The following is a 127291-nucleotide window of genomic DNA, read 5'->3' as shown; positions in this document are numbered from 1 at the left end:
ATCAGTCATTTTACTCATTGCACGCGCCCGCACGTGCATGCGACTGCGCGCAAAATGTCCTTCGTTCGGCACATCTACACAACATGCCTACTAACCCTAAAAAGGTTTTAACTTAGTTTGGTGAACAGTTTCTGAGAACACTCGCGGACAAAAAAGTACCGGAGAAGAAATAAGAAGAAAAAAAGAATAATAATAATAATAATAATAATAAGAAACAGAGTAAAAACAATATGTTCCCCAACTTCGTTTGGGGAACATAATAATAATAAGAAACAGAGTAAAAACAATATGTTCCCCAACTTCGTTTGGGGAACATAATAATAATAATAAGAAACAGAGTAAAAACAATATGTTCCCCAACTTCGTTTGGGGAACATAATAAGAAACAGAGTAAAAACAATATGTTCCCAAACTCCGTTTGGGGAACATAATAATAAGAAACCGAGTAAAAACAATATGTTCCCAAACTCCGTTTGGGAACATAATTATTATATTGTTATTTCCTTATATAGTCTACAGATACATAACAGACTGTATACAAGTCAAATTGGCCGATAGTATAACGACGTCTGCTTCGTGTCTAGAACATTCCGGTTTTGATTTTTAATACCATGCTGCGTCAACATAAGACGTTAAAACTGAATACAATTCGTATTAGTAATGTGTGGGACACTTCTGGTCGGATTCTCGCTAAATCAGAGGACCTCTAAGAGTGGCGGATCCAGAACTTATGAAAAGGGGGGGTGGGCGACCAGTTTGAGGTCAGGGTAGGGGCCCACAGTCACACCAAAAAACATTGATTTATCAAATATTGTGTATTTTTTGGACACTAAAGGGGGAGGCCTCTGGGCCCCTCTCTAAATCCGTCAATGTCTAATACGTGACTTGTATAAACCGGCTTATCTAAAGCCACTGTAGTCACTGTTCAAAGTAATCAGTAGTCACCTCCGTAGACGGTTGTATGTTATACAGCACATGGCAGCGACATAAAAACTGTATAATTGTACTTCTTCTTTTAAGCTGAAAGGTACGATACCAACGAAACCAACAATAGCTGCGCAGGCCAGTATAGAAACAAACACAAATTCAGGTAACTTCAATAAAATGTAAACTAAAGTAATACAAGATAACAGCACGAAATATTTTACAATGTTGGGCCATTTTTACTTCATTTTACTTTGTTTACTTTCTTAAAGTGATAAGTATGTGCATGCGATGGACAACGAAAAAAGTAACACAATAGACAATAAGGGATGTATTGCAATGCCGTTATATCTGGTAAATTCGCTTAGCAATACTAGTTGACTGATGGCTTTCGAATTTTGCTCCTGGGCCGTAAAACTGAAATGAGCTCACTTTTTCCTTCCTTCTTATATCGATTTCACAATAAATATCATCGAGAAAATCAAATGCCATGAACATTTTGTTCTCAAAATTAAATGCATATCATTTTAAAAATATCAAGAGGAGTCATTAAAAAAGACACTATCCATTGAAAAATTGCTTAGATGAGTCAGGGATTAAAATACACACAAATTTATTTGTCAAAACTGGCAACAAATACCTCTTATAGAATTGAACTCAGTGTCCTTTCTCGTAATAATTTTTTTTGCAAGTAAAAATGCAATAATGAGCAAATCAAGCATACTTTAAGTTGAAACTTTTACATAAAACAAGGCATTTGAGGTCACAAAATCGTGTTTTATATGTGTTTGTAAAGTTGAACCAAATTAACGGTTCTGATGTCGGAAACATCTTTTATTCACATATAAGGGTTTCAATCTAATTGGTCCTTTTATCATACCTTTGTTTTTTAAATTTAGTTTATTGACGTAAATCTCTTCTATTCAGAAACAGTGAGATAAAGAAATAAGTTGTGGCTTTTTTGTTTTATTTTACTAATACAAATATAGAGTCAATATCTAATTCTGACGAACTCATACACCTGCATCAGTTTATGACACTAAAGTACGTGCCACATTCTCTTTGTTTTTCGGAATTTCATCATAAATATTTACGAAAAAACGTCAAAGTAAGGGACAAATGGTTTCTACCTTTAAATTCTTTGAATTGTTTATTTTATTATTTTCGAGTTCTATATTACCACTGATATAAACTATCTCTTTCCATAGAGATATGGATTTACATATAAGCTTTACATTCTCAAACAATACAAAATAGGATCAGAGCAAACACGGCCTCCAAAACATCAGAGGTGGGATTAGGTGCCATGGAGGAGTTTGCATCCCCTTACTATCTTCACACCCACCGAATGCTTCTTGTCATGATCCTGAAATCACATCAGTGTGTAAATAATGGCCTAACAATCAGTATCAAAAAGTCATCTTTTGAATTAATGATGAATTGTATTTGCTAACAAGGTCATTATATCGACCATAAAACTTATATAAATTTGATTTCATTCTTCGTTAACTTCTTTGTCAAAAACTTTTCTCTTTTAGAAATACGTAAAATACGTGTTCATACATGTACGTAGAAAATTCTCTCCTGTATTGAATCCACAGGAGTTCGCGTACCTATCAATTTTACCGAAAATTTCAGGAAATAAAAAAAATACGTAATACCTATAATATATTATTATAGGTATTACATATTTTTTTTATTTCCTGAAATTTTCGGTAAAATTGATAGGTACGCGAACTCCTGTGATTGAATCATACAGCTGAGAGATATTACCTCCATATCGCATAACTGAAGTTGATATTCTTTTTAAAACTTTTAAATTAACATGTAAAAAGAAATTCAGAAAAAGAAAAAATACTGAGCGTGAACAGAAGCTGTATTAGATGAGCTTTCAATAATCCCAGTTTTTTCCCTGCTTCCATACGGAAAATAGACATCTTATTTCATTATGCATAAACAAATGGATTATTGCAACGATTTGCCTTTCGTGTACTCTTTTCTACCAGCGCCATGTAAACATTCAATGCACTCTTATTATTTTCCAATCAAAGATGATGTAAATTACTGACTTTGTAGCAAAAAGTCCCTTTAACAGCATCATTACTCCGTCTATCTTCATATTGACATCTTCAAACATGACCATCAGGGCTCCCACTGGACTGAAAATATTTTTCGCCACTTTTCGCGACAAAAGGAAAGGCATGCTTACATCTTATTTCTCGACAATGTAATGCATTTTATGTTTATATATGCATTTTTTTATTATGTTTACCACAGACATTGTTTTTAAAATGTGATGTTTAAAACTTATGGTAGTATTCATTTCAAAACAAAACTTATGTTGGAATTATACAATTAATTTGATATTGAATTGATATCAGCTAACTCTTGACATAAGACCGCGGAACATTAACTGGCAAAATTGGAAATATACAGCTTACGTCATTTCTATCTGTTACAATCAAAACATTCAGTGATAGACAATGTAATGGGCGGCTACAGTTCGACGCGGACGTTTGGAAAACATCGGATTGAAATTGCAGATCGAAATTCATTTTCAATCCACCTCAGCTACGCTAGAAGGCACATTATTACTGATTGACCCAGAAGACAAATAATTTCAATTTTGGTACAGAATGAATTTTTTGTCTGTGTTTTAAATGAATAAATATTTAAGGGACAAATATTTCATTTCTGTTCAGTAAATACATGTATATCTTAGTGTTGGTGGTGATGGGGGGGGGGGGGGGTTGAACGATTTTTAAATAAAGTTGTCCAACAGTTTTCAGTGAAAATAAGTATAAAACCCATGCACTCTTATAATCCTAGAAATAAAATATATAATTGTCATGTTAAGCCATGACATGACGCGACAATTTTACCCCCCCCCCCCCCCCTTCTAGAATCAAATATCTCCTGAAAAATAATATTTGTCTTGTATGACCTTTCGCGTTCTTAAAATTATAAGCTTAAACTCATATTAATGTGAACTTCAAACAATATGTATTTGGGAGTTGAAATATAGTTGATTTTTGGATCATACATTCACTCTTTGCTTTGAAAACAGCTCAGGTGGATTGAAAATGAATTTCGATCTGCAATTTCAATCCGATGTTTTCCAAACGTCCGCGTCGAATTTTACCCGCCCATTTTGTTGTCTATCACTGAATGTTTTGATTGTAACAGATAGAAATGACGTAAGCTGTATATTTCCAATTTTGCCGGTTAATGTTCCGCGGTCTTAAAAGGTCATCTTGTTTATATTTTTTTCGCCGTGGAAGAGGGATGGGGGGGGGGGGGGGGCTACAGACCTAGTAAAAATACTTTACATTTTTTAAACATGGAAATTTTCACCATTTCATTAATGAATTAATAAATTGTGAAAAGAAATAATTAAAAAGTAATGAAGGTTTAGGTTTAAAACTTGACTTTAATTTAACAACTTGGAGACTGCAGGGTTCAATATGCAAGCTCATGTAATTGTAAATAATTCAGAGTAATTTACTAACTTAAAGATAACTCTGTTTCAAAACCAATTTCCTTTTCTTTCATTGTCTGTTAATGGTATAATGTACACAGTCTGCAATTTTCATTAGGCCAAATTTGAAGCCATTCTTTTAAATTTTCGTCATGTTTTCCTATTTTCGGTTTTACAAAAAAAAAAGACTGATCTACAAAAGTCCAGATTTTGTACTTTTATTTAATAAACTCATCTTATTATAACAATTTATCCCCCTTGTTTAATCCAAATTGTATTATTTCAAGCAATTTTGTAACCCTTTATTGCTCCAGTCTAGTTACCTAGTCAGCTGTGTTCGTTCAAGCGAGACATGATGTTCTACATGTAGGTTTCAGTTTTCACACCTCTGCTGCATTAAATAAACAAAGGGACTTATCTGTATACATTGAATAAACAAAGGAGCTAACCAGGACTACACAAATTTTGCACATGTAAAAAAATCATTTTCGCCACTTCTTTTTGCCTTTTTTGAAAAAAAATCGCAATTAGCGACAATGGAGAATCACAGCTCCAGCCTTGATGACCATGTTTCTTTGATTTGGTGTCTGTGTATTCCCTTTTTGCTTTGGCGTCAAATGCTATTATCATGCTTCCTAAGAAGACAGATTAAAAACACTCAATTTTGTCAGATAGTCGTACTCTATATGTTATCGTTTGGATTACCAGGGCTATTGATATAGGGCTGATATACCTCCATCAGAGTTGCTTTTCCTTTCAAAGTTTTTTTCAGTGATCTTATACAAATCCAACAACCAAGCATGTTTAAGTGATATTTAATAACGTCCTTAAATCATTAAAAATTGGAGTGGAATGACACCTTCTCAGTCGCAATAACACTAACAACTGCACAAAATCCGATAACAACCACTCAGGAATGCATGCTTTCTAAAAAAAAAATGGATTAACAGTGGGAAAAAGTTAGTTGAGTCCTTCATGTAATATTTTTGATTTTAGTAATGAGAGTGAAATCCATCCTTTTAAACATATCTGGTCAAATAAAATCTAACTTGGTCTTAGATAAAATAAGATTTCCTCCTCACAATGTATTGGTATGTTGGTATAATAGGCCAAAATACATATTTTGATTTTAAGTTTGGTTCTCTGTGTCTTCTGGTTTGGAGCTAGGATGGTGGGTAGATTCTTTAACAATGCATAAGAATTAATGGGCAAAGAGAGATAACTACTGAGAATATTCCAGTTGTAAAATATGAAAGCTGTGCAGTTGGGATTAAGGACATTGGCAAGGCACGGTTATCCGGAGAAAAAAGGTTTGTAGAATCCTCTGTGAAATGAAAACCATCAAAGCGTACATTTTACAGAAGTAAACAAAAGCACATGTGCTTCCTTCAATGGGTAGAATTATCTCTACAACAAGAGAGAAAAACGGTGATTGTTTTGTTGAACATTTTGTTCAGGGAGAGACAGTAAACTGTGGTCAACAGACCGTTATTTCCCGTATACCCATGCTGGGAAGGACAATTACAAGATATGACAAATGCCGAGAACCTGTAACTGAATGAGGTCGTGCGAAGGACGCACCATCTACATGTAGTAACTGTAAACAAATATAAAACAAATCTATGCCAATATTTTTATGAAAATGTGTTTCAAATATGGTCAATAACTTAACATAAACAGTCAAACAGTCTTTACCATTATGAATACGAGTTAGATTCTAAGGGAAGTAACTCTAAAATAATGAACAGTGTTGGTAGATCTGTATCATGTTTCTAAATTTGTGTTTTCAGTCATGATATCTAGATATGATTAGAAATGAGGATACAATAAATAAATGTATATAATATATAAACTTTCTGAAATGACTGGATTTTGGAATATTTTTATGGTAAAAAATTATGTAGGTCCTTTTTATCAACATTTAACATAGGAGATGTATTGAGAATAGTGAAAAACATTGCTTTGACAAAATCTAATAAGGAAAGGTGGCTTGGTGGGTTAAATGTGCCAGAATATAACATGTTTAATATCATTACACCTGTTCAAGAGTTCTTGAAAAAATCTATACAAAAGCCAGGAACCTTGCCAATGTCCTTAATTGAACTTCAATTTGAAGACAGTCCTATAAGTATTATCTTTATTTGTCTCCTTGAGATTAATTTCTACACCACCTCTGTCTGCAAATGAAGTATGTTTTGAAGTTAAGGTGAATTTTGAGTTATATCTACATTCTGTGATATATGGATTTAAATACTGTTTATACTTTATTTTGATAAAATAATGCACACAAGGACTTATGCATTTATTAAATTCTAGAAAAAAAATTATTTAGATGTTATTATTATTATTTTTTTTTTACTGTTCAATGCTATCAATTTTAACAGATAATAAAATATTATCCTAATTCTGTCATTGCTGAATAGATTTCTTACTGTAACTTTAAAACAAAAAGGGTTAGAGAGCAGCAAAATTGTCCTCCTGGGATTAATTATGTGCTTGCTGTAGAAAATTTAGTGGCTTTATCTGTCACTTGAAATTTGATAAACACCTTTGTCTGCAACTTATGTTTTGAAGTCTAGGTCAACCCTGGATGATACATTATACTTGTGTTCAGTGAAGGTTGGCATTTTATAAAACCAATGCTGCCATTTCATTGAGCTATCATAAGATATGATTTCTCTGTTTTATGTTATTACATGGTATTATTTGTGGACATTCAGGAATTATCTTGAAACTTTTATAATATATTTGTTGCTTATATTTTTTTTATACATTTCTAAATGATTTTGCTAATAATTAAAACCCCCATTCCATAAGAAGCACCCTTAATTTCTATCCCTCAGCGGGCTCTTGCTGACTGGTCAGTTTTCTTGTTCTTACTGTGATACTTTATATTTGTGAATGAATCGTTTAAATAAATTGTAATATATTGATCTCTTTCATTTATGTCATTTTCAGTATCACGGATAGAGTTAATGGCATACAAATATTCTTCCAACATTAGAATAGCACATTAGATTAGTTAAAAATATCAATAAATGTGTTTTTATAAATAAACGTAGTTGCTATTTTTCACAATGACATCACTCAAATTGATGAAATTCAATCTCTTTTGACATTTTTTTTATCTTTATCTATGATTCCAGTGGTCTACCGTTATTACATATATCCTCAAAGAATGAAAGGAGTGATATTTTGAATTTTACCTTTTTTATGGAGCATAGCATAATTCTAAGTGAAATTATATCAATAAGAATATGTGTTTTCTTTGATCAAAACCCCATAAAAAGGATGAAACATTCACATATCACTATGTTATTTTTGAAAAGATATCTCAGTCTAACTTCAATTATTTTTCTTTTTTAAAGGGGTAGTTTTATCGAATAGTATAACAATGGTAGTAGTGTAAAAAAAAAAAATTCTCTTAGTTTTCATTTATTAAAAAAAAGATAGAAAGAATATTTTTACTGAAATAATTTTAATGAAAGTTTATTGATTTTTCAGTAGTAACATATTAAAGTATAAAAGTTATATGGAATGAATATATTCTGAACTGAACATCATTTTTTGAAAAGCTTTTAAAAACACTTTCTGTGCACAATTGAGGGACCAGATTCATCATACTCTTGCTTGCTAATCCACATCTGTTGGAAAGTGGAGAGGGAAGCAAGGATAGAACCACCAATCCAGACAGAGTATTTCCTCTCTGGTGGAGCGATTATCTTGATCTTCATTGAGGGCGGAGCCAAAGAAACAATTTCTTTTTGCATCCGGTCAGCAATACCTGGGAACATGGTTGAACCACCAGACAAAACTGTATTAGCGTACAAATCCTTACGGATATCAACGTCGCATTTCATTATGCTGTTAAATGTTGTTTCATGCATACCAGACGCTTCCATTCCAAGGAAAGAAGGTTGGAACATGGCTTCAGGGCACCTGAATCGTTCATTTCCAATCGTGATGACCTGGCCGTCGGGAAGTTCGTAACTCTTTTCCAAAGAGGATGATGACATAGCTGTTGCCATTTCCTGTTCAAAGTCCAGAGCAACATAGCACAGTTTCTCTTTAATGTCTCTAACGATTTCTCTTTCGGCTGTGGTTGTGAAAGAGTAACCACGTTCTGTGAGGATTTTCATGAGATAATCGGTCAGGTCACGTCCAGCAAGATCCAATCTTAAAATAGCGTGGGGAAGGGCGTAACCTTCATAAATGGGTACTGTGTGCGAGACACCGTCTCCAGAGTCCATTACAATTCCAGTTGTACGACCAGATGCATACAAAGAGAGTACAGCCTGGATAGCAACGTACATGGCTGGGGAATTAAAGGTTTCGAACATAATCTGTGTCATCTTTTCTCTGTTGGCCTTTGGGTTGAGTGGGGCTTCAGTTAAAAGAACGGGATGTTCCTCTGGTGCCACTCGGAGTTCATTGTAGAAAGTGTGATGCCAGATCTTCTCCATGTCGTCCCAGTTTGTGACGATGCCATGTTCGATTGGATACTTGAGGGTGAGAATACCCCTCTTGCTCTGGGCCTCATCCCCTACGTAGCTGTCCTTCTGGCCCATGCCAACCATAACACCCTGTAAAGCAAGAAGATCATTTGTTGGATAAATGAATGAAATTATTTACAAAAAATACAAGTTTATGTTAAGTAAAATAAAAATGAGGGAAAGGGCTAAAATGCGCTTTGCCAGCTGCCCAATCCCATTCACTTATGTGAATAAAATTTTGTATAAATAAAAGAAATCATTATATCATATACCTAGTAGTGTATCAGCCCTGATACAGGCGTTTTGGACTTGGCGAGACAGCGCCTCGGAAGTAGGGCTGTCTCGCCCTCAGGGCTGAGATATCTCTGTCTCGGCCCGTCGTCAAGGGGCTGTCTCGCCCTCAAATTTTAAATCATTATTTCTGTTTAATTTGTGTGAATTAAGAGTAAAATTCATATTTAAGTATTAAAGAGAAACATTATGTATCGAAAAATTTATCCAGAATCTTTAAAAAATATTTTTTCATATTAAAATTTTGAGAAAATTGTTTTTAAAAAGTGCGCCAAATGATAGCATTTGTGACGTAAGAGAGGTAACTCTTGTTTACTTCTTGGACAGCAACAAGTCATGTTTTGAAAAAAATGGACGTTATATTTGCTTTGACAGTAAGACAATACCAAGTTTTCATTTAATGTGCCATTTTTAATTAAATATATATTGTAAACAAAACAAATATTTACTATAAATCTCAGGTTTACAAATTGTAACGATTCGTTGACGAAGTTGTAACCCCGGTTTGATCCAAAGTGAAAGTAGAAGATTCTTAAGTTTGGGACCTTTTAAATCTTTGTTATCTAATGTGCTTCGAAATGAAATGTTTCAAAACACCAGGACTATTCTTTTTAATGACCAGACCAGGCAAATCTATCTCTAGTTGATTATTCACCGTCAAGCAACATCTCCAGGAACATCGAAATAAAGAAAGATAACTCTAATATTTTGTTATGACAAAATTATAAACGTGATGATAAAAAAATCAAAATATTTGTTTTTTCTTTGGTTTTAGATATATGATATAAACAACATCACACCACTGTTTTGATCTCGTCCCTGGTATCAGCCCTCGGGTGGTCACGGCCCGCGCCCTCCGGGCTTGGGCCGATACCAACCGCTCGGGCTGATACCAGGGCCGAGATCAAAACAGCAGTGTGATATTCTATATAACCATATCATTCTATTGGAATTTACGAACATAAGGTAGGACACAATAGATAGGCCAACTTTTTCTTTAAATTCAATTTTTCTGAAACTTTGATATATATTTTTCTAGGATACAAAATTTCTCTTTATATATGATATGAAAGAAATTCAACCACATATTTTTTACCCACATCGTCTGAAATTTTGCCCATCAGACCCCTGTTAGAAGACTGTGAAATCAGACATTCCACTTGAGAATGAACCTTTTTTAGAATTATCAGTTGATCTGTTGCAAATTTGTGTAATACTTTTTACTCTTTGCTTATCACGCCGTCTGTGACGTAATAGTAGCATTACATTTGTTACTTTTTGATGACGTTATCCTTTTCCCCACAGTGCACTTGCGATTACGTGCTGAAAAGACGTGGTTTTGAAGATGAATATTCACGCGGTGTATGTAGCATTGGTTGTGGTATATATATTGCCATAATATTCATGCAACCATCTTTAATGTTGAATTCAAGTATTGATGGTGATTTTATCCTGTTTATTTTGTTTAAATAATTCTTTCATGTGTGATGGTACAGACTAAATTTAATATCTTAGCTTACAACTTATTTATTTTAAATTTCAAATTTAAACCTAAAACCTCAATGAAATAATTATTTGATTTTTCAGACAGGGTGTCATTTTATGCTTACTGTTAAACAGCGACACTCCCCCCCCCCCCTTTTATTATTTCTTCGGTCCATGCATAACGATTTTATCGAAACTTGCAGAATCTTCAATTATAAATAGAAATAGAAAAGAGGTCTTGAAGAGAATGATAATCACTTGTGAAGATTTTTATAAAAGTTATTTTACCGGTTTTTAGGACAAAAAGAAGTTAGCTTTCAGCATATTTAATTTTTTTTTTATTAAGAGTTATTTGTTTTTACAAAACAAATATTACTGGAATACATCGCTTAATTTCATATTGAACAATAAAGTAGGATATTGATTGTCGAAGAAAAACATTTCATTTTTTTAAGTTAAGATTTAACTGATCACATCTTCTTTTTACCATTTTGACCGATATTCGGATGAGATACTGCCGTCGGACTCGGCAGTACAATAATCAGTCTAAAATTTGCGTTATATATCAAATCTTTACTATTCAAAGTTTTCCGATTGGAAATCTACTGTGGTGGATCGGAAACTCTTGGCTAGCGAAGATTGGGGAATCTTTGCACCTACAGGTACATGTGGACTACTAAAAAAATCATCACGTTTAAAAAGCCATGAAATAAAGAAAAGACTTTTTTTATTTGCTAAAGGTGAATTTGAAAGAAAAATAAATAAATAGATAATTAAAAATAAAAAAAAAACCATCGAAATGCAATATTTCTTTTCTTAAGAATGGAATTTTAACACATTTTTAAAAACAATGTAATAGTTTACAATAGAGGCCAAGAACATCTCGGACGTAGCGGTCGATACTGGACATTTTTCTCGATGGTGGAGCAAATCAAGGAGTACTCCTCAATAGGTTTCTTTGGAAATGCATTACTTGTTGCTCTAGTTATTGAGAAATTAATATTAGTAGGTATTTCCACAATTTTTTCCGAGTGTAATCAAAGGAATTAATACATTTTGCCTTCATTATCATATTGAACGCGATGAATTTTATAAACATGCAGCGTCGATGCAGACGAAAACCTGTCCACTTTTAAAGAAAACTTGCAGAAAATAAAGTCATGATTAAGAAACATGGTACACAATAAAATTTGATCAAACACTCAGGATCAATCAGGAGTTGGTGCGTAGTTGATACACAGATTTTTTTAATATCTATACTTTTGTGATTGCTCGGTTATCCCTATGATCATCATATTATTAAAATATACAAGTTAACGGCATAAAAAAAACAATTGATTGTGTTTGTAAAAGATATGCAATTCTGACCGAAATAAATGCTCATATAAATTAGAACGGAGAATAAACAGATTATCTCAATATATTTCAGTAATGAAAAAATATATTCTTACTATACTTTTTCTTTCCAATATTTCATAGTTAATTTGGCAATTTTTAGTCAACTTTTATTTTCCGACATTTATGAGAAAGTAAATTTCAAGTAATAAAACTGGAACTGAAGACTTTCCTAACTGAAAATCAAAATCGAACAATAAATCATCGACATCAAATAATAAAGGTAAAAAAATTACCCCCCCCCCAAAGAAGGGAGTTTTTAGCACCTAAATGCATCGCTCCTCATACAAGTATCTCTGCACTACCCTTTGCATGAATACAGTCACGAGTTAGCTGTCCATTCACAAGGTGGATGTCAAATGGATTTTTTCTGTGAATAACGTAAACATATAGATGGTGGAAGAATCACATCAGATCACATTGTTGTCCTCTTATGGAAAGTTTACTTAAACAATAAAATGCTTTCTTTGTTTGTTATTACTGGAATTAACGGAAGCAGCTGTTGCAAAAAAATACATAACCCGCGTAAGCGAGTTATGTAATTTTTTTCTGCAATAGCTGCGACCGTTAATTCCAGTAATAACAAAGAAAGAAACTAGACAATTTATTGTTTATATTTATATCTGTTTAAATAATCATTTAAAGTAGGATTAAAAAGATTAATTATTGTATCAATGATGCGAACGTCTTTATGCGATTCATTGATGGAACAGCCACTGATCAAGAAATCTGTACAGGCGACATGCCGACTGTAGTTCATGCAGTGATTAACGCAATGAGTTTTCTTAAGAAATAAAGGAGAAAATATTCAGCGGATGTAAATATTCCACTGTTAAGTTTTTCTTAAACCTATCATTTCTAGTGTATGCAGTGTTGACAAACTTGAGTCTACAGAGTACATGTATATATATATTCTTAAACTACATGCGAAAGCGGATAAGTGAATATTTTTAAATATACTGACAATATAAACGTACTCAAGGCGGATCAAAAATATTCCTAAGGAACTATATACCCACTTATAAAACTAATTTGGACACATCTTTTAATTATACCCCCGCTCCAAGGCCAAGGAGAGATGAAGGGGGAAGGGGTATACTGTTTTACAATTGTGTGTTTGTCCGTCTGTCTAGCTGTTTGTGTGTCTGTCCGTAAGTTTTGATCGCAGTTTTCGCAGCAACTACTCATTACAGATGCCTGAAATTTTCGCAGATTCTCCAAGGAGACATGCTATATCGTGGGATCTATTTTTTTTTTTTAATCCGATGTCAACTGCCTGTTAATCCGTACGTCTGTCGTACAATACATAACACATTTCCGTCGCAGTTTTTTTCCAGCAACTACTTATATTGCAGTTGCTCGAAATTTTACCACATGCTTTGTTGTGGCATGCCATATGATGGGATTTATTTTTGTATGAATCTGATGTCAACTTTTAATTAACTTTTAATTAACATATCAGTGTTTTTTTCACATCGGAGCAGGGTATTACTAGCGACCATTTGCTGACAGACTTGTGTATGTCCAGCCCTGTTTTAAAAATATCAAACAAGTATGTAGTATACTTTGCATTTAATTTTCCCGAATACCTTGTTTTATGTATATACATGTTCGTATATTTTTAAAAATCAAAACTTACAAGTAAGTGCAACACTTTTTTACGAATATTGGAAACATGAACTCGATAACGAAATCATTCAAATTTAAATCAACCTACATCTTTTTCAATACGATATTGCCGTTTCTTAATTCTTTTTTTCCTTTCCAGTTGGTATGTACTTTTTATTGCTGTGTAAGGCGGAAACAATAAGGTTGTATTTTTACGAATTTGAATTTAAACCGAACAAGAAATAAGATTAAATGTAAATTAAACCAAAGTTTTATATCATATGAACAAAACCTCTTTTCTATTCAGTTGTAGGGGTATGAATTAACTTAAATCTTTTTTTTTAATTTTATCCGTTTCTTCTGTCGATTTCTGCACACACTTTTATCAATTATTTACATAAAATATTCATTTGTCGAATTTGATAAATTCTTGATCAAAGGTCCCATCTCACACAGGATTGGGGGATATCTATATCACCAACCAAGTGGTTCAAGTGGTGAGCTTATTTAGTGTAATTTGTCACTCATCCCAAGTTTCGTCTAATAAATCGAACGACTCGCACATATTAAAGCGAGGAAAACTATTCTTATTTGCGAAATATATATATTAGAATGGAATTTAAAAAATATATTATTTATCATTCATTGTCATACCAACAAATTTTACGTGGTATCAGAGCAGAAAACGTCAAAAAACGCAATGTGCGTTAAAGTGCGTGATTGTGGGGTAAAGGTATATGCGTTAAAACGCGTGATTGTGGGGCAACGGTATATGCCTTAAAATGCGTGACTGTAGGGAAGGGGGTTAAAAGATAAACTTTTTGTTACTTTAAATCCATAAGTCATATTGATACTGGAAAATTTGAGAAAAATATAAATTAAAAATAGAACATACATAGCATCGGAATTGAAAATTCAGATATAAATATCAAACAGTTTAAGTTTTCTTAAGAGAAAATGTAGAATTCAATGTTTACTAAAAAATCAACAGGATGATGCAAATGGGTCTTAGAATAAAATGTGTCAAAATAAAGAAAACTGAACTAAAATTAAATCGCAAAAGAACTAAAAGATTCATAGATGACGTCACAATATTTGACCTTTGACCTCTTCATATGACCTTATATTCTGTAGTACATAAAGAATAGAGACTCTTAATATGGGTGTCGAAGTATCATCCCTCTACTTTTTACAGAACAAAAATTACACTGCATTTTATAACAGACTGTTTCATGCTTGCGTTTTGGACTTTGATAGCGTAAACACATTCTAAAATGTAAATTCCCACGTGACCAATATATAGGATTCTCTGATTTTTTCACATAATATGATGCAAACATGTCAATAATTATTATTTTTCGTATAGGTATCGTTCATTGTTGTCAATATAGTAATATTCTTTTTTCTCCAGCACTTTTTATGAAATGTGTAAAAATATAATCCACAGGGTTAAGTATCTTTTTTGAACATAATATAATACTATCAATACATATAAACGTTTTTAAAAAATCTATTATTACCTAACCTACTATATAAATTATAATTAGGCATTTTAAACTGTTTCACGGTTTACTTTATGTTTTTGCGTGATCATGAAACAGTGAACTGTTGACCGGGTCACAGAATGAACTGTTGACTGGTTAAAGCGTCATCGTGATATTCAAGCGTTTTGATGATCACGACATCACTATTTACCTGCTTTATAATTAATCAAATTTAAAAAAAACACACAAACAATCCATTTATTAAGTATTACTCTAACTTAAAAATATTAATTTAATCTTTACATTATGTGTTCAGCTAATTAATAGACAAGTATGTGAATAAACAGTTGTGAAAACTTTTTATTGATTGTTTGTGTGTTTTTATTCCAATTTAATTAATCATATAGTAGGTTAGGTAATAAAACACTTATTCAATGACTACTCGGTAAAACAGTCAAACTGTTGTCCCTCGGTAGTGGGGGAGACCTGGGAAACTGTTGCCCTCGGCCTTCGGCCTCGAGCAACAGTTTCCCAGGTCTCCCCCACTACCTCGGGACAACATTTTGACTGTTTACCTCGTAGTCATTAAATAAGTGTATATGTATAGACATGAGCACATCTGAGGGTAAACACACAAAGCAAGCACCTGTGAACCTCCTTGAGTAAATTTCTTTGTTTTAATGAAATATGCTTAAACGTACTGATCAATTTTAAAGAGAAATTTATTATCTTGTTAAAATGATTTTTCGTTATACGACTGAATAATATCAACTTGAAGATAAAAGAAATATATATGCTACAGTTGCTGATAGAATCCACGCTTTAATTGATTTTACAGCGTTTGATAAAGGATATTTTTTTAATCAGATTCTCCCTGACTTTGTGCAAAAACAATCTATACCATTTCATTATTCTAAACATCTTTTGACAAATACAAACTAATAACCTTTCATTTTCTTCACATACTCCATATCTACTCTTCACCTAGTTATCGCTGACAAAAAAAATCTTTATAATAAATATGTCACAACGTTAACAAATAAGTCATAACAAGTGAGTCAATGTCCCTCCAGGGCTTTCGTATATATCTCTTAGAAGAGTTATTTTATAATCAATTAGAGTTTGAAAATACATAGCTTTTAACTCAGAATTTGATGTGCGTCGTAGATCGTAGCTAAATAAACGATTTTTTAAAAATAAAAATCAAATCTTTACTTTCAGGCACCATTAAAACGTCTGATCAATTTCAGTAGTTAAACACTTCGTCTGCAAGTAATGCATTTTGCCATTTAAATATTTTACCCTGTTTTTCTTTATTTAAACTACACATATCGGGTGTTTTATTCATCTGCGTATTAAATTACCCCAGACTTTAAATCTAATATTCGCCAATTTGTTTTTTTTTTTAAATATAGTATATGTCCTACTCCTTTCATAATCGCATATCAAATTATTACTTGAATAACACATCAAACGATTTTTTTTACCTTAAGGCATAGTATGATGTGGAAAAAATGATATGATAGTATTAATGTTTGATAATTTGAAAATTTTAATAAAAGGGAAAATTTTTACCTGATGCCTAGGGCGTCCCACGATGGAGGGAAACACAGCTCTAGGGGCATCATCCCCGGCAAATCCAGCTTTACACATTCCAGATCCATTGTCAATAACTAACGCCGCAACGTCTTCCTCGTCACCCATCTTACCGATCTCGAAAGAGCTTTCGCTTCTCAACTATTTTCGTTTAAATTGGATTAATCAGTAAATATACAATGGTTCTACCTTGGTCCAAAAAGCAAACACTCAAGCAGAAAAAAATTGCCTTTTAAGGTATAAATCTATGGGTAGAAATCACGTGATATATCTAGAAAAATTACGTAATTGCGGAAATAAAAATATGTACAAAATCATCATGAAATACATGGAATAGAGCTTATAGAAGATGTGCACTTTTAAGTTTCATTTTGTGATTATTTTTATCCGTGATTCATTTTATTGTTTCCCATGTTTCATACCAGCCCCCCCCCCCCCCCCTGTTTATTGATAAACTTTTGTATCAATCGTAAAAACACCCAAAATTAGGCGGCAAACATGATCTTACTCTCTCTCGCCCTTTTCTGTGTAACCCCCCCCTCCCCCCCCCCCCACCGCCCTTCACAATATTTATCAACAAATACATTCCCAAAATGAAGCCTAGGATTGATTACATGTTTCTTCTATTTAAAGGTCTAAAACTGTCTAATTGACCTGCATTTTCAATATTAATATTCTTTCGAGCTTAAATATTGTCATCACAGCTACTACACTTTATGTTTGTTTTGATACTCTCCACTTTTTAAATAAATGAGGTGATTAACTCTTGCAGGGTTTTTAACCCCTTTTTACCTTTATGTTATGGAAAACAATTTGAAAAAAACATAAACAAAATGTAAACATTCATTTGTAAATTTAAAATTACCAGTATATTTTTAGTATACACACCCAACAGATAAAGTCATTCTATTTGAAGTTAGAGTTGATGTTCTAAAAACATGCATTCAAATGCATTGCATTTAACATTTCAGTTCCAGAGCAGACTACGCGGACAGAAAAAGGGCAAATAGTATATTCGTACAATCATCAGGGTTCCAAGTTGCATCCGGTTCTGGCATAAAATGATTCCTCTTTGCCCTGTAAGTACCGTGTACATGTCTGAAATGATATACAGCCCTTCAATAGTAAGTGGTGACCCAATGATGTCAAATCACTAATTTCCTTGGGGGCTTTATTTTCGTTGTTTTCGAAGCATTGAGAGACCTATGAATTCATGATCACCACGAAATGTAAAAAATTTCAAATATGCATTTCGACTTAACCCGAAACCACAAATTCAAATACTGTGAAATCACTAATTTTCGTGGGAGGTAATTTTCGTTGTTTTCGAGGTATGGAGAGACCTACAAATTCATGTCCACCACGAAATGTAAAATTGCATATGCATGACTACTTAAAAAATTCTTCATCCACGAATTCAAATCCACACGAACCCATATGGTTTCCTCAAACCACGAAAATATGTGATTTCATAGAAATCTTATACAAATATGTCCTGTGCACTTCAATGAAACTGTTTTTAAAAACTGGAGAATGCATACAGTACGCTTTAGAACAGTGTTTCTTCTAGAGCTGAGGATTCATAAGTTTTATCTTTAAAAAATATATAATCAAATTAATGTGTTTCATACATGTACATAACATATTTTTATTTTATAAAAATAATAGTTTAAATTTATATTTAAAAGTAATAATGGTTTAGGTAGCATTAAAATGTAAAACGATTAATAGACTTATTATACTATTTTGTATTGATCATGTTTATCAATTTATGATGACTTTTTTTCGTATTATAGGCTTTCAAGTGTGTCTCATAAGCGACGGGGAATATTGCCCCCTGCAAAACCGGTTAACATATTCAAGATCCATTGTCGCTAACTAAAGCCACAAGGTCTTCGTCGCTCATGCATTTTCTGGTCTTTAAAATGCCTTGGATGTTTAATTGAAATCAACATATCATTATTAGATTTTAATTGCTTATATGTGCTTTCGCAATTGAAAAACACCTAAAACTTAAACATTTATTGCTTTGGGATCACGCAAAAAAATTATGTAATACAAGGGTCGAAATATGTTTGTCACCAATGCACAATAAAAAGGGAAGAAAAACATTCAATTCAACTCAATTTCTGAAGATCTTTTTTTTAAATTTTATTTCTTGACCTTAAACGTAAGGGTAATTTTTCATACTTTGGAAATAAGTAAAGAATTTCTGAGGTCTCCTTTTTCTCTAATCAAGTAATTTTGAATGCTAAGTATACAACAGTAATCTTCAATATAAAAATAACAAAACTGATTTTTTTTAGAACATCTTTAAGAATGTTTGCTTGCACTCTTCAAACGCAGAGTAAATTTTCTGTGTTGGTAGGTTGATGTGAAAATCTTTTTTTTTTCAGAAAATTTCAAATTATCTGTTGATTGGATAAGAAGGGGGAAATATCGTGACCTGGAATTCAAAAACAAAGTTCTAAGTCGGGCCAGTTTTACTAGTAGTCTGGAGAGGACAACGAAACACATTCTTTTTAAATGGTTAGTATGTATCAAGTAAAAAAACAAACATTTATTTAATAAGTACCATGTAACTCTTTTGTTTTTGAGATCCTTATTTTTTCTTGATAAATGCAATAGCTATGATTTCAAAAGACAAAGAAAGAAACAAAATGAAAATGACATGTTTAAGTTATTATGGAGAAATCATTTTTAAAAATTAAATCTTAATGTTTTGACGAGTTTCAGGTCTGCAATTTTACACAGAACAAAGTGTTAGAGTCATCACATTTGCAGCTTTTTTATTTCTGCTGAAACCATTACCTAATTATTGATAATTGTTAATTTCAAATACAAAGTCATTTTCGTGAATTTTTTCTCATAGAAAAGTTTTCTAGGTAATCAACATATTTCGAGAAGAAATTTGACTTAGGGATTTGTAAACTCTTCAAATATAGCGCCAATGTTTTCCAATCATCTTTAAAAAAGCTTAAGTCTTTTCTTCTTCATTAAATCTTAATAGAAAAAGTAAAATCCTTCATGTAATTAAGAACATTAATAAACTAAGCAATTTTTACGAATATATCGACTTAATGCTAATTACAACGTGTTCAATGATTAAACCTTTTAAGGTTTCAAATTTCAGATATTGAACATACACTCATTTTCTTTCTATAGAATTTAAAATTAAGATTACTTCCGAACTCCAGTACACTGTATATAAGTTTTTTTTTGATAAGTTTTATATTTATATAATATATTCAGTAGTCTTGCATAAAAAAAATATCAGTGGATGAAGTTTGTTTCTTTAACATCCCTTCGAGAATTTTTCCCTTTTACTTTCACACACCACCATCTGCCTGTGATTTTAGACCTGTACTTGGCACTTAAGGAATTTTTTTCATGTCCGAGTGTCATGACTGCGACACAATACCTAGAGTTTTAAGGTCATCGACCAATAGCCAGAATCCACATAAAGCAAGTAATGGGATTCAGTTCCGCTGCGTAAGGATCAACTCCTTAATATGTCAATGTTGAACAAAGACTGCTACCGCTTATCCACGTTAGTTGCTCTAAAGATATTAAACATTCGCTTTATATCTTTTATATACATTCATTTTAGATTATAAATTTGATTTAACAAATACGGGTACAACTAAAAAAAATTCTTTTCAATATACTGTTGTAATTTGATTCGTCTTCAATAAAAGAATAAAAACAAAGTATTTCTTGATTTTTTTTATTAACAGGTTGCATAAGAGTATGGAAAGAACAAAATAAAAATACTATAAGCGAAATTTTGGAGATGATTTATTTTGGCATTATAAGCGAGGATGCTGAGATCACTTAATTGAATATCGCTAAAAATTAATTGCATTTAAGTTTAGTCGCTCTTTGTGTGAGCTTTTTATTGAATCAAAAATTACTTATTGCTAAATATAAATACCCATTTTTAATGACAAATCACTAGATTTACGACTCGTTAAAATTTCCACTTATCCAGTGTATAATTAAATTATACTAAAAAAGTTAAACTATCTATGTTCTTGATTTGCAAATTATTAAGGGCAATAGAAAAATTGTTAGGTTTTAACTAAATACTAAAAGCATTTTCTATGCACAATTGAAGGACCAGATTCGTCATATTCCTGCTTACTGATCCACATCTGTTGGAAAGTGGAGAGGGAGGCAAGAATAGAACCACCGATCCAGACGGAGTATTTCCTCTCAGGTGGAGCGATGATCTTAACCTTCATTGTAGACGGAGCCAAGGCAGTGATTTCTTTCTGCATGCGGTCAGCAATACATGGGTACATGGTTGAACCACCAGACAAAACTGTGTTAGCGTACAATCCTTACAGATATCAACGTCGCATTTCATAATGCTGTGGAATGTTGTTTCATGAATACCAGCAGATTCCATTCCAAGGAAAGAAGGTTGGAACTTGGCTTCAGGGCAACTGAATCGTTCATCTCCAATTGTGATGACCTGGCCATCGGGAAACTATAGAAAACGGGTTTACCTTTAGTTGAAAGGATTTGAGGTTGACTTGACTGGTTATCCGATACAAGAGAAAATAAAAACGAACAAAAAAGACAGGAGCAGAACATCACAGGCATACGTGAAGAGGCGTACGTGAAGACCGCTGTTTAACAATTCCATCATAATCAGTTAGGTTTATGAACGGGATTGTGAATTTGTTTCAAAAGAATTAAATCCGCAATTCTTTGGTAACACTAGGATTTAAGATACCTGAACACTAAAAGAAATTAAATACAATACCGAATTTATGCTCTTAAGAATTTTATTTGACACACAGATTCAAGAACAAATTCACAAACACTACGCCCTAGGTTTTTACGTTGTCAGTGGTGCTCCGACAGCAGATATTTAGTATGTTAGAACATTTTATCGGAGAGAAAAATGTTATTTATAGAGATATTTCATTGAAAGTTTTAGGCACTATTATACAATTATGGACTCTTTTGATGTTGAATATGGTTTGTTCTTCACCAGAAAAATATTCACATTGACCGAGACAAAGCTGAGGTCAATATGTATATTTTTCTGGTGAATAACAAACCATATACAACACCAAAAGAGTCCATAATTGTTTTATTATATAGTCGGTATTTGATTAGATAAGGAATTGATGGCTGTATGACGACAACATTTTTTTGCGATCTTCCATTGTTCCTTTCCGAGTTTCGCTATGTGTAAGACGTCCAAATATTAAAGAATAATCCTGAAATAGGTTTAAATAATTGTTTTCCTGCTCAGATACATAGCTCGCTGCGGCCGTTGCAACCATTGTTTACAACATTGTTCGATGTTTCGATTTTACGCCACAATGCCGTTGCACGCGCATTGACCCTCCGGTGAACACGGCCTAAAATCCGTTGAATATCATGCAATTATGGACTCTTTTGTTGTATTGAATATGGTTTGTTATTCACCAGAAAAATATTCATATTGACCGAGGCGACGTCAATATGGATATTTTTCTGGTGAATAACAAACCATATTCGTTTTTCTGGTGAATAACAAACCATTGAAGGCTGTATGACAACAACATTTTCATTTGCGATCTTTCATTGTTGAAAAAAAAATCTCCAGATTATCATTGTAACATCTGTGTTTTCCTTTCCGAGTTTCACTATGTGTAAGAAGTCCAGATGTTAAAAAATAATCCTGAAATAGGTTTGAATAATTGTTTTTTTGCTCAGATACGTAGCTCGCTGCGGCCGTTGCAACCATTGTTTACAACGTTGTTTGATGTATTTAATTGAGACGTCACAATGCCGTTGCACGCGCATTGGCCCTCCGGTGAATGCGGCCTAAAATCCGGTGAATATTAAACATTTATTGCATGATAGTGAAGGAAATATGAAGACTTATTCAGCCAAGAAAATCATATTTTCCGAGGGCTTCGCCCGAGGGGAATATGATATTTCTTGGCTGAATAAGTCTTCATGTTTCCCGAACATTCATGCAATGAATTGTTTATTATTAATTGTTTACCGAAACAAGCAAAGCCTTTGAAATAAACGTAGACTTTCAAATTTGGCACCGCTCTCAAATCCACTTTCATTGTTAACGTAAAGTTACTATAAAACCCTTTGGTCAACACATTGTCATCAGTTTTGTGACGTCAACCAGGCTATTGTGACGTATACTACTCTCGGGAGTTTTTGTTCAACGAACGAGAACTATATTGCAGGAAAATTCACTAGGTGTTCCGAAGAGGTGGAATATGATGCGTGCCGACGACGGGAAATATAAAGTTTTACGGCCCTATCACGTGATAACCTAGAACCAATGAGATAAGGCGTTGTGTAGAATATTTATAATGAGGTATAATAAGTAGTGTTATGAACTGTTTGCGTTTGTATAGATTATATAAGGACTATAAATAGACTATATAATAATACAAAATGTTGATAATGATGTATACCAATTTTTAACTTAAGTTTATAGTGTAAGTGAAACAAAAGATATTAAAACTGTTCTCGTTTTTCTGGGACAACCCTCGTACATTTTAAAAAAAAATAATAAATACAAACCTGTAAGTTTTGATATAATTGAGAACAACAACTTCTGATCAAGAAAACAAACATTTGTAACCGCAAATGAATATTTATATTTAACTTCATAATTTTTTAAAAATATTTTTTGTTTCATTATTCCAATTTCGAAATTTATGATACATGTATTGCTCTAATAAATTTTTCAGATAAAAGAATTTTTGACAGTTTTCTTTTTGCATTGATATTAGTAGAATTTTTATCATTCTAATTTGCTGAATGAAGGTTTTCGTATAAAATTGCAACACTGAGTTTTCCACGGATTTTTTGTGAGCCAGACCATAAGAAGCACACAACAGTATGAAGTGTAGGCAGGGTTTGGGAGTTTGGTTTACATCTCTCTTGTATTTGATCCCATCGTTGCTCAGATTTAATGGTACGAGATGGGTGAACAAGGCGGGCAAAAATGCCAATATTTGGACAATTATGAAGTGAAAAATAATATCTCTATTATATCAAAAACGTTAAGTAAAATGTCTTAAATTTACAAAATCTACGTTGATCCAAATATAATGCTTTATTTGAATACTTGCATTTTAATGAATGAAACTATAATGATCAACTAAGTCATTTAATAGTTAATCTAAGTTTACGAAAACATCATATTTAGCAACCGTCTCGTTATGTTTCTCCTATTTTATTGTTTTGCTATTATATTCCTATGTCTGTTAAAGAAAAGATAAAAAAAAATATTGTAATCTTATACAAATATGTCATGTGCACATCAATGAAAATGTTTTTAAAATCTGACAATTGTTAGTGCAGAACGTTTCAGAACAGTATTTCTTCTAAAGTTGAGGATATATGTTTCATTTAAAAAAAATATAACATACATAACATTTTTTTATTTTACAAAAATTATAATTTAAATAAATTTAAAAAAAATTATAATGATTTAGGTGGCATAAAAGTGTCAAAACGATTAAGATTTATGACTGTTTTGCATTGATACCATTTATCAATTTATCATGACGTTTTTCGTATTGTAGCCTAACTTTTACCGTACGGTTACCTGAGGCGGGGGAGAGGTCTATGTAACAGTGATGTTGTGAACCTGGAGACCCTCAATACTCAAGATGTCAAAAAATTATTTACACGTAGCAGTACACAGAAAGTTTGTGTTAGGTAATCAATATCAACATTCCATGCTTCGTGTCTAACTTTGAGTGTAACTAATTGAAACAATTAAAATATTTCAATATAAAATTTATCTATAAACACTTTCATCGATATCTATTGAAGAAAAAAAATTAAAAAGAAATATCGTTTTATATTCAAAACAAAAAGGAAGTAAAATTAAAGAAAAGAACTGAATAAAACTACAATTTGAAGTAATTACATCTTTTTTTAATACGTGTGAAAAAACGATACGCCTAAAATATTCCATTTACAGAGTGTATAGGCCTATCCGTAGTATGAACCTTTACCATGTGTTTTATCAGATAGAACGTTCTATCGTTAAAATGATATTGTCCTACGGACCCGGTTAAACGATAGAATTCATTCTGTGTATTCGTAATGTAGCAAAGAAAACACAGGCGATAACTCGTACTCTTACTCAGACAATCTAGAGAGTTCCGATTGTAAACATGGCAGGTAAATTTGAAGCGGGAGAAAAACGTTGAGAAATATAATTGGATTTTCGTCTTTAAATGGATTATCTTTCGGGATAAAAGTCATAAGCAATCTCAAAAAGGTTTTGATTAAATTGGTAGTTATTTCCAGTGCAAATCCTTTTATATTTTTCAAAATCGTTTCGGAGCGGATCCGCTCCGATTTGTCATATGGCAAGTATATGGGACGTATTCTAAATGGGGTGAGGGCTTGTATCGAGACACATTAGATTATTCGAACTAGTGTTTTATACAATGCACCGCCATACGATTATTGTTTACGTTGTGTCAAAAATATTCACCATTTCTTAATGATCGTGTGCTGAAATATTCTATTGTTTGCAAGATTTCTTTTAATTAAGAATTGATCTTTGTTCACTATCTTTACTTTTTCATTTCGAATATTGACAGACGTCAGGAAATTCGAACTAAAAGTTACAATATTGAAACTCGTGTGTCTGACATTTACAACATGTTGAAGATTGTATTCATAAATATATAGATAAAACATGGGATAAAGGATTTTTTATGCATGTCTATTGTGCTACATATCTTTTCTTATTTATTATAGTCCATTTATTATAATTTAATCGGCAAATAGAGTTTTTAAACTGTGCATAGACGGTCTAAATTCAGACATCAGTTATCTTGGTCGACAAATTGCTTAAAATTACCATACAGCCGTTGAAATTGAAAACAAATATTAAATAAAATCATGTTTTAAGTACATGTTTCTACTCTTAATATTGTTTTTTTAAATAAATTTACTAACAAGGTTTTTTTTTACCCCGCGTGTATACAAGGCGGGTACCTTGTACTTGTTTGACGCGCAACCAGGTAAATTGTGATCATAACATACAATCTCAAATTATCACACGTAGCTGGCCTGTCAATCAAATCAGAAGCTACTGTTTTTTTTAATGATTGACAGGCAGTAAATTATTGGTCTCGAACCAGGTAGATTTGAGGGGAGTTAACATAAATTAGATGTTTTTAAGTGTGTTTTGCCATTGACGAGAAATATTGCTCCTTGAAAAACCAGTTTACATATTCAAGATCCATTGAATTAACTAAAGCTGCAAGATCTTCGTTATTCATGCATTTTCTGTTCTTTAAAGTGCTTTGGATGTTAGATTGAAATGATTAAAGCGGTAGACAAAGCTGTAGACGTTAAAAGATTATTTATGCTTTCACAACTTAAAAACACCTTTTAAAAAGTTTAATATTTTATAGTTTTGGATCACGTGAAAGGGTTATGCAATACAGGGTTAAAGATATGTGTGTCACCAATACAGGGTTCAAGATATGTATGTCACCAATATTAATGCACAATGAAAAAAAGCACAAAAAACATAAAGTATTTCTGAACATTCATTTTCTAAAGATTATTTGTAAATAAATAAATAAATGAATGAATTCTTGCGCAACTGAAGGGGTAATTTTTTCACCCTAAGGATAATTATGTGATACATTGCAAATAAATGCAGTAATTTTGGGATCTCCTTTTCTTTTCATCGAGTAATTTTGTATAGTAATCTTAAATATTAAAATAAGATAACAGTGTTTTAGACCATTTTTTATGAATGTTTGTTTGCCCTCTTCCAATTCAGGATATATTTATTGGGTTGGTAAGTAGATTGGAAAAAAACAATTTCAAGAAACTTTCAAAATATGTGTTGCATGGATAAGACCAATGGTCAGAAGCCACATCAAGCAAGCAGTGGGATTCAGTTCCGCTACATAAGGGTCAACACCTTAATATGTCAATGTTGAACAAAGACTGCTACCGCTTATCCACGTTAGTTGCTCTAAAGATATTGAACATTCGCTTTATATCTTTTAATGCATTCATTTTAGATTATAAATTTGATTTAACAAATACGGGTACAACTAAAAAGAAATTTTTCAATATACTGTTGTAATTTTACTCGTCCTCAATAAAAGAATAAAAAACAAAGTATTTCTTGATTTTTTTATTAACAGGCTGCATAAGAGTATGGAAAGAACAAAATAAAAATACTATAAGCAGAAATTTTGGAGAGAAAAAAATACTATAAGCGAGGATGCTGAGATCGCTTAAATTGAATATCGCTAAAAATTAATTGCATTTTAGTTTAGTCGCTCTTTGAGTGAGATTTATAGTCACGCTAAAATTACTTATTGCTAAAGATAAATACCCATTTTTAATGACAAATCGCTAAATTTACGACTCGTTAAAATTTCCACTTATCCAGTATCTAAGTAAATTATATGAAAAAAGTGAAACTACCTATGTTCTTGATTTGCAAACTATAAAGGGCAATTGAAAAATGTTAGGTTGTAACTAAATATTAAAAGCATTTTCTATGCACAATTGAAGGACCAGATTCGTCATATTCCTGCTTACTGATCCACATCTGTTGGAAAGTGGAGAGGGAGGCAAGAATAGAACCACCGATCCAGACGGAGTATTTCCTCTCAGGTGGAGCGATGATCTTAACCTTCATTGTAGACGGAGCCAAGGCAGTGATTTCTTTCTGCATGCGGTCAGCAATACCTGGGTACATGGTTGAACCCCCAGACAAAACTGTATTAGCGTACAAGTCCTTGCGAATATCAACGTCGCATTTCATAATGCCGTGGAATGTTGTTTCATGAATACCAGCAGATTCCATTCCAAGGAAAGAAGGTTGGAACATGGCCTCAGGGCATCGAAATCGTTCATTTCCAATCGTGATGACCTGGCCGTCAGGAAGTTCGTAACTTTTTTCCAAAGATGATGATGCCGCAGCTGTTACCATTTCCTGTTCGAAGTCCAGAGCAACATAACACAGCTTCTCTTTAATGTCTCTAACGATTTCTCTTTCGGCTGTCGTTGTGAAAGAGTAACCACGTTCTGTGAGGATTTTCATGAGATAATCGGTCAGATCCCTTCCAGCAAGATCTAATCTCAAAATAGCGTGAGGAAGGGCATAACCTTCATAAATTGGTACTGTATGGGTGACACCGTCTCCAGAGTCGAGTACAATTCCAGTTGTTCGACCCGAAGCATACAAAGAGAGAACGGCCTGGATAGCAACGTACATTGCAGGAGAATTAAAGGTTTCGAACATAATCTGTGTCATCTTTTCTCTGTTGGCCTTTGGGTTGAGTGGGGCTTCAGTTAAAAGGACGGGGTGTTCCTCTGGGGCCACACGAAGTTCATTGTAGAAGGTGTGATGCCAAATCTTCTCCATGTCGTCCCAGTTTGTGACGATACCATGTTCAATGGGGTATTTGAGAGTGAGGATACCTCTCTTACTCTGGGCCTCGTCTCCTACATAGCTGTCCTTCTGTCCCATGCCGACCATAACCCCCTAAAATATATCATGTAATATTGTCGGATAAAATCAGCACTCAAGAGGTTACTTTCAAATTTACAGCCTACAAGTACATTTTGAGTTAATTTACAATTTCATTTTTAATATTTTTCAATTTTCTACGAGAGGCATCGGCGAGTGCCTAAAGCCTGACTTACATGAACATCTTAGAAATCCACATAATGTAATTAAGGTCAAATAAAATAGTAGTATAATTCAAATAAATAAAGATGATAATACATGTGTAATTGTATTTAAATAATCAATAGTTTTGTTACACCTAATTTTTAACTTATCGATCACTGATCAAATTGGTTTATAGAGCATCATGCCAATAGATTCATACTTTAACAATAATTAATTTGTAGCTGGAGTACTGTTATCTTTCATATATACATTTATTATGTATCTGTCATTTTCTGTTTTCATTGTATTGACATAATTGGATACTTGTTTCATCCTGTTTTTTACAATAATCTATCTTGCCATACCCTAAATGTGTCATGTACATACATGTATGTTCTGACTACTGGTAGTATATATGCATGGTTTTAATCAATTAAAAAATCGAATCTTGCAACATTGCAAGTGAAAGGCATAAATCAAAATTATCTGGAAAGTATTAAGTATAGTTACCTAGTTTTAAAACAAAACCAATTCATGCAAAATAAACTTTTTACCTGATGTCTGGGGCGCCCCACGATGGAGGGAAACACGGCCCTGGGGGCGTCGTCTCCGGCAAATCCAGCTTTACACATTCCAGATCCATTGTCTATAACTAACGCAGCAACATCTTCGTCACCCATTTTTAAAGAAGCTATGAGAACCTTCTCCCCTTGCAAGCTGAGAGGTAGTTTTGTTCACACCAAGGAAATGACTTGTTAAGGTTGTTTAAATACCGTGAGGTAGAAATAAAGTCAAGCAGAAAAAAAATTGCCTTATATGGCTAGTGCTGAATTGCTATAAATATCTCACATTTTTTGCTCAAATGCACAATGCGGTTCGAGGAATACGCGAATACTGCAAACGACATGGTGTTCATAAAGCATGACGCGTTAATATCGATTCAGCAAACTTATAAATCATCAGAACCTGTAACATATGTATTGTAGCTGCTGTCAATATCAAGTAAAAATTATATTGTTCCCTTCAAAATATTATCTGTTCATCTGTCTATATGTCTGAAGCATCTTACAACTTTATATACACCAAAGTAATAGATTCAACTACAATTACTTTTAAGCTCTTAGCGCGCATGCACAAGCGCTAACTAGAATGTCTTCAGATTCCATGATGATTTTCATGATCTTTCAACCATCGACCTCTAACGACCAATTATATATCGAGCTGCGTTCCATATAATACTTGCTTATCAACTTACGCGTAGTTTAATGAATGCCTCATGGAAAAGAGGTTGTAAATTGTAATAAGTATAGGTATAGTCACAAGCAGAAACCTGCAGGTATGCAGATTTTGAAGTTGGTGTTCAGGTTTTGACAAAAAATATCGCAAATCTTTATGAACAATTAGTATTTAAGGGACACATTTACGAAACTTTCTTTGAAAACAACAGCGGCAATCCGCTTGTGAGCTGAGATTGCGTAACAGCTCATAATAGAGAAAAGGCGCCACAAATCTATTACAGTATGACCCCACAAATCAACCAACAATGAACAGAAGAAGAAAGTAAATGAAATAATTAATAGAAATATGGGAATTTGGATGATGGCAAATGTATAAAAAGATGAAAATTTGCGATCGTTGTCCCAAGCGTGATTCTGCCTGCAGTGCATCTAGCTAGATTATCATTTCATCAGGAAATATGCCTTTCTCTTTTAAAATTTATATTGAAGTTGAATATATTTCTCAACATTCAAGGAATGGATCTACCACGTTCAGAATTCATGTAAAATATTTTGAAGAGGATGAGACGTTTGTTTATTAAAGCTGAACACTTCTAATAAATAGGCATTGCCAGACGGGTATATCGTTTGATTTCGTTATATACGATTGCAGAGTACCCAACATGTAGTACTCATTTCGTGGACTTACTTGTTTGTGTTTATTTTTATTTTTTTAGTGCATTTTCTGTTTGTAAATAATGTATTGACCTGTTTTTTTTCATGATACTTTTGTTCTGTTTTAGAAAGAATACGTAAATTTTGATAACGTCATCTCGGCCGAGTAGCAATTTGGCGCTGAAAGAGGTATGTCTACCCTCGTCGGATCATTACAGCGAAATACATTGAACTGATAAGCATTCTGCTCCTTATACATTATGTACGGGTTGTAAGGAAAGCGTTGAATAACAGAAAATATGGCGGGTTATGCCTTTTTACGAGTAGGGTTCAGCTTTAATATAGAAACTTCTGAATGTGTATGTTGTAAAATTATTATGCATCATGTATAACATACTGAAACGCATTATCCTATTTTAGAGGGAAAAATAATATATATAGAATGTAATTTTATATCTAAAAAGTACGGATATCTTCAACTTTGTAAGCATTGAAAACTTACCGATTGAATGATTTTTTCATGCCATAGCCGGAAGTTAAATTTGAATCCGCTAAACAGAAATCAATACTTACATTTTTTACAAAACATTTGACAAAAATATAGGTTTAAAATGTTTGTAACTGTTTATCAAAAACAATGCAGGAATATTTCGCAGAGTAAATTCTCCTTTCCTTTCCGGAAGAGATGCAAAGGCTTCCTTAAAACGACTAAAGTACGCATTTCTATTGCTCTAGCTGGATTATCTGAAAATAAAGATGATAGAGAGTTGCAGATGCAAAACTGTATCACACCATGACTTTGTATCATGACCATCATTGTATCATTGTAGAATTTATAAGGACAGATAAGTAAACAATCCTGGTTGAGATCCTTGCACAACAATCGCTGAACCAGTCTAATTAATTTTTGAGAGGATCTAATCCTAAAATGTTAAATTTTTTATGATATTTTAACCAAGTGGGCTCTTCTAATTAAATTTTCATTGAAAATCGTTGCATTTTAAAGCTGATAAAATAATCTAAACTTTCCCTATTTGACAATCTACTATTTGGAATTTAATTCTTGGCAATACATTGTACTTTCGGCATAAAATTGTTCAAATCATTCGATTGTCACTACTGTAAACAATGCCCCGGTAATCTCGTGAGATTTGAGCTTTCTCGACTCCCCCGCAAAAGAGCGGTAGTAAGTTAGATAACTGCGAGTAATCGCGATATTACGTATTGTAACGTGGAAATCAGTTGCTGTGCATGGCAGTCTTGCACACTGTTATTGAATGGCTGAGATAGAGGTGTTTTACAGGCAAGAAACTGTACTCTGTACTCAGGAGGTGTTTTACAGGCAAGAAAATGTACTCTGCAGCACGTTTTTTTTTTCGTTTTTTTTTTTCTTTTTGTAATAAGCATCTTTTTGTGATCATTATGTAATTTTAAAAACTGGTTTCACTATAAAAAAAAAAAAAAAAAAAAAAAAAAAACATTGGCAAAACTACCATCGAGATAGAAGGGAGAGCCGTTCGAAAGTTGATAACTGGACCATTCTTGTACCGCGTTTTACTCAAGTTTATTTTAGTGTTTAACTGTCCTTGGCATTACTTTAGAAAATTAACAAACAGTATCAAAACCCATTTAAACACATTTTCAATAGTCTGTGCGTCCGTTTCAGCGCCAATTTAGCACAATTTGAAAGAATTAGAGAAAATCAACCAAACCAGAAGTGACTTTGATCTTGGGCCAAGGCTAAAATTTCGCGTCACACCAGATTAAAACAGTGTTAAATTGTCCTGAAACAAACTATGAAACATAAAAAACCCCAATATCAATCGTATGAAAATGATATGAAATCGTTGCTCCTTACTGTCATATATCAGCTCGAGCATCGGTGCACATAGGTGCTAAACGTCCAAGTATATTGACCAAAAGGCCTCTGTCTGATAATGTACAGCAAAACTCGTTTAGTACGAACACGGATATAGCGAATTAACGGATATAGCGAAGTCTTTTTGGATCCCCACCTAAATAAATTCAATGAATTCTTATATGGTTATAGCGAATTACGGATATAGCGAAGTGATATCATAGGTTCCAGCGACTTCGTTATAACCGAGTTTTACTGTACTGTCAAATGTACGGATCAGATTCCCACTGAACACATCTGGGATTTTTTAAGGAATGTCAAAGTAACCCCCTCCTTCCACACAATTTCAACGCTTTTGAAAGATCTATGCAGTAGGCGTTCCAGCAGAAGGGTCAATCTTCTATTCATAGGTACATGACATCCAAAAGTAAAGGTTGTCTAGATCTTGTAGGAGCGAGTGGTAGTCTGACTCCATAGGGATTAATTTGTGTGAATTTTTATTTTGAAGGTACATCATTTCCTTGACACTTTGCTTAACATCTCACGAGTTACTTACATAAAATGTACGCAACATCGAACTTAAATACCTATCATTAACCATGAATTAAAGAATTTTTTTACTGTGTGCATTTGTTCTTTAAAACTTAAATAATGTTATGTGAACATTTAGAAGTTTGGTTCAGTGTACAATAATTTGATATTTATGTATAATTGTATTTTTAATTAAAACATTATCTGCCTGTTTTTATTATTAATGAAATTCAGAAAATATTGTGCACTTTATTTTTTTTTTTTGTTCTGAACATTAAAACCAGTACATGAAATTATCTGTTATTGAACATTAAGTTGACAATAAGCTGTCGATTAAGTGTAGAACTGAGAGTTTTGTCAACTAAATGTACGGTTACGAATGACTTAATGAATAGGTTAAAAATATCAAAATTTATTATGCTACATAATAGCATCTATTAATTTAAAGGATAAATGCGCTTATTTTTTTTTTTAGCAAAACTTTGTTTTAGGGAAAAGTTTAACAACATGCTTAAGATAGGACAAAACACCCGTGGATTCTATTTTAACCCATTGCTTAAAAAAGTACTGGAGGAAAAAAGAGTAATATTACTACTGTAAATCACTTTTTATTCGCGAAAACTTTATTTTCGCGTAATTACGCGAGACATGGTGCTCGCGAAAAAATTAATTCTCGCGTACAATAGCATTCCTTAAGATTATATATAGAGCAATAATCACAATTCGTGAAAATTATGTCTCGCTAAACAAGAGTTAATGACTATCTCGCGGAAATAAGGTGTCGCGAAAATATTGTGATCTACAGTATACTGACAACATTGAATGATCCCTGAAAGAAAAATAATAAGTTTTTGCAAATTTGCGTTATATTTTTGAAAAAATCAGAAAATCCTATATATTGGTCATTTGGGAGCTTACATTTTGGAATGTGTTTACGCTATCTAAGTGCAATAAACAAGCATGTAACGGTGTGTTATGAAATTCAGTGCAACTTTTGTTCCATATATAGTAGAGGGCTGATATTTGGACACATATATAAGGAGTCTCCATTCTTTATGTACTACAAAGGTCAAGGTCATATAAAGAGGTCAAAGGTCAAATACTGTGACGTCATCTACTGAATCTTAGTTTTTTGCCATTGAATTTATTTTAAATCACTAAAATATCTAAAACCATCAATTCAATTTTCTTTATTTTTACATATTTTATTTTTGGACCCATTTGAATCATTCTGTTAATTTTTTGTAAAAATTGAATCATAAATTTTCTCTTAAGAAAACTTAAACTGTCAGATATTTACAAGTGAATTTTCGTTTTCTGACTAAATGTATGTTCTTTTTTACTTAATATTTTACCCAAATTTTCCAATATCAATGTGAATTACTGATATAAAGTAACAAAAAGGTTATCTTTATTAAAAGTATTAAACAAGTTTGCAATAGATCAAAAGAAATTCTAAAATAAGGCTCATTCTCAAGTCGAATGTCTGATTTCACAAACTTCTCACAGGGGTCTGAAAGTCCGTATTTCAGACTATGTGGGCAAAAAATTGTGCGGTTGAATTCCTTTCATATCATATATAAAGAGAGATTCTGTATCCAAGAACAAAATATCAAAGTTTCAGTAAAATTGAATTTGAGAAAAAAATTTGACCTATCTATTTGGTCCTACCTTAATACTTGTTTTACACGAGAAGTTAAACCCTTTCTCTATTTCATTACAAATCTTTGTGTGTTTCTTGTTGTTAAATAAAGTCAATTACTCCTGACTGGTGCCATTTTGTAAATGCCAAGATACGATAATTATACCCCCAAGGGTATATTTTGCTGCTGCTACAGGATGGGTGACGGTCTACAGTGAGTGGTTTTCAAACACAATAAAGCTTTTCTATGCATTTTGAAAATTTCTGTATGAAGATACTTATGTCATTTCAATTAGAATTTAGGAGGTCATGTGACTGGTCAGTGAAATCGCGGGGTAAAAAATCAGCGCCGTGAATTTGGTCTAAAAAAAAGTGATATAAGACTGTGATTTGCACAAATGTTTTGTCCAGGTTGTTTTCGGAAGGGAAGTTCTTTAAGGAAATATCTTTTTTGAAAATTTGAAAACAAAGGCCCCTCTACTGGGAAGTACAGGTGACCTAGTAAAGCTTGAAAAGACTGCAAAGTGTTCAGGCAAGAAAGGTAACGTTGCCAAAGAGGTGTCTATAGAGGAAGGATATGGAGATAACGAACAGTATTCAATCCCAAAGTCCATAAAAAATAACGTAAAAATATCTTGAAATAACGGAAAAATCTGTCGTCAATTCAGTGTATAAATAATTGACTAACAATTGGTATTAAAAACGTCAGTCAGCATTTGACTCAATGATAAAATGTATTTGCTGACAAGGTCATTGTATCGACCATAGAACTTACGAAAGGATGTCTTTAAACGAGACTGCTGATATTCCTGTTTCATCAACTTGCTGGTCAATAATTTACCTCATTTAGAAATTGCTCATACATTGCGTATCTAACCAACTGAGATATATACAAACCGTATAAAGGTCATGAAGGTATATTGCTGCATAAGTATAGAGGCGTTTAAGAATTTGCAAGAGAGTGAAGAAGGGATCTGTTTAATCTAAAATATGTAGCTGAACAGTCTGAGAATAATTATGATTAAATGTATTTCATTCAGACGTGGATTTGTTACGTGCCTTGCTTATTAAAATTGACAGAAAAATAAATCATATGGAATAAGAAATTACTGATTCACGCTCCAGATCAATGAGGGATAACTTCGATATACACAATTTTGCATTCACCCAGAGTGAAAACTTAAATAAACGTGTTCCTGAAGTTCCATTAGAAACTCTATGTGTAGAGGTTGACTTTGTTTGTATTCACAGAAACAGTGTGGGGGTGTCAACTTGAGACCTGTGCCAATAACAAGAAAACTGATGGAATGTACTAAAAAAGATGAATTGCTCAGCGCCTAGAAGGCTAAAAAAATTGAGAATGTAAACCTCCCGTTCTTTATAACAACCCAAGCACCAGCTTCTGTAGTAGAGGAACGTAAACGTTTGTATGCAATCTCAGATTCATTGCGAAAACAAAACATTAAAACTAAGGTTGAGAAGGAGGGTGTTGTAATGCCGGACGGTAAACGGTATCAGGATTCGATCCCCAAACTTTATGCTGCTGATGCCCTTCAGATCCCCGTCGATGAAATACAAATTCTTGATGACTTTAAGGTAGAATAAACGGAATCAACTAAGATTAGCGCATCAGAAATATTCGCTACAGGAAAAAGTGTATGCTCGATGACAGAAGAAGAAAAACTCTATAAAAAAGTTTGTATTGACGCATACTCCGCGGCACCCTAATGTAGATTTTCCGCAACTTCCATGGAATTCCAAGGCATATTCCATGGAATTCCATGGAGTTTTTGTTCCACAGAATTCTTAGGAATTCTCCGGAGTATTGGGACGGAACTTTTTTCGGAATGATTTGGAATTTTGAATCTAATCTGGAAAAGAGCGGAACAATGCCAGATTGAAAATTTGCGGAGGAAATCCGTGGAATTCCAGGATATTTGTAAATCTAAGGAATTCCATGGAAATCCATGGAATTCCAGGATTCCAAATTCCAAATACATGTACAATGAAAACTGAAATAATTAGTGCCACATAATTACAAAAAAACTTAATAACATCAAAATTTTTCATAGATCAACTCTATATTTTCAAAATAAAAAAATTCATTGTTTCTTTTACAATTTTTTGAGACAAATATTGCATATACTCTCAGGTGTACAATCTAAGCACATTTTTAAATGTATTCTCACTGAAAGTATTTTTAAATCAATGCTTAAGGTTATTTACAAAAATATCCAGAGAAAAATATGATTACTGGAGAATCACCTTGGTTAAATTAATGATAATCATGTTATGATATACATGTATTTAGTAAACTCCAGTCTACATTTACTAAAATAAGAAGTTAGTTTTATTAAATGACACTGGCCATGGAATTGAAGAGGCCATTGAAACCTCAACAGGGTATACATTTACAATGAACTGCCAGTGGCTTATGTACTGGTACAATTTCAAAGTTAATGACTAGAGTGACAAACATATGTATTAAATGCAAAATATATGTACTACACAACTATATTGATACAAAGATCCCATAAAATCAACAGATACTATTTTCCCCCAGTGTACGTGCTAAAGATCCCGATTAATGAAGATCCAAAACTTCTGACATGTTTGCAAGAGAATCACTTTCTCACTGATATCCCATGAAATTAGTAAATGGTCATGTTGGAGGGTTGACAGATAACTGGTTTCAGGAACGGATTCACTTTCAGTACGAAGGCTCAGAAAGTTGGATGTTGATAATACCCACAGACACTTCAAACTTTCCTTGCACAATTTCTGAAAGAAAAGATGACCATTAAAATGCATCATTATTGATATCCATATAAATACTAGTATATGACAAATAATAAAATAAAGCTATACAAAACAATAGAAAATAATTAAGAAATCTGACCTTTTTCACTGTTTTTGGTTTTTTTCATACAGCCTCTTCTCCTTGTGAGCATCCGGATTCCTGTAAAATGCATGTATACTTCATAGTAGATGATTGCTATTTGATCTAAAATAATTATGCATGCCTGTGCAGTTAGCATGTTTAGATTACCTGTCAAAATTCATTGTTTTAAATTATTAGAATAAGGAATTTAAGCGTGTTAAGAATATAAACCTTTAAATTTTGTTTCCTTGGCAAAGTTGCAATATTTTTTTTTCTAATCTAATACTAATAGACATGGATTAATAAAATCAAAGTTAGTTTACTTGATTTGAATGATAATTTGAGCTAGTTCTCACCATATTCACAAGCCTAGTGACTGATAGGCTAAGCATCTACATCCACCAAGTTATCAAACGCCAGCGCTTTGGGGATCTCAGGCACAATGCAGCAACTATAAAATAATTAAAATAAAAGCTGAAAATGATCATGAACATGCATTAAAAATATATAATTAATCACATTGTACATCATACTCTGTAAATGTTATCTTGAACAAAGGAAGGTACAGGTAAAATTCTTTACATCAGTTCGATCCCAAACGAAGAAATTTGGGTTGAAATCCATGATCTTAACGATATGTTTAGGGTTGTTAAATAATTATTACAAAATTAAAATAGTGCACTAACGATTTCACCATCGGGCAGTTTATGTGTGGTGCCCAGACTAATGAACAGTAGCAGAAGCGTTCTTCATTCAAGGGCACATAAAATACTGTACAATATTGTACCTACCGGGTCTTAAAATGTCTTCATCTTCTTCCATCCCAAGCTAATCATGATTCCCCTGTTCTAGACACTCTCTTTCCAACTTTTCTTCTGTGCAACATCAACATGGCATTTGATATTTTTGAATTTCGGCGTGTTGTTTAAATTAATTGTTCATCGAGCCCGACTTCGATCCCGATGTTATTGTACTATTAGTCTACAGTTAAAAAAATTCTAAGTAATTTTCCACAGTTTTCCAGTGCAGAAAATGGCTACGTTTCTCAATTTATCATTTTATCCAAAGAATTCCACTACTTTCCAAACCAAAAAATGTCTAAGTCCATTTTTTTTTCAAATTCCAAAATATTCCATAAACTTCCAGACACATTTTTCGAGTTTGGTATAGAAATGATTGGAATTCCATGGAATTCCAAAACTTTTCCAAACCCTTTGGAAAATCTACATTAGGGCCTGAGCTGATCACCGTATCCTGGTAAACAGATTGATGGAAACGAGTAAAGATTCATTTTAGAGGTAAAAAGGGATAAACTGTTCTTGAAAAACAAAGAATTCAACCGAAACTAACGGAAGGTTTACACACTACTGGAGCAATATACATGTAGGTCCACAATCATTTTGTTTGAACTGTGTATAAAAATATCATATTTTGACTTCTTGTTGTGTCCCCTAAATTGGAATCAAAGACAAGAAATGGTGAGCAGTGAAAACTTTTTGCACCTGTCAATGAGATATAATTCTGAAAGAATTCTAATTCTAAAGCGTAAACCTATATATTCTATCAGTTTCTAAACCTTGCTAAAGCGACTTTGCGCATAGAATTGAAGGGGATAACCTAATGCGTTGAGGTGTGTTAGCATTTTCTAATTTGTTCTTGTGCTAATTTGTTCTTGTGCCAAAGGGAAGTGATTTGCACAGGGATGGATGTCGAATGTTGTATTAGTTAACAGAAATACTCATTGTGAGAGGTTTATTAAGCGTAATCTGTCCCAAGTTTTGTTATATCGTATAATATAAGTTGAAATAAGCTTCATTCCTTATAATTTAATTTATGTGCAGACAATGAGATAATTTTCTCCCCAGAATAAGACTTCATAATGATTTAAATTTAAAAGTAACGTCAAGCGGAGTAATACTTTTTTTGACGTAACTCATTGTGACGTAGGCAAGTTGTGTTATCCAAAATGGATAAAATCTTTTATCCATTCAAATGGCGTGTTACAAGTAAAATTAAATTATTCATTTTTAATATTTATTTTTATCTTAATTTTGGCTAAAGTTGATTAATTCAGAAAGACAGGGGGCTCAGAAAGAGATCTTTAATTTCCTTTACTAATTATGCTAACTCTGTAGATTTTATAGACTGTTTTGCACATCAAATCCTATATTTATGGTGAAGTGACCTTCAGTGTACATAATTGTAAACTAATTATAGGTTAATAATTAATTAATTAAAGTCACCAAACCATGAGTCGTGGGCTTAGGGTGTACAAAGTGAATTGCTACCAGCAAAAAAACCTTTATTCGAGGTGTGAAACGTGTACAAAATTTATTTATTTGGGGCATAAAAATTAAATTGGGGATTGGGTAAATATGGGAAATAGACCTGTTTATTTAAGGAAACTGACAGATCCTTGATCAATTAGTGCAACGATTGATCATTCATGTTAATTGCTTATTGACAGATCTATTTTGTTTTGGCTATGGTTAAGCGTTTAAAGTTTGTAGCGTTCTGTACGTGTGACCAAAAATAGTAACTAAATCTATTTTTCCTATTCTCTATTTCTGACAAGCTAACCTTAGTTACCTAAATAAGGTTTTAAAGGTGAAATATTTGCCAGTTAACAAAATACATTTGTATATAATAATATTCATTCTAAATACTTGTCTCTGCTCTACACTTTTTGCACATATTTAAATTTTAAGCTTATAGGGTGCTACATCATTCAACTATGAGACAAATCTTGTATTGACGGTCAATATTGACGGCGTCTTTTTGTATAACAATGGCAGTTTGTCCGTATGTTTTGTACTACATGAGGACTCGATCAAGAACGAATTCACAAAGAATACTGCCATTTAATTTCTATACTAAAGATATGGTTACTTTATTTAAAAAAATATCACACCATTTAAATCAAACGGAACTGCTCTCCGGTGCGCCGTGACGTCATTAAACGTCACTATTTTTCGTGTGTTGTGTTTACCACTTTTCTATTTCGAATGCTCGAGAAATGCCAAAAATTAACCAAATGCTTTGAATTATTTCAAAAAGACGACAATTAAATTTTGGAATCGAATAAGGATAATTTTTACCCCAATCTTCTCTATATAATTTTTTATTTCGAATCAATACTCATGTATTCTCTATTAAAACCTTCTCTTTTTGCGCGTAGGACAGTACCCTGTGTACATTCAAACATAATTAAATCTTTATTTTTGTCTATATTTAATAGCATTTAATAGAATAACTGGTAAATGTACTTTAGTAGCTGCAAGAATCCAATTTATTTAATTTGTGTAGGCTCCTCAGTTATATAAAGATTAGTTTCGTCGAAAAAGCAATAATTTAAATAGAGTGAAGAGCGGATAAAATAGAATTAAAATAGTGATAAAGTTATTCTCTTGCCAATATCATAAAAAAAGATAATAATAATAAATAAATTAATTAATAAATAAATTAAATAAATACAATATTGAAAATTAAAGCTTTTTTTTTTAGTTATTGTAAGGAAGAAAACACTGGATGCGGACAATGTATATACCCATTGTTTAACAGAAAGGTTAGCACTAAATACACAGGTACATTGTAAGTACTATAAGCCAGATTTATTTCTCTAAAACGCTGAAATATTACGAAAATACAATGAACATGACTTATTTCCAAAGATACTGTACACAGAGTTATTTTCGCCCCGTATTATTTTCACCCTTTTGCACTTGCAAACAATTATTTCAGCCCGTTTTAAATTCGCCCATTCATAGTTCTCTTTAAGAAATTATGCTGTTTAATTCGTATTCGCCCCGTTTTAAATTCGCCCAATCATAAAGAGGACGAAAGGGGCGAAAATAAAACGGGAGCGAAAATTTCCCTGTATACAGTACTCTTACACCGTTAGTAAAACATTTAAATTTTCTACAACAGTATTGCCTGAAACCAGTTAAATGAATGATACCAGGTATATACTGCTGTTGAAATGAGAAGCTCTGTCAGGGTATTCTAGAACTCGCCTTTTTTTAAGATGGGGCAATGTTATGTCTCCATATGATCATGAAATACTAATAGAATCATTCATTACTACGAGTGTGGGATAGTGAAATTCCACCAAGGGGACAAGATTCACGGTCTAAGACGAGGCTTTGACGAGTCCTAGACCGTTAATCTTGACCCTGAGGTGGAATTTCACTATTCCCACACGAGTATGTAATGAATAATTATTTTTCTCGCATTATTTTATCCAAAATAACGGCCTGTCAATAACGTCGCCATGATGGGGCTAAACGTTTTTTTTTTAATTTCCCATCTAATTAAAAATCTAAATACACCATCTGAGAAAGCGTACCTAAAAATGGTTTATACGTAGTGTAAACTAATAAAATTAATTTCAGTCCGTGTATATTTATCAGATAGATAAAAAACTGGGAATAAAAAAAATTATCTATCCGAGAGCGTAAAAAAAAGAATCATTCCGCAATCTAAAAATAGTGCCATTTTAAAAGTGAAAATACAACAATATTTTGAATGAAAATAAGTTGATGTTAGTAAGATAAATGACAACATTTTAAGTATGTGTAGTTTTTTTTTTTTTTTACATTGTTACTATTTCTTTATATAGAGACGGAATGTTTACGCTATCGTTCGTGGAGTTGTAATACACACATCCCTACTAATGTTATTGTGATTTAAATTCAAGACACGTGGTTTAGGTAGATCTAAGTATTCAAAGGTTATAGGGTAGAACCGGTTTTATAAATAAAATTGGCAGTAAACAGGATATTGCTATAGCCTGTTTCTTTTGAAAACATGTCCTGTAATAAATTTTTCCAGACCTTTCTGAAAGACTTTCATGATTTTCAACAGAATGGGGGTAACTAAAGGAGGGGGTGTTAAAATATGTCTTATACTTTTCGGCGAAAATAAGAGCTCACTAGTGACCGATTCGCTGGTAAAAATGTGTTTTATCGTCTACACTGATAAACCTTTGTTCGCATTATATGGATATTGTTATAAATGATATTGTTATAAAAAAAAAGGATCTTACTACGAGCAACTGGCCAATCGTTGGAATGAATAGCAACGTTTACGCCAAATACATGTTTACATTTTACTTCGAACACGTGGTTCAGGTCAATCTATGATCATGTCAATGGAATACAAAGTAATAAAAAAATGTTCTTAAGAACAAAATACAAAGATAAGAAACTATTAAAGATGTTACGGGCGTTTTTGATTTATTGTTTACTGGAAAAAATGTTTAACAGTTTAATAAAATGTAGTTTGTGTCTAGTTCAGAACACCAGCGCTTCAAGGGTAAGGAAAACGAGCAGCATCTCTTATGCATTTAATATGTTTAAATGGACAAAACTTTGTTTACGTTCGTGATCGCGTATTTGGCCAGGGAATCCACCCGGCATTGTATTCACCGATAGTACAACAAAGGAATTAATACAGACGTCACGCAAATCGCTTTTGCAGTATGACTTTCAGAGACCTAGACTTCCACCGTTTATTAAACAAATGAATTGTTTGTCATTATGAGCATGAACATAACATTTTTAAAATGCTTTTTTATTTACAAAAGATTTTCCTTTTTCAAGCGTAAAATTCCTGTAGTATTCGTAGTAACCCATAACATGCATAATGCAATACTCATTCAGCTGATTGGTCAGTTAAAATGATGCTGGTGCCTCATCTGACGCCAAAAAAATATAGTCCCGGTTCCCATGCAAAAATATTTTTCCAAAAAGAAATTTTAATTCATGACTGCAGAAAATTGTATTATAGAGAATACTTATTTAAGTTTGAATGAATGTAAGAGAGATCGATTGATTGAAGTACATTTCTACAGACATTGTCAGCTGATTCTAGGGTGGTTAAAACTGAAACGCAACATAACTGTTCTGTTTACCATGTCTCCACGTGCTAGTCACTTCCTAGCCACATTTCCGTGATTAATTTACCCTATCTCGCTGAAGTCTCGCTAACTCTCGCCAGAGCCACTGCCAGAGCTACTCTGAACTCATCAAGTCTTATAATTTGCAGAATACCGATAAATAAAAGGTTCCGAACACATTAGTAGGGGTGACACAGTGTAAGACAGAAAAATCTCACACTGCTGTCTCACACCGGACAAGTCGATCTTACACAGGTGATTATGCGAGAAATCTTTATATCTTGGTACATGTACTTCTTCATATAAAACATATACCTGATTGTATAATCCAAGGATAAGCTTATTTTAAACGTTTTGCTTAATTTCATTGAAAACATCTTATTCAATTGATATAATTTTTTTTGTATATTTTCATTCTATTTAATATCGAAAGCCATTCAATGAAGGATGGGCGTCTTAATTTATTTTTAAGCGTTTATTTCAGATTCCCCATCAAATATGATAAATTGAGAGCGGTTGCTCGTTGCTCAGCTGTATGCAGATCCCCATTTTATGGGATGACTGAAACCTGTGGCTTCCAAAGGTTTCGGCCATGTGACGTTTGCGCCGAGCCATTTGGCGTTTGCACCGAGCCATGTGGCGTTTGCGCCGAGCTATTCAACTGCTCCTATAATTCATTGTGCTGCTGCTGCTGCTGCTGCTTAAAACAAACTTATTTACTGTGAAAATGTGTGCTGCTTTTAAAAAATTCATGAATTGGTCTGTTTTGCTTGCTTAAAACAAACTCAGTTGTTGTGCAAAATGTGCACTCCTTGCAACAAATTTCATGCACTTGCTAAAATAATTGTAGTAACGTTCTCGGTTAACTTCTAAGTACATACCTGTAAAGTTATATATAAAATGCATGAATATAATTGAAAGTAATCTCAAGTACCGTGAGCAATTTATCCGGAGCGGCCATTGTAATGCTTATTACAAATAGTTGTTATATCATGCTTTCATGTTGTTGCTGCTGCTACTTATTGTAATTTGGGATCGCCCTTTACGCTTGGTGACCCCTTGCTTCTATTACTTATGCCACAAACAACAATCGCCAAGATCAAAATAAAAGGCTTACATAACAAAAATGTTTTAGGGATATTGTAAATTTGATTTAGTTTTTATTTTTGTCAATGTATTCGTTATAGACTATTGATTGGATTTAACGATTAACGAGCAAAGCAAAAAAAAAAAAAAAAAAAAAAAACGTTCGTTTTAATATAGTTCTGATTTGACTCGTCTCTTTTTACATAAAAGAACAAAACACAATCAAAGTATTTCTTGATTAATATTTTTTTTATTAATATGTAACAGTAACAAGCTGCAAAAGTTAATGGAAAGAAAAAAAGAAAACATATATATGATATATTTATATAAATTATTTGAAAAAGAAAATGAAACAATGTACATACTGTATGTTCTTGTTTTGCAAAATATAATGGAAAAATAAAAATTTGTTCGATTATAACTAAATATTAAAAGCATTTTCTATGCACAATAGAAGGACCCGACTCGTCATATTCCTGCTTGCTGATCCACATCTGTTGAAAGGTGGAGAGAGAGGCAAGAATAGAGCCACCGATCCAGACGGAGTATTTCCTCTCTGGTGGAGCAATGATCTTGATCTTCATTGTTGGTGGAGCTAATGCCGATATTTCTTTTTGCATGCGGTCGGCAATACCTGGGTACATGGTTGATCCACCAGATAACACTGTATTTGCGTACAAGTCCTTACGGATATCAACATCACATTTCATGATGCTGTTGTATGTCGTTTCATGAAGACCATTTGACTCCATTCCAAGGAAGGATGGTTGGAACATTGCTTCAGGACACCTGAATCGTTCATTTCCAATCGTGATGACCTGGCCGTCAGGAAGTTCGTAACTCTTTTCTAACGATGATGATGACGCAGCTGTTTGCATTTCCTGTTCAAAGTCCAGAGCAACATAGCACAGTTTTTCTTTAATGTCTCTAACGATTTCTCTTTCAGCTGTTGTTGTGAATGAGTAACCACGTTCTGTGAGGATTTTCATGAGATAATCGGTCAGATCACGTCCAGCAAGATCCAATCTCAGAATAGCGTGGGGAAGGGCGTAACCTTCATAAATGGGAACCGTATGCGAGACACCGTCTCCAGAGTCGAGTACAATTCCAGTTGTACGACCAGATGCATACAAAGAGAGAACGGCCTGGATAGCAACGTACATTGCAGGAGAATTAAAGGTTTCGAACATAATCTGTGTCATCTTTTCTCTGTTGGCCTTTGGGTTGAGTGGGGCTTCAGTTAAAAGGACGGGGTGTTCCTCTGGGGCCACACGAAGTTCATTGTAGAAGGTGTGATGCCAAATCTTTTCCATGTCGTCCCAGTTTGTGACGATACCATGTTCAATGGGGTATTTGAGGGTGAGGATACCTCTCTTACTCTGGGCCTCGTCTCCTACATAGCTGTCCTTCTGTCCCATGCCGACCATAACCCCCTAAAATATATCATGTAAATTTTCTGATAAAATCAGCCCTCAAGAGGTTAATTTCAAATTTGAAGCTTATTAGTTCATTTCGAGTTCATTCAGCATTTTTATTCATTTCCTAAGAGGGGCATTGGCGAGTGGCTAAAGAACCCTGACTTATATATATATATTTACATCTTGTTACCAACATAATGTAATTAAGGTCGAATAAAATAATATTATAATTCAAATAAATTCAGATCATAATAATTATACTTTAAAAATCAAGTTTTACCACATCTTTTTCTTAATTGACTGATAATGAATCACTCAAACAGCTTTATAGTACATTATCGCATTAGATTCATGAATTAACAATAATTAGTTTTTGTAGCTGGAAAGCTGATATATTTTATATTATACATTCATTATGTATCATTCCTGTTCTGTTTTCATTGTACGGACATAATTTTATCTTTGTTGCATTCTGCTTTTACTATAATCCATCTTGCCTCGCCCTAAATGTGTCATATACATATGTATTCAGACTGCTGGTAGTATATATGCATTGATTTTATCAATTAAAAAAATTAAATCTTGCAACATTGCAAGAGAAATGTATAAATCAAGATTATCTGGGTAGAAGAATAAAAACTCCGTAGTTATCACAAGTTAACCTACTTTTTAAGACAAAACTCATTTATCCTTTAATCAGTTTTACCTGATGCCTAGGGCGCCCCACGATGGAGGGAAACACAGCTCTGGGGGCATCATCCCCGGCAAATCCAGCTTTACACATTCCAGATCCATTGTCGATAACTAACGCTGCAACGTCATCTTCGTCAGCCATATTTCAGATGTTGAAAGAGCTTTCTATACACGTATTGCAACCTGAGAGGTGGTTTTGGTAACACTGAGGAAGTCACTTGTTAAGTTTGTTTAAATACTGCAAGGTAGATATAAAGTGAAACAGAACAAAATTGCCTTATAAGGCAAATCCTGCATTGCTATAAATATCTATCATTACTTATTCAAATGCACAGTGTCAGCAGACGACTTTGTGTTCATAGGGCATGATGGGTTAATATCGCTTCAGCAGACTTGTAAATTATCAGGTCCTGTAACATATGTATAACATCCGGTTACATGTATAACATCCGTCAAAATTAAGATAAAACAAGGATGTTCCCTTTCAAAATCCTGTCCACATGTCTGCAATTATGAAACAACTTAAAGCTTTAAATACATCGAAGAGACAGAATCCACCAGCTACAATTACTTTTTTATGTAGATCTGTACTATCCAAGCGTTGAAATTTATGCATTTCTATGTTGTTGTTTTTTTCAGTGGTACTTGGACCCTTCCTATACACTCATATAAAATATATATATAAATTCAGCATATATAGTCATTCAAGCTCAAAAGAAGTTACGGTTTTTTCCTGTTATCAAGGCATATATACTACAATGAGTTACCGCTCTGGTCACAGGCCTTGGGTCCCTGGTCCTTAATTGCTTGCATTAGCCATTTTCAGCTGATCTGTCTTGCAGAAAAAATAGATACTGCATTTTATATCAGTGACGGTATTCAACTTAGACAACACCATTCATTTTCTTTTGTATTTATTTATGTATCTTAATTTTATGTATCAAAATATATAAAATTCAAAAATAAATCAAATGGAGAAAAACATCTGAGGAGATTTATTTGTTCGCTTGTTTGTTTATAACGAGATATTTTTTTTTACTCTTAAATGCCAATTTTTGCGGGTAGAAGGTTCAATTAAGACCCATTTTCGGCACTCGATGCGAAGCATTGAGCAAGCGTGCAGAATGTTTTAGGATTTTTTTTCCCTGCCGTGACACGGGATTTCGTTCGAATTGATCTCGTCCAGAAAAAATACAATGTAATGGTGCAATTTTTTTTAGGTCCCCTTCGTTAATTTAAAAAAAAAAACAACAAAAATCATCGCAGGTATGTTAAGGAAGCATATAAGTCATTTATCGGAAAATTTAGACTTTTGACAGAAAATTAAGTTTGCTAAATTACCAAAACCGCTGATAAATGTAAACTGTTATTAACGATTACATACAGATAAAAGAGTGTCTAACGCAAAGACATGCACCACCACCACGGCATTACGTGAATTCTATTAATAGCGAAATTTTCCTTAATAAAAAAGCTAACAGAACAACAATACCCAGGAGTTTAATGATATTTTTGAGTAAAAAATATAATTGAAAATCATCTATTTTGCCTAAAAAGTGCTGCTAGAATCCCACTGTCCTGTCAGTAAAATAATAATTACACACATTCGCATTAAACCCTACCCTTTGTTTTGAATTTCATGCATATGAACCGAGATTTTTCGTAAAACCATGCTTAACTCAGGATTCTAGCAGCACTTTCCAAGTTTGTCAGAAGGCAAACTTTCCAACTATACAAATCTTATGTTTTGAAATATCCAGCTTATTGTTGTTCTGTTGCATTATTCTTGTCATAAACGACAGAGGAAAGGCCGACCGGGATAATAATATAGCTGACTGTCTTCGATTGAAAATAAAATTGATGAAAATAAATTAAGCATATCTGTTTATTTTATTGAACTCCATATGATTTTCACAGAATATTCACGATGTTTTCTTTTAATCTCCATTTTACCTATATTTGTACACTCCGTCTTAGCCAAATTCTCTTTACACGACATGATCAATTCCCAAGTTACTCGATATACACATATGACGTCACTGTTGGTAGATTTCAATAAAAATGACAGATACAGCATAACAAAATTAAAATATTTTAATTTTTGAGAATGTTTACACGTTTCTATTCAATTTCTAGAGTTGATTACATCTCTAAATACCACAATTACGCAAACTTGTGTTCTAAAATTGACGTCATATCGCCCACTATGACGTCATAATATAGCACTGATTAAGTCAAGGTAGAATATTTCATATGCTTCCTTATTACCCCTGCGATCATTTAAAATATCCATAAAGCACTGATTTCAAATAATGTACATGGCTGATCCACCAGATGATACTGTATTCGCGTACGAATCCTTACGGATATCAACATCACAATTCATGATGCTGTTGCATGTCGTTTCATGAAGACCATTTTACTCCATTCCAAGGAAGGATGGTTGGAAACATGGCTTCAGGACACCTGAATCGTTCATTTCCAATCGTGATGACCTTGCCATCGGGAAGTTCGTAACTCTTTTCTAACGATGATGATGACGCAGCTGTTTGCATCTTTGCATTACCTGTTCGAAGTCCAGAGCAATATAGCACAGTTTTTCTTTAATATCTCTAACGATTTCTCTTTCAGCTGTTGTTGTGAATGAGTATCCAGGTTCTGTGAGGATTTTCATGAGATAATCGGTTGGATCACCTGCAGCAAGATCCAATCATACAGTCCTTGAAACGTTTTACTTTCCCTTTTTTCCGTTCTCTCACCGTTCGTTCAGCGTTCGTATACCTTTCGTTCAGAATTTTAAACTACACGTAGGTCTGAGAATTATGAACAGCACTGCAAATATTCAGTTAATTAAATCTCTTTAGAGCTAATCAAATTGTTAGTGTGATTCTAAATTTAAAATTGTCAATTTTTAGAGAAGGGAAATTCCTTCATTCACCGTACCTAAATATATATTTGCCATTCATTATAATTAAGACCCCCCTCCCTTTTTCTCGCGAAATAAAATTCTAAGTGAGTTTTTTCAGTATATATTTTAATTAATATTTAATGTGTATTGTAACTCAAGAAAATCAGTCTTAAAACCAACATCAAACAGTCATTAAACAAAAGTATTTCAAAATACAGTAAAACACGGTTATAGCGAAGTCATGGGGACCTGTGAATTTAATTCGCTATATTCTTAATTCGTTATATCCGTATAACGAATTCGTATAACCATGTATAGCGAATTCGCAATATGCATGTTTTCCTTCAAGTTACTATAAAATATGTTAGGGAAGCAAATATTACAAAATATACCTTCGATAACTAAGGTTTTATTATGAATTTTATATACAAATGCTTAGAGAAAATATAGTCAGTTTAATTTATCAAATTTCGAATTCTTTGAAAGTTCGTTATAAAAGATGTAAAATGCATTATATTTAACCTCAAAGGGACTCAAAATCAGTTCGCTATATCCGTAAATTCGTTATATCAGAGTTCGTTCTAACAGTAAAATTTTACAAAGATTTGTTAAGAATTTTGCCGGGGACCCCAAAAAACTTCGTTATATCCGAGAATTCGCTATATCCGTGTTCGTACTAAACGTGTTTTACTGTATACTTTAAATTAGCAGTGAATATTTTTCAAATTCAATTTAAAACTTAATCCTTCCAAGTATATATTCCCATTATTTATTTTTTTTTCTGCAAAAATCAGATCTTGAAATAATAAGGAAAAATATTAAAACTTCCTGAAAATACTTATTGACTCTTTGCCTTCTGCATGTTAGGTGAAATGCGATTTCCACACCTCCACTGAGTCGAATTATTTTGATTGACAGGACAAGCACGTGGACTTCCTGTGAACTGTGAAAACTTGATGAAGGAAAATAAAAGCTAATGATTACTGTCAATGGATTTGTTAATCTAAAAAAAGATTACCTTTACTTCTTGGAATATTTAGAAAAAATAATAAAAAATTTTATTTGATACAACAGATATCTGAGAATCGAGGGGGTCTCTCTCTCTCTCTCTCTCTCTCTCTCTCTCTCTCTCTCTCTCTCTCTCTCTCTCTCTCTCTCTCTCTCTCGTACATTTCTCTGTTCAATAAAAACCATGACAGGACATTACTTTTTTTAGTTTTGCAAATTTATTCTATTACAAATAATTTGAATGCCTCCTTCCATTATCTTCACCGAGTATAATCATGGCCGGGAAATGTCTACAGATACATGAAGAAGTTAGCTAAAATAATCATCATAGAATAATACAAAAGACACATATATATAGAATATTTTGCATTAGTATTTAAGAAAACGAGAATTTTTATGCAATACGTCAACAGACAATTGTGAATTAAAAAAAAGATCCGTTATTTTACTCAGAATCGCCTTGGCACGGAAATACACGTATGGTTGTTTCAACCGCGTACAATGTAATTTATTCATTCTATAAGTGGTAGTTATATCTTCAAAAGTCCACATTTTATTAGTGAAAAGAATAGGCATATTTACTATACAAATAGATTAATTCTATATTTAAACTATACGCGTTCGGTAACAAATAAACATGTTTACGGCAATTAAAATCGTGTTATAAAAATATCGATTTAAAACATAGGTACATATATGTACAAAAAATGTTTTTATTATTCATTCATTTATTTATCTATTGTTTATTTATAAGTACCTGAAATTAGAATTGAAGAACAATATAATAATTTCAATGAAAGGAAACGATCGGAGGCATTCCGAATAAATCGTTCATCTTGCATTCACCGATCGTTCACCGTTCACTTTGCCCTCGAGTTCGCGCTCCGTTCGCGTTCTACATTCACTAACCATTAACTGTTCACATATCGTTCACCAAGTTGCGTTCAGTGTTCGCACATCGTTCATTCGCCGTTCGCTCTGCGTTCGTTAACCGTTCGTTCAGCGTTCGTTCACCGTTCAGGTGGGAAAGTAGAATGATTTAGGGACTGTAAAATAGCGTGGGGAAGAGCGTCAGCTTCATAAATTGGTACTGTGTGGGAGACACCGTCTCCAGAGTCGAGTACAATTCCAGTTGTACGACCGGAAGCATACAAAGAGAGAACAGTCTGGATAGCAACGTACATGGCAGGAGAATTAAAGGTTTCGAACATAGTCTGTGCCATCTTTTCTCTGTTGTCATTTGGGTTGAGTGGGGCTTCAGTTAAAAGTACGGGGTGCTCCTCTGGGGCCACACGAAGTTCATTGAAGAAGGTATGATGCCAGATCTTCTCCATATCGTCCCAGTTTGTGACGATGCCGTGTTCACTGGGGTATTTGAGAGTGAGGATACCTTTCTTACTCTGGGCCCCGTCTCCTACATAGCTGTCCTTCTGTCCCATGCAGACCATAACACCCTGAAAATAAGAAAAGTATGCATAAAATATAACATGTAAAATTTTTGGATAAAGTCAGCACTCAGCTAATTTGAAATTTCTAAAGAGGGGCATCGGCGAATTCCTAAATGAACCCTGACTAACATGTATATTTTTTAACCCACATAATGTACCGGTAATTAAAATAAAAATAATATTATTATTCAAATAAATATAGATCATGATAATTGTATTTTTTTTTAAAAAATCCATAGTTTTATCACATCTAATTCTTAACTAATGGATCATTCCAATGGTTTTATTGTACATCATGGCATTGGCTTCAGACATTTACACAATAATTAGTTTTTGTTACTGGAACACTGTTATCTTTCATACATTCATTCATTACATATAATTCATGTTCTGTTTTCATTGTACTGACATGATTTGATCCTTTTTTATCCTGGTTTTACTTCAGTCCATCTTGCCTAGTCCTAAATGTGTCATATACATGTATGCATGTTCTGACTACTGGTAGTATAGACACATGGATTTTATCAATTCAAAATGAATTAAATCTTGCAACATTGCAAGAAGGATATGGATCGAACGAACATTTTTGTTTTAATATGAAGTCCAAAAACCAATACAAAATAGGAGCAGAGCAAACATTAACCTCTAAAATATCAGAGGTGGGATCAGGTGCAAGTGAAAAATATAAATCAAGATTATCTGTGTAGAAAATTGTATAGTTTCATGACCTCAAAAGTTAGTTTTAAGACAAAACCAAATAATGTTTAAATGATTTTTTACCTGATGTCTAAGGCGCCCCACGATGGAGGGAAATACAGCTCTGGGGGAATCGTTCCCGGCAAATCTAGCTTTAGACATTCCGGATCCATTGTCAATAACTAACTCTGTAACATCCTCGTCACCTATTTTACATATCCTAAAAGTACTTTCCTCTTATTGCAACCTGAGAGGTAGTTTTGTTCAAATACTGCAAGGTAGATATTAAATCAGGCAGAAAAAAATGCCTTATATGGCAAATACTGCATTGCTATAAATATCTATCATTACTTGCTCAAATGCACAGTGTGGTATGAAGAACACTGAATACAGCAGACGACTTGTTGCTCTTATGGAATGACTCGTTAATATCGATTCAGCAAACTCAAATTATTATCATATCCTCATAAATTATACCCTCTAATATGTATAACATCCGTAAATATTCAAGTTCAAATAATTATGCTCCCTTTAAAATCTTGTCTGGCCATCTATATGGAAGTCTTAAGCATCTTAAATCTTTATATACATCAAAGTGACAGAATCACTACATGCAATTACTTTTAACCGCTAAGCGCGCATGTGCAAGCGCTTACTAGGATTTTTTTCAGATTCCATGATGATTTTCATGATCTTTCAATCAACGACCTCTACCAACTACATATATCAGGGCTTCATTCCAAACAATTGTTGTTAATAAACTTGTGCGTAGTTAAATGCATGCCTTATGGGATGGAGAAAGTAATATTTTCCAAAATACGGGTTAAAGGGTGGTAAATACTATAAAGTACAGTATGATGCAATACTGTAAACATATTTCATTTGGCTGTGTATTCTATTCAGCGCTTTCGGCGAAGAGAAACTTCCGCTAATTCAAGTACAACGCTAAATGTATTGCACACACAAACAATCAGAAATGCGCTAAATCATATTTTGGCTAACTTGTTCAAAAACCTATTTCCATCAAATATCGTACACGTTAAATATAATACATTTGCAGTATATATTCGGACATATGGCGCCGTGTTTAAATTTTCGTCATGTAAGTTACATATTTCGATGTAAATAAAAAGGTTTAGAATTTCGAATTAGAAATATCGTTTGAATTTTGCGTAGTTATCTTTAAATTGCGATGGTCATTCGACATTTGATATGTCACGTGATTTTATTTTCGTCTGCTTTGTTTTCAAAATTTGACGGCTGAAAGTAATATATATGGGTCGATAAGGAGAAAAACGCAGAATTGAGGTTAAAGATGTCGCCAAGAAATTACTAGATGGGGGAAAAACTGCCAGGTTGAAAAAAAAAACCTTCTGAAGAGAGATGTTCAACAAAAAACTTTCCGCGAAGTGTTTGACAGCCTACTGTAATAGATCGTGATCGTGAGTCTTAGAAATGTTAGTATAAAAATAACAGGAGGAATAGTTTTACGGAAATTACCAATACATTCAATGAAAACAGGAATATTAAAGTATCTAAGCATACCTTACAACTTCATTTACTCAAACAAGGATTTACAAGACGTGTATCGAAGAAGAAACTAGTAATAAGGGAGGTAAATCGAAGAAAGATATTGTCAATGTGCCGGGAAAAAAGGTTATTTCTGGAATGATTTTGGAAGAAAGTTATTTTCTTGGTCGAATCAAGTATTGTTACTGGACGTGATTCAAGGGTATATGTTTAGATGAAGGTATATGTTTAGATGAGGGTATATTACTTTGAATATTAATGGAATTGGTACCATCACGACAGTAAATGGAAAAATAACAGGGTATTCTTGATTACAATCTGTGGTCAATTACAGCACACCATTTCCCCTGTGGTGACTATATATTCCAGGACGATTGTGCCCCAGTACATCGTGCGAGATCTACTCAGGAATTTATACAAAGAAAAAGAATAACTGGAATGAGCTGTCCTGCACAAAGTCCAGATATCAATATCATTGAAATTCGAAGGTTGCTATATAATCAAGAGAAAGCTACAAGCACGAGTTGGGAGGCTTATGAGTAAGGATTATCTTTTCCGCGAAATCTTCGAGTGTATTTGGAGGGAGATCAGCCCAGACTTCATTAAATTACTCTACCGCTCTATTCCCCTGAGATTAATGGATGTAATTCGTCTGAAAGGGCATCTCACAAACTCGAAAATTGACCTAGTTTCGTATCAAATGTAAACACGTCTCCATCTTGTCCGAATATATATTGCATCATACTGTAGATAGTCACAAGTAGAAACCACGAGGTGTGCAAATTCTGAAGTTCGTATTCAAGTTTTGTCAAAATATATCGCAAATATTTGTGAACAATCAGAATTTAAGGGACACTATACAAAACTTTCTTTGAAAACAACAGCGGTGATCCGCTTGTAAGCTAAGATTGCAGAACAGCTGAAAACAGAAATTTATTGATTGATTGTACATTGTTTAACTTCCCTCTCGAGAAATTTTCACTCATATCACTCATATGGAGACGTCACCATGTGACGGTAAAGGGCTCCAAATTTAGACCTATATTCGGCACTCAGGATCATTGAGGTCATATTCGAAAGACCCGTGAATTTCACTTCTAGTGCCGAGCGCTTGGCGAAGGAACAGTCACTACCAATGTTTTCATCTTAGGTATGACGCGGCGCCACGAACAAGAATCCTGGGCCTCCTGATCATGAACCAAACGCTCTACACTAGGCTACTGTGCCAGGTCTAATAACAAAGAAAAACGGACCACAAATATATTACAATTTGATTGATTGATTGATTGATTGTATATTGTTTAACGTCCCTCTCGAGAATTTTTCACTCATTTGGAGACGCCACCACTTGCCGGTGGAGGGCTACAAATTTTTGTCCTATGCTCGGCACTTAGGGCCTTTGAGCAGTGAGGGATCTTTTTCGTGCCAGCACCTACTGCGACACGGGGCCTCGGTTTATACGGTCTCATCCGAAGGACCGGTCTCCACATCAGTGGGATTCGAACCAGTATTACAATTTGATCATACAAATGAACGAACAATGAACAGCAGAATTAAGAGACCATGAAAAAGATGAAAAAATTTGTTATCCTTTTCCCATACATGATCCTGCTTGCAGTACGTTTTAGTGAGATTATCATTTCATTATGAAATATGCCTTTCTTTTTAAATATTTAAATTCTTGTCGGATATATTTCTAAATATTCAAAGGATGGATCTACTACGTTTAGCATTCACGTAAAAATGTTGTGAAAAGGATGAGAAGTCTGTTTATTAACAGAAATACTGAATCTGAATGTGGATGTTGTAAAATTATTATGCTTCAGGGTATAGGATATACTGAAACACAACATCCTATTTTAGAGGGGAAAATAAACTTCCTTTACTTTGCAAGCATTGATAACGGTTGTTTAGTTTTCATGCCATAGCCGGAATTAATTTGAGCCCGTTTACCAGAAATCAAAGCGTACATGTTTATCAAAACATTTGACAAAACTGTTTGGGTTTTTTTAAAGGATTTATATCTGTTTATCATATGTTATGCAGGAATATTCGCAAAATAAATTCTCCTTTCCTTTCAAGAAGAGATTCCAAGGCTCCCTGAAAACGACTTAAGTACGCATTTCCATTGCTATAGCTGGAAAATTTTTAAATAAAGGTGATGGAGAGTTGCAGATGCACAAATGCATCATAACATGCCCTAACATGCTCATTCCTATCATAAGAATGAATGACAGTTCTTGGACCGGAAGTCCAAGTGTTAATACACTGCATTAGGTTAGAGAAAATTCAAGATAGATGAACCTATTGCATCCTGGAAATTCAGCTGCAATTGTTTTGCATGTCAGACTTTTATAGACTGTTATTGAATGGCTGATGGGGATGTGTTTTTACAGTAATTTTATGTGTTACTTTCTAAAATTAAAAGATAATCATTTAACATTGTTGCGAAATATCTGATGTTTTTAAATCAAGTTTAACCTAATTGTATTCATTTTTGAAAATCATTAGTTAAAACATATATTTGTAAATAACTGCTTGTTGCATTCGTTTTTCGTTTTAGAATGCGGCTTTTTTGCACCGGATTTGTTCTAAAATGATTTACTGTTAAACATTTTATATACAATTGTTTGATATTTTTATTTATTATCCTTCAGAATTATACAGTCAATCTGATTGGTTTAGAGCAGGTCACGTGCAGGGAGACAACTCGTGATGTCTCCCTCACGCGCAGGGTGACAACTGTTATCTCCCTTCAGATGACAATGAAATAGTGTAAGCGAGCATGCAAGGTTACAACTGTGATGTCGCCCTTTGAATAAAACTACAGTGGTTTAAGCGAGATAACTCCTATTTATAAGTATAATGGCTAAATATGCGGGATCGGTAAACAATAAATTCTAACGATGACATAAAAGTTGTCTGTTGACATATTTTGAAAGTATGGAATCGGAGCAGAGTAGAAGAAATAAGAGGTTTGATTACTATTTTCTACTCTTTCTAATTGATAATTGTATATTCTTCAGAATAATAAAACTATTATGGACTGTTTAAAAGGGAGACATCACCAATTATCAGGTCTGAGTAGGGTTGTCAACCTCGGGCGCAAGCGCCCTCGGGTGACAACCCTACTCAAATCTGATAATTGGTGATGCCTCCCTTCTAAACAGTCCATAATTGTATTATAATAATATTATTATGCTTCCTGTCAGTTTGTCTCTGTATAACCCATACCCTACTATTCTCGCATAGTGTTCTAAGGATTTAAATAGCGTAATCATACTATGCTGAAATAGTGCACGGCTTCCATTTCTGAAGAAAATTCGACCACGCCCACGCCGAATAACGAACTCACGACCCCGGTATTCAGAATAAGTTCAGGCAAAGTTCAGACATTGAATATTTACATCAAATGAGAATACTTGAAAACTAAGGTTTAAAATATAAAATATATATATAAAAAAAAAATTACTGAAACTTCAGACATACATATTCATACATGTAACTCATAAATTTGTGAGAAACATATGCAACTCATTAACAAACTGTTGGAAGAAAATGAATTTTTTTTTTATTTCAAGACAGTGTCTGACTCTTGGGTTGAAAATAATTAGTCTTTTGAAAAAGTATATATATATTTGATGGGATCTTCAGTAGAAGAGTGTTTTTGCAATGAATGCTGCATCTGAGGCCATCATGACAGTAGAATGTACAATATACAGTGCTTGAGTTAATTTCATTTTATTGCTTAGCCTATATTCAACAAAACGGTGGAAAACCCTAAATTATAAGATACAGGGCAGAAACATTATAAATCCCGCCAATGGGAATTTCACCAACAGCTTCAGTCAGGGAAACTGAACTAGCGTAATTGTAGATAAATACAAAACTTTTTTTGGATTAGAAATTTAGGCATTTGTCAAATTATTATGTTCTTGCAATTTAAACATGTGATTCATGCAATCTTGAGAGAGAAAAAAATCTTATTTTGTTAGCTAATTAACGCATAACAAAAATTGATATGGTTCACACATAATTGAAGAGGACAATTTAGCTGGGAACTTGTTTAATGCATGAATCAATCCATAATTTTTAATCCAGAGTGCTTCCTTCTGATCAAATTTCAACTTTAGTAAATTAAGAAATTTTAAATTTAATTTGTTATATAGAAATTCTATACATTGCTATCTAGACTTTAAAAATAATGCACTGTCAGCCAGTGTCCATACAGTAATTCATATTAGCAGCATTGTTAAGGCTGCAATAAGGAGGCGGGGCCTAATTTATACGGGAAAAATCTACTGTGACGTCACACTAAAATATGACTTTTGCATTAGCAAAATAAAAAACAATAAAACTTATCAATGCATTTAAAAAAAGTTGCTAGTTAAATCTCATACAGCTGATTATAAACATATCACTGATCTCGATGAACTTGCCAATCATGACGTCATTTTGGTAAAAATGACGTATTTTATGTGCTGTGAGAGGCAGGTTGAAGAATTTTTTAATAATGAAAAATGCGTTTTATTATAAAACAGAATGTTATTTACAGGTGTTAAATAGGTTATCAATACCCATGTATATCCTTTGTTCAGTGCGATTATCCATTAACTATGGAGAGAATGTATTTAAATGATTTTGTCGTGGTTTTATGCATATACATGTAGGTTAGGTATATTTTACATCGAGGTGCCTCATTAAATAGTTCTTTCGCAAGGGCAAACCTAAATAAATCCTAACCATTTTTTGAAGATAAATAAAGGATATGTTCCTCGACTTGAAAAGTACTGCTGCTGTCTTTAAATCGAGAGGGTGACTTTGTAAGTACACAAAATATTTGGTAAACGTCAAAGATATTTCGACATGGGCCTATTTACTTGAAATTTTAACTATTAAAACGCGAATTCTATTCAAAACAGCAGCACTTTCCAGAAAGGACAATGTATACAGAAACAATTAACAGGTTGAATTTTAAATTTCAAACAGGGTATGCCCTGGCGATATTGAAATTTGTTTAAGTTTTGTGATAATAAAACAGCTGAATAAAAATAATTTCTGTTTAAAAAAAAATACCCGTTTTTGCACTTCTATTTTCCGTTGATTTCTCATAGTAAGCCTTAACAGTGCTGCGTTTTTATAACTACAGGAAAAATAAAAATATTTTCACAAACCAGTTTGATAGAGAAAAGGAGATTTGCTATGTGTATGAGCCATTTATTGGTGATATTTGTTTGTCCTGTTGCTATCAAAATTGAAGTTCTAGGTAGCTAGGTAACACTATATTATTTTAACAGGCTGGCATTAAAAAGTTATTTTTTAAAAGTTCTATATTCCTGGTAAATGTAATTTAGTAGCTGCAAGAATCCAATATATGGTGTGTATGCTCCTCAGTTATAAAGATTAGTTTCGTTAAAAAACAACAATTGGAATATAGAGTAAAGAGCGGATATAATATAATTAAAATATTGAGAAAGTAAATCTCTTGCTATTATCATAAAATAATAATAATAATAATAATAATAATAATAATTATTATTATTATTATTATTATTATTATTATTATTATTATTATTATTATTATTATTATTATCATTAATATTATTATTATCATACCAATAATAATAATAATAAATAAATAAATATTAAATAAAAAAATTAAAAACATATAATTATAAAACATTGAAAATTTAAGATTTTGTTTTGAGTCATTGTAAGGAAGAAAACACTGGATGCGGTATGTACCCACTGTAAAACATACAGGTAAGTGCTACTTACACAGGGAAGTACTATAAGTCAAACTTAATTCTCTAAAAAAGAAAAGCCGGTCAATTACGAAATACAATTAACATGGCTTATTTCAAAAGATAATCTTACACCGATAGTAAAATAACTTTTGTCTACAACAGTATTGCCTGAAACCAGCTAGAATGATTGATACATACTGCTGTTGAAATAAGAGGCCCTCTCAGGGTATTCTAGAACCATCCATTATTAAGATGGCGCAATGTTTTTTCTTCATATGAAATGTATCTTAACATCTTGGTATCTGTAGTACTTCATATATACTTGCTATAATCCAAGGATAAGCTGATATAAAATGTTTTGCTTCGTTTTATTTAAAACAGCTGATTCAATTGAAACAACTCGTATATTTTCAGTATATTTGATATCGTAAGTCATTCAATGAAGGACGGGCCGGGGGTCTCGATTTACATTTTTAAGTGTTTATTTCATATTCTCCATTAAGAGAGGTTGAGATTTCAAACGTGTACGGGTACGTCTAGTAGGGGAATAACCTAAATTCTGCGTGTATTACGTCATCAATTTTAGTGACGTCAAGATTGCTACACGTTCGTAAAACTTGTAGAATGGAATCCATACGTAAGTGAAAACGTGAAGCTTTAATAGTAAAAAAAAATAGCCAGTTTAAGTGTGAAAATGTGATTGTTGTACATTATATAGGATGTTTACTTTCACGAGCACTTATTTTCATCAAGTTTTGTTTACTAACTCACGACAGAAAAACCTTCTAAATAGTTGTAACAGAGACACCGATCACGGTGTATACGTACATGTTTCACGTCATAACAATCTCAACAGAAAATTTTAAAAATAACGTGTTCGTGTACGTCAAAATATATACAAGTACACGTACGCGTACAAGTTTAAGATATCAACCTGTCTATTATAACGCGGTTGGTTGTAAATGCGGCTTACCCGTTTTATGGGGTGACCGAAACCTGTGGATTCCAAAGTTTTCGGCAATGTGGTGTTTGCGCCGAGCCATTCAACTGATGCTATAATTCATTGTGCTGCTGCTTCTTAAAACAAACTCATTTACTGTGAAAATGTGTGCTGCTTTCAACAGATTTATGGACTGGTCTGCTTTGCTTAATTGCTTAAAACAAATTCAGTTGCTGTGCAAAATATGCACTGCTTGCAACAAATTTCATGCACTGCTTTGCTTGCTAAAATAATTTTAGTAACGTTCGCGGTTAACCCGGAACGATAACTACATACATGTAAAGTTTATTTAAAATACAAGAAATATAATTGTTAGGTAGACCCGGAACGGCCATTATTATGCTTACTATAAGTACATGTAATATTATGCTTTCATGTTGTTTGTTGCTGCTGCTTGTAGTAATTTGTTGTCGGCCTTTAAGCTTGGCGACCTCAGTTGCTGCTTTTACATATGCCGCGTCCAACAATGGCAAATATCAAAATAAATATGTTTGAAAAATCATGTTTGTTTTATTTTCCTCTATATAAATAATGTACTATAAACACAAAAGATTATATAACAAAAATGTTTTAGGGATATTGTAAATTTGGTTTATTATTTATTTCTTTTTCAATGTATTCGTTATAGATTATTGATTGGATTTAACAAATAACGAGCAAAGCAAAAAAAAAACTTCGTTTTAATACAGTTCTACTTTGATTCCCTTCTTCTTAAAAAAAAAAGAATAAAAAGGAATCAAAGTACTTTTTATTTAATTTTTTTTTTTATTAATTAACATACATGTATATCAGTAAAAAGCTGCATAAGTATGTGGAAAGAATAAAATAAAACATATATTTATATAAATTATATGAAAAGAAAAAATATGAAACAATATACATACTGTATGTTCTTGATTTGCAAAATATTATGGGCAAATAAAAAATTATTAGATTATAACTAAACATTAAAAGCATTTTCTATGAACAATAGAAGGACCCGACTCGTCATATTCCTGTTTGCTGATCCACATCTGTTGGAAAGTGGAGAGGGAGGCAAGAATAGAACCACCGATCCAGACGGAGTATTTCCTCTCTGGTGGAGCAATGATCTTGATTTTCATTGTTGATGGAGCTAATGCCATTATTTCTCTTTGCATGCGGTCAGCAATACCAGGGTACATGGTTGATCCACCAGATAACACTGTATTCGCGTACAAGTCCTTACGGATATCAACATCACATTTCATGATGCTGTTGTATGTCGTTTCATGAAGACCATTCGACTCCATTCCAAGGAAGGATGGTTGGAACATTGCTTCAGGACACCTGAATCGTTCATTTCCAATCGTGATGACCTGGCCGTCGGGAAGTTCGTAACTCTTTTCTAACGATGATGATGACGCTGCTGTTGCCATTTCCTGTTCAAAGTCCAGAGCAACATAGCACAATTTCTCTTTAATGTCTCTTACGATTTCTCTTTCAGCTGTGGTTGTGAATGAGTAACCACGTTCTGTGAGGATTTTCATAAGATAATCGGTCAGATCACGTCCAGCAAGATCCAGTCTCAAAATAGCGTGGGGAAGGGCGTAACCTTCATAAATGGGCACTGTATGCGAGACACCGTCTCCGGAGTCGAGTACAATTCCAGTTGTACGACCGGAAGCATACAGAGAGAGAACAGCCTGGATAGCAACGTACATGGCAGGGGAATTAAACGTTTCGAACATAATCTGTGTCATCTTTTCTCTGTTGGCCTTTGGGTTGAGTGGGGCTTCAGTTAAAAGGACGGGGTGTTCCTCTGGGGCCACACGGAGTTCATTGTAGAAGGTGTGATGCCAGATCTTCTCCATATCGTCCCAGTTTGTGACGATACCGTGTTCAATGGGGTATTTGAGGGTGAGGATACCTCTCTTACTCTGGGCCTCGTCTCCTACATAGCTGTCCTTCTGTCCCATGCCGACCATAACCCCCTAAAATATATCATGTAATATTTTCGGATAAAATCAGCACTCAAGAGGTTAATTTCAAATTTGAAGCTTATTAGTTCATTTCGAGCTCATTTAGCATTTTTATTCATTTCCTAAGAGGGGCATTGGCGATACCTAAATGTACGCTGACTTATATACATTTACACCTTGTAACCCACATAATGTACTTAAGGTCGAATAAAATAATATTATAATTCAAATAAATTAAGATCATAATAATTATATTTTTAAAATCAAGTTTTATCACATCTAATTCTTTATTAACTTAAAATGGATCACTCAAATAGCTTTATAGCACATTATCGCATTAGATTCATGAATTAACAATAATTAGTTTTTTGTAGCTGGAACACTGATATATTTTATATATACATTCATTATGTATCATTCCTAGTCTGTTTTTATCGTACTGACATTTATAGTTTTAGCTTTGTTTTATTCTGCTTTTGCTACAATCCATCTTGCCTCGCCCTAAATGTGTCATATACATATATGTTCTGACTACTGGTAGTATAATTGCTTTGATTTTATCAATTAAAAAAAATAAATCTTGCAACATTGCAAGAGAAATGTATAAATCAAAAGTATCTGGGCAGAAAAATAAAAACTCAGTAGTTATTAAAAGTTTACCTACTTTTTAAGACAAAACTCATTTATCCCTTAATCAATTTTACCTGATGCCTAGGGCGCCCCACGATGGAGGGAAACACAGCTCTAGGGGCATCGTCTCCGGCAAATCCAGCTTTACACATTCCAGATCCATTGTCGATAACTAATGCTGCAACGTCATCTTCGTCAGTCATATTTCAGATGCTGAAAAAGCTTTCTCTACACGTATTGCAATCTGAGAGGTGGTTTTGGTAACACTGAGGAAGTCACTTGTTAAGATTGTTTAAATACTGCAAGGTAGATATAAAGTGAAACAGAACAAAATTGCCTTATAAGGCAAATCCTGCATTGCTATAAATATCTATCATTACTTATTCAAATGCACAGTGTCAGCAGACGACTTTGTGTTCATAAGGCATGATGAGTTAATATCGGTTCATCAGACTTGTAAATCATTAGATCCTGTAACATATGTATAACGTCCGGTACATGTATAACATCCGTCAATATTAAGATAAAACAAGGATGCTCCCTTTCAAAATCCTGTTTGTTTGTCCATATGTCTGCAATTCTGAAACATCTCAAAGCTTTAAATACATCGAAGAGACAGAAGCCACCAGCTACAATTACTTTTTTAGGTAGATCTGTACAATTCAATAGTTGGGATTTATACATTTCTATGTTGTATTTTTCAGTGGTACCTGGACCCTTTCTATACACTCATATAAAATATATATACAAATTCAGCATACATAGTCAGGCAAGCTCTGAAGAAATTACTTTTTTTCCCAGTTATCAAGGCATGTATACCACAATTAGTAACCGGTCCGATCACAGGCCTTGGGTCCCTGGTCCTTAATTGCTTGCATTTGCAATTTTCAGCTTATCTGTCTTCCGTAATAGATACTGCATTTTATATCGTATTCAACTTAGACTACACCATTCATTTTCTTTTGTATTTATTGATGTATCTTCATTTTATGTATCAAATATATAAAATTCAAAAATGATTTAAATGGAGAAAAACATCTTATGAGATTTATTTGTTCGCTTGTTTGTTTATAACGATATTTTGTACTCTTAAATGCCAATTCTAACAGGTAGAAGGTTCAATTAAGACACATTTTCGGCACTCAATGTGTAGCATTGAGCAAGCGTGCAGAATGTTATATGATTTTTATTTTCCTGCCGTGACATGGGATTTCGTTCGATCCGATCTCGTCCAGAAAAAATACAAAGTTATGGGGCATTTTTTTTAGGTCCCCCTTCGTCATTATTAAAAAATATCCTTAAAGCACCGATTTCAAATAATGTACACGGTTTATCCACCAGGTAACACTGTATTCGCGTACAAGTCCTTACGGATACCAACATCACATTTCTTGATGCTGTTGTATGTCGTTGCATGAAGACCATTCAACTCCATTCCAAGGAAGGAGGGTTGGAACATGGCCCCAGGACACCTGAATCGTTCATTTCCAATAGTGATGACCTGGCCATCGGGAAGTTCGTAACTCTTTTCTAAAGATGATGATGTTTGTATTTCCTGTTCAAAGTCCAGAGCAACATCTGTCCCATGCCGATCCTAACAACCTAAAAATAAGAAAATTATACATCATGTAAAATTTTTGGATAAAATCAGCACTCAGGATTGAGTTGCTCAAAACACTGGTTAAATTTGACCACTGGATAAGTTAGCCGTTGGTTAAATTCTATATCCACTGGGTAACTAACCACTGGTCAAATATTTGTTGCTCAAAATAAAATCAGCCTCTGGTTAACTAACCACAGGTTAAGTGATTTAACCACTGGTTAGTATCCCACAATGCATTTACACTTGTCCAGTTGTCAACCCAAAAAAATGGCTACCATGGAAAATATCAAATAAATAAAGAGTGAAACGTTTTAACGTTACAACCGTATGTGGAAAAGTGGAGAAATATCGACATGTAACAGTATCAAAACTAAACAAACGCTTTAGTCGCAAAAAGTGAGGAACACACAAGTCAGCTGGGATTATTCTTCGCTGATAATTCAAGTGGAAGATGCAGTAACTGTAAACACATAGAATGGGAAAGGATTTGCACCACAGGTAAGATGGATAGAATGACTGCAGAAACCTAGATGCTCGTTAAGCTGTTAGATCTTAGTTTTACAGAAAATATTTTAAAGACAATACCTACTCAAGACAGCTATAATTACGAGGCAAATACATCAATTTGTATCGTTTCATACCTAAATAATATCTGATTGGAGTCAGGACACCTTTACTGTTCACACCATGCAAACGTCGTCTGCTATTATTCGAGGAAATTCGCACTTGTTGTATTATCGCTTTTATACATACCTTGAAAGAAAGACCTCAGTCCAGTGGTTTGTCAAATATTTCCAAACAAGAAATAACTTTCACTTTCATCACATTTATGTAATCCTGCATTACAATGCACTAACACTGTCTGAAAGTGGGTAGTATTTTTTTTAAAATTATTACAGAAAGGTCATGGTCGAATATGCAAGTAGATATAGCGAGTTCGTCACTAATGCATTTCGCTCCGTACAATTAAATTTTGCGGTGTAACTAAAATGCATTATCTCAAGTGTATTTTATAAATACAACACCTTTTAATATTAGCATCAATACATGTAGAAATTAGATAAAAATCTTAATGCAGATATTGATAGCATATGCATCGGAAGCATTGTGAAAGTAGAGTAGCTAACTGAATGTGGGTGGGGTGGAGGAGGGGGCTAAACCAACAAATTAAAAAAAGGTTACCCCAATTTTCAATGCCTATAAAAAGTCTATCTTTGCAAAAAAAAAAAAAAAAAAAATCCTGATGCCTATGGATAGATATTTAGAATTTAATGCTAGATTTAATTTTGAATAAATATTTTTATTCACTTTATCTCACCGAGACCTTGCCAAAATGATAATAAAATCAAAGGAAATGGTACGCATTTAAAATTTAATGCAGCAGTCAACAAGAAAGGTAGTTTGATAAAATAGGCAGATAAAAATATCGGCAAAGAAATGATAACTAATATTATTTTGAAAAACAAATACATAATGCAAGATCTTTAAAAAAGGGAGAGGAGTGTGTGTGTCGAGAGGGGGGGGTCAATTCTCAATTGATTTTAAATACTGATGTATGGTAACCAAAGACCAATTTATATATATCCATTATTAGACTATATGCAAATGACCAACAATTTTATTCATTTGTAATTTTTATTTAAAATATACCTGATAATAATTATTTACTTTTCAGCAAGGGAAGGCCGCTTGATAAGATCCTTTGTAATGCCAACAGATTAATCCTTGAAAGAACCCATTTAAAACATTTCTGCTGACGATGAAGACATAAAAAACCTATCATATCCCTGACTTTGATGTTATTCCTGCCTAATATTGCTACAAAACCACGTCAACTTGACTTTATATTACTGCATATGTCTTTTTAAGTATTCATCAACATTAAATTCTTGGTTACAATATCCATAAGCCTTTGTTTCTTTTGTTATCTCCCAAAATTTACAACAAATAATAATTTTTTAGTCATATTTATCCACTGGTTAAGAGACTTAACCCACCTCTGTGGAATGGCTAACTTTAGCCAATATTTAACCACTAGATAGCAAAGTTAACCAGTGGAAAAATTTTGAGCAACAGAATTTAACCAACGGTTAAAAGTTAACCACTGGATAAGAGATTTAACCAACGGTTAACCTTAACCAGAGTTTTGAGCAACCCAATCCAGGAAGTTAATTTCAAATTTCTAAAGAGAGGCATTGGCAAATTCCTTAATGAACCCTGAATTACATGTACATTTTGAAACCCATATAATGTACCGGTAATTAAAATAAAAATAATATTATGATTCAAATAAATATAGATCATAATAATTATATTTTAAAAAAAAAAAATCCGTAGTTTTATCACATCTAATTCTTAACTATTGGATCGTTCCAATGGTTTATAGTAGATCATGGAATTGGCTTCATACATTTACAAAATAATTAGTTTTTGTTACTGGTACTCTGATATTTTTCATAAATATATTCATTATATATAATTCATGTTCTGTTTTCATTGTACTGCCATAATTTAATACTTGTTTTATCCTGGGTTTGTTTTTACTTCAGTCCATCTTGCGTCGCCCTAAATGTGTCATATACATGTATGCATGTTCTGACTACTGGTAGTATAGATACATAGTTTTTATCAATCCAAAAATTAAATCTTGCAACATTGCAAGAAGGATATGGAGCTAACGAACATTTTTTTTTAATATTTAAGTCCACAAAACAATACAGAATAGGAGCAGAGCAAACATTGACCTGCAAGTGACACATATAAATCAAGATTATCTGGGTAGCAAATTGTATAGTTTCATGATCTCAAAGGTTAGTTTTTAAGACAAAACCAAATAATCTTAAATAATTTTTTTTCCTGATGTCTAGGGCGCCCCACGATGGAGGGAAATACAGCACTGGGGCATCGTCCCTGGCAAATCCAGCTTTACACATTCCAGATCCATTGTCAATAACTAGCCTTGCAAAATCCTCGTCACCCATTTTACAGATCCTAAAAGAACTTTCCTCGTATTCCAACCTGAGAGGTAGTTTTGTTCAAATACTGCAAGATAGATATACAGTACAGGCCACGAGTTTTCCGCAAAAAACACGGGGCCCCGTGGACCGCAAGTCCACGCTTTAGCGTGGAGCTCGAACCTTGTCGGCGTCTTTGAAGTCAGCGTTTCTGTGCACCGTGTAACACGGTGTGTCACAGTTCTGCTGATAAATATTTAAATCATTTTCATTGCCCTTATGTAATTAAATTAAATCAACTTTCTTTTGAAATATTTGTTGTACTTTTCCATAAATTAATATTGGTAACATATCACATACAGATGTTTAAACTTATAAGATGCCTTAAATTTAATAACAACGTACTCGTGTCCAGCAAAAAAAAAAATTGTACAATTACGTTTCAAGTTAAATCCTAATTATATTAGTCATAAAAAGTTCAATAGACTATTATTATTATTATATAACACTAAGAGGAAACACACTTTCATAAATGAATTACTTTATTGTCTCTACTTTCGATTTTGATTTTAACCGTGTTAAATTCAATTAAATTGTTGATACAAGATTGTTTTTCCCTACGTATGCATTCATACGTAGTACATATCAGATGCGTGATTATACTAAGTGAATTAATATTTTGTAAGAATTTAAAAAATAAATACGAATCAGACTCGCACATTAATTCTGCTCTTTGATACCAGTACACTTGTACAGATACTCGGCGATTCATTGGACAGGTTCAGATAAGGAGTTTTGCCTTGACTAGCACTGAAAATCTGTAATTAATATGTAAAATATGGAGAAAAATATTAAATGCGGTAAACTCGAACATCTACTGAACAGACAGAGATGATAATCTGATAAATTTCTTCATTTAAAATAGTGATCAACTTACACTTACTTCATTATGAAATATGTCGAGTGAAAAATGAAACCAAAAAAAAAACAAACAATTTGAGAAAACATATAGTTATTTAGCGATATTTAAAAATCCCCCCCCCTTCTAGAAAGCGATACGAATCGGCTGGTTAAAACTTACCCAGAAGTGTGCAAATTTATGTTGTTTTTTTTTTTAAATCTTAATCTTCGAGATACATGCTTATTTGTGTCTGAAATAGGATAAATAAATTAACAAAGTACATGTAAGTTTATAATCATTGTTGTAGTGAAACCTGGAATATGAATTTCGCATGATATCAGTTGAGTGTGTTATACACTTGCCGTGGTCAGAGCTAAAGAAGTTGGGAAAGGTGTGATAAACATACGGCGCCCCTGGCCCACCGGCAGAGACCCAATATATTTTTTAAACAGGTGTGAACTCGGAACTGACCATAAGATTGTTTCAAATCACAAGTGAAATTCTTTCCGCATAAACAGACTTTCAAGGTCACCTAGCGTCATAGGACAGTTGATGCACGAGGATTTTGTGCGTATAGCATATATAGAGAACGAATTTAATTGCAGTAAATAGGTTGAATTTGAACAAAAGTTGTGGCAATTAAATAGAATTGTAGAATGATTAATTGTGACCTCCGTACCTTAAATAAAACGAAGAATCAACAACAACAACAAAAATAATAATAATATTACAGACTATGTTAGAAGGGGGTTGTATGAGTCTCTCTCTCTCTCTCTCTCTCTCTCTCTCTCTCTCTGGTACTGCTTTTTATACACTTTACAAGAAAAGAAAAACTTATTAGAATAAAGAAAATCTTTTTTAAAATAATTACTTACACTGAAAGGATTTTAAAAACATAACGTGGTAGTGAACACTACTCTATGAAAATAATGTTTGCTGTTACGAGAAATACGCTTTGAAATTATTGCATTAATTTCGTGTTTCTTCTGTCGATTTTCGCATCCACATTCAGAATAATATTTTAAGATGAATAAAATACATGTATTTTAATAAGGAATATACATAATAATGCTTTGATCGTACACTAGTACTGAACATGTTAAAACCATGAACATAAACACAGCTCTGATTTTATACTACATACAGTGTGTGTGACACGAATGCAGCTCGACGCCCTTTCGTCTTCCTTTGTTACATGAACTCATGGGATTAAATTAATATTCATTTAAAATAAAATTCATGATTTTTATTTTGTAACGTGAATGAATAATTTTACTAAAATAAAAATTTCTATACACACAGTTAATTCAAATGAAAATCATTCATTTTTTTTACAGATATATCAATATCATGCGTGCCATTCAGAGTAGTCCAATATCTGGTTGAATAAAAACGATTATTATATATTCATAAACCACAGTTATAAATTGTCATCAAAATTTATTACATTTTGATCAGAAACAAACGATTTTGTCTGTAATACTATTTACAATGTGCAGCTTGGAGGAGAATTTTCTGGACACTCGGTGCAACACAGAGGGAAATTTACTGGACACGGTGCGACATCGAGGACATTACATGAGATTTTTCTAGACACGGTGCGGCACGGTGTGCCTACCTGTATATTTCAAATCCACACACACCGTGCTACACCGTGTACACGGTGTAACACAGAGCGTTTCACACGGTGTTTTTTCCACCGAGCGTTGCGGAAAACTCGTTGCCTGTACTGTATAGTCAGGCAGAAAAAAAAATGCCTTATATGGCAAATACTGCATTACTTTAAATATATATCATTACTTCCTCAAATGCACAGTGTGGTATGATTGATTGTATACTGTTTAACGTTCCTCTAGATCTACAGTATATTTTACTGATATAGAGACGTTACCATTGCCACTTGAAGGGCTGCAAATTAAGGCCTATGCTCGGCACTTACGGCGTTTGAGCAGGGAAGGATCTTTATCGTGCCACACCTGCTGTAACACGGGGCCTCGGTTAATACGGTCTCATCCGAAGGACCGTCCCATTTAGTCGCCTTTTACGAAAAGCAAGGGGGTACTGAGGACCTATTCAAAACCGGATCCCCACGGGGCTGAAGAACAAGGTGGTACGAAGAACACTGAATACAGCAGACGACTTGGTGCTCATATGGCATGATGCGTTAATATTGATTCAGCAAAGTTAAATTATTATCACATCCTCATAAATTATACCCTCCAATATGTATAACATCCGTAAATATTAAGTTCAAATAATTATGCTTCATTTTAAATCTTGTCTGGCCATCTGTATGTAAGTCTTTTAAAGCATCTTAAATCTTTATATACATCAAAGTGACAGAATCACTACATGCAATTACTTTTAACCGCTAAGCGCGCATGCAAAAGCGCTTACTAGGATGTTTTCAGATTCCATGATGATCTTCATGATCTTTCAATCAACGACATCTACCAACCACATATATCAGAGCTTCATTCCATACCATTGTTGTTAATAAACTTTCGTGTAGTTAAATACGTGCCTTATAGGATGGAGAAAGTAATACTAGTACATGTTTCTCAAAAATACGGGCCAAAGGGTTGTAAATACTATAAAGTACAGTATGATGCAATACTGTAAACATATTATATTTGGCTGTGTATTCTATTCAGCGCTTTTGCCGGAAAGAAACTTCCGCTAATTCAAGTTCAACGCTAAATGTATTGCACACACATACACTGAGAAATGCGCTAAATCAGATTTTGGCTAACTTGTTCAAAACCAATCTCCACCAAATATCGTACACGTTAAATATAATACATTTGCAGTATATATTCGGACATATGGTGCCGTGTTTACATTTTCGTCGTGTAAGTTACATATTTCAATGTAAATAGAAAGGTTTAGAAATATCGTTTGTATTTCACTTAGTTATCTCTTCTCTGCGATGGTCATTCGACATTTTATTTGTCACGTGATTTTATTTTCGTCTGCTTTGTTTTCAAAATTTGACGGCTGAAAGTAATATATGGGTCGAGAAAGAAAAAAACTCTAAATTGAGGTTAAAGAAGTCGCCAAAAAATTACTAGATGAGGGAAGAATTGCCAGGTATGTAGTAGATGTTCTTGGTGTATCCCAATCTACCATTGGAGCATTGAAAAGAAAAACATTATGAAGAGAGATGTTCAACAAAAAACTTTCCTCGAAGTGGTTGACAGCCTACTGTGATAGATCGTGATCGTGAGTCTTAGAAATGTTAGTAAAAGATTTCAGGAGGGATAGTTTTACAGAAATTACCAATAAATTCAATGAAAACAGGAATTTTCCAGTATCTAAGCATACCTTACAACTTCATTCACTCAAACAAGGATTTACAAGACGTGTATCAAGAAGTAACTAGTGATAAGGGAAGTAAATCGAAAGAAAGATATTGTCAAAATGAAAGTTAGCTCTGGACTGATTTTGGAAGAAAGTTATTTTCTTAGACGAATCAAAAATTGTTACTGAACGTGATTTAAGGGTGTATGTTTGGATGAGGGTATATTACTTTGAATGGAATTGGTACCATCAAGACAGTAAATGGAAAATTAACAGGATATTCTTGATTATAATATGTGGTCAATTATAGCTCACAATTTTCCCTGTGGTGACTATATATTCCAGGAAGATAATGCCCCGTTAAAATCTATCCAGGAATTTATGCAGAGAAATAGAATAATTGGAATGAGCTGGCCTGCACAAAGTTCAGATATCAATACCATTGAAAATCTACGGTTGCTAATCAAGAGAAAACTACAAGCACGTGTTGGGAGGATTGCGAGTAAGGATGATTTTTTTCCGCGAAATTCAGTGTTTTTGGAGGGAGATCAGCCAAGACTTCATTAAATGCCTCTACCCCTCTATTCCCCGGAGATTAATGAATGTAATTCCTCTTAAAGGGCATCTGAAAAACTCGAAAATTGACCTAGTTTCGTATCAAATGTAAACACGTCTCCATCTTGTCCGAATATATATTGTATCACACTGCTGGTAGTCACAAGCAGAAAGCTGTAGGTGTGCAGATTCTGAGGTTTGTGTTGTTTTGACAAAATGTGTCGCAAATATTTGTGAACAATCAGAATTTAAGGGACACTATACGAAACTTTCTTTTAAATCAACAGCGGTGATCCGCTTATAATTTGAGATTGCTGAACAACTGAAAACAGAGATTAATTTACTGTATATTGTTTAATATCCCTCTCGGGAAATTTTCACTCATATGGAGACGTTAACGTGTGCCGGTGAAAGGCTTTAAATTTTGACCCATATTCGGCACTCAGGGTCACTGAGCACTGAGGAATCCTATTAATATTTATCGTCCCAGTGCCTACGTTTAAAGGTCATTTCAAAAGACCCGTGAATTTCACTTCTAGTGCCGAGCACTGGTCGAAAGAACAGTCAATTCCAGTGTTTACATCTTAGGTATGACGCGGCACTACAATCGAGATTCGAACCCGGGCCTCCCGATCACGAAGTGCACGTTCTAACACTAGGCTTCCGTAACCTGTCTAGCTAATAATAAAGAAAAACGGACCACAAATCTGTAAGAATTTGATCACACAAATGAACGAATAATGAACAGCAGAATTAAGAGACTAAAAAAATAATAAAAAATAATAAGGAGGATTTTGGTAATGGCAAGTGTATGAAAAAGATGAAAATTTGTTATCCTTGTCCCATACATGATCTTGCCTGCAGTACGTTTAGTGAGATGAAATATACCTTTCTATCTAGATGTTCAAAATGTTGTTGGATATATTTCTAAACATTCAAGGGATGGATCTACCACGTCCAGCATTCATGTAAAAATAATATGAAGAAGATGAGACGTCTTTTTATTAATAAATAAACCTTCTGAATGTGGATGTTGTAAAATTATTATGCATCAGGGTATAAGATATACTGAACCACAACATCCTATTTAGAGGGAAAAATAAACTTCCGCAACTTTATAAGCGTTGATAATGGTTGAATAGTTTTTATGCCATAGCCGGATTTAAAGTTTGAGCCCGCTTAACAGAAATCAAAACGTACATGTTTAAGAAAACATTTGACAAAAATGTAAGTTTTTTAAGGGTTGGTATCTGTTTATCATAAATAATGCAGTATTATTCGCAAAATAAATTCTCCTTTCTTGTGAAGAAGACATGCCAAAGCCCCCTAAAAACGACTAAAGTACGCATTTTCATTGCTCTGGCCGGAAAATCTTTAAATAAGGGTGATGGAGAATTGCAGATATAAAAATGCATCATAACATGCCCCAACAGGCTCATTCCTATCATGAGCATGAATGATATTTCTTAGACCGAAAGTCTGCACTAGGTTAGAGAAAATTCAAGATTGATGAGCCTATTGCATGTTGGAAATCAAGCTGCAATTGCTGTACATGTCAGTCTTTTAAACTGTTATTGAATGGCTTAGGAGGAGGTGTTTTACAGTAATGTGTAATGTGTTACTTTCTAAAGTTAAAAGGTAATCGTTTAACACTGTTCATTATTCGTTCGTTTGTGTGATCAAATTATTATAGATTTGTGGTCCGTTTTTTGCGTGGTTCCTGAGGTCCACGCAGTAAATATATAAGCGAGGTTAAACCGGATGCCCTGTTAGGATACGCATGCGCGAGAATGCTAGAGCTTTTTGCTTCTAAGACAACTTGCTCCTAGAATAATTCGCCCTAGTCGAATTAGAATATGCCATTTCATTGGCAAATCTTGCTTTTAACTTTGCATAATTTATCGTATTTATATATTTATTGGTGGATCTAAATTTCTCTCATGCATGTATACTTTTATATACAAACTAAACATTGATTCTATGGCGCAATAATTTTTAAAAGTAGGAAGAGCTTGCAGTGTTTACTGTTAGATAAATTAATAACTTGAATCGAAAACTTCATTCAACGACTAATTCTAGCTTTAAAATCGGCATTAGTTTTGTGCATCAAGAATCAAAAAATCATTTGATACACAGCAATCCAAAAGAATAGCTTGATAGATGCCAGTTTTCTGAGTGGGGAAGGGGGAGGGGGTCGAAAATTTAAAATCTGCGCACTACGGATCTATATGCTACAAGTGTGCCATCAGATCTATTTTCTAATGATAGATTTCTTCCGTATAAGTCCAGAACAGATATCAAGTCCAAGCCGATATGGCTTACATGTATCAAAAGAGCCCGACTTTTTTTTTAAATTAGAAAAGAATAAGCAAATCTGAGATAAAATTTTATAATTTTGCTATGAATGTACTATCAGTCGAAGTAGGCAGGTCATAGTAGAAATGTAAAGGAACCCACATGAATATTCAATAAACCTAGATTTTTTTCTCTAATTGAATTTCGGTTCGAAACACATGCATATGGTCACGTATTGCAGACTATTTTAAAGGACAGCAACTTGTCTTTATTATTAGCTAGACAGGTTACGGTAGCCTAGTGTTAGAACGTGCACTTCGTGATCGGGAGGCCCGGGTTCGAATTTCGATTGTAATGCCTCGTACCTAAGATGTAAACATTGGAAGTGACTGTTCTTTCGACCAGCGCTCGGCACTAGAAGTGAATGACCTTTAAACGTAGGCACTGGGACGATAAATATTAAGATCCCTCAATGCTCAATGACCCTGAGTGCCGAATATGGGTCAAAATTTAAAGCCCTTCACCGGCACACGTTAACGTCTTCATATGAGTGAAAATTTCCCGAGAGGGATATTAAACAATATACAATCAATCAATCTCTGTTTTCAGTTGTTCCGCAATCTCAGCTTATAAGCAGATTGATTTCAAAGAAAATTTCGTATAGTGTCCCTTAAATTCTGATTGTTCACAAATATCTGCGACATATTTTGTCAATACTTGAAGACACACTTCAGAATCTGCACACCTACAGCTTTCTGCTTGTGACTACCAGCAGTGTGATACAATATGCATTCGGACAAGATTGAGACGTGTTTACATTAGGTAAATTTTCGAGTTTTTGAGATGCCCTTTAAGACGAATTATATTCATTAATCTCCGGGGAATAGTGTCATTTAGGCACTCGCCAATACCCCTCTTAGGAAATGATAAAAATGCTGAATGAACTGGAAATGAACTAATAAGCTTCAAATTTGAAATTAACCTCTTGAGTGCTGATTTTATCCGAAAATATTACATGATATATTTTAGGGGGTTATGGTCGGCATGGGACAGAAGGACAGCTACGTAGGAGACGAGGCCTAGAGTAAGAGAGGTATTCTCACCCTCAATATGGAATATTTACATCAAATTAGAATATTTGAATATAAAGGTTTTGAATATTTCTGAAACTTTGGACGTACAAATTCATAACTTGGTGAGAAACTCATTCAAAATTTGTTGGAACAAAAGGAATAGATTATTTTATTTCAAGACAGTTTATAACTCTTGGGTTGAAAATAAGTCTTTGGGAAAAGTATATATATTGGATAGGGTCTTTAGTAGGAGACTGTTTTAAGCAAGGAATCGGGAATCTGAGGCCATCATGACAGTAGAATGTACAAAATGCATGGTTCGGGAGTATCGGATAAGATTTAGTATTTTCAAGATCTAGTGTCAGCCCAATCGAATAAACATAAATATAAACATTGCATGTCTAGTGCGTGGGGTAATATGGGTATTTTAAAGACTAGAGGCATAATTTTTGTTTCTATATTTTTTCTACAAGTAGAGAATCAATTGATGAAACCAGAAAGCAAGTTTTTTAAGAACTTTTATGTTTTGATATTGATTTCATGAGTTCCATCTGTTTTATATAAATTATATAATAGAGCTGAAAATTAAAGGTGATGTACTGTATTTCACAATGCTAACTTTTCTTTGGTCTTAAAAGGGCTGGACACAGACTCAACTGATTTTTTTTTAAACCAATTTTGATGTTTACAATTCCTACCTAATTTATAAGGCATCATCTATTGATTAGCAAAACTTGAACATCATTTGTTGATTAACAAACAAGATACAGAACTTTAATTTCTTTTTAATGTATACAAGGCTCGTGCCTTGTTTTTGTTTACATATAGAAAATATCATTTTTATAACAAAATAAAATTTGGCAAATCAATATTAACTTTTAAATTGTATTTAAAATTAACTTTTATTTGAAAGAATCTATATTGAACAAACATATATTAGCATATCAACCTTTGTAAACAAATACATGACAGTAGCCTTGTTTACATACCAAAGGTTTAGAGCTCTGAATCTGTCTTATATCTAGACAAATGGCAATCAAATTTTTGTTGATCATTAGATAGACCTTAGTTAAATATTTGTGAAAATGGAAAAAAAGATTTTGAAATTTTAGCTTAATTTATGTCCATGCCTCTTTAAATATTGTATCAGACATCTAAATTTGAGCATATTATATTATAACCCTATGGATTTCATTCAACACACATAAATAGTAGATTTAATTTAATTTTATTGCTTATCCTATATATAATGAAACAGTGGAAACCCTGAATTATAAAATTTAGGGACAGAAACATTTCAAATCCAGCCAATTGGAGTTTCACCAACAACTCCAGTCAGGGGAACAGCTGTAACTGGCAAAGTTGAGGAAAAATACAAAAGTATTTTTTATGGATTAGGAATTAAAGCATTTGTCAAATTATTATAGGTTCTTGCCATTCAAACATTTGATTCATGCAAAATTTAGGGCTAAATTTTTATTTGTTAGCTATAGGATTAAATGCATAAACAATGTCAGGATGGTTCAATATAATTTAACAGTACTATATACCTGGGAACTTGTTTAATTTATGAATCAAGCCTTTATTTTTAATCCAGATTGCTTCCTTTTGATAAAATTTTAATTTTACTTAATTAGGGGAAATTTTAAATTTGATTTGTTACATAGAAATGGTTAACTGTACCGTCTAGAGTTTAAGTATAATGCACTGCCTGCCAGTGTCTATACATACATTTATTAATATTTTTATAAATACATGGAAAATAAAAATATTCTCAAAAGCTAGTTTGATAGAGAAAAGGGGTTTGCTCTGTACATGAGCTATTTATTAGTGATATTTCTTGGTCATGTTGCTATCAAAGTTGAAGTTTTAGGTATTACTATATTATTTTAATAGGCTAAGGCATATTTCTATATAGTCATTTGAAGTTAACTTTTAAAAGTTCCGTTTTCTTCGCAAATGTAATATAGTACATGTAGCTGCAAGAATCAAATTTATTGCGTGTAGTCTCCTCAGTTACATTAAAAAGATTAGCTTTGTTGAAAAAGCAATACACTGTAATTGGAGAAGAGTAAAGAGCGGATGAAATAGAATTAAAATGGCGAGAAAGTAACTCTCTTGCTAATATCATAAAAAAAGATAAAAATAAAGAAAATATTGAAAATCTAGATTTTGTTTTGAGTAATTGTCAGGAAGAAAACGCTGGATGCGGTATGTACCTACTGTAAAACATACAGGTAAGTGCTAGTTAAACAGGTAAGTTAGACACTGTGGTACATAGTCTTTGTTACTCAGTATCTCCAAAATAAGTCTAGAAACCTACTGATACATTTGCTTTAAGGCATGAGGGAATACTAAATTAAAGATATACAGAATATGAAAAAAAAATGAATGACAGGTATTTTTGCACCTAAAGGTCCTTCCCCATAACATCCAAATTCAAGGATAAGCTAATATAATACGTTTTGCTTAATTTTTTTCAAACATCTGATTCAATTGAAACAAATCGTATATTTTCAGTCTATTTATTATATTGTAAATCATTCAATGAAGGAGGGGGTCTTGATTTATATATGTGTTTATTTCAGACACCCCATTAAATAGGGTAAATATAGGGCGGTTGGTCGTGAATGCGGCTTACCCATTTTATAGGATGATCGAAACCTGTGGATTCCAAAGGTTTAATTCATGATCAGTCGTGTGGTGTTTGCGACGAGCCATTCAACTGATCCTATAATTCATTGTGCTGCTGCTGCTTAAAACAAACTCATTTACTGTGAAAATGTGTGCTGTTTTCATCAAATTCATGAATTGGTCTGCTTTGCTTGTTTAAAACAAAATCAGTTGCTGTACAAAATGTGCATTGCTTGCAACAAATTTCATGCACTGCTTTGCTTGCTAAAATAATTTTAGTACGTTCGCGGTTAACCTGGAACGATATCTTCTAAGTACATACATGAAAAGTTTATTTAAAATGCATGAAATACAATTGTAAGTAAGGTCAAGTACCATGAGCGGTATATCCGGAACGGTCATTATTATGCTTATTATAAGTACATGTTATGTCATGCTTTCATGTCGTTGCTGCAGTGATACTTATCGTAATTCGGGATCGCCCTTTATGCTTGGCGACCCCTTGCTGCTTTTATTTGTGCCACGACCAACAATCGCCAATATCAAAATAAGCATGTTTGAAAAATCATGTTAACATTGTTTTATTTTCCTCTATATGTTTATAAATAATGACCTAAACTAAAAATACAAAGGATTATATAACAAAAATGTTATAGGGATATTGTAAGTTTGGTTTATTATTTATTTTTGTCAATGTATTTGTTATAGATTATTAAATGGATTTAACAAATAACGAGCAAAGCAAAAAAGAAAAACTTCGTTTGATACAGTTCCAATTTGCCTCGTCTCTTCTTAAATAAAAGAACAAAATACAATCAAAGTATTTTTTGATTTAACATTTTTTTTATTAACATGTATCAGTAACAAGTTGCATAAGTATATGGAAAGAACACAATAAAACATATATTTATATAAATTATATGAAAAGAAAATGAAACAATGTAGGGTGAATTCACCATGCATCGGATACCCTTGTACTTCAGCAAGTTTTAGCGATATCACTACCGACAGAAAATTATCAAAATGGAGTTTAACATTTAGTTTGTGATTGAAATATCAATTTGGGACACAATTATATGCCCTTTATTGAGAAAATATCCTCAAAAATTGAGTTTTTAGTGATAACTCAAAATTCACCATGGATCGGACATTGTTTACCATGCATCGGACAGACGGTATTTTGACCAGCAAAATATCATACCTTTATCAAAGTGCTTTAAAATGCTTGATATGGATATATTTTTATATTTTATCTAAGAAATAACCCTCAACTTAAATTTAATTGACGATATCGTTTCACAAATGTAGAACGATTCAAGAGACCTCAGTCTGCCTTAGAAATGCTTTAAAATGCTTACAGTAACATGTATAATGCAGTAATTCGGGCCTTTTTTTCATCGTTCATCATACTCTGGTTTGTAGAAATAAATTGAGTCAAATTCCAGACGTCATATATCGATAACTTGTATTTTTACTGAAAATGTAGAGTTTTTATTTTCCTTTTCCGCAAAAAACAGCCATCAGCTGGGTTCTGTATGAAAATGGTAGTACTTACCATTGCATCGGAAAGTGTCCGATGCATGGTTAATTTGTGTCCGATGTACGGAGAAATGAACATACTAGTAGAAACCAGCTCTATAAAGAATTATACGAACATTGAAGTGAAATTTCTTTAAAATTTATGTATATTTACCAATCTTTGACTTTATTTACCGAAGACTGACTCGTTCCGCTGAAGTCGAATTTTAAGAACGATAACTCTAAAAATCGCAAAATCATAAATTTCTGGTTATTCCCCTTTGATGATGTAAAATATGACGTAACTTCAAGGCCATTCTCGGGGTATTTTTATCACAACATGATAATAACAATCGGTATCATTAAAAAATTTAAATCTTCAGCTTCTAGACAGAAACAAATAAATACACGGAACTCTTAAGTTGAAAGAGAATTTATTGTCTAAAGTTGTCCGAAGCAAGGTATGTGTCCGATGCATGGTGAATTCACCCTACATACGGTATGTTCTTGATTTGCAAAATATAATGGGCAAATAAAAAATTATTTGATTTTAACTAAGAATTAAAAGCATTTTCTATGTACAATAGAAGAACCGGATTCGTCATATTCTTACTTAAGGGGGGACCTATGTCGTTCTACGTCAAAGCAGCGTTATATGACGTCACAATAGCGACGTTTGATTTTTACCTGTTGACTTTTGCAACTGTGATATAGGCATGACATTGTTATAAATCAATAACGTAGGCTACACAATTTACAAAAAGAAAATTTATTCATCATAACAGTTTTATTTGATTTACGGAGTTTGTTAATATTAGAATTCTCTTCCTTTAGTAGATAATTCAGAGCAATATAAGTTGTGAAGAAATACCTCGATGATATGCTGATATATACATGTAAGTGCAAAAAGATTTCAGATAAAATTTAGCAAAGAAAGTGGCTTAAATCAGGGAAATATGTTCAATTTTATGTTTACCATTAATTGTATTTTTTGATAAAACTAATAAAAAAAAATCAAGAAATATGCTTTTACCTATATTTGCTTATTGATTTGTAGTACATGTAGATTTTATTGTATAAAGTCATTCCTAGGATCTAATACATGTAGGTGTTGGTTGTTGACGGGAAAATGGAGTGGGGGCAGAATGAACAGAATGAAGAAGAAAAGAATTAATCTGTTTAAATTGTTTCTAATCAAAACAAAATACTCGTTTTTCGCAAAATAGTTTTATATTCAGATGTTTGTCAGTGCTTTCTGACCTTTTTTTAGTGCGGAAAGGTCAATATTTATGACACAAGAGTACGAAAATAAAAGAAAACGTCATATTTCTCATTTATTTTATCATAAAGGTATACCTTTTCTTTGTTAAAATAAAGAGATGAATCGTTTCTTTCAAAAAATATGAATTACGAAATTTTCACACAAAGACTTTTTAAGATATTACCTGTTATACATGTCGGAATTGTAAAAAATATGACAATAAAAACGGGGTGATGCTTACCTTGTGTGCCTTTAAAATTTTTCATGTGAAATAAATTTCAATGAATTTGCCTTCATTTTAAAGATACAAGTCATATAAATTAAATACAAGTTGATTTTGAATGTGATTTGAAATTTTTGGTACTTTTAAGCGCATATTTGGAGTAGAACAAGAACGTCTGAAAATAATCTATTTTTAGCATTTCACACTGTTTTTGCACGTGCTCCTGTCTAAAAATAAGCATATAAAGGTATTGTTTTTAATACCTAAAACTTAAGAGCAGGTGATCATGAAAGAAATGTCAAAGTTTTGAAAATTTCACACAAAGACTTTTCGGGCATCGGTCCCCCCTTAACTGATCCACAATTGTTGGAAAGTAAAAAGGGAGGCAGGAATAGAACCACCGATCCAGACGGAGTATTGCCTTTCCGGTGGAGCAATGATCTTAATCTTCAATGTTGCTGGAGCTATTTGCCCATTTTTCTTTCTGCATACGGTCAACAATACCTGGGAACATAGTTAAACTACCAGCTAACACCGTCTTGACCGTATGGACCAATTAATAATAATTTGCCGCCACATCTTATTTCTAGTCTTCTTTTTAAAAATCAGGATCAGACTATAAGTGAGCTATATATTCTTAAAATGTTGCGGCAATATTTTCCTCTCATCTAAAAAGAAAAATGCCTAAATTCATATTTTTGAAATTAAAATTTAATAGAAATAGTGAAAACTTAAATGAAAAACATTAACAAAGCAGTTTTGCGGATATACTGTAGGACTTTATTCGAATTTCGATTTTTAAAAAGAACTCTGATGAAACAAATAAATGGACAAAAACGAACTGAATTTCTGTGTCTTAGAAATAAAAATAAAATAAAATGAAACCTTGATAAATTGCCAGGTTTTAAAGATACACCAAAGGTTTCCAAATGTTGAAACTTAATTTGCGTTTAATTTTCTCATTATCAAAGATAACAGAAAAAAAAGCATATATCATTTGAATGCTTGTTTAATTTACTATTCAATGATTCTATTAGCAATTTAAGCCTTCATTTTTAGCCTATAAAAATTACTGATGCAAATTTTGGCGCACTGATATTTTGCAAATAAACCTGTTTTTGTATTCCACCTCTCAAACTCATTATTTTGCCTTGGATTTAAAATTGTACTTAAAAACTGTATCTCAGATTTTATAATAAATCTTCTAAATCAAAAGTTACAGCCATATGTCCTTCAATTTTACCAATTTATTAGCCTAATTCTCCAATTCCGTCAATTATTCCTAAACTAAGCAAGATATCAAACTTTGAGATAGGTTTTAATGGACGGGCATTTGAGATGTCATCGAGCCAGTTTTCAGAGACATTAATTGGTCTATAACATAAGAGAGCTGAATCCTTTGAAATAATACCATCAGCTGTCTGATCTTTCTTTACAGTAGAGGGCAAAACGCATTCAACAACAAATTCTACCAAAGCTAGAAATAAGTGACACCTTGGACATTCAGCTTTGGACACATGTACGTATCACTTATGCAAATTTTCTATGCATATTCACAACAATGGGAAATTCTTTACTGTATCTATGTGCTTTACATGAAGTAAAAAATGTTCTTTTCTTAATCAAACTGGATTACCCGTTAAAAGGGCAAGGGCTGAGCCCCACCTCCTATTTCATGTTCATCGGTGATCTTTTAGGTCTCCTTTCCCTAAACTTTGTGTCCCTGTAGTTTAATAACCGATAACCACTATGTGGCTAGTGAAGAATTCCCCCAAGTGGTCACGGTGATTTATTGCATCTTTCTTGAGCAAGCAATCACAAATCAAAACAAAAGTTTCAATAACGGAACATTCAAACGTGGCAGTGTTTAAGTTTCATTATTGTTCAACAATTAGAAAACAATGTCATAATCAACAATAATTTTCATGTATTATAAACCAGCGATTAACTTCCTTTTCCCAGCAAAATATCTTAAGAATTGACGAAAAATTGAAAAAAAAGCCTTTATTGTATCCTTAAAGTATCAAAAGTTTTCAATAGTACATGTATTTAAGAATTTCAAATCACTTACCATTCCAGTCTATTTTATATAAGATGTTAAATTATAAAATATATGGAGATAACGAACAGTATTCAAGCTCAAAAGTCCATTAAAACAACACAATTCAGGAGAAGAGTAAACACGGACCTCTTAAACATCAGAGGTGGGATCAGATGAAGGAGTGAGCATCCCCTGCCGGCTGGTCCCACCCGTCGTGTACTCCTTGTCATGATCGAGAAATAAAGGGAAAATCTGTCTTCAATTCAGTGTGCAAATAATTGCCTAACAATATGTAAGTAAAAACGTCAGTCAGAATTTGACTTAATGATAAAATTGTAACCGGATTTGGTTTTACCCTCAAACCTAGGTACCACTCACGGCACCAATGTAACCGGAATTCGCTACATGGTATCAATGCAATTTAGGAAATTCCACGATACCAGTGTAGCAAAAATGACCGAATGAAAATACCTCTTTAATATCACTCACTTTCTTTATTAATAATAGTACTTCGCGTTTTATTCCAATTTCTTACTAACCAAAAACCCTCATGATTTTTAAATATAGTCATGAAAGTGACTTACTAACCCAAGAATTTTAATAACAAGAGTTTGCAAATTAACAAATATTTATTATGACCACAAATGTATTTTATTAACAGCACAAAAATATTACATTTATTTATTTACAACAAAAACTGATGTACTAACGACCTTACACTTATGAGCCTCAATAAAAATAAGTGCCTACCTAACAAATGTACAATGTCCAGAGCCCTTCCTACCCAACGCTAAGTCCGAATGAAAGTGACCCACCCCTGCACGAAAAATCTACTATGCCTAACCTTACCGGTTTACCAAAAATAGAAATAAGGAACTGGAAAATGGACGTAAAAATAAGGAAAACAAAAAGGATAATGATGAACGAATGAACGATTTGAACGAGACAGAGACAGGGACCGGGATCCACCCCTCTAATCAAAAAGTGAGCTGGTACGAACCTTTGAGAAGGTTCCAGACCAACTGATCTAAACGTGAAATGCTGGACTTTAAATACACCGCGGTCTGAAGGTGTGTCTCTCTTATCCAATTAAAATCTACATTCTATGTATAACCCAGACAAGGACGTTACCCAAATCACTGAATAAAGCTAGAAAGTTTCCGAATGTAAAACAAACGATCGTAACCAATAAGAATTATCGCTATTTACTAACTATGTAAAATCCAATCCTACCACACTCCCCCCACCTCAAAACCGAAATATCTTAAAAAGATATTGAGGATAAAATGTGTAGGTCAATTTCAAAAATATTCTGGTAGTACATGAGCAATAGTTAAACATTTCAATTTTCTTCACTTTAAAGTCACATTGAAATAAAATTATATTCAATACTTGTACTTTCAATTAACAGTTAATAAGATAAATGTTCACTGGTTTCACTGTTTCATCTGGATGGAATCATCATGTAATCCAAGGCGGTTGATCAATGCACAACATAAGGAATATCTTACTTTCAAATTTTTTAGAACACTTTTAGATAAATATTCATATTTTTCGACTGATTTCACATCACATCGCATCACTTCACATGACATCACATATATTTCACATAATTAATCACACAAGTCGAACACGACGACAATCCTCCATGAATTACTGATGTGCCGAAGACTCCAAGGCTCCTCCAATATTGAATACGGATGTGTTGATTCCTTTTCAGAACAATGTGTTTCTCTTGTACTTTCACCTGTAGATACTTGCTACCAGTTTCGCTGGAGATCATCAACTTCCCCAGTCCCCACTACAAGTACATATAGTTGTCCAACGTCCATACTAAGTAGACAAAAGAAAAAGAGTGAGTATTATGCATAAAATCCATGAAAAATGTGTCTTAATACTAAAGCAGACTACTGATGCTGTCAACAGAAATCATGAAACCCGTCGAGTTGCAGCCCCAGTCCCTACAGCAGAGTTTGCAGAAAGAAATTAACCTCGCTACACTTCCGTACTGGATTCCTTGCAATAAGTGTACCCCTGTAGTTCTGCAGAGCCACAACCCCCTCTAACAGCAGGAATCTAACCCCACTGCCCTTTGGCATCGAGAATCATGACCCTGGGGCGAATATAGATTTTAAATAATAAAAGCTTGTCAGAACACGACTGACAAGGGTAGTACAATATTTTAACCAAAAAAAACCCCCAATCCCGCAGTATTGGCAGCTAATCCCGCAGTATTAGCCTAATATTGTACTTTCACCTATTTACAGGCCAATTCACAGCTCATGAAATGGCTCGAATCATATTCTAGTAAAATTTATCATTATTAATTCATCGAGAACATAAAGCCACAGTAATGAATACTGTCTTGTCAAACTTTAAAATTTCTCTCATTAATCCTGACAAATTTCATTGATTTTGTAATTTTAACTAATAAATAAACAAACCAAAAATATATGTATAAACCAGTTTTATAAAAAGTAGTCGGTGCTTTCTAAGTTATTAAAGAAATCGGCAAACAATGAAAGCTTACTTTTACTACAACAAATTCAAAGTAATCTTAGTGCCAAAGTACTACATATAGTCGGGTTAACATCGAGAATAACCTTTGCTGCACCAGGCAGTAAGCATGACTGTTGTTAAGCCAAAATATATGCAATAAAAATAAATTACATTTACTTAGGGTACACAAAAAGTTTAGGTGTAAAACAACTTTTTAATTAAATATATCTAAGTTAACGTCTGAATTCCTTTTCAGCATGACAGCGAACGTTAAGTCAAACATAATTAATAATTAAAATCATGGAGAATATTTTTCTAGTGGTTTTATTTTTCTCCCAAATTTAGAAAACGTTTCGAAATTTTGAGGCATTAAGGTCTCACAGTTTGAAATAACCCAAGATATGTCACAAGATCTAAAAATGGCAGACCTAAGGGATGATCACCGGCTCTGTCCCCGTCTCGTTCAAAAACCAACTCACAAACGACCAAAGAAAATAATCTCAGATATAAAAACAAAAATACTCTAGGCTTCACACAATGAAGTCTCTCAAAAATATGTCTTAAACTGAGAAAATCTTAACCAAGGTGTTCGTAAAAATATGCTGCATAATTTTCTCAAATAAAACAAACCATATCACTGCTTCAAGAATCCAATTACTAGTATCATGGACCATAAAGCCTAAAATGGAATGTCTTATCCAAAAATATGTAGCGCATGCGTACTGATATAACCTTCTGAACTTATCCCCCCCCCCAAAAAAAAAAAATAATAATTCACCTTTAGATCTATCATATGCTCATATACTTCAGTAAACTTGAAAATAACTTGTCTATCATTTAATTGTCTAAATTTATTCAAGAAAAATGCCCAGTGTATTGAGATACACTCTGGTTTCAACATTTTTCTTAAACACACACAGAAAATATGAATGTTCAATGAACTCCCTATTTACGGTGACAGCCATTCAGTTCTATTTATAACATGTCAAACCAGTGTAAAACTATTCAAGGACACGCATGAGTGCTACGTGTACTACTTAAAGTAAAACAGGTTTTGTAAACACCGTATAAGACTGTTCTATTTGTAGAGCATGCTGTAAAATTGTCGCTTAAAAAAATCATGAGTGAAAACAAAAATTCTAATGTGCAAAAATGAAGACTGAAATAAAGGTACTTCACACCAAATATATATCAAATTGTATACATAAGCTACTAGTGACAACAATTTACCTGTAAGATAAAAATAGAATGAAGTCAATCGAGTGTTTGATTTAAATGCACTTCGCTCGTGCGTGGCTGACTACTGCTAGAATGTGTTTATACTCATACCAAAAATTGTACTGCGTAATAAATTTATTTCTCAATTATCACTAACCCAAGTTCACCCCTGGAAGGTCTATGCATGCCTATCTATTTTACAAAGTAACCACATTTGATAGGACATTAACCTCCACGCCCAGGGACCGTCACGGCACCAATGTAACCGGATTTGGTTTTACCCTCAAACCTAGGTACCACTCACGGCACCAATGTAACCGGAATTCGCTACATGGTATCAATGCAATTTAGGAAATTCCACGATACCAGTGTAGCAAAAATGACCGAATGAAAATACCTCTTTAATATCACTCACTTTCTTTATTAATAATAGTACTTCGCGTTTTATTCCAATTTCTTACTAACCAAAAACCCTCATGATTTTTAAATATAGTCATGAAAGTGACTTACTAACCCAAGAATTTTAATAACAAGAGTTTGCAAATTAACAAATATTTATTATGACCACAAATGTATTTTATTAACAGCACAAAAATATTACATTTATTTATTTACAACAAAAACTGATGTACTAACGACCTTACACTTATGAGCCTCAATAAAAATAAGTGCCTACCTAACAAATGTACAATGTCCAGAGCCCTTCCTACCCAACGCTAAGTCCGAATGAAAGTGACCGGGATCCACCCCTCTAATCAAAAAGTGAGCTGGTACGAACCTTTGAGAAGGTTCCAGACCAACTGATCTAAACGTGAAATGCTGGACTTTAAATACACCGCGGTCTGAAGGTGTGTCTCTCTTATCCAATCAAAATCTACATTCTATGTATAACCCAGACAAGGACGTTACCCAAATCACTGAATAAAGCTAGAAAGTTTCCGAATGTAAAACAAACGATCGTAACCAATAAGAATTATCGCTATTTACTAACTATGTAAAATCCAATCCTACCACAAAATGTATACTATTCATTGAATGGTTTTACCTAAAATTGGATAATATTGATTGGTTGCTTCGGTAATATCTGACGTGTCACACTGGGACTCAAACATCTGCCTGTGATTTTAGACCAGGCCTGGGGCATAAAACTTAGAGGAGCTCACATTTGATCTCAGTCTCACTTTTTTCAAAGAAATATATAGTGAAAAAGTGAGAATGAGATTAAAAGTGAGCTCGTCTAAGTTTTATTCCCCCTAGGCCTGTTCTCGGTACTTCAGGGTCTTTGTCATGACTGCACACCTCGAGGTATAAAGTTTTCGATAAATGGCCAAAATCCACATCAAGCAGTCAGGGGATTCAATCCAGTACGTAATTAAGGATCAACTTCTTACGTTGCCAATCTAGACCGAAGGCTGGTACCACTAAGTCATATGTTAGCAACTCTATGGATATTGTAATTTCATTTTATTTTTTTTTAAATTGTCATAGATTATGAATTGGATTTAACAAGTAATGAGTACATGTAAAACAAAGAAATCTCTTAATACTGTTCAATTTTGACTCATCTCTTCTTAAATAAAAGAATAAAAAACAATCAAAGTATTTCTTGATTTAGTATTTTTATTAACGTATATCAGTAACAAGCTGCATAAGTATATGGGAAGGATAAAATAAAACATATACCGGTTATTTATATAAATTTTATAAAAAAATGAAACATTGTATATACTGTATGTTCTTTATTTGCAAAATATAATGAGCAAGTAAAACATTGTTAGAATATAACAAAATATTAAAAGCATTTTCTATGAACAATAGAAGGGCCGGATTCGTCATATTCCTGCTTACTGATCCACATCTGTTGGAAAGTGGAGAGGGAAGCAAGGATAGAACCACCGATCCAGACGGAGTATTTCCTCTCTGGTGGAGCAATGATCTTTATCTTCATTGTTGGTGGAGCTAATGATGTTATTTCTTTTTGCATGCGGTCAGCAATACCTGGGTACATTGTTGATCCACCAGATAACACTGTATTTGCGTACAAGTCCTTACGGATATCAACATCACATTTCATGATGCTGTTGTATGTCGTTTCATGAAGACCAGCAGCTTCCATTCCAAGGAAAGAAGGTTGGAACATGGCTTCAGGGCACCTGAATCGCTCATTTCCAATCGTGATGACCTGGCCGTCGGGAAGTTCGTAACTCTTTTCCAAAGATGATGATGACGCAGCTGTTTGCATTTCCTGTTCAAAGTCCAAAGCAACATAGCACAATTTCTCTTTAATGTCTCTTACGATTTCTCTTTCGGCTGTGGTTGTGAAAGAGTAACCACGTTCTGTTAGGATTTTCATGAGATAATCGGTCAGATCACGCCCAGCAAGATCCAATCTTATAATGGCGTGGGGAAGGGCGTAACCTTCATAAATAGGTACTGTGTGGGAGACACCGTCTCCAGAGTCGAGCACAATTCCAGTTGTACGACCAGAAGCATACAGGGAGAGAACAGCCTGGATAGCAACGTACATGGCAGGAGAATTAAAGGTTTCAAACATTATCTGCGTCATCTTTTCTCTGTTGGCCTTTGGGTTGAGTGGGGCTTCAGTTAAAAGGACGGGGTGTTCCTCTGGGGCCACACGAAGTTCATTGTAGAAGGTGTGATGCCAGATCTTCTCCATGTCGTCCCAGTTTGTGACGATACCGTGTTCAATGGGGTATTTGAGGGTGAGGATACCTCTCTTACTCTGGGCCTCGTCTCCTACATAGCTGTCCTTCTGTCCCATGCCGACCATAACCCCCTATAAATGAAGAATATATATATATATCAGTTAATATCTTCGGATAAAATCAGCATTCGAGAGGTTAATTTCAAATTTGCAGCTTATCAGTACATTTTGATTTAATTTAGCATTTTTTTTTTTCATTTCCGAAGAGGAGCATTGGCGCGTGTTTAAATGAACCCTGATTTACATGCAGTGACTGCACATCTTTTAACCAACACAATTAAGGTCAAATACAAAATAGTATAATTCAATTAAATAAAAACTATAATAATTATACTTTAAAAATATATTGTTTTATCACATCTAATTGTTAAGTAATTGATCACTCAAATGGCTTAAAAGTACATTAAGGCATTAGATTCATCCACGCACATTTACAGTAATTAGTTTTTGAAACTGGAACACTGATATCTTTCATATATGCATCCATTATGTATAATTCATGTTCTGTTTTCTTTATACTGACATAATTTGATATTTGTTTCAAACTTGTACTGTTTGCCTATAATCCATCTTGCCACGCCCTAAACGTGTCACATACATATGTGTATGTTCTTAAAACTGGTATATTATATATAGATTTTAATCAAATTAAAAAGCGAAGTAAATCTTCCGAGGTTGCAAATGAAATGCATTAAACATGTATTACAAAAATCAATATTATCTTGGCAGTCCAAGAAATACGTAGTTATCATATTCTCAAAAGTTAACCTAGTTTTCCTGACAAAAAAATCTCATTCATGCTTAAATCAACTTTTACCTGATGCCGAGGGCGTCCCACGATGGAGGGAAACACAGCCCTGGGAGCATCGTCTCCGGCAAATCCAGCTTTACACATTCCAGATCCATTGTCAATAACTAACGCTGCAACATCTTCGTCACCCATATTTCAGATGCTGAAAAAGCTTTCTCTACACGTATTGCAACCTGAGAGGTAGTTTTGTTCACACAGAGGAAGTCGCTTGTTAAGGTTGTTTAAATACTGCGAGGTAGATTTAAAGTCAAGCAGAAAAAAATTGCCTTATATGGCAAATGCTGCATTGCTATAAATATATATCACTACTTGCTCAAATGCACAGTGTGGTAAGAGGAACACGCAAATAGTCAGCAGACGACTTTGTGTTCATAAGGCATGACGGGTTAATATCGGTTCAGCAGACTTGAAAATCATTAGATCCTGTAACATATGCATAACATCTGTCAATATTAAAGTCAAAACAATGATGCTCTCTTTCAAAATCCTGTCTGTTTGCCCTCATGTCTGCAAGTCTGAAACATTTTAAAGCTTTCAATACATGAGAGTGACAGAATCTACCGGCTACAATTACTTTTTAGGTAGATCTATGCAATTAAAGCGTTGGGTTTTATTCTCTTTCTTTGTTTTTCAGTGGCACTTGGACTCTCTCATATAAATTCAATGAAATATATTGAAAGGAATAAGAAATGCAGGGTAGCATAATATTCGAAAAAAAAATTTTGACCGCATGACCAAAAATTACGAAAATTGGTCAGATGATAAATTCAGTTACTATACACCAAAATCAGTGTTCAGAATTACTCAACCAAATAATGTTTTCAACATTTATTTAACCATTATTCGAAGTTATGAAATTGGAAACATTAATTGAGAAATTTATGAGGAATGTTTCATTCGTTCAAGTCCAACAACAATTTGAAAATCAAAATTTGAAAAATTTAAACACTTTCAGACTTTAAGGAAAAATATCATCTATATGAAGTGAATAGTGCATGTAATGATGACCTGTAATTAAAATGTAAAGTAACGATGAATCTTTTAAAATATTTGTCATGTTACTTTTAGGTCGCATGATACTATATATCAAACATGATAAAAGAGAAAAATGAATTATTAGCATGAACTGTTGTAATGTTAAACGCTTTATGAATTCCTACTTTTTTGTATTGTAAAGTGACTCATATAGCTTACACTCTGATGTTATCGATACTAAGGTTTTCCATGCAGATGATACACCCTGTAAAAAATATTCAGCTGACAATTGATTGATTAAACATTAAATATGATGTTATGTTTCCTTTTACCAGTATATTAAATATACTTATAAAACAAGAGACCCATGGGCCTTATAGGTCACCTGAGCATTATGCAACAACTTTCCAGTGATTTAATTTAATTCATGTTTTAAGCCAGATCTATGGCATTCACAATTTTGAAAGAGGCACCATTGATCATCATAACTACATGTATACACTTAGCAGTTACTTAGTTTAGTTACTTAATACCCATTGGCAAGGTAGGGGAACAAAAAATGCATTTCAACTAATCAGTAATATTCAGCAATAATCTGTAGTGCCCCTACCACACATGAACCCCTGATCCTTAGGCCTAGATCCACACATTGCACAATTTTTGAAAAGGCATCCTTGCTTTTCAAAAATATTTGATTAATACCAAGAAGCAGATTTCAAACAATTCGTTCATTTTCAGTATATAAGTACAGCCCCCCCTCCAACCTCTATGGTACCCCTGACCCTGGGGCCTTGAAATTTACAATTCGGGAAGATTATGGCCCTTGCTCATCATAACTATATAGGTAGTTCATCTGCTTAATACCCAGGATCAGAGAAGAAAATTTTCAAAGATTTAATGTATTTTCACTATATAATCAATAGAGCCCCGTCCTAAAACCAGAACCCCTGACCCTGGGGCCATAAAATTCACAATTTTGGAAGAGGCATTCTTGCTCATCATAACTATGTACTTACTTACTTAGTTTATTTAATACCTAGGAGCAGAGAATAAGATTTTCAAAGAATTCATGTATTTTTTACTATATAATCAATAGAGCCCCGTCCTAACACCAGAACCCCTGACCCTGGGGCTATAAAATTCACAATTTTTGTAGAGGTGCTCTTGCTCATCATAACTATGCACTTAGTTAGTTTATTTAATACCTAGGAGCAAAGAAGAAGATTTTCAAAGGATTCATGTATTTTCACTATATAATCAATAGAGACCCGCCCTAACGCCAGAACCCCTGACCCTGGGGCCAATAAATTCACAATTTTGGTAGAGGAACTCTTGCTCATCATAACTATGTACTTAGTTAGTTTATTTAATACCTAGGAGCAAAGAAGAAGATTTTCAAAGGATTCATGTACGTATTTTCACTATATAATCAATAAAGCCCCGCCCTAACACCAGAACCCCTAGGGCCTGACCCTGGGGCCATAAAATTCACAATTTTGGTAGAGGCATTCTTGCTCATCATAACTATGTACTTAGTTAGTTTATTTAATGCCCATGAGCAGAGAAGATTTTCAAAGAAATAATGCATTTTCACTTCATACTCTATTTAGCCCCGCTCTGACCCTGGAGCCATTTTCACAATTTTGGTAGAGGATTCATTGCTAATTACAATCATGCAAACAGTTTGACTGCTTGATGTCCAGGAGTAAAGAAGAAGATTTTTAAAGATTGCATTAATTTTAGTGGTTTTGGCCCCACCCCTAAGGCCCCAGGGGGGCAGGGATCATGAAATTCATAAATTTTGTTCCCCTTCACCCATAGATGCTTTGTGCCAAATTTGGTTGAAATTGGTTCAGTGGTTGCAGAGAAGAAGCTGAAAATGTTCAAATGTTAACGCACGACGCACAACGCACGACGCACGACGACGGACGAAAACGGATAGCAATAGGTCACCTGAGTAAACTCAGGTGACCTAACAACCTTGTTTTCAAAACAAAACATCGCTCACCTGAGCACATCGGCTAGGAAAACGCACAAATCAGATCAGAATTGAAAAGTTTACTAAGGGGGTGGGCAAGGGGAGAGACTTGAATTACTAAATCATGGCTTTGCTATTCTTTAGAGAAAAGATTTCTTTAAAATATATTTTAGTGTAAAACTTGGATTCCCCATCATGGTCCCACCTTATCACTGGGGGTTATGATTTGAACAAAATAAAATACAGTATCTGAGGATGCTTCCATAAAAATAACAGTCTAATCATGGCTTTGTAGTACTTGTGAAGAAAATTTTAAAGATTTCCCTATATATTCCTATGTAAAACTTTGATTGGCCATTGTGGTCCCATCCTATCCCCGGGGGCCAAGATTGGAGAAACTTGAATATACACTACCTGAGGATGATTCAACATGAGTTTCATATTTCCTGTTCTTATGGTTCTTAATAAAAAAGATTTCTAAAGATTTTTCCGATATATATTCCTATGTAAAATTTTGACCGGCCATTGTGGCCCCACCCTACCCCCAGGGGTCATGATTTGAACAAACTTGAATGAACACTACATGAGGATGATTTCACATGAGTTTTATCTTTTCTGACCCTTTGGATCTTGAAAAGATTTTTAAAGATTTTTCCTATATATTTCTATGTAAGACTTTCATCGGCCATTTTAGCCCCACCCTTGGGTCATGATTTGAACAAATTGAATGTACACTACATGAGGATGATTCCACATGAGTTTCATCTTTCCTGGTCCAGTGGTTCTTGAGAAGAAGATTTTTTAAAAATGCCATTAATTTTTCACTAATTTATAATTACTAGTATCTCCCCTTGGAAGAGGACGTGGCCCTTCATTTGAACAAACTTGAATTCCCTTTACCCAAGGTTACTATGTTGCAAGTTTGGTTGAAATTAGTCCAGTGCACCGACAACGACGACAGACAACGGATAAATTTTGATCAGAAAACCTCACTTGAGCCTTGGGCTCCGGTGAGCTAAAAAATCAAGACAAATATACAATTTCCCGTTATTTAGCATAGTACCCGAAATTCTTCCCTTTCAAAGGAAAGTAAATATTCATTCTTATGTTTCATACGTATATTCTTTGACCTCAATAGTGAACAAATTTCCTTCTTGGCTAGAAGTTTTAGTACTTTGATATGGTGTGAATACAGCGATGACTTTGTATATCACTCTGACCAAACAATGGTGCGGAAATATGCCTTTAAAAATCACTTGTTTGTACTTGAAACAAGATATCCATGGGCAATAGTTTACTCGAGTATCCTCAGCTCTTTGCTGTTTTCAGAGGATTTTTAATGGATTTGTTTTCCATAGAAAATTTAACACTCCTTCTAAGGCCTCATCTTATTTCAAGGGGTCATAAGTTAACAATCATTGAATCTGCATAATATAAAGATGAATTTTAGAGGAATTCATAGAATATAATTTAGTGTTGCTTCTACAGTACCTATTCACTTGTCTAAATAATCAATATGATAGTGTTACAATCTTCCAGGAGGAAGAAAGTTCTATGAGCGGTCAGGCAGTTTGCCATTTGCCAGATACAAAAGAGTTACAGCATATCTAACTGGTTCGAATCTAGGTTTTCTTCCTCCCCGTTACTTGAATTTGCGGTGCCCTGCAAGGGATGCATGTAGAAAGTAAAAAGCGTGCCAAGAATAAGCCATATTTGGCTTTTATGGACAAAGAAAAATGTGAAAGGAATATGTTGTATTTCCACTAACTGTTTCTTCATATATACAAGAAATATTAGTTTGTTCGTTTGTTAACGTCGACGTCTCTTCAATGATTTTTCACGTACTGAGACGCCATCACTTGTCGGTGGAGGACTGCATGCAGATTTAAACCTGTAACCAGCATTTAGGGACTAGGAGCAGTAATTATATTGTCTCATTTGAAGTATCGGTCTCCACGTTTTGCAGTAGTATTCGAACACGCATCAAAAGCGTCAACCATCCGAGAGCAAACGTTCTAACCAAGACAAATAACATGTCTTCACAAAATATTTTCATAAATAAAACATATGGGGGTTACGAACATTATTCAAGATCAAAAGTCAATAAAATAATGCAAAATAGGAGCAAAGCAAACATGGACCTCCAAAACATCAAAGGTAAGATCAAGTGCCATAGAGGATTGAGCATCCCTTGCCGACCGGTCATACCCCTGGTGTGTTCCGTGTTATGATCGGGAAATAACGGAAAAATCCGTCATCAATTCAGAAGTAGTTGACTAACAATCAGTATGAAAAAATTAGTCAGCTTTCGACTCAATGATAAATTGAATTTGCTAACAAGGTAATTGTATCGACCGAAGAACTAACGAAATAAGCAATATATAAAAACTGAAAATTTTCATAATACCACATTTTACACTCTCAGTCCAATAAAATTAATAAGCTTTGCTGGTTTTAGAGTAATTTTTTGCAGTTATTTTTTTACCACCATGCAATGCTATGGCCTTATCCCAGTTTCAATTGGCCATAAATTCACCAAAATTGAATCTACATAACGAGATTAAGACGTTTCCAAAATAACAACATGCCTACAATATGTAAGAGATCCATCCTTGCTGTTCTGGTGAGAATGGCTCAAAGCTCAATAAGTATTTTAGAGGAATATGAATTCACACAATTCATGAATTTCTAAGTGTTGCTCTAGATCTAGAACCCATTTACTTGTATTCCTTTCGATTCCTCCTCTTATATTCTGACCATTTCCTGGAAGTGACTAGAAGAAAATCTTAAGGAGATCTAGAGTAACAATATCATGCTGTTGTCTCCAAGGGAGAAGAAATTTCATTGAGCGGTCAGTTTGCAACGTTGTTTGTCATTGGTCAGCTACTACAGAGTTACAGCATATATATCTAAATGAATATTGGTTTCCTTCCTTCCTAATACTTGCATTTGCTGTGTCCTGGGAGAACATGTCAAGTAAAAAAAAGTTGCCAAGAATGAACCAGATTTGGCTTTTACAGACAAAGAAATCAAAAGGTCAAAGAAAGTTATAGGACCGTGTTGTATTTCCCCTAACTGTTACTTAATGTATACAAGATATATTGTTTTTTTTTTAAATTTTCATTTCAGTCTCAAGAATTTTTCACGTAAAGAAACGCTATGACTTGTAAGTGGGGTGCTGCATATTTAAACCTGTATTCATCATTTAGGGACTATGAGCAGTGATTATACCGTCTCATTTGAAGGACTGGTATTCGAATCAGCAACGTAAGGATACACTCCTTATCCTAGAGCAAACATTCTAATCAACGTGCCATGCGGACATCCAAGTTATATTGAACTTATCTCATGTATACATGTCTTCAGGAAATATTTTCATTAAAATATAACAACTGAAAATAGTCATTAGCAAAATTAGTCGATATCAAATTCCCAGTTTGATCAAAATTTTAAGACAAAGGCAAAAATCCATAATAGTGAAATAAATGTACCACAAATATTTTGATATCCCGTCCTGTTAGAAAGGAAGTTTAAAGAAAGTGGGCGCACTAGATGGGCAGTCGGCAGGATTCATTGACACGAAACAATTCAGATTTAAATGTCCAAGCACCATGTAGTTTTAATGCGTATCTTAGGTGGCAGAGGATAGTTTTTTTTGCAATCAAAACGTTTGACTGACGGTTTACTTAATATTGAGCTGATTTTAAAATGTGCATTGAAAAAATTTAAATTCCCTCTACATGTAATAATAGTATGATGTAGTCCCTTGAGAAATTTGAAGCTTTCAGGAATGAAATATGTACAACTTACACAATGAGCCCTAAAGATGGCGCAGGGACAATCTCAAAATTTCATGTGAATCAAGCCTATTTTCACTATTTCGCCGCAGCTGCATCTGCTTCCAGGCCCGTGCTCATGACCTAAGCTACCACACAAAGTGTAGAATAACATTTGTACATACCAATGAACAGCAAGAGATATGGGCTCAACCACCTCGTTTTCAAGCTACAATTCATCCTGTGAACCCACCCCGCTTTTCTGGTGAAATACCGGTAGAGCGAGTTTTGAGCTTAGTTTCGTATTTCTAGTCCATATCCCATATACAGTAGTAGTGACACTAAAGTGTCATATTTCAATAAAATAAACAAGGCCACCAATTCACTCCAAATGCACCCATAAAATATTCTAGCACTAAAATTACCTATTATATGCATTCAAACCTCAGGTTTCATTATTTTTTCTATTTTTTGACCGGTACTTTATTCGAAACTATCCTCTGCCACCTTATACATCTTGTAGAAACTGTATGGGAATGGATTTCTGTCTTATGTTTGTTTATTTGTAAATATTTTTTTCAATTAAAAGGTGTCAAAGATAAATTATCTACCGGTAATATATAATTATAGAGTATGCTGGATACATCAGCTGTACATTTACATGTAATAGAATATACACGCTAATAGAATAACACTAAATAATTTTTGTGCTCAGTTTTCAAATGCACTGAAAATATTGAATGTAACAGAAAGATCGAAGTTGCTAGTTTAAAAAAAAAATATATTCAATATTATTTCATCAGGTGTAACTTTGTAGTTACAAGTTCATGTATGTTTATTTCCATTTGAGAACGTTAGCACTATAAAAGACAAAATGTAAACGCATTGAAAAATAAAACAATGTAAAGTAATTTATAAAACATAATTTGCTACTTTATTCAATGAGTATTTAAAATTCAAAAATTTCAAGCTCAAAGAAAAAAAAAAGAAAAGAAATTACTGTATTCGAACCTAAAATACTGCTTCGTTATGGCTCGAATCCAGTGACAAACCAATGTAGCTACCGCGGAACACTATACATAGGTAGTATTTAAATCATTATTTAAAGCCAAAGCCCTATACATTTGGACTTTGTCACTTTTCTACCAGAAAATAAATGTAAAAAGTTTAGATTTTTGGTATTTCTGGGTCGTCTCTCCATTTTTTAAACAACTGGAATAAATTTTACAGTTAAAAATACATTGATAACACATTTAAAATTCATGGAGAGAAGACCCAGAAACAACAAAATTAATGAAAAACGGCTATAAAAGAGTCGATTTTTGCATCATTTGACTCGTACGGCTATATTCAGGTGCATATTCAAATAAAATCAAACATATTTAACTGAATATTTGCCCATCTTACATTTACCTACAACACAGTAATTGGCTAAGTTTTGAAAAAAATGTATAAATCAATGATATTTTTTTATTCATTTTATGAGCCACTATTCCTGCCGAATCGCCATCTAAAGCGCCCACTTTCTTTGTTGTAATTTTTCTCCTAAATATTCCATTAGAATTTGTACAATTTAACATGTTCAACAAACAAGTAAACACTTTCATGAATTTCAATAGTTTTTTCTTTATTTTTTGACAAGTTTTTTTAATCTCTTTTTATACTTTTTTTTTTAATTGAGTTTCAACATAAAATGTACTTCAAGTAACATGCACCATGAAACTTGTCGCAAAAATGTTACAATAAGCACCAGTAAATTTGACAAAGATGCTCCACATTTCTTATGGTTCTCTCACATTAATAAATACCCCCCTTATTACAAAAATCAAAAATTCTCCATCTTGCTTTTTAAATACCCCGTTTCTCAAATTCCGAAACTTTCACATTTCACTAACTCCTCTTACTTAACTTAAGGATCGATTGTCAATCATTGCTCATAGCAAAGGAATTCATCACACTGTTAACAGAAAATACAGAGGTGGGGAAGATGTTTCTGTAAATGTAAAACATTCAATACAAATCTTCATGTATACCACATCAGACATTCAATGTAGAAGAGCCTTCATTATTAATAATTCACTGTACAGTTGTTGCTTAAGAGATGTTAGTGTTATTGTTTGATTACTTTCTTTTTGGTGGAACCATTCTTTCAACAACACGTTTTATCTCTTTGTGTCTTCATAAAATTTGCTGAAGATGGCGAAAGACACCTTAAATTATATTTAGACCTCTTAAAAAAATCTTCAAAAAATAAAATAAAATTGTGGGCAGATATGTGAATAGCTCCATCTTTGCCTTAAAAATCTCCTTAATGACCAAGCCATGCAAAAAATTCATTTCAATGGCAGTTGAGATTCAGAAAAAAAATCTTCCACCTCTATGGGCAAAAATTACAGCAGAGGCAACTCAGATTAGATCTGATATTGAAACAATCCCCAGTAGAAAAACTGACAAAAATGATACCTCTTTTTTGTGGAAAGTTTGCAATTCGAATGCCATAAAAACATGCAAGAGATCATTTACTTTTGTGAGGAGAGATTGTTTCGAGAGCTTTAGCTGCATCTTAGCTGGTGTAAAAAACAGATCGCAAAAAAATTTTTTTTTTACCCGTTTTTTTTCTTTTTTTGTGCATAACACAAACTCAATGTTGTCTTTTCCCTTATTTTTGAGCTTTTCATAAACCATACCTGAAGTTTATCATCTCAATACAGCTGCTACAATCAATTTGCTGCAGTTCAAAATAGTACTTTGTTCAAAATTGTTCATTGGCATATAAACAAACATAAAAATATGAATCTGCATGAATGAACAGGCTGAAATGTTGTGAAATTTTCATTAGAATGAACAACCTCGAGAATAATATAATATAATCAAACATTTGACTAGAACTGAATTCCAACCTAATGAAAAGTTGGTGAAAGGAACATCATAAATATCAATCTTGTATTGGTATCAACAAAATTGTTCATCATTCTCTCCTTGAATAGTTTGGTTTTCACTTGACATGAAAAGTTTTCATGCTACAGTAATTTTTTAAATGATGTAAAAGTACCCGTCCGACAACTGTGGCACTTAATACGATAAACATGTACCATGCATTTACATGTAAATGTTCATAGAAAGAAAAAAAAAATGTTTGTGTGATGGAAGTTTGGATTTGGTACCAGCTATTGATCATGCTCTTCAGCATGAAACAACCTTTGTCATCATGCACTGAATAATTGCACAAATGAAATTCTTTTTTGGGGGAGCAAAGAACATCTCACAGCTTTTTTAATGCACATTAACCCTGTCTCACTTTATGACAACTCATTTTAACTCTCAAATTCACATTCAATCACATCAAAAAATTTCGTTTGGAGATAAAAATGCAGCTCAATGCCACAGTAGAATCATACAGATGACTGTTTGGAAGTCAAGTTTACGTAGACAATGATCTAAATTTGCCTAGTAAGCTATATAACCCCTAGTTAACCATTCACAGAATTAAACCCTTATATCATATATTGTTTAAACCAAATTTGACCGATATCTGAACCCGATGACCCAAAGTCAAATTATCCATCCAGAAAGAATTCAGGTATGACCTCTATATTCAAAAAGAAATCTGATAGGACTTTAATGCACATACTTCAAAATTTATGCAAATCAACCCCCTTTCCGCTATGTTTTGTATGAGCTTAGTTTTCTGTGAAGCTGTTTATTCACATCCAAACCTCTACCTTAAAATCCAAATGCCTGCCATATATATGATTTTACTGTGGACCTGAAAACAGAACTTTAACCAAAGAACATGGAGAACATTATAAACAAATATATCACAAAGCAAATGTAAACAACAGGAAGCCTTCCCTAGAAGCATCAGATTTTCCACTGTAGTCCACCCATCTGTATCGGCCTTAGACCTGAGGTGGGGTGGTGGCAATGGCCCTAGGCCTGGGGCGGAGTCCAGGGCTGGCGAGGTTCCTTGAAGCCGTTCGTGCCGTCTGGGCCTCTGGGTTGTCGAACGGCGATGACCCGGGGTCCAACCATGTCCTCCTTGATGCTCTTCATGCGACTCAGTAGACGTTCAGGGCGCTGGGTGTGTCTAATAAGTATAATACAAAAATTATCTAAATGCATATGATTTAAAAAGAATATGATGATTCTACATGCATTACTTTGAAGTTGATATAAAAAAAGCCTCTGAGTTTCTGATTCACAAAATTATGTAGTTTTTGGAGATAGGGTCTTACAACAATATGTCGGAATTCACATGGGTACTACTGTAAATCACATTTTATTCGTGAGAACTTAATTTTTGCATAATTACGCGAGTTAATGAGCTCACAAAAATTCTCATTCTCGCATTTAAAAGTATTCCTTAGAGAAAAACAACAATTTGTGAAAATTATTTTTCGCTAATAGAGAGTCAATGACTATCTCGTGAAAATAAGGTGTCGCAAAAATTTAGTGATCTACAGTAGTTGTGCTTCCTTAATAAATGACACAGAATCCTATGAATATACTAGATATTGTAGTCACTGATATTCATGCTTTGCTAAATTTGCAAACCAGGAGTATAAAACATAAGCATAAGGTTATTTTAAGGGTATATATTCAAGGTATAAAACTACAGCATAAAATATGCACAAGGCATTGTTATACGGGGATATTTATCAAAATTGTTTCTTATAACAGCAAAAACATAATTACTCCTAAACATAAAATTCCACTTTTCGGTATGTCTGATGACACAAGTCCACTTACGTTATTTTGCGCAGACTGCAGGCGGAATATTTCCCGTTGCGTTGGTTCTGCACAATGATGAATTCCACCTCGTCCCCTGCCTGTACCTCAACCCCATCGTGGACCTCTGTCATGTGGAAAAACAGCTTCTTCCCTTCCTCTGCTTCATAGTTGATGAATCCAAACTATGTTGAACAGAGAAATGAGAATTAATTTTAAAGGATCTTTAAAAAAGTAAAGTGAAGAATTTGCTTTAAAGAATAAGGATTAATTTATAAGACATTTTAAGATATTTAAAATATTTATTAATACTCGACATATCTTCCCAATTTTGCAATAAGAGCGGAAAAGAAATACTGTCGAGAATTACTGTTTAGCACCATAACTTGGTTTTGGTACCATTACAGAATGTTTGAAGTCCAGTGTAAATTGTTAAATCTAACAGTCACCTGTGTGATTCGCTTCCTTGAGAATTTTGGTCTTTTAATTCCATTTTACTGTTTTTTTTTAATGTTCTTCACACTGTGTAATCCAGTACCCTGTCTATTCTGACCCAAGCTTTATCTCTAGATGCATGTCACACTGGACAGATTTTCCTGTTCCATACCATAATTTATTCAGATTCTAAAATTAGCCTATTTCTTACCTGACCCTTGACAGAGTCTACCCTGGCCCTGGTGAACTTCCTGATGGCCGCGATGTTGACCGCCCTCAGTAAGCCTGTCCTCCTCTGGGCCGCGATCTGGAACTTGACCGCGTCCCCCTTCTGAAGGAAGTCCCTCTTGTCTGTCAGACTGGTGATTCCGTACGGGTAGGTTTCCGCATCTTGATCATCTGATGTATAAAATAAGATTCAATATATAAAATAAAAACAGAATTTCCCAGATGACAACACTCATTTGGATATTAACATACATCTACTCCCTGATAAAAAAAATTCCATCATAAGATGTACTATGCTCTAATACTTTGAACACTGATCTAAAATATTTTTTTTTCATGTTTAGAGGTCAGTCATGTCACAAGAACTGGTATCTGGTTAGATACTTTTTTTCAGTTGTCCTTCTAACTTACATTAATGTCACTGAAATAAATGCTAATCAAACCAATAAATATATACTCTATGAATAGATGAAATTTCTAATCTGCTGGGCCCAGGTAAGTTATCTGCCTATAATTTCTAGCTCTAGGAAAGAAATATTTGTTGATCACTTACCCTCCCCGCCCACTTGTACCAGGCCCGCGTACTCATCCTGGTCTGGGTTCACAATTCTCATTGGCCGTATCACTTTCCCTTGAAGAACTCCCTTATCAAATAATATGTCCTGCACAAAAGATTTTAAAAATTTTCATTCTATGTTGCTACTTGATAGTTTGCAAATGTAATTCAAGAAATTACAGTAAAATAGGCTCATAGCAAAGGGACCACCAATTATGAATGATTTGTTATAAAAGTAATTTTTTATGTCCACTAAGTTCTCAAACAACTTCATGCTTTTAAATCCACACAGAAAGAAAATCACTTACTTGTAAAAGTAAATTGATAATTAGCCTGTTTGCTATGAACATGTTTTTCTATATTCACAAATTTCCTTTATCATGATAAGAATACGTAATTTAAAAGCAGGTTATATTTGTTCTAACCTCTGGAGCCACAGTTCCCTTTGGCACTTTACGGATATTCTCTGCACTAAGTTTGGCACTTTTTCTTGTGACTGTGTACTCTACTTCATCTCCAAGGTCAAGGTCATTTGCGTCGCCATCAAAGGAACTAATTTATGAGAAAAAAAAATAATATTCACCAAAAATTGTAATAAAGTCAAGCAAGTCCCAGACATTATTTCTTAAAATATTTAATCTGGCAATCTTGAAGGGTTTCTTTGGTTCACCCACTTTAACAAGGTTTGAATGTTAATCAAATATTTTTTGCTCTCATGTTAGAGATGAAAAAGCTTTGACTGTTTATCAATTATGTATTCTGAGTAAAATACCTGAAGTGAAAGAAGACTTCCTTGTCATGGTCAGCGTTCTCAATAAATCCGTAATTATCCTTCAGAGTTGCGATAAATCCTTGACACTTTCCCTGTATGTTTCTAATGACAACCCTTACAGCTGCTGCGAAACGGGAATTTGATCGTTTCATCTCACCAATGGAAAACTCAACCTGCGAATGATTGATAATCATCTAAATCCAGTGAAAGAGCATCTCATTGTTCCAATTGCTTAAAATTTACCTAAAATTTCATTTAAATAGCAAGAATCTAGCTAACAAACACAAAGCTTGACTCTATTCACCCTGCATACTTTTTCTGATAATGTATAAACATAATAATAACTTGTTGGTTTGATATCTTGAATCTTAAGTGAGAAAGTTATACTTTATATTTATCGTAGTTTGTTGTTGTTTTTAGATTGAAATTGATTTGTTATATGGTATAAATTTCAATCAATTTATTTCAATACTTTGTTAATTTAAATGATTCATATTTTTTTTATTTCAATTTCAATGTACCGGTAGATATAAAAAAAAAATTCTACAGAGAGCAAATTAAGGTTGGTTTGATGGGAAAATCTTGGGTTTCTTGTTTTAGCACTTATAAAACCTGAACTTACTTTCTTACAAAATTCTAAATTTTTGAGAATCCTTTATCTTGAACTGATGGGCAAAAATTTCTCACTAACATATTGTCTATAGTTGCACAATAAAAAAGTATTCTCACCTTGTCTCCATATTTGGGGGATTCTCGAATATCCACTAAGTCTTTGTTGTAATAAGAAATATTTTGTATTTTTCCTTCATAATCGAACACAATATTACCCGCTGGCTCGTTGTCTTTAAGTTTTGCTGCAAATGAAAATATTCATTCAATTCATGTAAAAATATAGCATAATAATTTAATTTATATGTATTTTACCATAATCTGACTTCCACATACATCAATTATGAATATCTGAAGAGCACACTATATGTAACAGATAGTAATTCACGAATTTATCATGTTAATAGAAACAATCTACATGGAAAAACTGAAGTCTTTTAAAATCATGTATTGATAAATAACACTAAATATTTAAATTACAAAATCACACATTTAATCAATTTAATGCAAGAAATATAATAAAATTTGCATTAAAGAAGAATTCTTACATATTTTTTTTACAGACAAACACTTACATGGACTTTTATGACTAGATGGTTCCCGATCGACTGTCCCAATATACTTTTCAGGACGTATGTTTATAAAGGAAACGCTTCCCTTCGGCAAGAATCGGATTCGGATAGCCATTGGGCGATTTGGGGTAGATGGGTCCTGCAAAGAAATAAATTACTAATTGATGTTTAACTTTTATACAATTTAAAATTCAAAAGGTTTTGGTACTTGTTCTACATTGATGTAGATTATAAATTATGTCACTTTGCGAAAAGCAACACCTGAACAGGCCCAATACAATTACTGGCTTGGATTTTTTGTATTGAAAAAATACATTTAAAAACCCTTCATGAACAGTTAACACAAAAAATTTGTGTTTTTGCCATTTAACCCTTTCTGTCATTTTGCAACATTAGGTAGTTATTAATAGTAATGTAGTAATTCAATCTTGGCACATTGCCATGAGACTGTACTTCCTTGACTTGCATATATAATTTAATTCTGGTTGTAACGCTGTATTTGATTGGATAAAAAATTTACTTTATATCGTATGAAATGGGTTGCCTACGTCACAATGACTTGCAACAAAAACGTATCAATCCGCCTGATGTTACATTCAAATTTTGTACAAATTAAAGTCATTTTGTGAGAAAAATCATCTCTTTTTCTTACATCAAATGAATGAAAATTAAATTATAAGCAACGAATTTAATAGCTACCCATTTTATACGGTATAAACTGGGTTGGAACAGTTTACGCTTTTTTATAAACTGCTTCGTGGTTTATAAAGCGTAAACTGCCCCAACCCAGTTTATACCGTATAAAATGGGTAGCTATTAAATTCATTGCTTAAATGTAGCTACTAAATATTCTTACCGGGACAACAGTAAATTCCACCTCCTCGTTTGTTCGTACATCCTTTACTAAATCAATCAGTTCACTGAAGTGAAAGAAGATTTTAGAGTCCCTCTCTGTGCACTGAATGAATCCATAGCCATCCTTCAAGTTTGATATCACCCCCTTATAATGCATGAAAAGAAATATATGAATTATGAATTTATCTTTTTAAAATTGTACATGCATATGAATTTGATATGGAGGAATAGCTTAGTTTGTTATGAACAACACTCATATTGAAAAAGAAATTGTTTGTTAACTTTGTTTTGATTTTCTTTTTCAAACAAAACAAACTAGATTACATCTTCAACAAGAACTTGAGAAAAAAATCAAAAATAAATTTTTGTTTTTCTCTTAAAATCTTCCACTATGCATACTTTGACAAATATACATATTTTCTTAAACAACTGACCTTTTCCCGTTTTTCTCCGTTCTGGTTGAACGTCTCGGGGCGTAGCTGGATCTTGGTGGCCCTCTGGAGTTTGTCGCGGCGGTCGGTGGCCACCTGGAACTCCACAAGGTCCCCCAGCTGGAGCGTGAACTCCCCACACTGGTCCTTGTCACCGTAAGGAAACTCCTCTGTCCTGAAATCAGGATATTTATCTTATAAAATTTCCAAATTCTGTAAACCAACTTTTATTCGCATGTGAGAAATATTTGCAAGTTTAGTGAACTTTAAGTCACAAATATTAACCTCCGCTAACAATTTAATTTGCTTTGTTTTTTGAAAAACTTTAAAGTTTATTTATTTGTGAAAATTAATTGTCGTGGATCAATTTCTGACGGATGGATGGCGAATAAAAGATGACTCGAATAATATTTTGTTTACAGTAAATGCTAAACAGAAAGAAAAAACTTTCCACTGAGGGATGTGGAGGACGGTCTTTTAAGTTAAAACCATACAAGCATGTAAATTCGAATACAATCTTGAACAAATAAAATTTCAGCTATCCAGTTAATCAGATAGATAGGACGTTTGATAATTTTAAATGATTCCGACTGAAACGCAAAATTTGGACAACATCAAGAATGAAGAATTACCTCACAGAGATATTTTCACTATCATTACAATCATACAAGATTCCATTATTTATTCCTTAATCCTTATCGAAAATTTAATTCACATTTACCCTTTACTGGTCTGGCAGGAAATTTTTCCACCTAGTGGATCACTCTGTCTGCGATTACTCTTTAACGTTCTGATGATTTTCCCTTCCAATTTGTCGATGCTGATATCTTCAAATATGACTGTTCCCACGGGTAACTTTTTAATGTTGACAGCAACCTCTTTACCCTAAAAAAAAGGGTCTGATTTATATATATGAGAAACATGCACCAATTTTATACACGCAAAATCATGCAAACCAAAACCTTTGAATGTGATACATATTACGGATTGGATTTGCAATTCAGTATTTCTAAGCACAATTAATATATTCAGGCTTAATAATTTTTCTTCTTTATTTTTCTCTTTCTTTGTGTCTATTTCAACATAAAATGCTGCTGAAATACCGCAACATTTTTTTTCAGTAACTAAGACTCAACATTTAATGTAAGGTAGCCTTCTAGCATATGTTTCCTAATTCATACTCTGGATGTCTACCAATTTGTTGCCCTTAACATGGCAATTAATACATTTACTCAATAAAATCATTAGAGCAAGACATTCATCAGCTATATACTTTCCTGAAACAGTCATTCTCTGTAAACCAAATCTAATCAGCTGACAATTTATCTGGTAACAACTTACATTTCTGGACTGAACATCGAATTCCACATCGTCTCCCAGGACAAGATCGTTAATGTCGTCGTTAAATTCACTGTAGTGAAAAAATATCTCTTTCACTACATCCGCTCTCTCAATAAAACCGAAGGAGTCCTTCATAGAACAAACCACACCCTGAAATCTCGGGGGAGGGGAGGAGGAAACTAACTCAATCTTTCTGGCTTGTATGTTACCATTTCTGGAAAACGAAAAAACATCAACTTTATGCATTTTTTTTTTCTTAACAAAGTTTAAAAAAAAAAAAAAAAAAAACTATAGGTCGATCTCCATGAAAGGGTATGAATAAACAAAAATTAGATAAAACCCATGAAATTCTGTGCCCAACTGGAAGAAGGTGCTTGTTTTTTTTTTTTTTATTATTTTTAGAATTTCATTTCATTCCCATAATCAAAGAATATATTTGCAAAGCTTTTTCCCTTTAATAGCAGTCCTTTAATAGGTCTTGCTTTAATTATTAATCAATTTAATTTGGCATTCCTTCTCACGTTCCATATAATCACAACATATAATAAAACCTACACTATTATCTGTACATACATGTAAATTTTCAAAATATCTATTAAATGAAAGTCGAAGCTAAATAGCAAGGACTTACAGATCGTTTTCTATTTAAAAATCTTGTAACATTTGGACATGAACCATTCTCTACACACACCTTTTATCGGTAGCCATAAAGAAGGACACTTGGTCTCCTGGCTTCAGTTTCAGGTTGCTGTCCTCAATATCATCAAGTCCGAATGGCAGAAAGAAGCATTCTCCATTGTGTTCATAGGTCACTCTGCCCATACCATCAATATTACCATTCACACATCCCTGTTTGATGTCAAAATAAACGTTAATGCTACTAAACAATTACATATAAACATGATCAATGGCTAATGCATGATATTGTGATGAATGGGTTTTTTAATCAATATATGCTTTTCTATGAAAATTTATTTTTAAGAGTACCTAAAGTCTCCACATAAAAGGGGGTGGGGATTAAAAAGAATAAATAAGACACGTAAATTGGTTGGAAACTTAAATCTTATGAAAACTTAAATTCTACACTGAATATACATGTGTAATGGTTTGGGTAATGGATATGAGCCTAATTAGCTCTGTGACTGTGTCCAGGGTTTGATTCTCAGTCTAGACACAGAGCTCCAGATAAGGTGCGTATTTGCAGAAATACGCATTAAATTTTACAAAATACGCATTGAAAATTAAAATAGAGCGTACAATTACGCATTAGCAATCATAGATACGCATTACACCACGAAAGTACTGCATACAACAAGTTGAAGAATACAGGTACGACTTAATTATATGAATTGAGGTAGTCTCGAGAGCGAGAGTCTGGGGTAAACGAGACTAGAATTGAGGTTAACTCAGTGTTTGATTTTTCTCAAAACGGAAGTACACATTTAAAGCCTTTTAGTGACCAGGAATATTCTAGTAATGAGGACGACAATCTCCATTTCGGAAGGAAGAATCGGAGATATAGATTAAAATCAATTTCTATGTAGAAAGACTATGCACTAGGCATAATTTTTATTTATTATGGGTTCATGGCCAATTTTTCATCTCTCTCAACTTGCCATATTTACGAAGATTCTTTCAGTTTACTGTTGATACGATATCTTAAATGGAGGAAAAGTTATCTGTCTCTCTGACTCTATGGCACAGTGTATTTTGACCTACTGTATAATCTTCCTTGTAAAAAAAGAATGCTTCCCAATCTTACCAAAAAGTCTTGTTGGTATTTATTTAAATAAATGCAGGAACTGAGCTTTGAAGTTTTTTCCCTCTTCAAAAACTCATACTTTGATTACAGGCTCAAAATAAAGGTCAAAACATTTCTATAGAAACAAAATACCCTTCAATCATTTTGTTGAAAATCAAAATCTGCATTGATTTGAAAATCAGGGAGTAAATACACTTTGGGGTAACAAATTATCTGGAGCTCTGAGACATGTGTACACTTTCATTTTCTCCATTTCTTGTTACATTCAAATGTTTTTTCAGAGTTCTATAATCTTACATTTTTGCTCTTGCTAACTCTGGCTTCTTGCACAACAGAACCAGTGAACCGGTCCTCACTCAGCACCTCATTAGACGTGTCATCGATTTTTACGATGGCACAGGCGATTGGACGACCAGTTCTTCTATCACTTGACAGCTGGAACTCCACTGCATCTGAAAGTAAAAAGAGCAAATGAATTCTTGTCATACATAAACTACACTCTTTATATGTTCAAACTAAAGATATGAGAGCAATAAACTTTAATCCTGAAATTTTAACAATCTTTCTCAAAATGATATTTTGTTCCAATAGTTTATTATCCACATATCACCTCTATAAAATATTTACATAATAACTGAGTTATTATCAGATAAATCAAAGAACAAACCTCCTATTTTGACCCCATTAATGTCTCCTGAATATTCACTGAAATGGAAAAACAGACGAGCCTCTCTCTCACAACACTGAATAAATCCATAGGAATGCTGAAAACAACAAAAACATTCAACAATTGTATACAGCTACCTAAACTAACCATGTTAACTGCAACAATAAATTATATGAATTGTATGATAAAAATTTTCAAATAGTGTGTCAACACAACACATACGTAAAACAACTACAAACCTATCTGTGGCAAAGTAATTGCATGTCTAAATAAACAGATTAACCTTTTCTTAAAAACCTGCTTTCAAACCATCAAATAGAGTATGTCAAGAAATATAGACACTGCAGGATTGAACTTCTCTAGAAACAATTCTTACTCACCAGAAGTTTTTCGACGAATCCTGTTTCTCGATTACCATTGTTAGATAGGAGGTTAGAAGACCTCTGATAGGACAGAATGGCAGGGTCCTGTTGTGCTGGCGGCTGTATATTCTGTAAAGAAATAACAGTCAAGAAATAAGTTCAAAACTCTGTTTAGTGTAAGAAAAAAATCTAAACAGCTGCATGAGAGACATGGGAAACTTAAGCATGTTAATAATTAATTTTCCTGTCAAAAATGGATGTCTTGAACCTACTCAAATCAACTTAAAATTTTTGTCTGATTTTCTCTGCTTGCATAACTTATATGATGAAACATGACTACAACTACATTCATTTTACCAGTAACGAATCGGTTTCTAGTTATGTATTAAATACAACCCATATCTTTGAATTTCCAAATTTTCTTTGTTGTTGTTTAATTTGTATTTCTAAGCTCTACAAACAAGTAGTACAAAAATTTCCAAAATATAAACGGTACAGGGACATAGCTGTCAAAAATAACACTCCCCTTTTTTCCTAGTTTCGAATCGATTTTTCAGTATCGAATCAGGTGCCTTCTATTGTTGCTGACTTAATAAATGAAACCGGTTGGTCAATATTATTGTAGAAATATACCTTCAAGAAAATTCTACATAAAGTATATAAGCATTACTTGTTGATTCAAATGATTATTTTTCTAAAACTAAACAATATGAAAAATGTTGCATTTTATTCATGAGAAACTTTTAGTGACATGCGTTATTATAATTAAATCAATCATCTCTGAGTCATAATTTTCATGGAATATTTTCGTTTATAAATAGTTTTGATAGTATTTTCACTCCTGTCAGCTTTCCTTGTTTTTGCATCCCGTAAAACGGCATTTTTCGTTCTTACAAAATTCGTGATTCATAACTAAGAAAACTACACGTGGTAAGTTTAGATGTTAAATTTCATTCAAAAGTCAATTTTCGTTGAATTTAATATTTTATCTTTTTGTATTTATCCTAAATATTGATTACATACACAATCTGGATCGACAACATATCAATTTTTTTATTTAGACGCATTTCTCGACACACTTTCGTTTTTCTTAGACTTGCACTTTCGCATGTTAAAATCTAGGTCATTGGTTCAAATTGTAAATGTTGTGGGAAATAATCATGCAGATATTACAAAAACACAACACAGTGATAGAATATTCATCTTTTTATTGTATTAACCTAGTAAGATTTTAAAAACCCTTCACTATGTTTTTCTAGAATATTTAAATAAAAAAAAATATTCAACACTGGCAAATATTCGTTACTGGTAAAATGACTATTTGCTTTGATAAAAATTTTCAAAACCTTGAATCTTGCAAGACATTGGATATAAAACGTTCTATGGGACTAGAAATCTAGAGGAAATTAAAAGGACAAAGGGTTTATGACCAGGAACATGCTGAAGAAAATCTTTTTTTTTTTAAAGAAGACATGAACTACACAAAATATTGTTGAAAAAATTAGCCTCAACCCTTTACTTTTGTACCTTCCAGGCCTGAGGACTGTTTAACTTTTTGACAGCTGACGTCATTATACAGTTTCGTTGGTTTCTGGTGTTTCCTTCTGGTCAGTGTCTCTGCCTCACACTGCAGTATGTGCGTAAGTTCTTGTTAAGTTGGGCTGGGAAGTTCTTGAGAATTTGGCGCTTGTGATCTGGGTTTAGGCTAGCTTTGGAAAAAGTTTTCTTGAGTCAAATAGCTAAAAAAGACAAAATCAATGACAATGCTAAAATATGAGCTGAATCTTTCTCCTAAGTAGTAGTGCTGTTTCATAGAAGAAAAGTTGGGCCATCAAAGTAAACTGGTCAGTACATAATGAGACTTTTTATCTCGGACTCAAAAAGATAGACAAGTTTTGTTTGGGGAAAAAAATATTAAGCAAGTTAAAATGGATTTCTTTTGTGTGACCCAAATCAAAATATATGATACTATAAAAGCACCAAAGGGTGTAAAATTTGATAAAATTATTTACATTTGATTAAGAATAAAAAATTCAGTATATTTCTTAACAATTATGGACTGAAATTTAAGGAAAATTTACTAAAAAATTACCCCAACTTGCACAGTACTGCAGCTTGGCCGCCATGTTTTTTCTACCAATAAATTAGTCAAGAAGAAAAGCTATTTACTTCTTTTATGCTTATAGTTCGCTGATAGTTAGATATTTCATGACAAAATCATAAAAATATAAATTGTCATTTAATATAGTGTTGAAACATTCTTTAAAAAATAAAAAGAATGCATGAAAACCATTTTGTTTTGAGACTATAAATTGTGACGTCATTTTCAAAACACTGCCCTGAATATTTCCTGACTCAGTGTCATAACAATATTTACCATACTCAGGTATTTCTAAATATCATGTGCTATAATTTTATTTATATTTTTAGAGGTAAAACTTTAATCTTATGTCAGAAAATCTTTGAGACTACTATTTGCAAGATTTGTTTGAGGTAGGATAATGGTAGTAATCATAATAACACTGAATAAATGATTTTTCGGTCTAAAATTTATTATTTGGAATAGAATCTCAAGACATTTTTTCAATATTTGGAGCATAGACATATTATAGATCTTTTTTAGCTGCTAATCAAATTTACTGTTCTCAATTTGAGTCTAGCTGTCTAGTCTGTAATGTTATTAATGATTTCTCCAAACATTCCGAATTTTCTCCCTGTAAGCAGGTCCAGCACAATCTCTTGATTAAGCTATATAGCTTTAAAAAGCTATATAGCTTTATTAAGCTATTCAAAATAGCTTGATAAAGCTATTTGTATGCAGTTTTTCACGAAAACGTTTTTTGCAAGAAATAAACAAAAAGTAGCCAGTATTTGACTATTCATATGTAGGGTGAATTCACCATGCATCGGACACATACCTTGCTTCGGACAACTTTAGACAATAAATTCTCTTTCAACTTAAGAGTTCCGTGTATTTATTTGTTTCTGTCTAGAAGCTGAAGATTTATATTTTTTAATGATACCGATTGTTATTATCATGTTGTGATAAAAATACCCCGAGAATGGCCTTGAAGTTACGTCATATTTTACATCATCAAAGGGGAATAAGCAGAAATTTATGATTTTGCGATTTTTAGAGTTATCGTTCTTAAAATTCGACTTCAACGCAACGAGTCAGACTTTGGTAAATAAAGTCAAAGATTGGTAATTTTACATAAATTTTAAAGAAATTTCACTTCAATGTTCGTATAATTCTGTTTCGAGCTGGTTTTCACTAGTATGTTCATTTCTCCGTACATCGGACACAAATTAACCATGCATCGGACACTTTCCGATGCAATGGTAAGCACTACCATTTTCATACAGAACCCAGCTGATAGCTGTTTTTTGCGGAAAAAGAAAATATAAACTCTACATTTTCAGTCAAAATACAAGTTATCGATATATGAGGTCTGGAATTTGACTCAATTTATTTCTACAAACCAGAGTATGATAAACCATGAAAAAAGGGCGCGAATTACCGCATTATAAGCATTTTAAAGCATTTCTAAGGCAGACTGAGGTCTCTTGAATCGTTCTACATTTGTGCAACGATATCGTCAATTAAATTTAAGTTGAGGGTTATTTCTTATATAAAAGATAAAAATATATCCATATCAAGCATTTTAAAGCACTTTGATAAAGATATGATATTTTTCTGGTCAAAATACTGTCTGTCCGATGCATGGTAAACAATGTCCGATCCATGGTGAAATTTGAGTTATCACTAAAAACTCGATTTTTGAGGATATTTTCTCAATAAAGGGCATAAAATTGTGTCCCAAATTGATATTTTAATCACAAACTAAATGTTAAACTCCATTTTGATAATCTTCCGTCGGTAGCGATATCGCTAGAACTTGTTGAAGTACAAGGGTATCCGATGCATGGTGAATTCACCCTATACCGTGGACAGTCAGGTGTCCAGTCAACTCGTACACAAACCGTCTCGTACACAAACCGAGTCGTACACAAAAAGTCAACTCGTATACAAATCAGATGTCAGCTAGTACTTGTTTCAAAATAGTTCAGGGTTTTTTGTTTTTCCCATCAAGATTAAATGCTTTAGCCATGTTGATTTTCTAATTTTCTTCTAATTTTTTTTTTATTACTCTAATATTGCCTGTCTCACAGACAGTGTTTTCATGATCTGCAGAAGGATTTACATACTCATTTTGAATATTTACAATGTTCAGGTTGACATTGATGTTCTGAGTCTATTTAATTAATTTTTTTATGAGAAACAGCATGATTAGTCTTACCTACATAGAGACTAAAAAAAAATTCAGACCAAAATTTTTAATCTCTAGCTATGAATCTTGGCGATATTACCATGATTACCATGATTACAGTCTCACTTAGCTTCATTTCTTTGTACATCATGTACATTATGTACATGTTGAAATTACACAATGAAATTTATTTATTCAGACTAATTGTTAGGCCATTAGGGCATTATATACACATGGAACTGTCAACAAATTTCCACTATTTCTTGATCATCACATGGAGTACATGGCAGGTGTGACCAGTTGGAAGGGGATGCTCACTCCTCCATGGCACCTGATCCCACCTTGATATTTTGGAGGTCCATGATTGCTCTACTCCTATTTTGAATTTTTTAATGGCCTTACGAGCTTGAATACTGTTCACAGGGCTCTCGATCCTCTTTAATTGGGGCCGATATTCGGCCCCGTTCCCAACGTGAAAAAGGCACCTTTTTTCCCAAATTTGAGTGTAAAATTCCCAAAGTATGACTGCTTGATATTTATTGCTATTAAAAAATGATAAGAAGCATAGCTTTGAAAGTCGTAAAAGCACTGTGAAGATATGAAGGAAACACTTTCGTGTTGTAAACTAGCAGTTCGTATATATGCTGGAACCTGTGTAGTATAAAAACGAAAGTCGTCTGTACAGTCCTAAATTATGAATTCTCTTCGGTACGATTTGTTTATTCACATGTCGCATAATGCGAAATACTATCATGTCAGGGCTCTAAATTAATGGAAAATAGTCACTAAATGCGAATTTAAAACACGAATTACAAGTTAAAAACCCACCTTTTGCGAGTAAGAAAAAAAGGTTTTAAAAATGAAGATTACCATTGAGAAGCACTATATTGACTAAAGGAATTTTTATTCACTGTTTTAATATTAAATTCCCTAAGAAATAAAAAATAATTAGTTATCATGCTCCTACAGTTCTTAAATCCCAATAATTTTATCCATTTTGCAGCACTACTCAACTTATTTACTTCCAAAAACGATCGTTTTTTTATTAACCCGAATTTCCTCTATTCCCTTGTTTATGGTAAATATATGTAGATATCCCATTTAATAAATTAAGATCACTTAATCAACTAAAGAAAAGTGTTATGTGATTACCAAAAAATATATTTCCAGTGTATTTAATGATTTGATTTTAAATTAAATATTAAATAGAATGACCTAATTAGACCCCGACGATAAACTATGTTAGTTGCTAACCCAACCCCCTTTACAGATTTGAGCTAGTTAGTAACTTTTTAAATGGGAAAAGTATTTTTATTGCTGCCACTAGCCTTTGGGCTCGTGCTTGATTTTTTTTAATTATATATACATCTGTATCTGTTCAGATTTCATCTTTTATAAAACAACCTACATGTAAATGCTTACAAGAAGTAAATTAGTTTTTTTTAAATGATTTAAATAATTCTTATGTTATTTACTATGAGAAGAAAAAATTTCTAGCGAAAGTTCAATGTTAAAATTTGCTAGTAAAAATAAATCTGCTTTCTGAAATTTGCTAGTGGTCAAAAAAAAGTTATCATCCCTGCATTACTGTATTCAGTGTTGAAAAAAAATATTTCTACTAAGAGTTAGACGATGATGATGGTTTGTTTCAGCTACTATAATTACTCTGTGTTTATATTTGATTTTTTTTTGTTTTAAGAGTTTAAAATATGACTGGTAGAAATTTCCCAATTTTTGTAAAAACATCGCTTTTTTCCCAATTCCATTGGCCCCGGCCCCAGTACCAAAAATGGGCGTGAGAGCCCTGGTTCATTATCTCCATTTATTTCATGTACATAAAAGATACCTGACAGAGTCATGATAAATGAAATGATCTTTTATTATAGATTTAGCACTCTTACCCACAACTGAGGAATCATGCCACTGGAATGGCTTTTTGGGCGCAAGAAGACGCCAGAAGAGATGCTGAGGCAGAACCAAAGAGCTCTGAACAAAGCGATGAGGGAACTGGACAGAGAAAGATCAAAGATGGAACAACAGGAAAAGAAGGTCATCGCAGACATTAAAAACATGGCCAAGAAGGGGCAGATGGTAAGGAAAAATTATAATTATATATAGGGCCACACCAATAAAATATATTGTTCATCAGACCTCCGTGCTCGTTTTTTAACAGAACTATACATGTGATATTAATTTGAAATTCCTGCACCATTGGAATTCTGTGTTGTTTTCTGTTTCATCATGTTCATTTCCGCTCTATTTATCGTACTTTGAATTTACTTACTCTTTACATCAGAATAAATATAATTTGTCCGCTCAAATTTTTTACACCCCGCCTTAAAATTTTGCCTTCAAAAAAGTAATTATATTATTATTTAACCGCTAGCCCGTTCGAACTTTTCTCATCAAATGTCCAAAGAACAATAAATTAAATTGGTGTGGCCTAGAAGTCAGTAATATGTATGAAATCTGTGAATGTTACAAACTTCACATTTTAATTTGATATACACAGTGGCAGATCCAGGACACTTGCAAAGGGTTGGAGGATTAGTTTTTGGGTCAGGGTAGGGGCCCACAGTAACCCCTAAAAGACTCATATTTATATTTTTGACACTGGTGGATGTTGAATTTAATGTATTGTACATAATCAGTAATCATGATAGTGTTAATATTTTAAATGTCTTTATCAAAGAGAAATTTTCGTGGAGGGAAAAATACTTAAATAGATAGAATGTTACATAGCCACAAACTAATTAAAACTTTCTGTCATAGGATGCAGTAAAGGTCATGGCCAAGGATCTTGTGAGAACCAGGCGGTACGTGAAGAAGTTCATCTTAATGAGGGCTAACATCCAAGCTGTGTCCTTGAAAATCCAGACCCTGAAATCTAACAACGCAATGGCACAGGCTATGAAGGGGGTCACTAAAGCCATGATGACGATGAATCGGCAGGTATGTTACATGCCAAAGGCAACTGCTTTGAAATTTGCATGCCAGAGGGCATTTGATACATCACAGGGGCTTCTTATCTGTTCTGTTCTCTATTACATATTTCAAGGAATATTTGAAATAGAGAACAGAAAACAGAGCAAATCAGATAAGTCAGACACTTAGGATCTATTTATATACAACTTGATAATCAATTTTGATAAAAGTGATTAACAATATTTTTCAATGAATTCAATGAGAATACTTTTATAATGATTATTGATATATACTGAAAGGAAAAAGAAACGCATAATAGCATAATAGCGAAAATTATTTAACTATGTGGCCGAAAATTATGAAAATTGGTCAGATGTGTATTTTGGTTACTGTGCACTAAAATCGCTGGTCAAAATTACTCAACCATGAAATGTAAGGTGTCACGTAGGGGAAGTGATAAAAAGCCAAATACACGTGCATGTTGATGATGACAATTTTGTGATCACATTTTGTAGTGCCAAGAGATGCATTATAGTTATAGACATCGTTTTCCGATATTTGCAGTCAATACAAATTTCATGCAATCATGGTATGGTTGACGTAAGTTACAGTGGGTCTACTAATTGAGTTGCATAAGTGAATAAAAAGGCAACAACATGTTGCTGTGCAGTTTTTTTTAAACTTTTCAACCAAAAAAGATTTTTTTCGGTTATCAGAGAGTAACTTAAAAGGTTTCCAACCAACCATGAGGGTGACGTTGGCGCGTAACAACGTCCCATCAAGATAGGGCTTTTCATCATGCTACCTCTGCTATTGTCAAGTCATTATCACTGAAACCGATATTTTTACAGCAGGCAATCCTACTCATATTTTCACCCTAATACTGACAGAAAGTCTCTGCTCTAATTTGGTATGCAAGCTTGGCAACTTTACGTCGATTTTACTCTCACACACGCACGCACACGCCGTATGCTTATTGTTTTTAGCATGTTCACGCTGAGAAAATGTAGCCAGTGTTTGTCGATACTTCCTTACTAACATTCACGTGTACCAAATCAGCTAGATTCAGTAAATTCTATCCTAAATCGAAAATTCATGGGATTCATTGGGCGGGGGGATTTGTTAGCTTTGGAATAATACAGCTACTCTCAACCATTAAGACTACCATCGGAAGGCTTTAATGATAATCCTTGAGAAAGAAAAATGCTCTGGTGAACTCAATGCACAAGAAAATCAAGACTGTTACTGATGTGCAAGGGAGATAATGAGAATTTTTATTTTAAATTTGGGGGGTATCGATATATCAATTTCAATAACTCAGGAATTATCAGTCAAAGTCACACAAGATTTCGGTTACTTGTTGTTTAAAGTTGACTTAAAATGTTTGATAACAATACTGGAAAACATATTGGAAATAAAAGTTTTAATTTCATTCAAAAGTTTATTATGCGTTTCTTTTTCCTTTCAGTATACTTGTTTAAGTGTATACTGGTAAACAGAATTTCCCATGATGCATGCAATTGCTGTTAAATAACATGTTTTGTGGTGGCAGTTTTTCAGAAAGTTTGAAATTATTGAAAGCATTGTTGAAGACTTATGAAATTTATATTTGAAGGAAGATTATATTTCCAGCGTAAAAGATCAGATTGAATTTTTTTATTTTTTGAAAAAAAGGAGTAGATCTCACATTTGGTCTCAGTCTTACTTTTACAGAGGGGGCTGTACAATGTTAAAAAGTGAGTTTAAGTTCTATGGTTTGAGAACATGGTGTTGTAGTCACAGTGTACTCTTCATTGAACAAGTACACCATTGTGAAAAATTGTCTAATATAGAGTTCTAGTTTTGAAAACTGTATACAGGGAAATTTTTGCCCTTGTTTATTTTCGCCCCTTTCACCTTACCCTCTTTTGTGCGAAGGTAAATCAGGGTGAATTTAAACAAAACAGTATAAATTCCTAAACAGAACTATGAATAAGCAAATTAAAAACGGAGCAAATTTGTTTTAAAAAAATGACACGGGGCAAAAATAATCCTGTATACAGTAGATCCTAAAAAATTGTGAACAACATGCCTCTAAGTTAAATTTACATTAATTTATTTTTCAAATAATTATCCTTCTGAATTGTTATGTTTTAATTTTGAACACTAGCTGAAGTTACCACAGATTCAGAAGATCATGATGGAGTTTGAGAAGCAGTCAGAGATAATGGACATGAAGGAGGAAATGATGAACGATGCCATTGATGACGCCATGGGGGATGAGGACGATGAAGAGGAAAGGTAGGTTGATCTAAGAGGAGTGGAGGGTTTTGAAATCAAGAGTTTTTGCTTTCAAACATTTCTACTCTGACTTTCTGCATTATAGTTTTAATGTTTTTCATTAATACAAAAGAAAATTGCCATTTTTCTTAGGTATTAAGAATAAAATTAAAATATGTAAAAGTGCAAGGATGTGTCAATCAAATTTGACCAGAAATTCGAAGTTTCAGTACATGTATTAACTTCAAGATGAAATAAGATTTTTATTATATTTTTGTGCAATATGCTTTTGCAATATATAAGTTGTGATATTATATGTCAGAAAATTTGAGAAAATATTAAATTCAAATCTGTGGCTAAGCATCGTACCTTGCAAATGAAAAGTCTTACGCATTGAAATGTAGGAAAGAAATTTGATATGCTGTTTACACACATATCAACTTTACCCATTTAATAATCTGTTTAAATATATTTGACTTCTTTTTTTTACCAGTGATGCTGTTGTCTCACAAGTCCTTGATGAATTAGGATTGCAGCTAACTGATCAACTCTCAGGTAAAATATCTCTCCCACCCTCCCCCACACACACACAAATATGTTTAAAATTAATACAGAATTATAGATAGTACAGTTTATCCTCCTGATTAAAAAAAACAACTTAAAATGATGGCCAAAAATGGAATTAATCTCCACTGAAGGAAAAGAAATTGTTATATTTTGAGGTATAATGTTTTTCTACAGACATCCCAGCTGCTGGAACAAGTTTAGGAGCAAAAACAGCAGAAAAACAACAGCCCCAGGCTGCAGGAGTCAGTGACGCCGACGCTGATCTGGAGGCGCGGCTTGAGAACCTGAGGCGACAGTGAGAGGGCGTGGTTAAATTATGATTGACAGATGAATGACTGATCTGTGTGAATGAATTATAACTGAGTGCATGCGATAGCAGTGTTTTAGTGAAACTCTGAGAAAGAGATGTCGTGGAGTGATTTTTCATGGTAAAGAGAGGCAACCGTGGATACCTAAATACAGGAGGTGTCTTATTTGATCATTGTGATGGAAAAGGTGCATTAGTTGTACACATGTACATATAATTCATGTACCCTATGTGTAGTTGAAAATATTATATACTTAAACATACACATAATTATTATTATGTTTTTTAAAGATTGTTTTTCTTGTCATTTGACATAGAAGTAGATGGGGTTTTTTTTTCCCGAAAAGTGATAAGATTTAAATTTTCTATGTGAACAATGTAATATGCTGTCAGTAGTTTAGATTTTCTTGTACTTGCATATAACTTCATATTTTTTATCATTTCCTTCATACATGTATTTGCAATTTTTAGAAAGGCATATCTGTTAAACATGTTTTGCTTAAATATTGATATTAAAATAATTCAACACCATGGAAATCTTCAAGAAATCTTTAAAACAAAACTATCTGATATACATGTACATGTAACTGAGTTGCCTCTTATACCAGTGTATGGTCTGAGAGCAATAAACAAAGGAATTATTAAAATAAAAAGTTTTGATATCGTATATTATACAATTATTGCTGTTTTTTGAGGTCAGTACAATGATTTAGCCGTCTGAGGAGTAGAATATTCACCGAGCCCGAAGGGCGAGGTGAATATTGTTCTTCGAAGATGGCTAAATCATTGTACTGACTGAAAAAGCAGCAATAATTGTTTTATTATATGATTCACTGATAAAATGATACAGCTCATTACTTGTTTGCATTTAACTAAGTCCTAGCCAAATACAAGAGAGAAGGAGAATTAAAATGTAAATAAACCTTACCAGTCGTATCAATTCGAAATGATTTTTTTTTTATCAATTTTAGTTGCCATGAAAAAAATATATAATGTAGTCTTTTTTATAGGATAGTTTTTGAAAGGAAGAGTATTATCAGGGAAAACTGACAGCCGATAAAAAATTATAATTGTTGTTCAGTAAAAGTTTTGGAGGGGGGTCCTTGCATCCCCTCTTACCACCCTCACCCGAAAATATATATTCACTTATGTTTTGTTCACATGAAAAAAAGTCATAGTCGTTTAAATAGCTTTCCAAAATAATTTGTATCAATTTGGAATTTCCCGATCTATTTTTAGATCAATGTAGAGGAAATAAATCCTTGTATTCACCTGGAACGTCACGTGCAGGTCAATACAACGTAGTATTTTTCTAACATAGTTGGATCTCAGCCAATCAGAGAGATGGAAATTATTCAATCATATAATAAATAGCTTTATAACTATGTTCAATGAGGTAAGATTTCTTTTATTTTATATGCAGATGAAAGGTCATATCATTGTATTTGTTATATTTGCAGAAAAATTGTTGGAATTCAGATAGTTGATAATAATTAACTTTGAAGTTTGCTATCCAGATATACATGTAAAATGATGGACCTCTTATATTTAAATGTGTTGGGAAATATGTTAATATATGTAAATCAAAACTTATTGAATTTGCATATTTTGAAGTGCTTTGCTTAACTTTTAGTTAACTTTTACCTTTTATAGTGTATGAATCACAATACTGCCTCATTCTAAACATTTTAAAAAGAAACATCTTTTCTACAAACAACAGATTTCTTTGCATAACATTAGAGTTACTGTCACAATGGTAAATCTTATACATAAAGATTATGTGAAAAACTTTTGTTTATCAGATTAATTTGCATATAGAGGAAACCTTGAATTTCAATTGTTGTTTGATTTCATAAGAAAATTCCTATAAATTTATAAAAAAAAAAAAAAAAAAACTTTGTTTTTTTCTATTGAATGAGCCTGTCGTGAGTAAACTTTGAATCTTTTACATGTATAATTTATTCCTTATATTACCATGAAAGTTTTTGATCAAAACAGATTGCTGATTATTAATAAGGAGTATTTTTGTTTTTTTTAGTTTCTGTTATTCAAAATATTTCTCATGAAGCAGAGCACTGAAATATTTGATGGTCTTGAAATTCTCTATTAGGAAAAGATGTACAAATTAGTGTTGGAAAGTTAATTTGTTTAGTTTTCTAGCCAAGTCATAACTAACATTTCTCTTCATTCAATTGTGACCAGGATAAAATTTTGAAGCAAGTTCATTCTTAATATATAAGTAAATGTAACCATTTGGCGAACCTTGATCAAACTTGCATGAATAATACATATATGGATGCACATTACTAAACTAGCTTCTGATGCTGGAATTGAGCCACACTTTCCAGATGAGTTTAAGGACAGATGACACAAACAAATTTTATCTTTGGAGGAGACTTAATGTCATGTCACAAGTTTAGAAAAAAGGATAATTCTTAAAAATTTTCTCCTGAGAATTGGAAAATGAAATAAACTTGAAAAAAAATTAGTAATATTTCAATAAAATTATAAAAATAGATCAAACACACTCAGTAAAGGTTTACAGATGAGAATAAATTTCAGAAAATGTTTACTTGGTGCTAAAAGTGTAATATAAACTTCAGAAAAATATACCAAGCCAGATGACTTTTATAAGGAAAAGCAAAATGGCAAAAATCAGCCCATATAATATAAAGTGATTTATACCAGTTTGCTTTTCCTAATAAAATTCACCTGGCTTGGTATATATTTCTAAATTTTATATTAAATTTTAAGCACCAAGCTGATATATTCTGAAATTTGTTTTCACCTGTAAACCTTTACCGGGTGTGATTTGTCAATATTTGTTTTTTTTTATTAAAATATTAGTAATATTTTACAAGTCTATTTCATTTTCCAGTTCTTGGGAGAAAAAGTTCTAAGAAATATCCATTTTTCTAAACTTGTGATATGATATTTAGTCTCCTCCAAAAATAAAATTTGTTTGTATCATATGTCCTTAAATGTCAGATTAAAGTTTTTGTAGCAGGTTCTCTTTTAAGTAACTATTTTACGATACCTTGACCATAATTGCATGGATGATAGATCTAATAATAAAGTTGGATGCTGGATTTGACATATACATTTTCCAAACAAGTGACCAGAAGAAAATTTTTGACTCAGGCCAATTAACAAGAAACTTTACGGCTAATCTAAACCAAACGTGTATGGCTGAGCATCAAAGAATGAACACTCAATCTTACTTCAAAATCTGGCTTTGAATTATGTTAACGTTGATACAAGAACCAAAAGCATGCTCTTCTAGTATAGTATTGCTTTATTTGAAAATTCTAAATTGGTTGATACAATTATATCAAATAAAATTTATCTTTAAGTCGAATGTTGACTAATTTTTTGGTTATTTTTACAAGTAGTAAGATCATTATTTTGATATTGTCTGTGGATTTCCCTTTGTTTGTCTGATGATGACAATGAGCTCGTGGTGGATGCGTGCAGTAAACAGGGGATACTTACTCGTCAATGGTATATTCAGTCATACCTCTGTTGTATTTAGAGGTCCGTGTTTGTTCTCCTTCCAACAGACTTTTGTTAACTATTAGTTGGCATATTTTAGTGTTATAAAAATCAAATTACCGTTAAATGTTATTGATGGTTTGCAAATACAAACTTTAAACGATTTCTTAACACTCTGCAGCATTGACATTATATTAAACTATTCCTTCCCCCCACAACTCCTCTAATTTCCAAATTTGTCACCTTTGAAGTTAGTTAAGGAGGAATCATCAGAATGCCAAACCATCACCAAAGATCTTAAAACATCGATCCTATTAAGTTATGATCTGAATTGAAAGGAAAGGCCGACATAACCTCTTAAATTTATCATTCTATATGGGTTTTTATTTTGGCAACGTAGATGTATCGTAGTAAAGAAAATACATGTATGTTTATTTGCAAATACGATGGTTTGGAGTTAAAAGTTTGCTGTTAATGATTATGTATGCATCATATGAATATCTATAATAAAATATATAAAGAAATGCAATGAAGACGGGTAAATTTTTTTAACTAAAATTATTTATGAAAATAGAACACATTTTTTGTGAATATTTTAAAAATCTTTGTGTAAAAAGGAATGTCTTTTAGAATATCTATAAAATAAAATTTTGGTGTGTCATTTCTCTCAGAGAATTTCCCTTGCAACGCGTTTGATATAAAATATTCAATTTGGCAAGCTTGTGTTCCGTGTATTCAGAAACAAACATTTATGGAGTTGATGAGATTTGATTGAAATTGAAAGATTTTATTTGAAAATTGACAAATTTTGTGACCTTTCTGAGAGTGTTCATCGTATATATACACATATCTAAACCAATTTTCAAAGAGAAAGTAATACCGATTTTTAAAGGGTTTTTTTTTTTTTTTTTTTTTTTTTTTTTTTTTTTACCCAGAACTATGGAATGCCATATACGACAGCCAACTACTTACTGCCAACTGCTGACTGCTTACTGCCAACTGTCAGCTGCTTACTGCCAACCGCCACATATATTTGAATAAATTTTATTTTCATATTGATATTTATGTAAATTTTAAAAAAAAGGCGCGGATCTATCGGGACATTTTTTTCCAAGAGGGTCACTCTGGTAAAAAAAAAAATCCAACCCAGAAATTTGACAAGAAAAAAATACGCAAGGTCCTTTCCTAAATGTGAAAATTTATTTCGGCCGGGGATAGGGGGTTCATATGCGTCATACCTACATGTGTATGACATTTTTCATACCAACTTAAACACGAATCCACATTTTCGGTTGGGGAGGGGAGGGGGGGGGTCTAAGGTCCCTTTTAGTTGATTTATTTTATACATTAAATAACTTTTAGTTGGTTTAGTTTGTACATTAAATATTTCAGAGGGGTGTTTCAGACCCCTCTCTCTAGATCTATGCATGTAAAACATAATGTGCAAACAAAGAGATATAAATGTTTGATCGGCGTTTTCTAAGTGGAGGGTCCAAGGTCAGTTATACCGGTAGTTCGTTTAGTTTATTTAGCGTATGTCTGTACAAATTTTGAATCCCCCCCCCCCCCCCCCCCCCGATCTATGCATGTGAAACATTATAACACACAGAGATATACATCTTTAATTTAAGGAAATTTTTAACTAGAATATAATGGAAAACGGAAATTTATTTTCAAAACATTTTTCTCTGCGAAACGATAAATCTTTTTTATAATTATTCTCTCTTCAAAGGTTTTGTTGTCTCCGGGAGAGGGGGGGGGGGGGCTTCTTTAAAGATTAAAAGCAGAAAATAGTCATTTTATTACCTATTTCAAATAGGAAAACAAATAAAAAAAAAATAAACAATGTACTTTATCAACCGCATACATTGAACATTACATAAGATGAAACATATTGGTCATTTTATTCAATTTTACCAGGGTGACCCCTTGGAAAAATTGTCCTGGATCCGTGCCTTTTTTTTTTTCCTTTTTTGTGAAAATTCATATAAATATCAATACAAATATAAAATTTATTCAAATATGTGTGACAGTTGGCAGTAAGCAGCTGACAGTTGGCAGTAAGCAGTTGGCTGTCGTATATGGCATTCCATACAGAACAACACATAAAATTAGTATATTAGCCAATCACGAGCTTCGTTTTTCTTTCTTTTCTTTTCTTTTTCATTTTTTTTTTTTGAAAGAGTTACATTGTACGAGGGCCGTTCAAAAATTATGCGGACTGTGCTATTATTTACTCTTACTTAAGTAAATAAATTCAAAGGAATATTACGAAAAATACTATAAATATTAAGCTAAAGAAAGACAAAATTGAAATAAAAATCAAATCTAAATTATAACAGTTTTCTTTGATATTTCATTAATATCACTGTATGAGCCGCTATTTTTGCTGTTACATTGCTTTAAATTAAAAAAAAATATATATATAAAAATGTTACAGTATTCTTATGTGTAGAAGAAGGCAAACATAAAAGAGATACATGTACATCAATTAAAAATTATTTTACGCTGTTTATTTTTTTAAAATTTTTTACAAGATAATTAGAGTATTATATTGAAATATATACTACACATTTACCACGATTTATGTATCCATTTAAGTCA

The 127291-nt window shown here is 33.2% G+C and overlaps 9 protein-coding genes and 1 long non-coding RNA gene across 12 annotated transcripts; 1 reads left to right on the top strand and 9 right to left on the bottom strand.

Moving 5' to 3' along the window:
• Window positions 1–7863: 7863 nt before the first annotated feature.
• Window positions 7864–16907, bottom strand: LOC134263006 (actin, cytoplasmic-like). The gene is made up of 2 exons (XM_062745305.1): window positions 16734–16907; window positions 7864–8985 (listed from the first exon to the last, which is right to left on the bottom strand). The coding sequence occupies exons 1-2, from the start codon at window positions 16860–16862 to the stop codon at window positions 7981–7983; spliced, it is 1134 nt and encodes a 377-aa protein (XP_062601289.1). The 5' UTR covers window positions 16863–16907; the 3' UTR covers window positions 7864–7980.
• Window positions 16908–20761: 3854 nt separating this feature from the next.
• LOC134263000 (actin, alpha skeletal muscle-like) lies at window positions 20762–21405 on the bottom strand. The gene is given in 3 exon segments (XM_062745300.1): window positions 20762–21093; window positions 21096–21246; window positions 21379–21405. Coding segments are annotated over 3 exon segments (429 nt in total). The 3' UTR covers window positions 20762–20842.
• A 2285-nt stretch (window positions 21406–23690) lies between these two features.
• LOC134263009 (charged multivesicular body protein 2a) lies at window positions 23691–121859 on the top strand. Of its 2 annotated transcripts, none has more exons than XM_062745310.1 (6): window positions 23691–23703; window positions 117030–117228; window positions 117910–118089; window positions 120212–120342; window positions 120815–120876; window positions 121063–121859. In XM_062745310.1, exons 2-6 carry the CDS (start codon window positions 117055–117057, stop codon window positions 121185–121187), a joined length of 672 nt encoding a protein of 223 aa, XP_062601294.1. In that variant the 5' UTR covers window positions 23691–23703; window positions 117030–117054; the 3' UTR covers window positions 121188–121859. The 2 variants fall into 2 exon arrangements, with proteins under 2 accessions (XP_062601294.1, XP_062601293.1); XM_062745309.1 differs by lacking the exon at window positions 23691–23703 and adding an exon at window positions 113187–113252 and having other exon boundaries at window positions 117024–117228.
• On the bottom strand, window positions 27198–29146 carry LOC134263008 (actin, cytoplasmic type 5-like). 2 transcript variants are annotated; one of them, XM_062745308.1, is made up of 2 exons: window positions 28959–29146; window positions 27198–28251 (listed from the first exon to the last, which is right to left on the bottom strand). In XM_062745308.1, the coding sequence occupies exons 1-2, from the start codon at window positions 29082–29084 to the stop codon at window positions 27271–27273; spliced, it is 1107 nt and encodes a 368-aa protein (XP_062601292.1). In that variant the 5' UTR covers window positions 29085–29146; the 3' UTR covers window positions 27198–27270. The 2 variants fall into 2 exon arrangements, with proteins under 2 accessions (XP_062601292.1, XP_062601291.1); XM_062745307.1 differs by having other exon boundaries at window positions 27199–28275.
• Window positions 37026–38173, bottom strand: LOC134262999 (uncharacterized). The gene is made up of 4 exons (XR_009991166.1): window positions 38000–38173; window positions 37565–37659; window positions 37227–37286; window positions 37026–37108 (listed from the first exon to the last, which is right to left on the bottom strand). It is a non-coding gene; the product is annotated as an uncharacterized LOC134262999 (long non-coding RNA).
• LOC134263003 (actin, cytoplasmic-like) lies at window positions 44530–46459 on the bottom strand. Its single transcript, XM_062745302.1, has 2 exons — window positions 46315–46459; window positions 44530–45623 (listed from the first exon to the last, which is right to left on the bottom strand). The coding sequence occupies exons 1-2, from the start codon at window positions 46441–46443 to the stop codon at window positions 44619–44621; spliced, it is 1134 nt and encodes a 377-aa protein (XP_062601286.1). The 5' UTR covers window positions 46444–46459; the 3' UTR covers window positions 44530–44618.
• Window positions 51082–52956, bottom strand: LOC134263004 (actin-like). Its single transcript, XM_062745303.1, has 2 exons — window positions 52446–52956; window positions 51082–51671 (listed from the first exon to the last, which is right to left on the bottom strand). The coding sequence occupies exons 1-2, from the start codon at window positions 52521–52523 to the stop codon at window positions 51228–51230; spliced, it is 522 nt and encodes a 173-aa protein (XP_062601287.1). The 5' UTR covers window positions 52524–52956; the 3' UTR covers window positions 51082–51227.
• LOC134263005 (actin, cytoplasmic-like) lies at window positions 61433–63482 on the bottom strand. Its single transcript, XM_062745304.1, has 2 exons — window positions 63283–63482; window positions 61433–62590 (listed from the first exon to the last, which is right to left on the bottom strand). Exons 1-2 carry the CDS (start codon window positions 63409–63411, stop codon window positions 61586–61588), a joined length of 1134 nt encoding a protein of 377 aa, XP_062601288.1. The 5' UTR covers window positions 63412–63482; the 3' UTR covers window positions 61433–61585.
• On the bottom strand, window positions 88886–91070 carry LOC134263007 (actin, cytoplasmic). Its single transcript, XM_062745306.1, has 2 exons — window positions 90826–91070; window positions 88886–90080 (listed from the first exon to the last, which is right to left on the bottom strand). The coding sequence occupies exons 1-2, from the start codon at window positions 90949–90951 to the stop codon at window positions 89076–89078; spliced, it is 1131 nt and encodes a 376-aa protein (XP_062601290.1). The 5' UTR covers window positions 90952–91070; the 3' UTR covers window positions 88886–89075.
• On the bottom strand, window positions 99150–113011 carry LOC134263001 (cold shock domain-containing protein E1-like). Its single transcript, XM_062745301.1, has 18 exons — window positions 112959–113011; window positions 112394–112605; window positions 110885–110995; window positions 110505–110601; window positions 110135–110289; window positions 108767–108924; window positions 108076–108289; window positions 107456–107619; window positions 106738–106909; window positions 106305–106448; window positions 105452–105587; window positions 104997–105121; window positions 104268–104440; window positions 103921–104047; window positions 103493–103601; window positions 102923–103110; window positions 102298–102461; window positions 99150–101635 (listed from the first exon to the last, which is right to left on the bottom strand). The coding sequence occupies exons 2-18, from the start codon at window positions 112436–112438 to the stop codon at window positions 101479–101481; spliced, it is 2439 nt and encodes an 812-aa protein (XP_062601285.1). The 5' UTR covers window positions 112439–112605; window positions 112959–113011; the 3' UTR covers window positions 99150–101478.
• Window positions 121860–127291: the final 5432 nt, after the last annotated feature.

Source organism: Saccostrea cucullata, unplaced genomic scaffold (genome assembly GCF_032062105.1).
Source record: "Saccostrea cucullata isolate Sc308-1 unplaced genomic scaffold, CSIRO_AGI_Scuc_v1 ctg557, whole genome shotgun sequence".
NCBI lineage: Eukaryota > Metazoa > Mollusca > Bivalvia > Ostreida > Ostreidae > Saccostrea > Saccostrea cuccullata.
This window is presented reverse-complemented; position numbering and strand designations above follow the sequence as displayed.

Bases quoted from the DNA above. Each gene is read 5' to 3' on its own strand.
- LOC134263006 (XM_062745305.1), bottom strand. From the start codon at position 16,862: ATGGGTGACGAGGAAGACGTTGCGGCGTTAGTTATTGACAATGGATCT. The intron at 8,986-16,733 runs GTAAAAATTTTC...CTTGCTTTACAG, and splicing joins TGGGACGCCCTAGGCATCAG to GGTGTTATGGTTGGCATGGG.
- LOC134263008 (XM_062745307.1), bottom strand. From the start codon at position 29,084: ATGGGTGACGAAGATGTTGCTGCGTTAGTTATAGACAATGGATCTGGA. The intron at 28,276-28,958 runs GTAAAAAGTTTA...GATATATTTTAG, and splicing joins TGGGGCGCCCCAGACATCAG to GGGGTTATGGTCGGCATGGG.
- LOC134263003 (XM_062745302.1), bottom strand. From the start codon at position 46,443: ATGGCTGACGAAGATGACGTTGCAGCGTTAGTTATCGACAATGGATCT. The intron at 45,624-46,314 runs GTAAAACTGATT...GATATATTTTAG, and splicing joins TGGGGCGCCCTAGGCATCAG to GGGGTTATGGTCGGCATGGG.
- LOC134263004 (XM_062745303.1), bottom strand. From the start codon at position 52,523: ATGTCTAAAGCTAGATTTGCCGGGAACGATTCCCCCAGAGCTGTATTT. The intron at 51,672-52,445 runs GTAAAAAATCAT...TCTTATTTTCAG, and splicing joins TGGGGCGCCTTAGACATCAG to GGTGTTATGGTCTGCATGGG.
- LOC134263005 (XM_062745304.1), bottom strand. From the start codon at position 63,411: ATGACTGACGAAGATGACGTTGCAGCATTAGTTATCGACAATGGATCT. The intron at 62,591-63,282 runs GTAAAATTGATT...GATATATTTTAG, and splicing joins TGGGGCGCCCTAGGCATCAG to GGGGTTATGGTCGGCATGGG.
- LOC134263007 (XM_062745306.1), bottom strand. From the start codon at position 90,951: ATGGGTGACGAAGATGTTGCAGCGTTAGTTATTGACAATGGATCTGGA. The intron at 90,081-90,825 runs GTAAAAGTTGAT...CTTCATTTATAG, and splicing joins TGGGACGCCCTCGGCATCAG to GGGGTTATGGTCGGCATGGG.
- LOC134263001 (XM_062745301.1), bottom strand. From the start codon at position 112,438: ATGACGTCAGCTGTCAAAAAGTTAAACAGTCCTCAGGCCTGGAAG. The intron at 110,996-112,393 runs GTACAAAAGTAA...ATTTCTTTACAG, and splicing joins ACAGTCCTCAGGCCTGGAAG to AATATACAGCCGCCAGCACA. The intron at 105,588-106,304 runs GTAAGAATATTT...ATTTCTTTGCAG, and splicing joins TGGAATTTACTGTTGTCCCG to GACCCATCTACCCCAAATCG.
- LOC134263009 (XM_062745310.1), top strand. From the start codon at position 117,055: ATGCCACTGGAATGGCTTTTTGGGCGCAAGAAGACGCCAGAAGAGATG. The intron at 118,090-120,211 runs GTATGTTACATG...TTTGAACACTAG, and splicing joins TGATGACGATGAATCGGCAG to CTGAAGTTACCACAGATTCA. The intron at 120,343-120,814 runs GTAGGTTGATCT...TTTTTTTACCAG, and splicing joins GAGGACGATGAAGAGGAAAG to TGATGCTGTTGTCTCACAAG.